The sequence below is a fragment of the Candoia aspera genome, chromosome 4 (assembly GCF_035149785.1).
Source record: "Candoia aspera isolate rCanAsp1 chromosome 4, rCanAsp1.hap2, whole genome shotgun sequence".
NCBI lineage: Eukaryota > Metazoa > Chordata > Lepidosauria > Squamata > Boidae > Candoia > Candoia aspera.
Genome location: NC_086156.1, coordinates 391,574 through 527,218, shown reverse-complemented (window position 1 = coordinate 527,218; position 135,645 = coordinate 391,574). Strand labels below are relative to the sequence as shown.

Below are 135,645 nucleotides of genomic sequence, written 5' to 3'. Positions count from 1 at the left end.
ATAGGGAGGAATTTCCTGACCATGAGGAACATCCAAAACATCTGGAGGACCCCTTGAACACCATTGGCATTGACAAAATCACCACCAGTCAGTTGCAAAAGGCAGCTTTACTTGGAACAGCTGACATCCTGCAATGATACCTTTAATATTATTAAACAGCAACATCTGCCTATCCCAGGCCCTTGGGAAGGACTTGGTAGGTGGACAAAAATGCCAAATCCAGTCTAAACATCTGGCTGACTATGCGAACAACAACAGCAGCAGCAACAACAATAATATATTAAACTTGTATGCCACCTGACTGTCAATGACTCTGGGAGGCTCACCATAATCAAGCAAAGAAATTACAATCAATTATTAAAACACAACGTAACAGATGAAGATAAAAGCTGGCCAGTGTGCTGAAGCGGGGATCTCCCTCTCCCTCCCCAAAGGCCTGGGTGAAGACTCAGGTCTTTGCGGCTCTTCTGAACAGCAGCAGAGTGGGGGCCGCCTGGACTGGGGGGAGGAGATTAGGTCCACCTGCCCCCAGCGCATCCTGGGGTAATCTGAGTTGCTCAGCTGAGTCTGGCTGTATTTCCCAGGAGAGGGGGGAACAGCAAACTCTCACCCCCTCTTCTGCACTCCAGGGGTCACCCACAGAGGACTGATGGGGCCAACAGAAGAAAGCTTGAGGAGACTCTGGGGAAGGGGGGAGAGGCTTTTTGAAGGGAGGCAGAAGGGGCTGCCCTGGGGCCACTCAGCCTCTCTCCATGCATCTGCAGGGGTTTCACCCTGGGTGAGTGGCTGCCCCCAGGGGCCCCCACCTGGAAAGGAGGTGGGACGCAGCCTGGGCCAGGACAGCCCATCTCCCGCAGAGCCCCACACAGTGAGGGCAAGTCTGAGCTTCAAGTCCAGGGTCAACTCAGGCTAAATGATGGAGCTGTGATCCGTTGGAGCACCGGGGCCTAGGAATTTGCCCCCCCCCCCCAGCAAGCTCCTTCTGGCCACCCCACCCCGAGAGGTGCAGGATCTGTTCCGGATCCTGGGTGCCACCCTCCACATCCCTCAGCAGCAGCTGGATGGCGTCACCCACAGGGGAGGGGGAAGCAGGAAGGAGCCCCATGACTCTTTCCATCCGCCCATCCGCCCCCTCCCCCAGTGCTTGGAAGCCTCACAGCCGCCTTCCGGCAAAGCATGTGGTGGGCAGAGGAGCCTCCCCAGCAGTAGCTCTGCCCCAGAGAAGCCCCCGCCTTGGACGAGCTCACACTGCATGGGGAAGTGCTCCCCTCCAGGGTCCTGGGCTCCAAGGACCCCTGAAGCAGGCCACAGGGCTTGGTTGCTGGACGAATAGTCCAGAAGGGCCAGGGCAGTGCAACGGGGGCAGGGGGGCAGCTTCAAACACATCCTCAGCTGGGACTCACTCTCGGCCTTGCCTACCTCACCGGGGTGTTCTGTATGACATGGAGGGGAAGAACCACATGCAGAGCAGGATGAAGCCCGACACTTGCTCCTTCTTGAACCACGTGGCTGCCCAGCTATTCCTTTTGCTGAAACGTGGGTGGCAGGCCAAAGGCAGCATGAAAGCACACTTAACAGCTTCACCTCAGGGCAACTGAACTGATGCATGCAACATCCCCCCCCCCCACACACACACAACGTGTCTTGTCACTGCCTGACCATCCTTCCCCAGAGCAGCAGGGCCCAGCCAGGAGTGGACCCGGCATGCTCCTCTGTCCTCCTGACCCTCCTCAAGGATGGGGCAGCCGGCATCAGCTCTGCAGAATGCTTTGCTCAGCAGGGAAATCAGCGGGAGGGTCCCAGGAGCCTCCCTGTCCTCTGCCAACGCTGCTGCCTGGCAACCCCCCCCCCCAGTGGGGGGAAGAAAGCTCTGCAAGGAGGAGGGCAGGCAGGGAGGAAAGAGCCTGTGGGGCTGCAGGGCTGAGAGGGGTGAGTGACCCTGAGGTTGAATAACCACGCCCAGAACAGGGGAGGGCGAGGGGGCAGCTGTGCTCCCCTTGGCACAGACCAGGATTCACTTCTCCAGACCCCAGACTCAAGCGCAAAGGACAATGCAGGAAGGACCTTTTGCAATGCCCAAGCCCTGCATGGCTCAGCCCACCCTGCTAGGAGGTCGGGCGGCTGGCAGGAATGGCCAGGCCCGAGCACATGTGTCTTCTGGGACAGTCTGTGGATCCTGAGTCATGCTGCATTTGGGGTTCGGCCGAGCTCTGTTTCCCGCCTGGCTGCTGCTGGTGGATTGCTTGATTGCAGCCGGCCCATTGTTCCAGGCATCTGATATTCCACCGGAGTGGAAAGTCTGCACTAAAAATACTTCTATAAATAACCCGTTCAGCGGCCCAGATCCTGGCCTGACTCCTCTGGGCTGCTGGCAGCAACCTCAAGGTAGAGGTTTCCTCCTGCCAGCCATGTGCCATCACACACCCTCCCTCCCCAGGCTGCCTGGAGCACCTCTCCCCAGAGAGCCTTGGCAGCTGCCCGGCAGGAGGGCCAGATGCCCTGTGGAGGCTCTCCCAGGCTGTGCCAACCACAGGGCACACTTGCTTCTCTCGGTCAGTGGGGCAGGGGACCTGGAAGTAGGCAGGAAGTTGTGGTCCTCCTGGGCCCAGAGCCAGGCAGAGGACTGAGGATGCTGGAGAGGGCAGCCTGCCCTTGGGAGGGCACCAGTTTGGGGGGCTGCTCCAGCCCCCCCATGCCCCTTCCCAGACAGGCCACTGGCTCAGGGGAAGTCCTTCTGGGAGCCCACCAGGTGGGACCGCTGCAGGCAGCCTCTTGGGGACAGCCCTTCCAAGGCACCTCCCCCCTGGACAGCCGCAGGCTGAGAAACAGGGCTTCCCCTGCCTTGGCAGACCAGCTGCTCAGGCCCATCGAAGGTGCTTGGCAGCCACTTAAGGGGCCCCTGTCCCCAGCTGGACACGGAGGGTGCCAGGGGAGAGCTGGACAGAGGTGCCGCCACCCTTCCCCCTCTGCTGGTCTGCCTCACTTCTGAACTGGTGTGTCTGAACTGGTAAATGGTGCAAGAAATATCCTCAGCAGCTCCCCATACATGCACCCTCTGGGTCTGAAGGGGAGCGAAGAGGGCAGTGGGACAGCTTCTGCCCTCTAGCTCTCCCACCAGCAAGACTTGCTCAGCTGGCCAGGAGGGGGCTTCATTGGCTCCCACTTCTGCTCATCAGAAGACAGAAGCACTTGTTACCCAGTGGCATAGTTGCCACCCCCCCCACCCCCAGCCAGCTGCTTCCAGAAGCCATGGGTGCCGAAGTCCAGGGATGCCCGCAGGGCAACTGTGGACTCTCTGCTATTTGGCAGAGCAGCACATTGCTTCTGCTGCCAACCAGGGGCTTGTGAAAGCCCCCCTCCTCCTAGGAAGAATACCAGAGAGGCAATCAGTCTGGTGCAGGCTTCAACTCATGAAAGCGCCCTTTCCCCCTTCTGTGCCCAAGAGCGCCCATTGCCATGGACCCACAGAGGAGTGGGGAAAGCGTTATGCCAGCTGCTGACCCAAGAAACATGTGCTGGTTTTGTTGCCCCAGAAGAACAGCTGCCTGCAAGGAGAATTCAGTCAGACCGGCCTGAACAGGTGCAGATGCCCAGGGCTCTGGGTTGAGGAATTGATCTCCCTCCCGCTTTCCTTCTGCTGGCTTTCAGGGGTGTGAGTGCCTGCATGCCTTTTAATTGTCGCGGAAATGACAATGATTATCTGACAAGAAGGCTACGTGGGTCTGACAAGTCCAAGAACTTGGAAGAAGAGCAACCTTGGTCAAGGTGTGATAGAACAAGGCTACTGAGCCAACCATTTCGTTTTTGTGTAATTTGTACACACTGCAAAAGTAGCTTCTGTGTGCCTTTGCAATCCCCACCTGGAGCTCCACAGAAGAACGGCAAATACAAATCATAAAGAGTCCCCCTGTTCAGGGGGAGATGGGCAGTGATAGAAATTTGAACAACAAACAAACAGACAAACAAATAAGGAAAAGGGGAACTGCCCAAGATTACCACAGCAGGGGGATCTGCATTCCTAAGCAAGCCCTCCATGACTGTGAAGGGGTCTTCGGTCAGCCAGCATGTGTCATGTTCGCTGTTTCAATGTGTTTGATACATCGTAACGTTTCGCATGTCATTAGCTGGATGCGTGTTTCATCTTTGCCGGGAGGACGGTTCCTGTTGGGAGTGGTTTATCTCTTGGCTGTGAGCTCGGAATGTATTTGGGTTATCTCCTGTGTTCAAGGTTGCTTTCCCAGGCTAGGAGAACTGACGGTTGCCAGCACCTGGGACGGGCGGCTCTGCTGGTAGGGAGGCGGGGTTACGTTTGCAACAAGGGTTTTAAGTTTGTATTTGGCGCGCTTTCTGTCATTCTCAGCTTTCTCTGTACTTGTCATAAGTTCCTTAATAAATCAGATTTCATTTAGCAACCTCTTGTGAGTCTGAGTATTTGGACTGGGCAACCATTACATAAAGCTGAGAATCATAAAACTCAAAATTCCGCTGGCCCCTTTCCAGGAGAAGGCAAGTTTGTCCGACCCTGTGAGGGAGAGTGCTAGTGATGACCGAACCTGACATCCTGCTTCTAGAAAGTGAGGAGTCGAGTGAAGGAGAGCCGGACTCGACCGTGATGTGCCCCGACAGACCTCCCCAACTGGGGGAGCTCTCAGCAATTCGAGAAGAGGCGAGTTCTGGGTCGGAGGGCGAAGCAGCGGGCATGAAAACCGCACCAGAAACCACCGTAACCACCCCGGGCGAACTGGTCACCTGGGATGAAACCCGGGGGGACGTCTCGGTGGTGGGGGGCCCATCCTGGAGGCAGAGGTACCCGCTGTCCCCTACAGTGATCCAGGTGCCACCAAAAGGGGACTCTCCCACTCCGGACCGTATCCGAGTTTTGGAGTCAAAAATGGACTCATTAGAAACAATCCTGAGGCAGATGAGTCTGGACCTGAGTTCGTTGAAGGAAACGTGGGAGGGGTCAAGCCAACGGCATTCGACCCCTTCGTCCCATGGGCAGTCCCCGGAGCGGAGAAGGGTGGCACGTCCGAGAGAAGGGGACCAGGCTGTCCGAGTGGAATTAGCGTCGCCACCCGTAAGGTCGCCGCCAGCTCCCAAGCGGCAGCCGGCAAGAGAAGTCGGACCCACTGAACCCTCAGTGGGAGGGCGCAGCCCGTCGGCGGGCGGGTTGAGGGACTTCCCTGTCAAATTCGATGGGGACCCGACAAAACTCTCATTTTTCCTAACAAATGCCAAGGCATACATGGAGGAGTGGGGGTCGCTTTTTCGCTTGGAAAAAGCGAAGATCATCACCATTGCCACCAAGCTTAAAGGGAGGGCGGCAGACTGGTGTGTACAGATGTGCCAGTCGGAAGCGCCTGAACTGGAAAAATTCAACGAGTTCCTCTGGGCTCTAAGGCAGCACTTCGAGGATCCCTTGGCGAAAGAGAGGGCGAAGCGTGCCCTGAAAGAACTCAAGCAAGGGTCGAGATCGGTGGCTGATTATGCGCTGGAGTTTAAGGCGCTGGCAGGAAAAGTGGATGACTGGTCTCAAGCAACCATCATCGAGCTGTTCAAGGATGGCCTGAATACAGAAGTGCTGCGCTGGTCCTTAGGACGGGACGACCCGTACAGTTTGTACGAGTGGATCCAGCTCGCTGGGAGGGCTGAACACGCACACGAGGTGTTCGCCCAGAGGAGAACAGCGAAGTCAGGGCGAGATGGGAAACCTAGTCGCCCGCTGGGCACCAGGGGAAGAACTGGGCAAAGATCCTGGGAAGAGGAGAAAGAGAGGCGATATGCAAAGGGGCAGTGTCTGCGATGCAGCAAAGAGAGACATCGAGCGGCAGCGTGCCCGAAGGCAAAGGGTGAGGAACGACCAGGGAAGTCGACGGCGAAGTCCCCTTCCCTGCCAAGGAAAATGAAAGCAGTGGTGGCCGAGAGTGAGGGAGACAGCGTGCCGTTCTACGAAGATGAGGGGGAACCAGAATTGTTGCAGCCGGCGGGAAACGGCAGCCACCTGCTTTAAAGGGCGCCGCAGGGCAGGTGGTGGAAGAAGGGCGCGAGCCTACATCGGTGAGTGGCAGTTATCGCATTCTCACGGTGAAGTTAAAGTTGGGCTCCCGATCTAAGACAATAGAAGTGTGGGCCATGATTGACTCGGGGTGTTCCCGGTGTTTGATGCACCCCGATGTGGTAGCGGCTCTGGAGCTACCTACATTCCCGTTGCAATGACCCATTGCATTTATGCAATTGGATGGGTCCATGGCAGGTGGCAAACCAGTCACCCATTTCACTGGGCTAGTGGCTTTACAAATGGGTAGCCATCGGGAAGGGTTGTCATTTGTGGTGGCTCCGGTGGGGGGTCCCCTAGTGGTTTTGGGAGTACCCTAGTTGGTCCAGCAAAATCCCCAAATAAACTGGGTTTATCGAACTGTCACCTTTAAGGACAGATTTTATCAAGCACCGGAGGGAAGGGAATCCCCAGAGGAGGTGGTGGGGGTAGCGGCAGCTGCGACTCCGCATTGCCTGGCCCCTCCTCTGGAGGGTCTGCCAGTGGACTACCAGACGTTTGCTGATGTGTTTGGAGAGAAAGAAGCGGATCAACTGCCCCCTCATCGAAAAATGGACTGTGCCATTGAACTGGTGCCTAACACCCAATTACCTAAGCCGAAAATCTACTCCATGACGCAAAAGGAATTAACTTTACTTCGGGAATTTGTGGACAAAAACTTGGCTCGTGGGTTTATCGAGCCAGCCAACTCTCCGGTGGGGGCACCGGTCCTCTTCCGCCCAAAGAAGGATGGGACATTAAGACTCTGTACCGATTTCTGGGGGCTAAATGCAGTCTCAATATCCAATAAATATCCCTTGCCTTTGATCAAAGACATGTTGTCTCATCTGGCCAAAGGGAAAATCTTCTCCAAACTAGATTTGAGAGAAGCCTATTACCGTGTAAGGATCAAGGAGGGTGATGAGTGGAAAACGGCATTCAATTGCCCATTGGGTGCATTTCAGTATAAGGTTTTGCCTTTTGGTCTGGCTGGGGCCCCTGGGGTGTTTATGCAATTGATCCATGAGGTACTCCATGAACATCTGTTTAAAGGGGTATTGGTGTATTTGGATGATGTATTGATTTATACTGAAACTATGGAGGAACATGTATCTTTGATTAAACAGGTACTTCGCAAGCTCAGAAAAGCTGAATTGTATGCCAAACTGTCTAAATGTGCCTTCCACCAAACACAAATTGGTTATTTGGGGTATAGAATTTCAGATAAGGGCATTGAAATGGATCCTGCCAAGGTCCAGGCTATCGTGGATTGGGAAAGACCCCATACCTGCAGGCAACTTCAAAGTTTCCTGGGGTTCAGCAATTACTACAGATTGTTCATCAGGGGGTTCGCTGAAATTGCCTTGCCCCTAACGGAATTACTTCGCACAAAGGGACTGGGGGATACTCGTAGAGTAAAGAATCCAGGTGCGCTGCTGCGGTGGACACCTGCCTGTCAGGCGGCGTTCGATCAGCTGAAGGCGTCTTTTACCAAAGAGCCAATATTACAACACTCTGACCCCTCCAAACCTTTTGTGGTTCAGGCTGATGCCTCTGATTATTCCATTGGTGCATTACTGATGCAGGCTGATGGGCAGGGTGCCTAAAACCATGTGCCTACCTGTCCCGTAAATTCTCTGAGACTGAAAGGCGTTGGCATGTGTGGGAGAAGGAGGCATTCGCAGTGAAAGCTGCTTTAGAATCGTGGCGGCACTTATTAGAGGGGGCGAATCACCCTTTCGAGGTGTGGACAGACCATAAGAACCTAGAAGCCCTCAGCACCCCCCGCAAACTGAGCCCGAAACAAGTACGTTGGGCTCAGTTCTTCAATCGATTTAATTTTCAATTGAAGTTTATTCCGGGGAAAAAGAATTTCTTGGCAGACGCATTGTCACGGCAACCTCAGGACTCCTGCGCAGCACCCGAAGTGGTCAGCACTCTGTGAACAACGCCACAACTGGGAATGCAGGCTGTGACACGCAGCCAAACTCGGGCGCAGCAGCCAGCCGCTGGGGACCCCGGACCGCCGAGCGCTTTGTCAATTCCTTCTCAGTTGCAACAAAAGTTTCTAAAGGAGCTAAAAACTGATACTTGGTTGCTAGCTAACAGAGACAATGTTACATTTGACCGGGGTTTTGCTTGGAAATCTAACCGTCTCTATGTCCCTGAGAATTTGCGAAAAGACGTTTTGCTCCGTTCCCATGATGACAAGGTTGCGGGACACTTTGGTTTTGTAAAGACTTTGCACCTAGTCCGGAGGCAGTTCTGGTGGCCCACCTTGCGTAAAGATGTAAAGGAGTATGTCACCTCCTGTCCTGTGTGCGCTATGTCAAAACGCAAAGGAGGTAAACCTCAGGGACTCTTGCAGCCCGTGGCTAGCCCAGCTTGCCCTTGGGATGAGATTTCCATGGACTTTATTGTGAAGTTACCGCCCAGCCAGCGCAAAACAGTGATTTGGGTTGTAAAAGACTATTTCTCTAAACAAGCCCATTTCATTCCATGCGTGTCAGTTCCTTCCGCACACCAGTTGGCCCGCCTTTTCCTGGTACACGTGTACCGGCTACACGGATGTCCTTCTCGCTTGATTTCGGACAGGGGCACACAGTTCACCTCGCAATTCTGGCGGGCGTTCCTCAAACTTTTAGGGACTAAGCAAGCCCTGTCCACAGCGTGGCATCCACAGACGGACGGGGCCACGGAGGCGCTAAACTCCACGTTGGAGCAATACCTCCGGGCTTTTGTAAATTATCAGCAAGACAACTGGGTTGACCTCCTCCCTTTTGCTGAGGTTGCCTACAACAATGCAGTTCATCAAAGCACCGGCCAGACCCCTTTTCGTATTGCACATGGCAGGGACTTTGTTCCCATCTCGGATCTACCGCAACCCTCCGTCGGACCGACCTTGCCGGGTGATTGGTCGACACAACTAGCGGAGTCCTGGGCGGTCATTCAAAAGGCATTAGCTGAAGCACAATCGGATTACAAACACTATGCTGACCAGAAACGTGCACCTCATCCTGCCTTTCAAGTGGGGGACATGGTCTATTTGTCTACTAAGTTTATCAAGTCCTCTCAACCCTCAAAGAAATTAGCACCTAAATTTGTGGGTCCTTTCCCCAGGGTTTCAAATAAACCCTGTGACTTTTAAACTTGATTTTCCACATAACCTTAAACGCTTACATCCTGTTTTTCATTGCAGTTTGCTCAAACCCGTTACCCGTTCTGACCGATGGCATGATCAGCCTCCACCTCCAACCCCCATCATGATTGACGGTCAACAACACTTTGAAGTTAAAGAAATTTTAGACTCTAGACGCCTTTGCAATACTCTACAGTATTTAGTTCGCTGGAAGCATTTCCCTCATCCTGAATGGGTCGCTGCCCATGACGTGGCTTCTCCTATCCTTGTTGCCCGCTTTCATTCCGCCTACCCGTCTAAACCGGGTCCTTAAGTTTTTTTGGGGGGGGGCGGTATGTCATGTTCGCCGTTTCAATGTGTTTGATACATTGTAACGTTTCGCATGTCATTAGCTGGATGCGTGTTTCATCTTTGCCGGGAGGACGGTTCCTGTTGGGAGTGGTTTATCTCTTGGCTGTGAGCTCGGAATGTATTTGGGTTATCTCCTGTGTTCAAGGTTGCTTTCCCAGGCTAGGAGAACTGACGGTTGCCAGCACCTGGGATGGGCGGCTCTGCTGGTAGGGAGGCGGGGTTACGTTTGCAACAAGGGTTTTAAGTTTGTATTTGGCGCGCTTTCTGTCATTCTCAGCTTTCTCTGTACTTGTCATAAGTTCCTTAATAAATCAGATTTCATTTAGCAACCTCTTGTGAGTCTGAGTATTTGGACTGGGCAACCATTACAGCATGACTCAGGAGGACCACATTGCTCCAAAGCAAAGGTAGCACAGCCAACAGTCTAGGACAGTGTTTCTCAGCCTCAGCTACTCTAAGATGTGTGGACTTCAACTCCCAGAATTCCCCAGCCAGCATGGCTGGCTGGGGAATTCTGGGGGTTGAAGTCCACACATCTTAAAGTATCTGAGGTTGAGAAACACTAGTCCAGGATCAGCAGCCAAGGCAGAGGAGGAACTGGGTGGCAAGAGAAGAGACAGGGAGGACCCAGAGAGGCACCTTCAAGCAGATTGGAGGTTCAAGGGCTGGACAATCCCCTCCATGGAGCTGGTGGCCCTGCATGGCATGCTTGTTCTCAGGCTTGTTCTCAGGCTTGCTCCTTACAGAGCAAGGACAGAGAAACCACTTTCCTGCCACCTGCTGGGCGAAAGGGAGAAGGTTTTACCTAGGACCAGGCAGCCACCCATTCCTGTTCCTCACGTAAACCACCTCCCCAAGGGCCAGAAGGTTACGCCTCCAGGCTCCTTACAATGTATAATTCAACTCTGGAATTGGCTACCACAAGGTGTGGTGCTATCTGTCATCTCGGCTGGCTTCAAAAAAAGGTTGGGTTGATTCATGGGAGTGCTGGGGATCAATGGCTCTTTGGCACCAATGGCACCGGGACTGCCTCTAAAGGCCATCAGCTGAGAGACCCATAGACCTCCTTGGGCACGTTGTCAGCCACTGGGAGAACAGACTGCTGGACTGGACAGGCCAGAATCTGGTCCAGCAGGGCATACCTTATGTTTTTATGTTCTTATCTTCCATTAAATGTCACCCAAAATGTCAGAGTGAAATGTAAGCAGAAGAGAATCTCCCCACTGGGGAAGGGTTGCTTCTGATCCACTGACACCCCAAAGCCTGGCCTGGCCTGTCGCCAAGATTCCAGGAAAGGGGGATTTTCTGCCTGCTCCTGAGCGAGCCCCCTTCCTTCTTGATAGCAGTCCCCCACAAGGCAACACCCTCTGGCACCATAAACCATCCAACTCATTGGCCCTGATTGGAGCTGTGGTCCCACACACTTCGAGGTCGCCAGGATGTGTGGCTTCTCTTGGAGATACCTGGTCACTTGTGGGTGGTGCTATTCGCACTCTCAGACATCAAGCATGGGTGGAAGCCATCATGACGCTGGGCTTGTGAGTGTGTGTGTGAATGCAACAACATCAGACAGAATGAGTAAACAAACACACACACACACACAAAGAAATGCAAATCTGGGATAAGAAATACTAAAATATTTTGGGTCAAATTGCAATGTTTAAAACAACGGTTCTTTCAGATTTATTTTTTTAATTTCAAACTCTTCTAGTAGAAGTGCTGGATAAAATATTAACACTGTGGCAAACAAAACTGAACCTTTTTGTTTGGATCTGAACCAGAACTACTGTACAGCACAAAGCAGAGAAAAATGACAGCTGTGCCAGCAAGTGGAGCTGATTCTTGGGATTCAGCCCAACCAGCCAAGCGGGTTAGACTCGGCACCTTCCTGCCAAGGGGCAAGGGGACCAAGCTCTCCACGGTGGAACAAGGAGGTTGAGAGGGAGGGGGAGAGTGAAGCAGCACATCTGCTTGGTCCCCTTGGATTCCTCTTGTAGGAGCTGGGGTGGGGGTGACCACAAACTCCTTCCTCTTGCCTTTAGCCCCCGGGGAGACAGAGGAGGGGCTTCAAATGGTTGTCAGAGGACAGAGGAGCCTTCCCGGGAATATTGGCCTCCAAGCCCCATCATTCCTGCCAGCATATGGTGGGAGACAGTTGGGGCCTGCCCCCTAGTCAGATGTCGGTTGTTGCCTCGTTTGGGACTAGAAGTCCTTGAGCCAATGCCAACCTCTGGATGCCAGGAAAAGATGCATTCGCGCTCATTCAGGGGAGTCTGCTGGGTGGGTGGGTGCACGGCAGGTGGTGGAGAGGCAGCATCGCAGCTTTCTGGTGACAGGGAGCGGGCATTATCGAGCCCTGCATTTTGTGGTTCAAGAGATGATAATGTTGATGATGGTTAGAGTTATATCCACCTTTCTTCTTTATACAACGCACAGTTGATCTTAAAGGGTAGTGTGTCTAATGACAAAGACACGGGGGGTGGCGGCGTAGTGGTCAGCGCAGACCTTACTCCTCAGCTGCACCTCTCTTTTCGGGACTAACCTGGCTCCAGGACCGAGCGACCTCACCAGAGGGCAACTGGCCGAGACACCCAGCAAGATCCAGGCCCCGGCCTCAGCCCCCCGCGGCCCCAGATCTGGCTCCACCCCCACCCCGTGTCCCCCGCGGGAAGGCAGGGCAGGGCAGGGTGCCCCGACGGGGAAGGAGGCTGCCCGGGGCGCCGCCCCGTTGCTGGGGGACCCGGAGCTCGCGCGTCTCCACGGGGGATGGCTGGCAGGCTGGTGCTGCTCCAGCTGCTGGGCGGCGCCTCGGAGTCTCACTCTGCCCCGCCCGGCAGCGGTGCCAAGAATGCCCAGCGCTTCCCGCCGGGCAAACCGGGGCGGCGGCGGCGGCGGGTTGGGGCGGGGCTTTCAGCACCTTGGAGAGAGCCACGGAGCCTAACGCGCCTGGCCGCTCCGCGCGGCAGCACTTCCCGGCGAAGGGTGGGCGAGATTCGCCTGTGGCGCCGGGCCTCGGCGCAGTGGCTTGGTTGCGCCGACCCTTAACAGCTGATGGTGTGTGTGGGGGTGCGTGGATAAATCACGGCGGTGCAAAGCGTGGCTTCCTGCGACGGGTTCAGCCAGCCCGTGAGTCGTGGGGATCGGAACTGAGCCCCAAACCTGCCCTGGATTACCCCTCCGGGTAATTTTCCGAGGCCTGACTCCCAGCCTACCGGTCCAGGCAGTGGGTAACCTCCTCCTGAGAGCAGGAGGGGTCCGTAGCTGGAAACCCAGCCTTCCACCCGAGTGGCAGCCTTGCCACCGCTGGAGAGGCCTCTGCGCACCTGCGACCCGGGGCTGGGGGCAGGGACAGACGCCTAGGCGGGTGGGGCTCGGTCAGGCCTGGAAATCACCTTCCCCGCCTCTCCACTAAATTGACAGAGCGGATTTCAGCCAGCAGGTCAGGCAATGAATCTGAGGAAAGTTGCCAGGCAGCCCCATGGCCATAATGATGGGGCATTTTGGAAATGATCCCACCATCAGAGGAACAAGAAACATGTCGACTAAACGATTAAATAAAAGAGCAAAAGAGAGAAGGGAGGCTCATCTGGACCCCTCCTGAGGAGTTGCACAGCTGCCGAGGGGGGCCAAGCCCTGCAATGAGAACCACCCTGTGGAGCCCTTGGGGCTCTCTGAGGTTTGCCTGCAGAAGGGATTGGGACAAGGCAACAACAGGGCCTGGGAAGCGATGGCTTTGGCAGAGTCAAGTCGTGGTCTGTGGGCATAGAGGAGCCTCACCCAGCACTCCAGCCAGCTTGGCCTGGATGGGAAACTTTTCCTGGCAGTGACTCCTCCATTGGCTACTAGTCAGCTCAGCCTGGCCAAGGGCACCCTCCAAGGGACACTCAGAAGGCCCTCCCTTGCTGAGAGGCCTTTGGACTTCTGGCTACTGCAGAGGGACCCAATGGGCTTGCATGTCTGGGTGAGGTGACAGGAGCATAGGTCTGTGGGAGAGTGCGTGCCTTCCATGCCCAGGCCCTCAAATTCATCTCTCAGCATTCCAGCCAAAAAGATCTTGAGACCCAGAAGGGAGGCAAGCTGGCTCCAGCAGACCCCTTGGGGAAGCCCAGCATGCTGCTCTATAATTGCTGACCCCTTCACCTGCAGCCTCTCATTTGGTTCTCCACAGCAAGACCCCAATGTGTAGCACTAGCCTAAGGGGTCCTGCCATCTGTCAGAGTGCCATTTCGGTGGTAGTGCCCGATCCTGAGAGTTGCATCCAACTCTGGGACCTGCAAAGGATGCTGGGCAGGAGCACCCACACCTCACGTGACCCTTTTTTCCCAATGCCTGCCCCTTCTCCATCAACATGTCTTTGCCCCCAGCCATGGCCACAGTAAAACTGAAAGGTCCGAAGAAGAGAGTAGCCAGAATGGGGAGAAAGTGCGGTGGCCTTTTCCTGGACTCAGGATCAATGATCTTGGATTGCACCAAGGTGAGTGTCAGTTGCTCCTTTGTGCTGTGAGCCCATCCTGACCAGCCCTTCCCTCTGAAGCAAGGGCGAGGGACTTTAGGCCCTAAACTGCTGCCCAAAGCCCTTTTTATAGGCTCCAGACAGATTGATTGTGCACAATCAAGTTGGTGTCAACTCTTAGCCAGCACATTTTCTCCAGGACAATCTGTCCCTCACCTGGTCTTTCCAGTCTTCCAACAGTGCATGCCCAGTTGCTGAAAATGAGCCCCCACCTGGCTGCTGGTGATCCTCTTCTGCTCTTTCCTTCCATTCTTCCCAGAGTTACAGACTTCTCCAGAGAGCTGGGTCTTTGCATAACATGTCCAAAGCAGGATAATTTTAGAGCCTCCAGAACCTCGATAAACAATGCCAACAAATTTTGGTGCTGTGGTTTCCTGCCATTTCAAAGCAGAAACATAAGAAAACTGCAACATAAGCCCTAAAATAGCTTAATGAAGAAAGAAAAAAGCTCCATCAAAGAAAAGGAGACTCAGCCCCTTCAAGGTACGCTGTGTGAATTCCGCCTGCCAATTCCACATCATTGCTCCATCAGTTGCAGCTCTTGGACCCACAAAAAGTTTTAAGTGTGGGCCTGACTCCCTTAGCTGTCCCCACATGATATCTGTATTTATACAAGCCCTTGCCTATGTGTCTTCCTCCCAAGGGGAGTCATTTATAGATCACAGAAAAATGGGAGATGGGCTCATCTGAAGCCAGACTGGGCCCCTGAGCCCAGCAGCCTGGGCTAAAAGTGTTGTCCAGCTATAGAGTTGAGAAATCATGTGTCCAGGCTGCCCATGCTCTCTGTCTTCAGTGTTTTTAGCTCAGGATGGCCATGAAGGGTCCTCTGAGAAAGGAAAGGCACTTCCTTGTTTCGAACCCTCAGCCTCACAGACCCACGGCCATGCAGCAGCCATGAGGCAGTCCTCCAACTTACCCTAAGCCTAACCCAGGGTGAGCTCTTTGCAAGCAGGTGCTGTCCCAGTGGGAGACCCCAGTTCTGGCTACCTCCGAGCAGTGGAGGTGAGGCAGGTGTCTTCCTCCTTGCCATCTTTGCTGCAGCAGCAGAAAAACACTGTCCAGCCTCAGGATGCTTTAAAGAGCAATGGATTTATGGTGTTGTGAGGTTTCATAAGCAGGAGCTCTTTTTACAGAGCAATGCTAGCTTAGAAACATTCATGATGCAATACATTTGCCAGTTTTCAAGATGCCACAAGACAACATGTGCTGCCATAGTCACACACAGCCATTCTTCCAGAAAGGACCTTTTCATATATACAGCATACACAGAGGCCCACTGAAGATGTGTTTTAGAGTGGGGTGGGGGGAGGAGGAGGATCATCTAGTCTGAGGGTCTGAGGCCAAAAGCCAGCCCTTGCTTACCCCCCGGAGAGTCCCAGTCTTTCACTCAACCTCCCTCCTCAGGTAAGGGCTGATAAGAGGGAACACTGCTACCCACCTCTCCCCACCCAGCTGTACAAAAGAGGGAGTTAGGCCAGTGCTCCAGAGAAGATCTGCATATCTGGCTCAGGGTTCCACCCTGGAGATGTGCCAGGTGACTGGGAGAGAGCAAATACTGACCCTACCTTTGAGTTAGGGAAGAAGGAAGATCCAGCAGACTGTAGGCAGTCAATCCGAGAGCGGTAGCTGGGAAATTCTAGGACAGATAAAAAAGAAATGGGTCCAGGCACTTGAGGAACAATGCAGATATTCCTATAGGTAGTCCTCGCTTAGTGACCATTCGTTTAGCAACTGTTTGAAGTTACGATGGTGCTGAAAAAAGTGACTTCTGACTGGTCCTCGCACTTACAACCATCACAGTATCCCTGTAGTCATGTGATCGTGATTTAGGCCCTTGGCAACTGTCACGCATTTACAACAGTTGCAGTGTCCCACAGTCATGTGATCACCATTTGCGACCTTCCCAGCCAGCTTCTGACAAGCAAAGTCAATGGAGAAGTCAGCAGGAGGTTGCAAGTCATGGTCACATGATGTCTTGCTTAACAACCACAGGTGCTTTGCTTAACGACTGCAACAGGGACTGCTGGGACTGCTGTCACTAAGTGGGGTGGCCACATGATGTTTCACTTAATGACCACTTCGCTGGATGGAGTTGCCAGTCCCAATTAGGGCTGTTGAGTGAGGGCTACCCATATAAGTGAGTAAGGATTTGTCAAGGGCAAGACTTGCCAGCCTAGCTTTAACTTTTTTTTTTTAATCAGAGAATTTTCTTAACATATTGTGCTGATTCCATAGATGCAATGTTTTTTTTTCCAGCAAAGCGTTTGACAAAGGATCCAAACCTTTTGCTTCTCTTGTGATTAAATATGGGCTGGTCGGTGTGATGGTTGTGCCAGATAGCAAGTTCAGAAGCCGTTCTCCGAGAGTTCTCATCCATGGTTTCTCATCCAGTCGGAGGGCGGGTGCCGCTAGGTTTGTTTCTGGCCCTTCAGTTCTTCCACAGGTTATTAATTAATTAGCTGAAGGATGGAAAGAATGCTGATCAGATCTGCAGAGGAAACCATTGCCTCAGAGGGTAGATATAAAATTCAGAGTGATCTTACTAGGACATTTAGCTCCGTAGTACTTCTTGTGAAAAAGGTCTCAGCAAAGTATCTGGTTACAACCAGTACGTATGAGTCAACAAGGTGACGCGGCTGCAAAAAAGGCAAATGCCGTGTTAAATGGCATCATCGGAAGTATCATTTCCAAAGCACGTGAAGTGATCACTGAATGATAGCTTTAATTTCCACTTTATTCTACTTCGGTCAGACATTACTCTGAACATTGTGTCCAGTTACGGGTGCCACACTTTGAGAAGGATCCTGACAAACTGGAACAAGTTCAGAGAAGCGCAACAGACAAGATCCGGGGACAAGAAATTGAGTTCTAGGAAGACGCTGAAGGTGTGGGGTGTGTTTAGCCTTGAGAAAAGATGACGTCTGGGAGGGATGGCACATGAGCCTTCAGATAGCTGAGGGCTGTCGCAAAGAAGACCAAGACCAGTTTCCTCTCCTTGCAGAGCACAGGACAGACAGAGAATCACAGACTGAAGATCCAAGAAGGGAGATTCGGTGTAAATGCTAGAGAACTTCCAGTTCAACAGTGGAACCAATACCTGCAAAGGTGGTGCTGCCCCCCACTGAATGCATGGTAGGCATCTGCCTGCAATGGTTTGATTTGAACTAGGGTTCTAGGATTCAAAGTTCAAAGGAGTGGCGCACAATAGTTCTCCCCCAGCAGGATCCTATATCTATGAAGAGTTTCCACTCTTTCTGCTTGCCTTGAAGGTCCATCACCCCATAGACTAGTGTTTCTCAACCTTGGCCACTTTAAGATGGCTGGCTGGGGAATTCTGGGAGTTGAAGTCCACATGTCTTAAAGTAGCCAAGGTTGAGAAACACTGCTGCAGACCCTTCAGCACAATTTCTGTGTGTGCCACTTTCCATCCCATTCATGGTGTCCAACCCAGCAGGGCAGTTTTGTGGTCTCCAGCCATCCAAGCACGGATGCCCCCGCTGATGGTCTCAGGTTTGAGGCCCTGCATGATCGTCTGTGTGCTACCCCCCATTGCAAAATCTTTTGCACCTCGCGATGGTGGTCTTCTATGGCTGCATGAGGATCTGCCTGGGACCTTTAGTGCAACCTTTTGTGCTGATATGTATCTAGTTATCATGAAAAATACAGGCCCCTTTTTCTTCCCCCCCCCCCTTCGTGCAATTTCTCATACCTTGTCAAATTCAACAACTTGCCCATAGCAATTCTGCCAGATGTGTGTTTTTAGAATTCGCTTTTCTTGAATACCATGTATCCATAGATCACCTTCTTTGTCCAGGTTGCCCTTGTGGGATGGAAATTGATCACTGGAGTTGTGGGTGATTCTGCTGAGCTCAGCCAACCTTTCTTCTTATTTTATATTCACATTCACTTTGGAAGTAGGAAACATTTTTTGCCCCCACCCCCACCCCCACCCCATGTCCATGGTTGTTTACTCTTTCTAGTGCCAGGGGAAATGCCATTGTCGGTTTTTACTCTGTGATGCTCCCTGGGATCCAGACACTCTGCTCAATTGTTTAATGAGCAGAACATGCTTTGATGCTGGGGGAGGCAAGACCTCGACTTCTTCCACTCTTAGGTCCCCTTGGATTTGTGTAAGCACATAAGCAGCAACCAGAAGGCCCCCACTCACTACCCTCTGTCCCCCTGCCTAGCATTCAGATAGCCTCGAGAGTCCACCAGCCCAGGAGCCTCTCATTCAAGAACGGCCGTCACCATCATGGCTGGAAATCCTGAGTAGATATATTCTCCTCGGATTTGGCTAATTTCTTTCCAAAGTCATCCAAATCGGCAGCCCTCGTCACACGCTGTGGAGCAGTGAATTCATGAGTCAGTTATGCACTGATTTCACTGCAATCTTTTCTTTCTCAAGATAGCATATATCAGGGTGCCTGCCACTCTGTTTTGACCAGTATTTTACTTTCACGCTATCTGAACCAGACGCTCTTCGTATATGACTCTGAGACGGTTTTCTATTGTTCAGACTACGTTTTATTGTGTATTTTACAGTTGTTTAGCTGCTTGGAAGATTTGTTCTGAAAAAGATCAGCACACACAGCTGAGCAGTCCCTGCTCTCTATCAGAGCTCTGCTTCCGTGTAATTTAATCCCAAAGCTGCTTGTGCCGTCTTTGGGAACATCCCTGCAGAATTCCGCCCTGTCCTCTGGATTCTTGAAGGCAGCCATTGTGTCTCTCTGCAGCCTTCCCTTCTCCAGGCGGAACACACCCAATTTGTTTCTCCGGACCCCTGGTCACCTTTGACCATATGTTCAGCTCCCTCCCTGGCTAACAGCAGGACTGCAAACCCCAGCATCCACTCCAGCTCAAGGAAGGAGTCCTGCTCAGCCGGGTGCAGCTACACCATGGGGTCTTATATCTACCATATTACGGAAGGCTTTTTATGTAGAATAGTTTGAAATGAATGGTTTTAAAATTAAAATTTAACTATGGAAAAAAAATATAGCTTGGCTTCAGCCAAAGAGCCTGGCCAAAGTTAGGACCCAGGAACGGCCTGTGTGTGTGGGGGGGCGGGGGGAGGCGGCGGAGCAGACTGGAGACAGCTCTCATCCAGACTTCTGAGTCAAGCAGTGCCCAAACTGGGAAGCAGCCATCCTTCCAGCTGCCCCACTGAGTTTCTGGAAGCTGGGAAGCTGTAACCCCTGCTGCCCCAGAAGCATATCACCTCATTCGGGAAGGGGGGCCCACAGCAATTCGGCTCCCCCCCCCATCAGCCATGGAAAGGCTGCTGCCTGTTAGCCCCCTTGCTCCCCCCAGCAGGCATCATTTTGCCTGAGGGGGCAGTTCTCCCCCCTCTGCTGGGCTCCAGCTGCTGGCTGCCTTCTTCCAGCTCAAGGGGATGCCTGGCTTGGACTCACCAGCCCTGCCCTGGATGACAAGATGTGGGCGGAGGGGGCACCTTGGACCAGGCTCCTGCTGTAAGGGCCCCATGGCTCCTCCCCGGAGAGCTGCAGGTGGGGTGCCTTGTTGGTGGCAGCTGCCCCACTTTCCCCTGCCCTCTCTTCCTGCAGCCCCTTTGGAGCTGCGCGCCCGGCTCCGAGTCGCCTCGGCTCCGGCCCAAAGGCCACTGATCCCCGGGAAGGGAGCCGAGGGAGCGGGCAGCGGAGGGCCTCGAAGGGGAGCGGCCGTGCCGGGACTTTGCTGCGACAGCGGGCGCGCGAGGGAGGAACCCGGTCGCAGCTCTCCCAAAACGGGAGCCGCGGCGGGGGTGTCTGGGCCCTCGAAGGGGCTACTCTGCTCCAGAGGAAATACCCCGAGGGCGGAGCGGGGGCGTTGCGAGCAGCTCGCCTGCTGGAGGCCTCCTGGCCTCCCCCGATTCTCCAGGAGGAAGCCCCGCGGCCGGAGCCCGACGCCCCCTCGCAGCACAGAAGGCCGGGAGCGGGGAGTGGGCAGCAAGGCGCCTCGGCGGTCCTCCGACCCGACCCGACCCGACCAGACCCGGCTGGCTTTGTGCTCCCCCTGCCGAGAAATGAGACCCTCGCCCCTGGTGCACCCGCGGCTGCTCCCAACGAGACCCCCCACCCGCTTTGCTTTTCAGCGAGAGAGAGGGACGGGTGCTCGGGGAGGAAACCGAAAGGCACTCAGCCCTCGCTCAGAGGCACTCCGCTACCCCCGTCGACCTCGTCCTTCCGAGCATGCCGAGCGAGGCAAGGCCCGCCTTTAACACATCGGACAGGTTCCGGGGCTCCGGCTAAGGCAGCCGACGACAGCCCCCCGCCCCCTCCCCGTAATGCTTGTGTGTCGGGCGCTTCTATTGGCCGCGAAGCGCCTCGCTCCGCCCCAGCCGAGCTCTCTCCTCCTCCGCCGTCGCCGCGTTCTCGGCCGCCGTCGCCGCGGCTGGGCCGGATCAGAGCCCCGCGCGGACAGCCAAGGCCAGCCCAGCCCAGCCCAGCCCGGCTCCGCGCGGAGCAGGAGCAGGAGCAGGAGCAGCGCCGAGACAGCAGCGCCCCGCCGCCGCCTCCCGCTCTGCCTGCCTGGCTCGGTCCCTCCCTCTTTCTCTTTCTCAAGCCAGCCTGTTTAGCCGCCGCCGCCGCCGTCTCCTTCGGCTTTGCCTAAATAAGGGCGCCGCTGCTGCTGTTGCCGCCAGCCGAGCCCGTCGCGGCCCGTCCCGTCGAGCTAGAGACCCGGACGCCGCAGACAGCTCGCTTGAGCGGGGTGCCGGCCTGGACACCGGCTTAGGGGCTTGCTGGGCGCTCAGTGCGCCGAGACCGCCCCGCCCCGTCGGGCCCGGACTGCTGACAGGGAAGAGCGAGGGAAAAAGGGCACCATCCACTCCAGGCGCCGGAGCCCCCGAAGGACGGCCCGGAGCTCCCCGGGGCGCAGGCCGGGCTGGAGGGGCCCTTCCTTCCTTCCTCGCCGGCGGCTTTGGCTACTCTTGCCCGGCCGCCTGGGATTCGTTCGCCCCTCCCGGAGAGCCTCTGGGAGCGAGAGGACGCCACCGCCGCCAGAGCCCTTCGACCTTGCGGGTCGCTCCCCTGCTCCGGGACAGCGGGCCTGCCCGTCCCAGCGAAGCAGAGCCGGCCTGAGGGGCCCCAGCGCTGGGCCGCTCCGTGGCCGTCGTCGGCGCGCCTGGATGCGTTTGGGGGCGGGCGCCGGGCGGCCCTCCCCCATGGGCTTGCAGCATGCCGGTCCGGCGCGGGCACGTGGCCCCCCAGAACACTTTCCTGGACACCATCATCCGCAAATTTGAGGGCCAGAGTAAGTGGCCGGGGATGCCCTCTCGCGCGGGGGTCCCGCGGGGTGGGGGAGGACGCGGGGCCCGGCCGAGGGGCGTTTGCACAGGGAAGGGCCGGCGCGCTGGGGAGGCGCGGCGCGGGCTGCAGGCCGGGCTCTCCCGGGGCCAGCTGAGGCAAGGTGCCCGAGCGCCGAGGCTGGCGCGGGGCGGGCTGCGCGCGGACCCGTGCCCGCCACCCCGATCTCCCCGGGGGTCGGTCGGTGCGACTGCAGCCACGCAGAGCTGGAAGCTGGAAGCCCGGGGGCGGGAGAAGCGGGAGAAGGGAGGAGGTCCGTGCTGCGAGCCGACAGGTTTGGCCCTGAAGGACGTCAGAACGGGCAGGTGCGCGCGAGGGGCTGGGTTGCCCTCCCGGGGCTGCTCCCTGCTGGGCGCCGGTTCCGTATTCCGAAGCGGCCTTAAGAGGAGGGGGCAGAGAACGGGGGCCCGGGGAGCGGCGTGTAGCGGCGGGAAAGGTTGCTGCGGGTGCAGGAAAGCGGGAGCTCGCGAGGTGGAGCGGGGCTCCCGGGAGGGGGCGCCCCGTGGGTGCGGGCGCCAAAGGGCCCCTTCTGGCGGGTGGGTAAGCGAGGGCGAGGCGGGGCGGGCAATGCCCCCGTCCCAGGAGACTCAAGCGATACAGGCCTCCGGGGGTTCGAAGGGCAGCAGGATGGCGGCCTGCCGGCCTGAACGGGTGCCGGCGGCGGCGCAGGGGGGCGACAGGGGCGCGCGGAGAGGCGCGGCGGAGCGGAGCTGCCCGCCTGTCTGGGCACGGGGGCACCTGGGGGTCTGCGAGGGGCAGGCGCGGCGGCGGCTGGCGAGGGGAGGAAGGGGCTCCGTAGGCCCTGGGAGAGTCCTCGTCCGTCTGTCGTGACGGGGATGGCCCTCTCCTTGCCAGCCTCGGGGAGGGTCTGGGCTTCCCAGGCTAGGCGGCTTCCGCCGGGCAGCCCAGCCCCGCCCGCTAGCTGGCGCGGCACGGGCGGGGGGGGCGGCCGCGCGACTCCCGAGCCCCTGTCGAGCGGCGCGGGGCTCCGGCTAGGCCGCTGCGGCAGGCGGGCGGGGGGCGAGACGTGGCCTCGGGGCGCCCGGCGCGGCGCGCAAGCAGAGGCTCAACAGCTGCCGCGCCGGGAGGAGGCCGAGCGGGAGGCAGAGAGGGGAGGAGGGAGGGATGGGCGCGCGCCAGCCGCACACTTGGCGGCGGCGGCGGCGGCGGCTCGCGGGAGAGGAGGCCGCGGGTGGAGGCAAGAGCGGGCCGGGATGGTGCCTTTGGAGGCGTAGGGGAGGGCTCCAGGGAGCCGCGCGGAAAGGGGGCTGGAAGCTGGCGCCGGGTCTCGCGCCGACAGAGGAGAGGAGACAGGCGTTCTGAGCATGTGCAGAGGGCGCTCTCTCTGAACTTGACGGTGCGCATCTTCAAATCGCTTTGTTGGGGCGGGGACAGCTGGGGCACTGGGGAGAGATCTGGGTAGGGAGCTGGGCGCTTGCCTGCCCCTCAGGCTGGGGTCCTCCTGGGCCAGGGGGTAATCAATGGGTCAGGACAGAAGAGGCTGCTGGTCACCTGCCTGTGCAGCCACCTTCAGGCAGCCTGGAAAGCAGGGTTGCCAGCCAGGTGGTGTGCCAGGGTGCTTGGACCTGGGCCATTTGGCCTTGAGACAAACTAGGCCAGAAGGTCCCTGGCCTGCTGTGGGCCATCTCCTCGTGGCAGAAGAGCCAGCTCCCTTCTAGGCAAAGCAGAGCATCAGTAGCTCTTACCTTTGCCTGAAGCTGTGCCCCCTCCCTGAGCAATCCCCCCCTGCCTGCAGATGATCTTCTCCTGGCCCACCTCTCCACCCATCTCCAGCGGGAAGGGTTGGATCGCAAGGGGCACAGCTTGGCGATGGGTTCTGTCCTCCCTGGCTGAAGGGTAGCAGCGCAGGATCTTTTCCCTGCTCTTAGGAGGCTCCTGGGGCCCAGTCTGTGGCTCAGTGCGTGCCCAGCCTCAGCACCTTGGGTTGCAGCCACACACCAAGGAGGGCACACGTTGGGGATGGTGCAGAGGCCTCGATGCCCATCCTCCCAGTGGAAAGCAGAGGCAGAAAGGAGCTGTCCAGAGCATGCCTGGTGGCAGGATTGGAATCCAAGGCCAGGGCCTCACCTTCAGCCTCAGGCCACTCCCCCCGCCCCCCCCCTGTCCTGCTGCCGATCCCAACAGAAACGCCCCGTCAGCCGGGACCTTGCGTGCTGGTGCTCAGTGGGTGACCTCTGCAAAGGCCCCATTCCCTGCTCAGGCAGGGACAGCTGGCTGGGCCTCACACAGCGTCTGCCCAGCAAGGTATGGATTTGTCTCGAAGATTCTGACCCCACCAATGACTTCCTGCCGGCCTTCCCCCTCCCCCTCCCCTGAGTCCTCAGATGGAAAACCTTCCAGCCAGGGACCCCGGGTGTGGCGTGGCATTTGCCACCCTGCTGCTTTGCTGGGGTGCTGTGTTTCTTGGGGCCTCCCTCCAACAGCGAGGAGGGCTGGTCCAGGGCTGCAGGTGAGCCTGTGCCAGGACACCTCTGGGCATTGAAAGGCAGGTGGGAGGTGGTCCTCCCTGAAGGACCAGCATGCTGGGCTCCCTGATGCCCCGTTCTCACATAGCTAAGCCACCCCACATGCAGAACAAAGATGCCTTTGGGTCCTGGGAGACCCCCAACTGTCGGCTCCCTCTGAGCTCTTCCCTTCTGTCTTACAGATGGATGGAGGCTAAGTCCTGGTCTGTGGTTGGTGGGGCCCCGCTCCCCAGGCATGTGCAGCTGCAGGGTGCCCCGTCTCCACAGGACTTGGGAGGAGGGGGGGGGCAAGCACCGCCAGGTGGGTATGTGTGTGCTTCATGGAGGCACTGGTTAGGCCAAGCAGAGAGGGCAGGAGGGTGCTGTGCCCTCTCCTCCACCAGCCTGGGGAACAAGAAGCTGGGCTTGCCTCTCTGAAAGCGGCTTCTGGTCCTACTCCTGGGCCTTTGGTCAACAGGGCAGTCTTCAGGCAAAGGGTCTTCATGTGTGTTTGAGTGTGTGCATGTGTGCCATGCATGCCCTGAGAAAATGCAGCAGCCCAGGTTACCCATCCATCCACCTCACTTCCCTGATGGATTTACTAGGCCCGTGCCGGGCCATGCGTCTTGGACATGGGCAGAGCCAGGCTGGAGGGAAGCGGATGCGGGGCAGAGCTGGCCAGGCCGCCCGGGGCTCCCTCTGGCTCACTGCCCCTCTTTTCTCTGTAGGCCGCAAGTTCATCATCGCCAACGCCCGCGTGGAGAACTGCGCCATCATCTACTGCAATGATGGCTTTTGCGACCTCTGTGGCTACACCCGGGCTGAGGTCATGCAGAAGCCGTGCACCTGTGACTTCCTGTATGGGCCGCGCACCCAGACAAGCTCCACGGCGCAGATTGCACAGGCCCTCCTGGGCTCTGAGGAGCGTAAGGTGGAGATCTGCTTCTACCGGAAGGACGGTGAGTGCTCTTGGGGGGGCGGGATTTTCCAGCAGCTTTTGGCAGTTGGAACCAGGCCACCTCAGTCCAATTGTCCATCACATTTCTTGGGTTTCTTCGGTGCTGAAATGTACAAGCTGGAACTGAGTCCGGGAAGGGCTGGGCGGCAGATCAAAGGATGGAACTCAGTCCGAACTCAGAACCGAGAGATTGGTAGACTGGGCAGGTTGAGCCTGGAGAAGAGATGACTTGGGGGGCAGGCAATTTCATCCCTTGGCTTGCCCCCACTTGGACTTGACTGTGTTGCATGCCTTGAGCACGCACTCCCCTCCCCCGTGCCTAGGACACAACTGTCACGCTTCCTAGTGAGACAAGCTTACGTTCACATTGGCCATAATGCTGGACAAGGAGCATTTCCCCTCTTATTCTACCGTAAACCAGTGGCAGCCTCAAGGTCTGTCAAATCTGTTGCCCTGTGCCGTTCATCTTCAAGGTGAAGGCAGGTGACCAGCTATGGGCATGACCAGAGGGAGGTTTGAGGGGGCCACAGGAATGCCCCCTCCTCTCTGGTCACTCGTGGGCTCTGCTGCAGCCATTTCTCCAGCAGCATTTCTCCCCCCCCCCATTGCCACTTGTCTGCTGATTCCTTGCTTATCTTGGCTCCCCCCTGCTTTAAAACCTGCTTCTCTCCAGGCTCCCAATAAGAGAACGAACCTCCACAGGGGTATTTGGGGAAGAAGACAGGGTTGGGCGCAGTTGGGCATCATTGCTGGTTTCCTTTGTTGGCATAAGAAATGGGTGCCTGGCCACTGGTCCATCCCAGCTCTTCTCCTCTCCAAGAACCAGCTAGTTGCCAAGCATGGCAAGTCCTGCTCCTGAGACCTCCTCTGCCTCTGTTTTGTATTATTTCAGCTTTGGAGATGCCCAGCCAGGTACCAGCAACCTGCCAAAGTAGAGGACAGGAAAGCCCGGCAAGAGAACCCCTGGCCTTGCGCCCTCAGCCAGAGTTGTCCAGGAAAGGCAGGGAGGAGGGACCAGCCACGGGGCAGTACTCCTCAGGCCCCTGCCCTTTCGTGCTGTGCCAGGGAAGAGGAGGGAACCTGGCTGCAGGGAAAGGGCCTCTGAGGCCTGAAAGGAGGCCTCAGCAGCCCGTCTGCGCAGGCTCAGGGTTCAGGGCACAAGCATGGACTGGAGTTGCAGGAAGGCCAGAAACACTTTTCTTGCCCAGGCGGATGGTGGCTTCCCTTCACTAGACATGTTCAGAGGGAAGTGGATGGCTGTGAGCCATGCTCAAAAACACAAAACAGCGATGGAAAAGAATGGGGCCAGCACTGCAATGCTTCTATTCAAATCTGGGGTATCTCTGCCTGTGGGAAAGAAGCTGCTGCTGGAGCTGGAAGCCCAATGACCCCAGGGGTCTCAAGTGCCCTCCCTGTGAGAAAACGCCAGGACCCTGTAGCTATGGAGAGAGGAAGACGAGGGAGGAGGATCCAGGTGGACCAAATCATGTGAGAATGGGGCTGCCTGGGGAGAGCCGTGTTCCAAGACCAGGGCCACACAGGGAAGTCTGCTGCTGGCAGGGTGTATAAGCCGTGGTACCCCAGAAATATGTGAAATGTCTAGTTATTTAGTTATTTGCACTTAAGTGTGTGCGCTTGCACGCATGTTACCACCTCCTTCCTGGCCGCCTCCATCCTTAAACTTGTCGCCAACGTCAAAATCCCTTCCGGCCTGGCCGTTACGGAATGCCCAAGGAGACGGCTCCGGGAGGCCCATTGGTTCCGTCTGGGTGAAGGGGCCATCGCTGGGTGGAGCCGGCGTGAAGATTTTGATCAGCAGTGGAAAACGTTATGAGACAGGCGGCAGTGCTTTGGTACAGTGGAATGTGAAAGAAAAAGAAAAGAAGTAACTAATTTTCGGAACATTTTGGGTTGTTTCTACTTATTAACCATATTGTTTTAATTTGCAAACTAACTGAACTGATTTCTCAAGGCAGCTCAGTGTTCCCCCCCCCCAGTCATTTCTTAATTTTCCAAAAGAATGTGTCAAACAGTATGTGTTTGAAGGCCACATTTGAAGGATACATTCCTTCTTTTCCAACAAATGTTTCTTGTATGACTGTCTGGCCGATTTGTATTTTTTAAGTTTTAAAATGATCTGACCCTGGACATTGCTACATAAAGTGGTTGGTGCATGAACACATTTTTTGCAGATCCAATCCAAAATTATTTAGCATTTGTCCTCGATGTTGTTAGTTGTGATTGCAAAAGCCAGTTTAAAGGAAACAGTTGTCTATTTCAAAAAGTGTCTGAAGAAGCTAAATCCAATCCTGCTCCTGTCCTGTTTTTGGCCTGTTTATTTATTTATTTCTTTTATTTATCATATTTCTTCACCACCCATCTCATATTGCAACGACTCTATTTTGGCATTTGCATCCAGGTTCCATGAATTAATTCACTCTTGGAATTCCTTAAGCAGCATGATTGCACTCTTTTAAAGCTCAAGCTGATGTTGTTCATTTGCTTTTTAATGGTGTGAGAAATTCTATTGGCAAGTTATTAATTGCTGTCCCAGCCTCCTTTCTCATCATTCAGTTTATCAGATGTTGCAGTAAGGATAGTGGTGGCTCGGCTGTGCCGAAGGAGCCTTCCGTAGTGTCGAGGGTGCTGAGGGTGCAAGGGTGGCTCGATCTTCATCACCCACTTCTTCGACCAGTTGCGTCCCACGTCACCCCCTTCTTGAAAAGTTCTACTCCTCCGGTCCATTATTTCCTGTTGACGGATTGGGATTCAGGCCCAGGGGAAGAGCCTCTGCATTTAAGCACTGCAGCACTGTTAAGCAAATGGTGCTTCATTTATTTTGCAGTTTGTTGGGGTGTGGGGGAGACCCATTCCTCCCCCACAACACAGACAGGCGCTCGCCCAGCCCCAGTGTGCCCCGTCTCCCACTTCCTCCTTGGCAGCTCAGCATGAGAACAAAAAGGGACAAGTAAGCATTATTTATTTATTCATTTATCAAACTTTATCACCGCCCATTTCCCCTACATGGGGAAGAGCATCCCTGGCCTATTCCTGCCTTTCTTTTAAAATGCAAAACTGCCTAGCCAGGAGAGAAGTCGATTGCTCTGCTGTGTCCTCTGCGGGTGCCCCTGTCACATAAAGGGAGTGGCAGTGGGTCCACGGGGTCGGGAGCCGTGGTCTGGAGGGCACCACGTTCAGCGATTTTCAGGCAGCTTCACCCTCAGCCGCTGCATCACACCCGCTAGTGCAGCCAGGCAGGATGCGTCTCCCTCCTTTCCGGGGGGGGGTGGTGGCAGTCGGGGTTCTTAGATTGGGGAGGGAAATGGCCCATTAACACCCCGCTGTGCAGAGTGAGAATGCTGGCTCTGTCCCGCTTTCATGATTTGGGGACTGGCAAGCCTGCAGACTCACCCCTTCAGCCCTCTGGTCCTCTCAGCAGGATGGCAGAACCACTTGAACCACAGAAGATGCTGGCTTGAAACCGAGACCTCCAAACGTTTATTTGGGGGTGGGCAGGGGTATTCCTAGGTTGGGCCCGCAACTGATCGCCATCAAGGACACCCACTTGCTGTTGCGTGCAGACTTTTCCCAAGTGGAGGGAAAATATTTCAAATTCTTCTCCTCCTCCAGCGGGGGGAGGAGGGGCACAGCCGAGTGGCTGATCTGCACAGAAGGGCCTGCACAACCTCTGGCTCACAGGGGGCCTTTCCTGCCTGCTGCCAGAGGAGATGCCAGGAGCCAGAGTGGCAGCACATTCAGCTTGTGGGGTTTTCTGTGCTCCTTGTACCCACGTTTCCAATTAACCCTAGCCCTTTGGAAGGTGGAGGCAGCTGTCGGGACTTCTAGGTGCTGGGCTAAAACACTCATGTCCCCGGTGCCTGCTTCATTTTCCCAGTAAGGACAAGAGGGCTCCCTCTCCGTGAGAGGCCTTGGCTCCTCCCTGGCTCTGGAGGGATCCCCTTCTGGCCTCCTGCCAGCTGTGCCTGTTGCCCAGCTCCCTTCTCTTGCAAGCTGTGGGCAGCCTGTCTGGATTGTGGGATTGTGGTGAGTGGAGGTGGGGAGGGCCACGCCAGGATCATGGTCTTGCCGTGGGGCCCTGGGCCTGCACTGAATCCATGCCTAGAAGCTAACAGCCTTCCCCCTGCTGAGAGCCCATGGGCAGTGGTGCCAGCTTGGTCTGTCCAGAGGCCCCTGCAACAACTGCAGCTTCAGTTAGGCACAGGGGTATCCCCTAGGAAGCCATGGTGCCTGTCCAGGTGGGGCTCCAGGGCCTTGCAGCCACCTGGGCCTTGTGCAGCCACCTGTCCCCAGGCAAGTCAGTCGCCTGCGACCCCACAGGGAAAAGGAGTCTGGCCCCAGCACTCTGCAAACTTCATTGTGCCAGGAGGGGAAACAGCCATAGGTGATCAAAGCAATTGAGCCAAGCTGCACCCTTAGGGATGGCAAAGCAAAGCAAGCTGGGGAGAGGGGTCAGAGGTAGCAAGGTGTGGGAGAGGCATTCCTAGCACCTCCCGGAGAGCGATTGCTTGGATCCTGAACACTGGAAGCGCCAGCATCTTGCTTCCGTTTGTTAGCCTGGCCCTTTGCTCCTGCCAGCTAGAGCATGTGGGGATGTCATCTGATCAGGAACGCAGCTTGGAAGGTAGTTGGGATCCCCTTTGCCAAGCCCTCCCCCACCCGGTGGAGTTGCCTAATATTTTGGCAGTCCCCGTGGAGATGCCGGAGCAGCACGCATGGCGCTCCGGAGATTGATGATTATTTGGGCGTGTGTGAAAGCTGACATCCATCACTAGCAGACAGGCCCTCGAGTTAAGAGGCCTGGAGCTTGGCGGGCACGTCACTGCAGTAACTCTGCCCTACTGCCAAAGACCGCCCTTGCCTTGGCTGGCTGTCCTGCAGCTCCCCGGTTGCACATAAAACTTGCCCTGGAACCAGCAGTCCAGAGCACGTGCCGTCTCCTCCTACAGGAATGTGGTGGGAGAGGGCGTTGTCCTTCCAGGGCAGCCTCTGCAGTGCCAGCCATGCCGCGCCAGGCCTGGAGGAAGGCAAGGCGCATCCCATCCGGCACCCGCCCCATCCTCTGAGCTTCCGTTGCTGCAGCCTTCTTGGTGGGCATCGGTCAGATGCACATTCTTTCTTTCCCAGTTTTCCATTCATAAATTTACATTGTCCTTTTCTTCTACCAGTTGGTTGGAGGCTTAGAATAGGTCCCTTTGATCATGTTTCTTGAAATGTGTGTTTTGTTTGCCAGTTTCCATAGTATAAAGCTCATAGATTTGTGAGTCTTATTCAAGAATATATGTGTGTTTGTACTGACTTTTTCCTATTGCGTTTTCTTCATAGAAAAATTCAGAGGAGTCTAAATTGTCAAGGATAATTGCGCAGTTGTTTATTTATTACATCAAAAATAAGCCTGAGTTAAAAGCAACCTAAATTTTGATTTCTCCCCTGTTCCCAGGGAGACTTTGGGTCACCTGTTTCATATCGCCTGACTGCCTGTAATAGGTGTGGAGAGCATAAAGGGAAGGGATGTCACCCTAAACTCCTGGAGAAAAAGCAGGATATAAAATGGTCATTTTTAAAATTTATTAAATTTATACACTTCCCATCTCACTATAAAAGTGACTCTGGGCGGCTTACAAATAAAAAATCATAAAAAAACCGTTAAAAAATACAAAAGATAGAAATAGATAAAAGAGGAAAAATTAAAAGGTGAGTGAGACAGAGAATGTCTTCAAACCATATTAAAATTACTAAATTATTAAAATATTGCAGAATGTGTGTCCCACAGCTCTCTGGTTGCACATAAAACTTGCCCTGGAATTGGCGGTCCAGAGTGCGTGCCACAATATTAAAAATTATAATAAATATAATAAATATTATAATATAATTTTATACATTATAATAGTGTAATATAACCTCATTATTGTGGCGATGTCATCTGGTGCCTAGAACAGGATGCAGCAGGCGGGGTTTGAACAAAGCAACATAAGGTGGAACTGCCACTTCCACGGTGCGGAAACGGTTCTTCTTCTGTGGAAGGAGCCTGAGGTCCCGTCTGCCTGTTCTGGACCCACATCGCACCCTGCCTCTAGCCAGGTCCTTTCAGTGGTCTTTCCCCCTCACCCTCTATCTGTTTTCCAAGTGAAGAACTTGGCATTGGTCTCTGCTGAAGTTCATTCTGCAATTTGGGGCTGGCTTCTCTAACTCTGTAAGGTCATTCTGGGTTTTATTTTTGCCCTCTGAGACAATGGCAGTCTCTCCCGGCCAGTTTTGTCTCCTGCGGATCAGACATGCGTCCCTTCCGCTCCAAGCAATTATAATATATATAATTTTAATTTTAATATAATTTTACAATTATAATGTATAAATTTATATTATAATTTATATTATTTATTTATTTATTATAAAATTATATATAAATTACAAATTATAAAATTTATAAATATATAAATTACACACACACACACACACACATATATATATATATATATAAAATATATAAATATATATTTATAAAGATGTAAAAATAATAAAGGCGGGACAGTGAGTAAGTAAGTAAATAAATAAATAAATTGGAGTTGTGGAGAGGGGGAACGAGCGGCGCCCGGCTTGGGAGCAGCAGAGGCGAGGGGCGTTGAGCGGGCCTAAGGACGGGGGGAGGCGGCCGTGCGATGCGTCGGCTGAACGCGGAAGGGAACGGCTTCTTCCGTCAGCCTCCTTCAGACCTGCCCGGAGGACTCTTTGGGGTCTCTTGATTCCCACAAAGGGGAGATGATCCAGGGAAGTGCTGGCAAGACCACCCCCCAGGAGCAAAGAGCGCCCCGAATCTGGGCAGGGTGTCTAGCGAGGGACAATTAGCAACGATGGGAGAGCCTTGCCCGCTCTTTGACCCAACCCGTTTGCCCAAGAGGTGGAGTGGTTTTTGGCTGCTTCAGACAGCGGGACCCGAAAGGGGGGGGCAATTACACACGCTTGCCCTCCCTCTCCCTTGTACCCAGCCTGCATCTGGAAGGCAGTCCCCGTTTTGCTTCCCCTTCTAAGGGTCGAAAGGGAGAAGGCGGAGAAAGTCCACCCAGCTTTTTGTAAAGACGTTGGCTGCGGTACTCGGGGCGGTCACTAGGGGGCGCACAGAAACCCTGGCCTGCCGCCATCTAGCGGCTGCCTGGATTTTTGCAGACTGCCGCTGATAACCCCGGGGAAGAAGTACGCAGGGAACCTGGGCTCCACACCCGGGCCTTCTAGGCCAGCTCCAACGACGGTCCCGCTCGAAAACGAAGCAGCTGCCTCGGGAGGCGCAGGGCGGAGGCCTGTTCCACGGAGGACCGCGAGCGGGGGCGGGGTGGCCGCCGGGAAGCTGGCCCAGTCTTGCTCCGGGTTCCCTTTCCGGGCTGTGCCCTCCCCGTAGCTGCGGCTCTGGCCTGCCGCCGTCCCCCGCGGCCTCTTCCGTGCGATGGAGCCCCGTAGCGGCCTCTCCTAGGGGGTCAGCCAGGCGTGGCGGTGGGGCGTGGCTAACCCCGTTTTTTCCTGACTTCAGGGCGGCTGCGGGAGGAGGGGGCTGCCGGCAGTCCCCGGGGCGAGCGGCGCGGGCCCTTGCGGAGACGCGGGGTCACCTGCGGAGCCAGGACCGCGACCGCGGGCGTCGCCTTGCCTGCGGCCGGCCGGCCGGCCACGGTTCCCCAGCCGCGGCGGCGGCCTTTGTCTACGCGGCTGCTCCCTGCGGCGAGCGAGCGAGCGGCGGCGCCTCGTCCAGCTTGGGCGGGCGGCAGGCGGGGCGGCCCCGCGCCTCCCGCTCGGCCGGCCTCGGGGGCTCGAGGCTCCTGGGGCCAGCGGCTGCCTCTCGCTTGCCGCCCTTCCTCCTCCCCCTTCGGGGGACGCCATACTCCCTGCTCCTCTCCCACCCTGGGCGAGGCCGAGAAGAGGCCGCTTCTCCCGCCACACCGTGGACCCGTCGCCGACCCCCCCCCTCTTGTCCCCGCTTGCAAAGCTTCGGGGTCGGGCCACCAGTTTCCTGGTCAGGGCGGGGGCCCTCCGCCTCCGGGCCGCTCTGCGCGGCCTCCGCCTGCCCCGGCCCCCTCCGCTCTTCCAGGAGTCTTGGACTCTGGCCAGGCTGGGACCAGGGCGAGGGGTGCTGCGTCCCCAGCTGCAGGGTGCAGCGGGGCCACTTCGCCCGCCGGAACTCCAAGAGCCTTGCCTGGTTCCCCCCCCCCCCCCGTTTCTGTGATGGTCAAAGAGGACTGGCGCAAACCAGGGCCAAGCCAGAGCCAGGATGCGAACCAGCGCCCCTGCCTCAAAGTCACCCCTGTGTTATGGGTAAGGCTGAGCACAGAAATGTGTGTTTTTCCCGACCCTGTAATGATCATCTGGGGGGGCAAGTCAGAGAGCGAGCTTTTTTTCACCTTTGGGGTGAACTCTGGGGTGGGGCTTGCACTTTTGTCCTGGAACACTTGACCCAGGGCCACAACCGGGGTCTGTGTCACCCGGGGCAAACATGGATTCCGTGCCCATTTTGGTGCTCATTTTAGCACCCCACCAGCGTGCACATGCCCCGGTTGCCCCCCTAGTTGTGGCCCTGACTTGACTGGAGGCCTAAGGCGATCCCCCCATGCACAGGCCCACTTCCCTTTCGGCAGCCTCCCTCCTCTGACGCCTATATGTGTCGGTTGCTAAGATTAATCCATAGTTTTATTTTGACGGGCAAGCAGCAGATCACACAGAAACACATTTAAAAAGGAAAAGCAAGGGAATTCGGCCTTGCGTCAGCCATTGCCTTGTTTTCATTGTGGCAGCACAAAATTTAGCTATCAAGCCGGAATGGAGAGTTCACAGTGGAGACTCACCTAATAATTACCTGTTTTTCCTGAGAACTGATGCAGAAGGGCAATAACACTCCACACTGGCGCATGAGGAAGTGTTTTGCTCTCCCGGGTCCCCATGGGCAGGTGTGCTGAGCGAGTGGGGCTTGGAAGGTTGCCCGTCTTCACCTGGGAAAGGGAGCCGTTGTTCTGTTAAAAGATTCCCCAGTGAAGGGACCTGCAGACGTTTTGAAGCTGCGTGTCCTTGAACTGGGTTTTCTCTCTGCCCACTGAGGACCCTCTCGCCGGGCCCTGGTAATGTCCGATTGAGAGAGGGGTGCCTTATGCTTCCCCACCCTTTGGACCCAGGCAGCGAGAGTCAGAGGAGGGGTCCAGGCTGGGCTCTCCCCATCCCCAAGCCTGCCCCAACATGACAGTTGTGGCCTGCCAATGATATGTGGGGGTGGGGGAATATTTGGCCATCTCCCTCCTGGTCAGGCTGTCTGGCAAGTCCTTTGGTCCTTCAGGCCCCCTTGCTATGGAACAGCTCTGGGGCTGGCTGGGGGGTGTTGCAGGTTGCAGCGGGGCTTTCCAGCTCCTCAGCCTCCTGTTCCTGTTTCCATGCTGCCCTGCGGTGCCCAGTTGTCTCTGCTGTGAAGGGTCTGGGATGGCAAGGACTCTGGGCCAGGATCCGGAGGGTGGATTCTTTCGTAAACTGAGAGGCATCCTGGTAACCGTAATTGCAGAAATGGCTTTCTGTCTGCCGCAGTAGCTTCTCCGCTCCCCTGAGGGTGGAGCCACAAGCCCAGCAGCCTGGGCAGAAGCCCCTGCCTGGCTGCAGGCAGCAGGATGTGGGCTGGACTTCATAAGGGCTTCTTACCACCATCAGGGTGGTGGTAAGAAGCCCTTAGAGCATACTGGCTGGGGAATTCTGGGAGTCGAAGTCCACACCTCTTAAATTGCCAAGGTGGAGAAACACTGCCTTCGAGGACGCAGCGTAGGAACTCAGGCACTGCACTTTAGAGTGCTGTAGGGAGGCTTGAGTGGGATGGGGGGTTGTATTTCCATCCGGGCAGGCATCCTCCCTCTGGGCGGTGGATCAAGGAAGGGGGGCAGGGGGAGGCCCTTGCTGAGGGGCAGAGCAGGAGAGGCACCCGCCCCACACACCCAGGCCAGTGCTGCATCTCCTTTTCACTTCCCTTCTGGGGCGGAGGCCGGGCGCTGGGCCAGCTGGGGGCCGGACGCTCACCACTGCCACCCCGGGGGCCCTCCGTGCCAGGCGGCTTTCCTCTCCAGGGGCACTTCCTCATGTCAGCCCAGTTCCAGCAAGCGGGTAAACAAAGCCGTCTCTGCTGCTGCAGGAGCCCTGCCTCCCTTTGGACGCTCAGCAAGACTGCCAGGGAATCCTTGCCCATCACGCTTGCCCCTCCCCAGACAGGCACGTGGCCTCTGACTCACCCCCCCCCCAAACCGTGTTGCCAAGTGTGAAATGCATGAAGGCAGCCCCGATCCTTTTCTCTGAGGTCTGAAATGAGGAGGCTCTGGAGCAACCCCTCCCCCTCCTTCTCCTGCAGAGCAAAAGAGTCGGGCCCATTTTCTTCCTGCAATGCAACTGGTCTTCCCCCAAGGCCCGCCACCCCGATTGACATGGGGTTGGGGTTGCCCCCCACCCCCAGAGCTGCTGAGGGCTGAGCCCAGGCCTGGATGGAGTCCAGCCTGCATTCAACGTCTTTGCTAGAAAAGGGCTGGCCTCGCACTCCAGGAGCAGGATAGTTGCCCACCATTTTGCCCAGTTCCTAACCCTGATGGTGCCAAAGGATGAAATGTGTGTTTTGACAGCATGATGCAAGCTGTACCCTTTTGTGCTCCACATGCAAATGCACAAGGGGTGCAGTTTTGTTGCTTTCCCCCCCCCACCCCTGGCGGATGCCCATGCTCACAGCTGTTGAGGCACAAAGCCCTCCGGAAGAGACATCCTCTGTGTCTGGAAAGGGGGATTGCACTCACAGGAATGAGGGGCTGCCTGTGTCTCAGCCAACGGCTCTGAATTTGCCTCAAAGGAAAAGGATAAAAAAAAAGTGTGATTCCAGCCAGAGCCAGTGCACGGGCCAGCTCTCGCACCCTGCCGGTCACAGGTTCCCCAGTCCAAGTAGAACCAATCGTGGAGATTCTCCCCACCCCAGAAAATTGTGCTTGCGACTCTAAATGAATGTGCGCATATGTATAAGCCGACAATCGCAGTCTAGTCAGGAAAATGTATGCTGTACTACAGGTAGTCCTGGAGTTATGACTGTTCATTCAGTGACCGACGGGAATTATGAGGGTGCTGAACAAATGGTACTTATGCCTGGTCCCTAAAGTTATGACCATTGCAGCACCCCCGTGGTCACGTGATCAAAATTCGGGCACTTGGCAGCCTGCCTTCACTTACAACTGCAGGGGCGCTTCAACTCCCCCTACCCATCTATCTCTGCCCTTTAGCTGCCCTGCACAGCGGCAATCCTTGGTGGTGGCGCTGGGGCTAAAGTAGACACCAGGGCCTTCAGCAGTCTCAGCTGGCTGCCACTGCCCCTGGGCCTCTACTTCAGCTCCAGTGCTGCTGCCGCTGCCACCAAGGAGTGCCACCTCAAGCCTGGTCCCGCAGCCAGCCACCCCAGTGCCATAGTGCACTGCCCCTGCCGCCCTGTGCTTGCTGGCTGTGCCGCCCTGCTGGCCGTGCTGCCCCCAGCTGGCCTTCACCGTCTTTTTCTGGTTGCTGATGAGGCTCGCCCAGCCTGGGCCTATGCAAGGCAGCTGCTGGCTGTGCCAGCCCTTCTTCCTGAGCCTGCTCGCTCTGCTCTCCATTCTCACGATGCTTTGGCGGGGTGGCAGAGGCAGCAGAGCGCAAGGTGGCCAAAAGGGCAGAGATGGGGCGGAGATAGGCGGGTGGGGGAGTTGATGAGGCAGTCCCTTACCTTACCGAGGCTGGGAGCTGGGAGGGACCAAGCCGGGAGTGGTCTTGATAAGGGTGGGTCCTCACCTAACGACGGGTGGGATTTGAATAATGACAACAATAGGAAGTGCCAGGATTGCCGTCGCTAAGCGATCCAGTCGCATGATGTCGCACTTTACAACCACATCGCTTAGCAATGGAAATTCCTGTCCCAATTACTATCGTAACTCAAGGACTGCCTGTAATTGAATTTGCTCCCTAAATTAATTGCCTGTAAACAAGATACCTGCGTATCAGTCTATCAGATCTTCTTCCGCACATGCTGGCCATCCTCTCTCTGAGAGAAAGCATGCCGAGGCCACTCAACTACCCTGGCTGCCTTTCTTTCAAAGGGCATCTGGGAATAAGGGTGAGGATTGGGGCATTATTGGGCTTGGCAGGTTCAGAGGTGTTTAAAATTAAACCTGGGCTGAGCCTGGCGAATCTCATGGGGGACACCAGTCTGGCCACTGGGATGGTGCAGCTCTTCTTGGCTGAGACCGCCACAATTCCATCCAGATGTGCTCGGAGGTCCTACTGGTACATTGCAGCAGTGGCAGTGGTGGTTCCATTCTGGAGCCTTAGGAGCCTGGTGCCTGACCAAGCCATCCTGGGAAGGGTGACACCAAGCAGGGGTAGCTGGTTCATTCTGGTCCTCGGGACCTGGATGTTGGCCCCTTCCTCGGTTCTGAGCTGCCACAGCCGGTGCTCCCACAGGAGGCCCCTCCTCGGCTCCCCTGTGTACTGGCCCAGTCCCCCACCAGTGAGGGTCAGTGAGGTCCAACTCTGAGGTTTTTGGCCCCTTGGGACAGTTGGCCAGGCCATCCTCTGTGTTCTGACCCTCCTCGCTGCACCTGGGCCCGTCCTTGTCTGACTAGCCAGCAATAGCAGGCTGCAGAGTGGGTGCCATGCCTTGTGGAGTAGCGGGGGGGGGGGGATCCTTCCTTTCTCTGATGGAAAACCACCTGCATCTGCTGAGCCAGACCTTTCTCTTTGCCTCTGTGCAGCTTGTCAGCTGCTGCAAACCCTGGGGGAGGGGGGACACAACCCATTAGCTTGTTAGACCGACTGCCACCCTCTGGAGGGAGGGGGACGGTGCATCCAAGAGAGCGGGGCCTGGTTCCCTTCTGCTGCTCCAGCCAGAAGCGGGGTCCTGCTTTTAGAAGAGCCCACCCTGCCATCTGCAGTGGCATGAAGCGAACAGAGCCCCCAAAGGAAGGCACGGCAGGGAGGCCTCACTTTGAAATTGATCCTGTTAAAGGGGGGGGGGGAACGCTGTGAACAAAGGAGAGGGGAAACGTTGACCTTTCCCTGTGAAATCTGGGTTTGTTTTAAAATAAGAAAGGCCTCTCTCGCCCCGAAATAGAATCAGCCGCAGTGTCTCCACTTAGCGCGTTGGCAAAGGGGCTAATTAGAAGCTGAGGAGTAGACTCTGCCAAGGCTGGAAGGTGGCAGCTGCCCCAACTGGGGAGTAGGGGCACTTCCCCTGCCTGGCTGGGATGCAGCTCTTGGGAAGGGCCCATCCATGGTCCTGGAGGGGCAAAGGAGGCTTGGCTGGACTAGTTCCAACCTTCACCTTGCGCGAGCCCTGGAAATGCCCTCCTGCTGGCTTGGAGTGAGCACAGCCACCCTCTTGCAGGGCGCTCAAGAGCCCCTGTGGGCTGCTCTTGTGGAGGGCCCTCTCCAAGCACCTCCAACTGGGAGGAGCAGTGCCCTGTTTCTGGGTGCGGAGGGCAGGGTGGCCACGCTGCTGGGGAGGGTGTCTCCTCCTCTTCCTCCTCTGGAGCATTTGCACCCGCCTTGGCAGGGGGCCCCAGGAGGTGGTGGGCAGCTCCAGGCTGACCAAGGGAGGGGGCAGAGGGCCTGCGCTTCCCTCCTGATTAGGGCAGCCTGGGCGTGAGGGGTGCAATGAGTGCTGTCCCAGGTCAGCCTGGAACAAAATTAGAAATGGAATCCAAACAGCGGCCTGAGGCCAGCGCAGCTGGGGTGGGGGGAGTGGCGAATCCTCACTGCCCGGGCCCTGCTGTGGGAGAGGGCCTGTGAGGGGTGTTTGCTGAAGGGCATGCACAGAGGGGGCAGGTTCAGGGGAGCAGACATGCCCAGGGTGGCAGGTGTGTGTGAAACCCCCCCCCCCATCCTCCTGTTGGGCATCCACATGCAACTGCGAGGGGGCAGGAGCACTCTGGAAGCAGCTGGAGAAATGGGGGTGGATGGGAGACCGCCCAGCACTCTCATGGCCCCCAGAGACCCTGACCCATCCCCAGAGTGGTCCCAGGACAGACGGGCCTTCGCCCCCACCACGCTGTCCCCTGTGCCGTGCCTTGATTCTGAGGTGGCGTCTTGTTCCTTAACCTTTTCTCCTTTCTCGGTCCTCCCTTCCTCTCCGCCCTTCCTCTCCTCCTCTGGGATTCGCAACTGCTTTTTGTGCCAAAGTGCAACCCAGGAGCATGACTAGCAATTACAAAGACAGGAATGTCATTGAGCATGTGCAGAGTGTGCTGCTTAGCAAGTCCAGCTAGGCAGCTCCTAGGTTGGCCTTTGGGAGGAATCCTGACGTCTCTCTTCCACTTCCAAGGAGCACAACCCACCCAAGTAAATTCCTGAAGGCTAAGGTGTGGCTCAAGTGTCTGCTCGGGCCAAAGGAGCTGCAGGCTTGGTTTTTGGGGTGGGGTGGGGTGGATGCAGTTTTCCTTGCCTGTGTGGCTTGGTGGGCTTGCTCGAGCCTGCTTCTCCGCTGCTTCTCCACTGCTGCCTGCAGTGGGAATCAGGCTGCTTCGTGACTATTTGGCAAAAGCCAGTCATCACATCTGAGGAGCAGGTGGCAGAATTTGTGGGGCAGCTGCTGTCAGGGAGCTGAGTGCCAGAACCCCTTTCAAAAGCCTCCTGCACTCTGCCTAGCCTAGTCAGGTCAGGCACTGCTGCTGCAGCGATGTTCTTATGAGACTGGCAGGAAACAGGCATGCGTGTGGAGTGGGGGGGTCCATGTTACCTTCACTCAACACAGCTGCGAGGCTGGGGCCAGCACAGATGTGCCTGCTTGCCACCTGTGGGCAGAAGGCCAGCTCTGAGCTGCTGAGCAAACAGTGAAAGGTTCCCAGCGCCAGTGCCGCTTGCCAAGGTGCCTAGGAGAACACCCACTGTGGCTTCATTCTTCCACCCGGGGCAGCATCTGCTAAGAGCTGCCCCCCCGCACCTCCAGGCCAAGCGCTGCTCTCTAGTCTCTGCCCAGCCGCTCAGGGACTTGAAAGGCTGCAGTGCCACGTTGGCCGTTGATTACTCACTGCCGCCTGCAGGCAAGAAACGGCACCTCCCACTCCATGGTGCTGTCAAGGCCCTGTTTTGCCAAAATGGTCATTTTGAGGACTGCTGTGGAGTGTCCTGGGAGGTTGAAATGCCCTGATAATGCCCTGTCCTCATTTTGAGCCCTGATGTCAAACTTGCGCCCATTCAGCTTGTCTTCTTTGTCCTGTGCGGAATCCAGAGGGATCTGGTGGGCAGAGGGGAGCAGAGATCACGCTGGGGGAAGAACACATGAAGGCACCCTTAGTACTGTGTGTGAGGTTGTAGGGCCCATGACGGTTCTTTTTGGGGGCGGGCAAAGTAGATATCAGGACTTGTTGCAGGGTCTGATTCCCATGCTGGCATCATTGTCCTGCTGAGACAGAGATTGCTGGACTCCTCCTGATTTTGGCTCCCCCTATAACGTCCAGCCGCAGAAAGACTCTGCATATGCAAATGCCTTTCATCCCTTGGTAGCTTCTTGGATCCAGTGCCGCCTCAGGCAAGTCAAAAATTCCTAATTGGAAGGGTTCTTTGAGGACATCCAGCCCAACCCCTGTTTAGGGCAAGAATCCCACTCCAGGCTTCCCTGCAGAATCAATCGCAGATGGTGCTGGGGAAGGGGCATCTCTGTGCACCTGCTGCCCCAGAGTGGCCGTCCACTGCAGCAGAGAGATCTCCTGGCACGGTGGGAGACCTGCATGCCTCCAGGCCGATTTGGAGCTGGGAGGGGCAGTGTCATGCACTGCCTACCGCCGAGTAACACACAGACACTGGTTCAGTTGAAGCAGGCTCTGGTTTATTCATAGCGTAGTTACAGTTGTAGAAAAAAGCTGAGAGTGACAGGAGCGCGCCGGTGCGGGGTTTAAATACCCCGCGCCGGTCAGCGCCCCCTCACCCGAGGTTACGTCACCCCCCCTTTGTCCAACATGCTGTCTTGCCGGTAGGTGAGGGGTTGCGAGGCCCCGCTGGCGCTCCGGGATCGCCCATCATCGGTTTCCTTATTCATCCGGTGATTGCTGTCAGCTGGGCGATCCCTGTTGCGCTAGCGCTAACAGCTTGGGTGTGCCTCGCGATCCGCTTAGCCATTGTATCTTCTTCTTTCGTCTTTGTGAGTTGATGGCTGCTTATCTTGAGCCCCTTCCCGTTTCCTCGTTATTGTCATGTGTGCCATTGCGCTGATGTCTTCAGCTCAACGGCACTCATGACATACTGCCCCCTGTCCGAATAGTGCCCCCCCCCCCGGCTTTCCGGTTTTTTACCAGGAGAGCTGTCAAAATGGTGTTTTTTTTTTTTTTTTTTGAATTTCCCGCCGGAGTGTTTTCGCCCCTCCCTTTGTTCCGCCCTCTACCACGTGTCCATCTAGGGTGTGTTCCCAGTGCGCATGCCCCGGTCACACCCTGGGCGTGCGCATGCTCCGGCCACACCCTGCTTGTTTGGCTCAGTTCGGCGAGGAGAGAGGCGTGGCTGGTCGGGTGCTTAACAGCTCCAGGTAGGGCCCTTATTTTTATTCTAAGTGCGTCGCCTTTGTTATGTGTGCTCCTGGGCGTTGCCCCCAGGATGCCCTGTTGACTTGATTGCCACTCCCCCGTGGGCCCGGGGTGGGGGGAGGGTGCTGGCGACCGCTTGTCACTGCCTCGTGGGCCCGGGGCGGGGGGGGAGGTCCTCCCAAGTCGCGGGCTTGGGGGGGCCCTTTCCCTTGGGGCACGGTAGGCGGGGGGGCCCGCGGGGGAGGGGGTATGCAGGTGCCGGTTTGCTTGTCTCGCCTTAGGCTTGTCGGGGTACGCCCGGTGAAAAGCCCGGGTCGGGTCAGGCGCGTTAACGTTGTGCGCCACCACCCATTCTGGGTGGGGGAAGTGTTTGCACCTGACCAAATAGTGTAAAGTTCCCCGTTGCCTGCGGGAGTCGAGTATGTCCCTTACTTCAAAGTGATGTTGGCCGTCGATCATCACTGGTGAGGGCAGTGGCGTGCTTGGGTGCCATCGAGAGGTAGTTGCCGGTTTCAGGAGGCTGGTGTGGAATACCGGGTGGAGTCTCCGTAGGTTGTGTGGCAGGTCCAAGCGTATTGCCACTGGGTTCACTATCTGCGTGACTCAGAACGGCCCGATGTACTTAGGCCCCAGTTTTTTCGAGGGTTGGGGCGACTTTAGGAATTTGGTGGATAGGTAGACCATATCCCCAGCCTGGAACATCGGTTGTTGGCGCCGGTGCTTGTCGGCCTGCTCTTTGTAGGCCGCCTGTGCTTCCTTCAGCGCTGCCGTGATTATTGGCCACGATTCCGCAATCTTCCGTCCCCAGTCACTAGCGTCCACCTGGGGTCCCGGGGGTTGTGGTAGCTCCGGTATGGGGACGAAGTCGCGCCCCGAGACTACCTCGAACGGAGTTTTCCCCGTGCTCGTGTGAACGGCGTTGTTGTATGCGACTTCGGCGAACGGGAGCAGTTCGGCCCAGTCGTCTTGATGGTAGTTGGTGTATGAGCGTATGAATTGTTCTAGGGTGGCATTGAGGACCTCTGTGGCTCCGTCCGTCTGGGGGTGCCAGGCAGTGGATAGGGCCTGTTGGGTCCCCGTCAGCTTTAGGAAGGCCCGCCAGAATTTAGAAGTGAATTGTGTGCCCCTGTCGGTCACCACACGTGCGGGACATCCGTGTAACCTGTACACGTGGATGAGGAAGAGTTTGGCTAGTTGTTGTGCGGACGGGACCGATGTGCAGGGGATGAAGTGGGCCTGTTTCGAAAAATAGTCTTTCACCACCCAAATGGCCGTTTTCTTCTGGCTGGGTGGGAGGTCCACTATAAAATCCATGGAGATTTCCTCCCATGGGCGGGAGGGTTCTGCCACCTGTTGTAAAAGCCCCGAGGGCTTGCCTGGTGCCCGTTTGGCTCTGGCGCACGTTGGGCAGGACGCTACGTAGGCTTTCACGTCCCGTCTTAGCGCGGGCCACCAGAATTGACGCCTTGTTAGGTGCAGGGTCTTAAGGAACCCAAAGTGTCCCGCTTGCTTGGTGTCGTGGGATCTATGCAAGATCGCTTGGCGTTGCGAGTCCGGGACATAGATTCTGCCTTCCCCCCATGCCAGGTCCTGTGCCATTGTTACCTTGTCGGGGTTTGCCAGGAACCAGGGGTCGGTTTTGAGGGCGGCGGCGAGGTCCGTGCGTATCCCCCCTGGTAGTTGCGGTTGGCGTCGTCTGGTCACAGGTTGTCCCGCCGTCGGTTGCGCCGTAGAGTCGTGCTGCCTCCGAGCGCCGCTCCGGGTGGTCACAGCCATCCCCAGTTGGGAAGCGGATAGGACCGTCCCAATCGTGTCTGGGGCGGGCTCTTCATCTTGGGGCAGTCGGGAAAGGGCGTCAGCCAGGAAGTTCTTTTTACCCGGCATGAACTTCAGCTGGAAGTTGAAGCGGCTGAAGAATTGGGCCCATCGGACCTGTTTTGGGCTGAGGCGTCTGGGCGTTCGGAGGGCCTCGAGGTTCCGGTGGTCGGTCCAGACCTCGAATGGTTGGGTGGCTCCCTCGAGTAGGTGTCTCCATGTTTCCAGCGCCGATTTTACCGCGAAGGCTTCCTTCTCCCAGACGTGCCATCGCCTTTCTGTCTCGGAGAATTTCCTCGACAGGTAGGCGCATGGTTTCAGGAGTCCTGTGGGGTCCTTTTGGAGTAGGATGGCCCCCAGGGAGAAGTCTGAGGCGTCGGCTTGGACCACGAACGGCCGTTCTGGGTCCGGGTGCGTGAGGATTGGCTCTCTGGTGAACAGCGCTTTCAACTTATTGAATGCGGTCTGGCACGCAGGAGTCCAATTCAATACTGTGCCCGGGTTCTTGGCGCGTCGGGTGTCCCCCACCCCTTTGGTTTTGAGGAGGTCCGTTAGGGGGAGGGCTATCTCCGCGAACCCCCGGGCGAATGACCTGTAAAAATTCGCGAAGCCGAGGAAGCTCTGGAGTTGGCGTCTGTTGCGGGGGCGTTCCCAGTTCAGCACCGCCTCGACTTTTGCGGGGTCCATTTCTATGCCGTCTCCGGAGATTCGGTACCCCAGGTAGTCTAGGCACGCTTTATGGAATTCGCACTTTGCGGGTTTGGCATAGAGCTGCGCCCTTCTGAGCTTATCGAGGACTTGTCTGACTAGGGTCACATGTTCCTCGTGCGTTTTGGTGTAGATAAGGACGTCGTCTATGTAGACGAGGACCCCTTTGAACAGGTGTTCATGCAGGACCTCATTGATGAGCTGCATAAACACCCCCGGGGCCCCCGCAAGTCTGAACGGCAGCACTTTGTACTGGAAGGCACCTAGGGGGCAGTTGAACGCAGTCTTCCATTCGTCCCCCTCCCTGATTCGGATGCGGTAGTACGCCTCGCGAAGGTCCAGCTTGGAGAAGACCTTGCCCGTGGACAGGTGGGCGAGCATATCTTTTACCAGGGGTAAGGGGTATTTGTTGGACAGGGAAGCCGCGTTTAGGCCCCGGTAGTCGGTGCAGAGCCGTAGGGTGCCGTCTTTCTTCTCCCAGAATAAGACGGGGGCTCCGACCGGTGAGCATGCTGGCTCTATGAATCCCCTCTCTAGGTTTTTATCGATGAACTCCCGGAGGGTTGCCATCTCCTTCGGGGTCATCGAGTAGATCTTTGGTCTAGGTAAGGGGACGTCGGGCAGCAGGTCAATCCGACAGTCCGTCTTGCGGTGGGGGGGTAGTTGATCAGCTTCTGCCTCTCCGAAGACCTCGGAGAAGTCAGCGTATTGTTCCGGTAGGTCTGCTGTGATAGCTGCGTTGTCCTGTATAGCCGCCTCTGCTCGTCCCACAGTGGGGTTGGTTCTGCCCGCCGGAACTGGCGCCCGGTACTCGCCGTCGCCGAATATGAAGGTGCGGGTCTCCCAGTCGATGCACGGGTTGTTTGTCGCGAGCCATGGCATTCCCAAGACTGCAATGGGTCGTCCGATGTGGGTAACTACGAACGATGTGCGTTCAGTGTGAGTGCCCATTTGCAGGGTGACCGGCTCGGTCTGCATCGTGGCTGGTTTCCCTCCCGCTGTTGAGCCGTCCAGCTGGTGGAATGCCAGCGGCGTGGGGAGGGGGGAGCAGTGGAGGTCGCGTTTGGCGACTAAGTCGGGGTGGATGAGGTTTTTCGAGCACCCCGAGTCCACTAGTGCCGCGACCGTGGTGACTCCGTTGCCGGCAGAGAGTTTGATTGCCGCCATTATAACGGAGCTTTCGCCGTTCCGTCGAGGTGGTCCGCGCTGCTGTCCCACCGCCTGCCTCGCAACGCGTTTCAGGGCAGGCGGGGAGCGTTTCCCGCCGGCTGGTCTGGGTCTACGGCGTCCTCTCCCCCCCAGTAGGCATCCCAGCCTTCCTCTGGTGTCGCTGTGGCTCCGGTCATTCGACGGTGAGGGGGCGGCGGCGGGTTAGGTGGTTTGAGGCTAGTTTTCGGGGCGGGTTTAGGCACACTAGCCGGCGGTCGGTTGGCGAAGCAATCTGCCGTCTTGTGCCCCAGTTTTCCACACCTCCCGCAGGGCCCGCGATTAAATTTCTTCCTTGGGTATGTGGGACCGGCCGTCCCCACGTGTGGCTCGGGTACCTTTTGGCAGGTGTTGGTCGTGTCTTCCGTCGTTGCCATGAGGAAGGTGCGGTGCGCGTGTTCTGCTTTCCCCGCGAGGTGGATCCAACCGTGTAGAGTCTCTGGGTCGTCGCGGTAGAGGGCCCATTGGAGTACGTCGCGGTTGAGCCCCCTTTTGAACATTTCCAGCAGGGTGGTCTCAGACCAGTCGTTGATCTTCCCTGCGAGGGCTTTGAACTCGAGGGCGTAGTCCGGGACAGTGCGTGCGCCCTGTTTGAGTCTTTGGAGTGCGCTTTTCGCCCTCACTTTGGCTAGTGGGTCCTCAAAGTAGCTCTTCATCTCGTTGATGAAGGCGTGGAAGTTGGCGAGGGCGGGGGAGCTGGACTCGTACAGTTGGACGTACCAGTCCGCCGCCCGGTCTTGTAGTTTGATCGCCATGGCTGTGATCTTGTCCGCTTCGGAGTCATAGGAGCGTCCGTGCCTCCCCATGAACTCCCTGGCGTTCGTAATGAAGAACGACAGTTTCGCGGGGTTCCCATCAAAGAAGATGGGGAAGTCCTTTGGGGCCCGGGCGTTTTGTGAGCCCCCTCCTCTCACTTCCCGGCCTGTGGCGTCGTCCGCCTGGGCCGTTTGTTGACCATCATCTGGCCCGTGGGAGTTCGGCGCCTCGCTCGGGGTGTGGACCTGTGCGGGGACGTCGTTGGGCGGCGCGGGGGACATCAACGATTGAAGCATGGTCCGGAGTTCCTTCAGTTGGGTCTCCATGGCCGCGAGTCTAGCTTGTGCGTCCCCGTCCGCGATCCGCGCCGCCGCTGGGGCCGGTTCCATCGGTGTGTCGGCGGGGGTGGGTCGCCGGTGGGGTTCAGGCACTCCCGTCCGTTGGCCCGCTTCCTCCGCCGTCGGCTGGGTTGCTTCTTCGTCCTCCCCCGTGCTTACCGCCGTTGGGCTGCCGCTCCACGCCCGTGGCTGGGGTGCGATGGGCGCGGGGTTCTCCGCTGGTCTCGGGAGGTATGTTGCTCCCTCCCATGGCCGGGTTGCCTCCGTCGCCATCTCCCCTTGGGGTTGGAGCTGAGGCTCGGGTTGGGCCGGGTGGGCGTCCATGGCTCCGGGAGTCCGCGGTGCCTCTGGCCTCGATCGGTCCTCCTCTGCTTCTTGCCGTGCGGCTCGCCCCCCTTGTCCGCTTCGCGCCGGCCTCATCGTTCCTGGTCTTCTCGCCGTCTACTCCTCCCGCGGCTCGTTGTCGTCCGGTGGGGCTCGGCGAGGCTGAGTTTGTGACTCTCAGCTTTATGTCATGCACTGCCTACCGCCGAGTAACACACAGACACTGGTTCAGTTGAAGCAGGCTCTGGTTTATTCATAGCGTAGTTACAGTTGTAGAGAAAAGCTGAGAGTGACAGGAGCGCGCCGGTGCGGGGTTTAAATACCCCGCGCCGGTCAGCGCCCCCTCACCCGAGGTTACGTCACCCCCCCTTTGTCCAACATGCTGTCTTGCCGGTAGGTGAGGGGTTGCGAGGCCCCGCTGGCGCTCCGGGATCGCCCATCATCGGTTTCCTTATTCATCCGGTGATTGCTGTCAGCTGGGCGATCCCCGTTGCGCTAGCGCTAACAGCTTGGGTGTGCCTCGCGATCCGCTTAGCCATTGTATCTTCTTCTTTCGTCTTTGTGAGTTGATGGCTGCTTATCTTGAGCCCCTTCCCCTGTTTCCTCGTTATTGTCATGTGTGCCATTGCGCTGATGTCTTCAGCTCAACGGCACTCATGACAGGCAGGGAGCAGGAGCCTCTGGCGTGATGGGCCTTTCCTGCTTCCTCACCCTGCCTGGCCCCCTTCCCAGTCTGGCTGCAGCACCACAGATCTGCCCTGGCCCGTTTTCCATAATCTTTGTGATGCTCAGTTGCTTCCCAGCAAAGAACCTGCCAGGGAGCCCCAGAGGCTCGCCTGGAGAGCACTCTGCGCATGGTTGTAGGCCCCCTGGAAGTGTATCTCCTCCAGCTGGCGCTCCTGTCATCCACTGGAGAGAAGATACTGCTAAGATGGGGTTCCAGTGGTGTGCAACCAGAAGAGCGCTGGACAGCTCAGCCTCTGGAGGCTTTGTACAGGAGGAGGGTGCTGCGGCCTTGTGTGGCCCCAGAGGCAGGGAGAGGGCTATGGAGAGAGAGGAGGGCAGGAGCAGTGCCACCTCCGGGGCCTTGGTGACATTCCTGCAGCTTGGCAGGGGGTGCGGATGAAGGATTTGGCTGTGGCCGAGGGGCCAGCAGGGCCACAGGTACCAGCAAAAGGAGCAACAAGGGAGGTGCCACCCAGAACTCGCCCCAGGGAAAGCAGCCTGAGCTCTGCAGACCTGCTGGAGTCCTGGCTGGCTCTTTCCGCCTGCCCCAGTGGCAGGCTGGCAGAGTCTGGTCTGGCTGTACACGCGGGCAAGAGCAGGTTGGCTCCCACAAGGCTTGCAAGGGGTGTCAAGATGGAGGACAGCCAGCAGTCCTTTTGCGCCTCCTTTGCCACCCCTGAGGTGCTGGATCCAGCTCAGGTCCTCCCAGAGAGCTGCCCTCCCAAAGTGCGTGCCCAGCTTCCAAGCAGGACTGCCAAAGGGGCCAGTCCCGGAGTGCACCTTCATGGCCCGGCCCACCCCCCCTTCTCAGCCTGGCGTGAAGGGGCCTGAATGCTGCAGGGAAAGTGCACCACTGCTGCCCGGACGTTACATTGTGTCCAGGAAAGGGGCTGTGACTGCCAGCCCCAGGCAGGAGCCTTCTGCTCTGAGTGTGTGTGTGTGTGTGTGTGTGTGAGTGAGTGATGGGAGTTGCACTACAGGGCTTCTGCTTAGGGAAGGTCCGGCTGTGGTTATGATTAGGGGCCCTGCAGGTCACTGTGCAGCACCCCAGATGAGAGAGGTAAAGGAGCAGCCCCTCCTGCCATGTCCAGCCTGAGGATCTCTCTTGCTCACCTGATGCCTGGGGATCTGCAAGAGCAGGCCTGAGCCCATGTGGATTGCCTCCCCTCCCAACTGCTTGCCTCTCTGAGATGAACAGACCGTCTTCCCGGCCAGCGGGCCCATCTGTTCGTAGGAATGAAGGCTTGTAAGAAACCTCTAGGAGCAAACCCACAGGGCCCGGGGAGCTCCTTCTCAGCCCTGGTTTTAGGCGTGGCTGCTTGGCAGCATCACAGACTTAAGCCCACTGGAGTGGCCTTGACCAGCAGTCTCCGCCCGCTGCCCTCCAGATGTGGGGCTGGCAGCCGTTACAGGTCTTTATGGGGAAAGGCCAAGCCGGCCCTTTCTGGTGTGTTTCTGGCCCTGGCCCTGGCCTTTCCTGTGGGGCAGTTCAGCCGTGCTCCCCTGCAGCATTCCGAATGGGAAGGGGGTGTCCCTGGGAGGAGCCAGCAGGGATGCTGCTGCAGGCAAAGCTTTGCAGCCTTCATCAGGAGGAGAGTGCCTAGGAGCTGCAGCACCTGCAGTGGCAATAGCCTTCTGGACCGGGCCCTCGGAAGGAGAGGGAGCGCGAGACCGGGAGGTCTCGAGGGCTGCACATCCATCACAAAGCCAGCTCAGCCAGGGCTGAGGTATCAGCACAATTCCTCTGTGACCTTGCTGACCAGTCCATTTTCCAGAAGGCGGAAGGAAAGACTGGCTCTCCTAGGGCTGATCATCATCAGCAGGGAAGCGATGGTTGAAGAGGGGGAGGATGCGGCCACATCATTTCATGTGCTGCTGAAGGGGAGCCAGTGGTCTGTGCACGCTGCCCCTCAAGACAGCCCTTTTCAGTACCCACAGAGATAGACCAGGCAGGGTCCCGTGGGCACGAACCTTCTGGTCAAAGGGAGTCCAAGAGGAAGACCCCAGAGATGCAACTGGACCTGTTCCAGTGAGAAAATGGGCTGTTTAGGATACCGCTGTGGTGTGGGAACAAACGGACAGGAATAGGAGCATATGGGGGTAATCACCAAGGAGCAAGTAGGTAAGAACTGCTGAAATTGCATTAAAAAGGCTAAAACGCAAAAGGTTTGCCAGGGTAACTGGATTGATTGATTGATTGATTGATTGATTGATTATGTGCTATCGAGTCAGTGTCGACTTTCAATAACCATATAGATAGACTTTCTCCAAGAGGATCAGTATTTAACTTGGCCTTTTAGGTATCACAAGGTCATTCCTTGCTGGTCACCCTCTTCTCTTTCCTTCTACTTTTCCCAGCATTATGGACTGGGAAAGTGTCATGCGCTGCCTACCGCTGAGTGAAACACAGACACTGATTCAGGGAAGAGCAGGTTCAGGTTTATTACAGCGTAGTGCTAAACGAGAAAAAAGCTGAGAGTGAAGGGAGCGCACCGGTGCGGGGTTTAAATAGCCCGCGCCGGTCAGCGCCCCCCCCCCACTTTGGGTTGCGTCATCCCCCCTTTGTCCTGCATGCTTCCGTGCCGGTAGGTGAAGGGTCGCAGGGCCCCTGCTGGTGCCCCGGGCTTCGCCCATAATCGGTTTCTTTCTCCGGCCGGTGATTGCTGTCAGCTGGGCGATCTCCGTTGCGCTTTGCTGACAGCTTCAGGTGAGCCTCGTGATCCGCCCTGTCTTTGTCTTTCCTTCTTCCTCTTTTGTGTCTTGATGGCTGGGTCATCCGGCCGGGGTCATTCCCTTCTCCTCGGGGTCTGTGTCTGTTGTTGTGCGTGCTTTGCTTATCTTAAATCCCTTCCTCTGCTTCCTAGGTATTGTCATGTGTGCCGTTGTGCTGATGCCTTCAGCTCAACGGCACTCATGACAGAAAGCTTAAGAGAGGTGGGTCTTTGCAGAACGTGTCCAAAATTTGACCGCAAATATGGTCATTTGTGCCTCAAACGAGAACTCTGGATTGATTTCTTCTGTGATCCGTCGGTTTGTTTTCTTGGCTATCTGGGGCATTCTCAGGAGTTGTCTCCAGCCCCAAAGTTCAAAGGTGTCGATAGTCTTTCTTCAAAGCACAACTTCTGCTTCCGTAGAGGATCTCGGGGAAAATCACGATCTGCGCAATTCCGGTCGTTGTAGGTATAAACGCAGCATGGCACCCGAGCTTCTTTTCCAAGGCCGCTGTGGCTCCCCTGCCGCAGGCTAGTCTGTGCCCTGTTTCGTGACCCCGGCTCCTTCGCTGCGGAGGGCCGAGGGGCCCTGCTTCCGGGAAGGGGCTGCAGGACAGGAGCCAGGGCCGGGGGAGGGCCGAGCTCCTCTGCGCCGCCTCTGCTGCAGTCTCCTCCCCAGCAGGCAGCCGGGGTCAGAAGGGCCGACCTCGGCTACCACAAGTGAGTCAGAGGGTCCAGCGGGGCCAGGCTGATTCTGTCTGAACGAGCTTCCCGGTGCCAGCGTGGAGCCCTTTCAGGGATCTTGGAGACACTGGGGGGGATGCGTGGGGGGCCAGAGGCCTAGAGAAGGGCGAATCTTGCTCTGGCCTTAAAAAGTGGGGGGGAGGCACCGGGCGAGCACTGGCAAGGGACCCCAACCCTGAGGCCTGGCAAAATTCCAGAGCAAGCTGGGAAGCGGTGCTGGAGCCGCCAGCCAGGAACGCGTTGCTGGGCAGGGCCAGAAGAGGCTCCTCGGGACCAGCGCCTGCTCTCTTGGGGCCTGCCTTGGGCCTGGGAGGCCAGTCTCCGCTCCTGGTCCCAGCTCTGCCAGGAGCACTGCTGCTGGGAAAGAGTAGGCGGCTCCCTCTGGATGGGGGGGGGGCAGGTCCTGGCCTGGGGGGGCGCTCCAGCACAGAAGATCTGCTGCCGCCGCTGCCCCCTGACCTCCCCACTCTCCAGGGTCTGGCTGCCTCCCTTCTGCGTTCGTCTTTTGCTGTGGTGTGGCAGCGGCGGCAGCTGCCCACAGTGTTATTTAGGCATGAAATCCCCATTCACCAGGGCTCCCGTGCCAAGCTCCCCAGTGCCTCTCCTCCCGGGTCAGGCTGCCCGCCTCCCACTCAGCCCCAGGCCAGCTGGGTGGGCAGCCTTGCGGGCAGGGAGGCCTGACCCCGAAGGGCTGGCTAGTCCCAGGCAAGCTGGCTTCTGCCCTCTGCCCGGGAGATGCCTGCTGGCTGTGCCCGGCTTCATCTTGGTGGGCAGAAGCCCCATGGATCCGATCCAGTGAGGCCAGCTGGGAGGAAGCCGTGCCGGGGGTGGGTGCTGTTCCTTTGCTCAGTGCCGAATGAATTCCACACAGGCAAGCGGGTGCTGCCTTTGGGCAGCCAGGACTCTGCTCATGCTCAAAACCCCCTGTTCCTGAGGGCTCTGGTAGTGAGCCCTGCTCAGATTGCTGCATGGCAGGGAGAGACCAGGAGGGGGAGGGGGACAATGCTGGGGAGGGAGCTGGGCCCCAGGGCCGCGGTCAGAGCCCTCCTTGTGGCCATTCCCCGGGCCACCTCGCTTCGCTTTCCTGTGCAGAGGAAGGCCTGGGTGCGAAGCTGAAGGAGCACCTGGCTCTGACTGCAGGGGGAGTGGCTTCAGCTGGCCAGAGAGCCAGCCTCTGCCCTAAGGACTAGGAACTTAACGTCTCGAAAGCGAAAGGAGGAGAGCTTTGATAACCAGATGCTTGGTTCCATTGTGGGTGAGAGTGAGAGGAACTGGGGTGTATGTCCCCCAGTGAATCTTCCTGGGGAAGGAGGGGTCTGCGGGTGGGGCCGTCCAGGGCGGGAGGTGGCTGGCTGCGAGGGGCCACGCCACCTAGGGAGCCGCGAGGGCAGAGGAGCCCAGGGATGCTCCAGCCAGGCTCCTCCTGGTGTCCTGATGACCATATTGGCCTGGCACTGGGCGGGTGCCATGCAGAGGCAGTGGGGTGGGGCTCTGCTGCTCCCTCCCACGGTAAGACTTTTGGCTCCTCTGGGGAATTCCAGTGGGGGCGCAGGAGGAGCATGTGGTGCCGGTCAGGTCTGATCCTGGGAGTGGAGCGATGGGGAGGCCTATGCCTGTGCAGGGCTGGGGTTGTTGGGGGTGTGCTGGGCCTTTTCCGCCCCCAGTGAGCTCCCCACTGCTTGCAGGCCTCAGCGATGATTTCCGTCTCCTGCTGCTGGTTGTGGCTCCCTCCGTGCAGAGGCCCCCACTGACAGTGGTGCTCCTTGCTGCACCACTGAGGCCCCCCCGGCCTTTCCCCAGAGGCCACTGCCCCCACGAAACTAAGACTGAGCTGTCCACCCAGGGAGGGGCTCTCCCTTCTGTGCCTTTGCGGTATGCTTTGTGGCAGGTGGAGCCCGCTGGCACCAGGGCTTTATGCCAGCGACGGGGCACAGCTTCTGTCCGGTGGGGGAGAGTTTGGGAAGCGCCTGGTTCCCCCAACCTCTGTGGAGATCATCCTCAGGTGTGGGAGCTTCCCCCCCCCCCCCCGGTGCAGGATGATGGATCACCCAGAGCTTCCCCTCCTGTTTCTGTTGCTCTGTCACCATGAGAGCTGGGGGTTGCGGTGCCAGTGCCCAGCATCCCAGTGTTACTCAAGTGTTTTCTGGGCTTCCTGCCTTCGCTTCCAAGTTTGCCACGCCAGCAGGAGAGGCACCTGCTGAGTGAGGGGGGCCAAAGGGGCTGCGGGGGATTTGGAACTGCAAATCCCCACTGCCAGCCACATCTGGTGAGCAGTGTGATTCTGTGGGACTTCCTGTTAGTGGCCTCTGAGGGTGCCCCCACCAGTCCACCCCCCTTTCTTCCTTCACCCTTTTCAAATGGAGGGCAGGAGGAGCCGCCAGCAAAGGTGGCAACCGGGCATTCTTATCCTGGTGCCCTCCATTTCAAAGGGGGTCCTAACAGAGTTCCCAGGGGAGAAAGAATGGCAGAGGGTTTGTCCAGTGGGGGGCCCGGCAAGGCTGGGGGGCCACAACGGTTTCCTCCCTGGGGCTTTGTTCACAAGTTCAGGGTTTGTCTTTAAGCCTGCAGAGCCAGAGGGGTGAGATGGGAAGAAACTTGCCCGCAGGAATCCTGCACCCATCCAGAACAGCCCGAGAGCAACGTGATCTTGCCCGTGCCAGGTGATGGCAGGTGGCATCTCCAGGGCAGCAGCATCTGGGCTTCCTGAGTGGGGACCCCTTTTGGATGACCTCTGGGCATGGCTCGAAGCAGGGGGAAGGTGGGGGCCAGGCCTCTCCTCAGAGCTGGTGGGTGTCCTTGCCAGCAATGGTGTGAACACAGATGGTCAAACGGGGAGGAGGCTGTCTTGGCCACCCTCCCCACTGCCTCCTTTTCTCCGCCCAGAATGGGGGAGAGAACGAGGCCCTCTTCTCTTCTGTCCCCCACCCCCAGGCAGCTGTTTCCTGTGCGTGGTGGACGTTGTCCCGGTGAAGAATGAGGACGGCGCTGTCATCATGTTCATCCTCAATTTCGAGGTGGTGATGGATCGGGCCCTGCTGACCAGCTCTGCCAAAAACACCAACCACTGGGTTTCACCTGCCACCTGGTTGCCCACAGGTAGGAGACTGCCTCCGGCTGGAGGGGAGGCCTGGGCGCGCACACACAAAACACACTCCGCTTCCAGTGCAGCCAAGTTGCGTCAGAACAGGGACACAGGCTTCCCTGCAGACAGCCAGCCATCGCTGGGTTCTTCCTGTCCAGCTTCAGGGCAGGTGCTCATAAAGCACCCATTCCGAGGCTGTTGTAACTTCAGACCGTCATTAAACGAACAGTCATAAGTCGAGGACTATCTGTAACGGGTTGCATACTCGGGGCAGGGTCAGCTGTTTCTATCCTGGTGTCCTCCCGTATGTGTGTATATATTTTAATATTTTAACCTGGGGTAGGCCCAAATGAGTGGGAGGAGGCACTGGGAGGAGGAGTGGGAGGAGGAAGGAAGGTGACCTTGAGGGAGCTGGGTGAGATCTGCTACCAAAGTGGTGAGGGGAAAAATGCATCTTAAGTCCAAAACAAGCAGAATGTATGCAGAAGTGGCTTTGACAGACACCTCCCTGATTCACTTGGGTACAAGAAGCATCAGACGTGGCCTTCCTGCAGAACTGACTCCTGGTCTGGCCTGCCTTGTGGGGCTGACACCACCCAGCCTGGGGTGGGGAGCTGAAAAATGCAAGGGAAGCTCTTTTAGCTCAGAAGAGATGCTGGGGGGATGGAGGGGGCGGCCAGAAAGGGCAAGGGAAAAGCCTTGTGGCTTTCAGCAACAGGCTGTTGGGGCTATTTCCAGCGGGGGCCCTGGGCGGCTGGTCCCTGCAGGGGATGCTGGGGTCCCCTCGGGTCAGGTGGCTCCCATGCATGGCCAAGAGCCGGAGGAGGAGGCGTCTGGGGGTGGGTGGCTTCAGCCGGGCAGGCAAGCAGGCCGGTTGGTGCTGGACACAGTGTGGGAGGACGGATCGAGAGGCTGGAGGACAGGCGTGGGTGTCCAGAGCTGCCTTCAGCAGGAACAGGGTGTCTGCTTGCTTGAACTCCCTGCAGCGGAGTTCACAGATTTCTGCTATGAAACCAGCTCTGTGTGTGTGTGTGCGTGTGTGTGTTCTGTGCAAGCGCCCGGAGAGCGGAGGTTTCCTCTCGCGTTCTGCTTTGTCCGCATTGCTCAGGGCAAGGGGCCCCTTCGCACCCTCCCACCACCCCGTGCACTGGGCCACAGGTGGGCTGCTGACACCTGGTGGCCAAAGTGTTCCTGCCTCCTGGGGGGTTCCCTTTCTTCAGATTGGATGGGGCTTCTTCCCAGGAGGATTCCTCTTTCAAGGCAAGGGGTCCTGTGGTGCGTCCTCTCCTGGGGGCATGGAAAAAGGGGGGTCGAAGGGCTGTGCAGAAGCGGGTTGGAAGGGGGCTCTCTGCACAGCTGCCTCACCCCACCCACCCCCCGCCCGGTCCTGCCTTCCAGGTCGTGGCAAGTCTTTCCGGCTGAAGCTGCCGGCGCTGCTGGCTCTGGCCGGGAGCAAACAGTCGCTGCCACAGGATGACCCCGACGAGGCCGTGGTGGTGGACTTCTCCAAGCAGAGCAGTGAGTCCATGGCCCTGGACGAGGTCACCTCCTCCCTGGACAACCACTGCCTGGGCTGCGAGGAGCCTGAGGACCAGCGGGCCCTGATGGAGCACGGAGGGAGGGGCAGCAAGGAGCCCCCCATCACCCACTCCTCCCCTCGGGCGGACAAAGCCCACCTCCGCCTGGAGGCCTCCTTCTCCAACTGCAGCCTGACCCGCAGCCGCTCTCGCGAGAGCTTCTACAGCGTGCGCCGGGCGTCCTCCGTGGATGACATTGAGGCCATGAAGGGTGAGGGGGACAAGGGCTGGGCCCACAGCCGGCACGCCAGCACGGGTAGGTGCGCAGAGCACGGAGAGGCAGGGCAGTGGCCGCAGCGTGCAGTCTGGCCCGGGGGAGGAGTGGTCGGCGGGGCCCCCGGGTGGCCTGGAAGGCGGCAGTGGGGAGTCCCCACTGGGAAGTGGGGCCAGCCCTGCAGAGGAGGGACGTTGACCCTCAGGACTCTTCCTCGGCTGCGCAGGAATGGGCTTGGAATGCCCTCGGCTGGCCCCGCCTGAAGAGCTTGGTGGCTGTGCCAGTGGGGGAGGGCAGGACGCTGTGGAGCAAGACGGAGGGCCCACCCTGGATGGGCGACTCCCGTTCCCGAGGCCGGCACAGCACTCAGCCCAGCTGCGGAAGAGGGCACAGGATCGGGCTTCTGTGCTCGCTGAGCGTGAGGGAGACCCAGGCCGCGACCTGACCCTGCCAGGCTTTCCCTCACCGCTTTGTTCTCTTGGCAGGGGCCATGAACCATGTCCGGAGCCACCTGTTGAACTCCACCTCCGATTCGGACCTCGTGCGCTATCGCGCCATCAGCAAAATTCCCCAGATCACCCTCAACTTTGTGGACTTCAAGGCTGAGGCCTTCCTCACGTCACCCTCCAGCGAGAAGGAGATCATCGCCCCCAGCAAGCTCAAGGACCGCACCCACAATGTCACCGAGAAGGTCACCCAGGTGAGCTGGTCAAGCGCCTCTGGGCCGGCTGGGGGGCCACAGGGCGTGGGGGGTTCGCCTGAGATCCTGCGTCCTTCTCCGCCCAGCTGCCCCATTGGCCGGTCTCTCAGGGCAATGGGCTTGGACCTTGGAGTGTGTCGCAGAGAAGTGGGGCAAGGTGGCCTCAGGGTATCCTTGTGAGGACAGATGTTTCGTTGCTCAGTAGGATCCTGGACTTCAAAGGGGCTGTGGAAGCCACCCCCCTTCTTTGTGTTCCTGCTTTGATTTCTGCAGCTGAGACGAATGGGGCGAGTGGGAGGGGCAGGGCCGCAACTAGGAGCCATGTCATCTGGGGCAAACATGGATTCCATGCCCATTTTGGCGCCCCCCCCCCAGTGTGGCACCCAGGGCACATGCCCCGCTTGCCCCCCCTGTTGCAGTCCTGGGGAGGGGGAGCAGAGAATTGAGGGGGTTGCGACGAAGATGGAGCAAGTGAGCTTGGGGTCAAGGAGGAGATCTGTCAGAGGAGCAGACAGGATGGGGAGGGGTCTTCTGGACTTGAGTCCCATCGGGGTTACCAGCCCAGTCAGTCAGACTTCGGAACGCCAGGAACTGCTGAGGTGCAGGAGCAGAGAAAGCTTCCCATCTTTGGAAATCTAGGAGATGCAGCTGCCCCTTGGATCCGGGCACCGCTTTGGGGAAAGTGATGGGGACGATTTTGGCACTGCCACTCCAGAGGGCCCTGGATGAAGCAGCTTATCTGGATGATTGGGCTTCAGGCAGGGGACTGCATGGAGTGGGCATGTTCATGCTTGCTCGATCTCTCCGTGGTGACCGATGCCATTGCCCCCGGAACAGCATTCTCCCCCCCAGCGCCCCCCCCCCCAGCCCCATAACTGGCACTTCCTGCAGGCCCCGGAATGGGAGGGATGATCCGGTAGGAGATTTCTGTTTCAGGATCGGCCTTGAGTTTCATCTCTCCTTCCCAGATGTGCTCTTGGGTCCGATGACTGTCTTTGCTGGTACCTCTGGTTGTCTCTAGCCCTGACGCATGAGCCGCCTAGGGCAGCTTCTGTGAGTGCGGTGCAAATCCACTGTCTCCCTCTCAGGTGAAATAGGGAGGGAGGAAACTGGGAGGAGAGCAGGCAGACAGTCTTACATTAGCAAAGCTGGAGATTCAGCTCGGAGGGCGCAAAGTCCGTAGAATCCAGTCCCAGCGCTGGATGGACTAACATCTTCCAGAGTGCCAAGAAATGTCTTTGTGAATCTCAAATGGTCTGGGGGTGAGGGCGTTCTTCGGGGGTTGTGGGACAGTGGGACGAGCTCCACGAGTGACTGCTTTTGAACGGGTGCCTTTCCTTGGCCGTGGCTCCCCAAGGCCAAAAATGGTGTCACTTGAAGCCTCAACGCTTGGGTGGCTGCAGAAAGGGCGCCCAGGGAGGTGGTGGGCATAGAAATAGGCCGTGAGGGAGCATTGCCTGCCTGCCTGCCTCCGGGCCTTTCTTCCGAGAACGCAGCCGGGGCCCACTTTCCATGGTGTCTCTGAGGGAGCAGTATGTGCCTTTGATGATGCGGATGGCTACCACAGTCAGTGTGCTGGGTGGGGGAGGACTGAGGGGGTGCCGTCACTTGGACAATGCAAGCAGCTTACGGCCCCAGAATTAATGGCTGACTGGCAAGGCCGTTGCAGGAGTATGCCAGGGAAGCACTTACGAGTGTTCCTGTGAATCGCCTGCACTGAGTGCTGCACGCCCAAGGTGACCGTGCTCCAGCTGGGTGGCCCAGATCTGCGTCCCCCTCCCCCGAGACTGTACAGCTGCATTGCAGGAGCCATACCCTGGGTATGGGCTGGGGAGGAGACCCCCCTGAATGCAGAGAAGAGCTGGTGACCCCTGCCCTCCCTCGGAGCCTCGTTTGCTGGCCTCTCCCAGCAAACGAGGGACTGGGGGGCAGAACGGGGGGGAGGATTCAGCCCTGTCCCCAGCTAGCCTCTCAAGTCTGTGCAGCTGCTCCTGGCCCGTCCCATCTTCCAGGAGATCTCTGGGAAGCTCTGAAGAAGAGGAGGGACCCAGAAGAACCCGGAAGGGGGGGCCTGCTAGGGCGGAGCAGAGGGGAGGGCTGGAGCTGGCTGCTGCTCCCTCTGCCAGCGGCTGAAGACGGGGGTCCTGCCCGATGCAGCTGCGTGGCGGCCTCTGGCTGCTGCTGGGCCCCCCCCCCATCCCCACACTGGCCGCAGTGCTTGGCACTCCAGCTGTGGACCCACAAAGCTCCCCTCTGAGCCAGCCTCCTCGCTCCAGCCGGGATGCCTCGGGGCAGAACGGGCAGAGACCGGCAGCAGGAGGGCAAGAAGACGCACGTGCACCGGGCTGTCCGCCTCTCCAGCTTGGTGGCTCAGGAGGTAGGGGGGCTGGGAGCAGGGGGCTGGGGGAGAGGCAGCAAGGGCAGAGTGGGTTCAGAGGGCTGGATCTGAATTCCAGGGGTGTGAAAAGGCACTTTGGGCATGCTCAGAGGTTTCCACCATCTCTGACCCTGAGCCCCAGGAGCCCCAGGGAAGTCCCCTGTGGAGCGGGGGCATTGTGCAGCACTGAGTGGGAGCTGCACAGTGCAAAGCTGGGGGTCACAAACAATTAGCACACACCATACGGGCACAAGCGCACACCCACACACCCATGGTTGGCAATGGTCCGAAAGTGGCTGCTCTCCTCTCCCTTTTGATGCTCTGTGCAGCCGGCTAAGCCCTCCCCACAAGGGGGACGCCGACCCCTGGACTGAGCGGAGGGGGGCCGCTTGGGGGAAGCTGCTCACCTTCTGTCCGGTGGTTCCCCAGAGATGCCTTTGGGCCCCCAGATGGGGGGAGCATCAGTTTTGTTGCCATATGTGCGTGTGGGGGGGCTGTGTCGACTCCTCTGCCTTTCCTCAAACTGGGGGGAAGTCCTGTTAAGGTGGGGAGGGTGCCTAGAAGCAGCTTTTCCTGCTGAATGATGCACCCCTGCGGGGAGGGGGGCTGCTGCTCCCTTCTCGGAGGGTCCTGGAAAGTCTTCCGCTAGACAGGCAGGACTCCCACTATGCAGGCCGCGCTCAGCCTCTTGCAGCAGCCTGGATTCTGCTCAACCTTGGGAGCAAGTCTGAGCACCCCCCCCCTCATTTTCCAAAGAGTCCTGTGGTGCCTCTTGTACCGCCTCAGAATACGTCCTGGTCTTCCCTTCTTTCCTTCAGCAGTAGTTTGGGGCTTTGTCTCTGAGCCCCGGGCTCTTCTCTGCCAACAGCTGCCCAGATGCAGGACTGGTGCACTCTTTCTTCCTGCCAAGGCCCCTCCACCACCCACTGACTCCCCTCTTTCAGCCCTTGGATCGTGGTTGAACAGGATCCTAAACAGAGCTGCCCTGAAGTCAGAGCCCCCTTCCTCAGGGGCCCCACTGAGAGTCATCTCGGGTGGGGTTGCCCCCAAAGTGCCCGGAGGTGGCTGTAGTCCATCGGACATGGTGGTGTTCCTGCCAACAAAGCATGAGACGGGTGATTGGCTGTCCTGCAGTAGCCAGCCTGGGGATGCTTCCCTCCTTCCCCCTCCCTTGCTAACTAGGGCCCCCCAAGAGCTTTGTTGTCCCAGGTGAGACTCTGGGTTTTCCTCTGACCAGGGCAAGGGCTGGAGTTGATGCCATTGATGCCCAGATGTTCTAGAAACCATTTTAAAATCTGCACCCATTTTCCATTTCGGCCCAGATGTTTGCATTGAGAGGTGAGAATTGCAGTTTCAAGTTCAGTGAAGAAATTTAAAGACTGCACAGAATTCCAGAATTAACTTCTGGAATTCATTACCTCGTTATGATTGATTGATCGATAGATTGATTATAAGCTGTTGATATCAATCATTTGCAACCACATAGCAAATAGATGTTCACCAAGAAATGCAAGGTGTAGTTTTGTGTTCTAACAGTGCAAGATAGTGTGTGTTTGGTTTTTAAAGGAAAGACGGAGCTGCTCCCATCCTGGGCCACTGCCCCCCATCTAGGAGGGAGTTTCCATGTCCCTTCTGGCCTCCCATCGCATGCAAATGGAATATAATATAAAGTTTATTATAAACTCATAAATCTGAATTAGTCAATTAAACCTTCCTTTTCAGCAGGTGGAAGAGTGTTGTGTGTGGGGGGTGAAGTTCAGACCAAGTAGACTAGAATGGTAGACCACAAGTAACTCCTGGGCTGGGAAGTCAGATGCCCTCTCATAAGACAACTGCACAGGAACTGCATTTCCGCCAGTCATTTTGACTTCAGGTCTTTCTCTGCTAAAGAAGATGCTCCGTGCAGCCAACCTTTCTCTGGGCCTGCCCCACTTCAGCGGATCAGACAGGGGAGCGCCCGCTGTCCCCTTTCCCTGGGCTGGAGGGTGCAGGGCAGAAGCCTTTTTTCAAGGGGGAGGGGCTGGAGAGCAGCTTCAATGGGGAGAGGGGAGGACTAATCTCCGGAGCTGATTCTGATCTCAGTCTCCTTAAAGGGATCCATGGCAGATCTCTCTGACATCCCAACCAGTTTGGGCCACAGGACTGCACACTTTATACTGCATTGCTATACTGAAAATTTAGACCGACTCTCTGCAGCCCCATCATCCCCAGCCCCGTCATCCCCAGCCCCGTCATCCCCAGCCCCATAGCTGGTTGGACAGGAGACACTCTCAGAAAGCCGGCTGGGAAGATTCAGGAGAACTGCCAGCCACGGGGCACCCTTAATCCCATCTCCTGGGTATTGCCATTTCTGCCCTGCCCCTGCCAGACCTTGCCAGGAAAGAGGCCTGGGGGCAGGCAGTGCTGAATTCCACCTGCCTTCCCCCCTGCTCCCAGGGACCCCAACTGCTGTCCTGCCAAGGGAAGGAGGAGGCACAAACCCCATTTCCTAGTGAGGCCGGTTCAGGGAGGGGAGGGGTGGGCAGCCAGGGGGGCTGTGCCTGCCCCAAAGAGCCCATCCCACTCAGCCCCATTTCCCACATCTGCACAAGAGGAGACCCAGGGCCTGCCTTGGGCACACAGAGACCCGAATCCAGAAAACAGACACTTACCAGGAGTTACAGAAGGTCCCACCTGGGGGGCTGAGCCTCCAGAGTCTCCTGTGCCCAGGGAGGCTCATGCTGGACTGGCACCCAACCCCAGTGTTTGCACTTGCTGCCCATCTCTCGCCAGGGCCAGGGCCAGGTAGCTGCTTAAGTTGGCTCTGTGGCAGGCGCAGAGGGAGGCATAAGGGGGTCTCTGCGAACATCTCTGCAGCTGGGAAACTGCCTCTGCAAAACGGGGAGTTGGGGCTGTGGGTGCTGCTGGACAGAGCCTGGTGAAGTGAAGGGGCTGGGTCCTGCTCTCACAGGGCAGGAGGAAAGCTGCCCCCCCCTCTTGATCTTGGAATAGGCAGCCTGGGCAGGGGGGCCAGCTGAACCTTGGCATGTCAGGTGTTTAGGAAGAGAGCCCCCCTCCATGCCTGCAGATCCCCCGAACGCTGCCTTTTTCTTGCTGTTCCTTAGCTGGCAGAGAAGAGGCACAAGTGGGCCAATTCCCAGGACTCCGAAGTTCACAGCACACACACATACACAAACACAGAGGCAACCTGATTGCCCCCCCACTCCCCGTCTGGGGGAGACTTGACCCTCTTCCTGGGCTTCCAGGCCTACAGGTCCTGCAGAGAGGCTGCCCCCTTCCCCTTCACCCACTGCTGAGGGAAGAGCGCTCTCTCACACGCATGCGCATGTGTACACACACACACACACACACACACACGTACGGTCCTGCTCTGGCTTTTCCAACAAAGGGAGAGATTTTGTCCCAATTTGGTGCACAGCACAAGGTGGCTAATTTTAGCTCCCAGGCCAGCAGTGTGGTCAGCTCCACGGAAACCGCCCTGGCCCCACTCCCTCCCCCTGGCCGTCTGCCCCCCCCAGCTGAAAAGCGGGCTGGGGGACCCAGGAAAGGCTGCGAGCCTTTAAAGGGGCAGCCGATTGGGACAGAGAACCTCCATGCTCCTCCTTTGGGGCAGGAGGCTCAGCCAGGCGATGGGCTACCCTGTCTGGGGAGCGGGGGGCAGAAGGACTGTTCCATCTCTTCTTCAGTACCAGAAGTGTCAGTCCCAGGCTGCCCCCCGCCCCCCAGTTCCTAATCCTAATCCCAGTCAGCACAGCTCAACTCTGACCAAATGACCAGGCAGAGTTTGGGAGGCCCAGCCTATCTTGTGGCCCTGCCCTGGGGGTGGCATCCTCCCTCCCTCCCTCCCACAGGATGGGGTGCCTCCTGCCCACCTGCCAGGCCCCTTTTCCAGGACCAGGTTCCTCCCCCACTTGGGTAGTGAGCAGGGCCAGCCTGCCACCTCCACCTGCAGCCACTCCTGTTGCCCCGCAAATGGGCAGCTTTGCGGGCACCTGGTCTGACCTGGCAACCCCGCCTCCCTTGCATAGGAACAAACCCCAAGGAGAAGGCCTCAGCCACGGGTTGGGCTACCCGGGGGAGGCCAGCTTCGTGGATCAGCTGCCTGTGGGGCAGTGAACTCTTCTGATGGGGGAAGAGGTTGGAATCTGACTTGGCTTGCTTGCACCGCCACCCCCCCTGCTCTTGGCGGGTGTTCCATCCCCAGCCCGTCTGGCACCAAAATAACAGCACCAAGCTGGAGAACTGAGACGCTTTCCGCACCTCTGTCACGCCTTGCTCTGTGCTTATGGGATGTGGGTGGGGGTGGGGGGAGCTGCCCTCCCTGGCAGTTCTCTGGGGCTTCTGGATTGTGGCCTGGCTGGCAGGACAGGAGAGGGTGCCACTCCAGCTCTCCCTCCGTCTGCCTGCCTGGCAGAGGGTTTGGGAGGGGGGCTGAGAGGCTCCTCTCTTGAGAGCAGGGCAGGCTGGGTAAATTTCCGCCCCAATAATTTGCTTGCTCGCGTGCTCCCCACTTCCTCGCTGGCTGTCTGGGCAGCCAGCTTTTGTCTGGCAGGGCGGCCTTGCTTGGGCCCGTGGCAGCATGGCCGATGGAGTGTAGGGCCACTGGGCACCCAGCTGGGAGTAAGACCGCCGACCTGGCCCAGCCCAGGAGTTGCCGGGAGGATGCTGGCATCCCTCCTACAGCTGCTCGAAGACTTCTCTCTGTCCCCCGTTGCCACTTCTGAACCCAGATCCAGGCAACCCATGCCAGTGGGCATTTTCCTCTGGGGCACCTGCTTGTGCCAGGACAGTGATGCCCTCCAGGCCGGAGACCAGCAGAAAAACGAGAAGGTATGCTGGGGGGCTGCAGGCGGGGCTGACCAGGGCATGGGCTTCTGCTGGGGTCTCCCCAAAGGGAGGGGTGGACAGAAAGGCAGCTTGGCCGTGGAAGGGGCTCGATGGTGAGGGTCTTCTTGCCAAAAAGCTGTGCAGTGATCAGGGCTTCCCAGGAGTGGGGGGGGGGCGGGCAAGACTTTTGAACATGCTCAGAGACACTCTTTGTTGGCATTTTTTTGAGCGCAGCCTTGCCTCGAGAGCCATTTTCTTCTCCCAGGCTCCAGCTCCAGAGGATCTAGGCCACATTGGGGGCTTCTGCTGAGCTGGGTTTTTGCTTCTTGGCAGATGGGGGCTCATCCAGTGGGCATCACGAGGCCCAGAAGACTCCTGGGAGAAGAGAAGTGGAGGTTGACAAAGGGCCTTCCCCCCACTGTTTCCTCGGTTCCGCCCTCCACAGCTGAAGAAAACTGTCTTGGGAAGAGGGTGGGGTCAGGCCAGGGGGCATCCTAGTATTAAGCAGGACAGCCAGGCAGAAGGATGTTGATGCGTGCAAAGGAGGGCAAAAAATGTGATGCAGGCACTGCAGGACACGCCTAAGTGGATGGGCCGAGGGACCGGGGCCGCTGAGCGCGGCAGGGAGGCGGGACGGCTGGGCTCGAGGCGCGCAGGGGCGATGGCCGGGGCCGGAGCCGCAGCTCCTCGGGTCTCCTTGGAGCGCAAGGAAGTCGCTTCCTACGACCCGCGCAGGAGGGGCGCAGTCGAGGCTGGGGGTTCCCCCTCTCTGCGCAGGTCCGAGAACGGGCCGGACAGCCGCCTCCCGGGGGTGGCTTCGCTGGTTGTCCTGCACACTGCGGCGGACTGGGCTAGATGATCCTTGCGGTTCCTTCCAACTCCACAATTCAAGAATTGCACGGCTGGCAGTCCCTTTGCGGCAGTCCAGGCTGCAGGAAAGAGGCTTTGGTGGGGTCCTGGTGCTGGAATGGAGAGGGGCAGGTTCAGCCCCACTGTCTTTGGGGTGGGAAATGGGGACTGAGCTTTTGTCACTCTGAATTCTTAAATAGAGGGATGCAGAAGGCTTTGGTGACTCCAAGGGGAAAGGCCATCTGCCTACCCTCAGGGGAGTTTGTTCTGCTGCTGTTTAAGTGTGTCCTTCCTGCCTGGTGTTATAGGGATGTGCAAGGCCAAGGGAGAGGGAAGGAAGCTTTCGAGACAGTCCCTGGCTTTATTCTCTCCCCAAAAGCCAGTCCTGGAGCTTGTGCTCATCAGAAAGCCCTGCCTCTAGCCAAGGAGACGGGTGTGGCCACGTAAGGCCCAGCCATGTTGGGCAGGGATGAGAAGAGAACGCACCAAGTGGACTCGGAGAGGCGGGGGCTGGAGACGTAAGGGCTTGGGGCCCAGAAACTGCCCCAGGGGCTTTCTTCTCGGCGCGTTCCCTGCCAAGGGTAGGATTCAGAGCCCTGTCCAGCCCCTGGCCGTGTGGGAGGGGGGCACAACAGAGTGGGGCAGGAGTGAGAGAATCAGGGCAGCCTCTGGCATGAGAGAGTTGCTCTGGCAAGGGCTCTGGGCTGGCCGAGCTGCTGCTCTGGGGTAGGTGGAAGTGCCCGAATGGGAGGATGCCTGGGACAACGCCCCAGAGCTCGGGGGGCCTCTGAGGGAGCTGGTGGATGCCTCCTGGGTCGAAGCAAGGCCAGGCTGCCAGGGGCACAGCTGTCCAGGAAACCAGGCTCCAGACCTTCCCAAGGGACAGCACAGCCCTTAAACAAACCGGGTGGCAGTTGCTCCTAGTCCCCTAACAGAGCGGACCGAAATGGGGGCCTCCCCGTGAAACGCCTTCTGAGATAACGGTTGCCTGGTCTGGGGATGGTCGTCCCCATTCGGCTTGTGTTTTGGGGCTAAGAGGGGACTCTTGGCTGCCTGAGAGAAACCCCTGGCAAGGCCGGGGCAGGAGCCCCTAGTCACCCGGGGGCCTCACCCAAGGGGGCTCAAAGGCTGCCTTGCATCGGGGTGTCTGGCCACCCTCCTTCCTCTGCCAAGGGGGTAGGCCCTGCCAGCCTCGCCTCCCTCTTCCCACTCACCCCTGTCCCCCGTCTCCCTGGGGCAGCTCCCCAGGATGTCCCCAGAGACTTGCTGTTCTGGCAATGGTCCTGCCTGGATGTTGGGTGCCTGGAGGGTCTCCCTCATGATGCAAACCAGGATGTGAGGAAGGTGTGACGACATGCAGGGGGCTCTGACTTGCCCTCTCCCCTCAGTCTTGGGCAGGTTATTTTCTGCCTTGCCTCCATCGCTTGGCCGTGGCCTGCCCTCCAGCCTGAAAGGGGGACAGGCGTGCCTTGTTGTCATGAGCGTGATTTTACCTGGGCAAGGGCGGCCCTGAGGTGCATGAACCTCTGGGGCATGGTCACCCTTTGCCTCAGAGGGTGGTCAGGATGGCCATGCCTGGGAAGGGGCACTGAGGCCACGGGGTTGGACAACACCACGTCAGACTAACTTGGGCGTGGAGGGAGGGAGGGGCTGCTTGTGCCTTCCATTCGGTTTTCATAGCTTAGGAAGGCAGTTTGTCCTCATCACTGCTGTTGCGAGAGCCGACCTGGGCGCGGGACCCTTGACCCGCATGCCAGGGCTGGGCTGCTCTGAGGCCTTGTGGGGAGAGCCTGGCACACCTTAGTGGGAGCTCCCCAAGGCAGAACAGGGAAGCCCACAGCCAGAAAGGGACCGCTGGCAAAGAGGGCATGGCGTTGGGGCAGCTGGTCTCTGCAGGGAGGGGCCGGGGCTGTGCCTCTGGGAAGCTGATGCTTAGAGTGGCTCATGTTGCCCCCTGCCCTCCCCTCCCCCTGCAGGTCCTGTCTCTGGGAGCCGACGTCCTCCCAGAGTACAAGCTGCAGGCTCCGCGGATCCATAAGTGGACAATCCTTCACTACAGCCCGTTCAAGGCAGTCTGGGATTGGCTGATCTTGCTGCTGGTCATCTACACGGCCATCTTCACCCCCTACTCGGCAGCCTTCCTGCTCAACAACCAGGATGGGCGTGACCACCGCACCTGCGGCTACTCCTGCAGCCCCCTCAACGTGGTGGACCTGATCGTGGACATCATGTTCATCATCGACATCCTGATCAACTTCCGCACCACCTACGTCAACTCCAACGAGGAGGTGGTCAGCCACCCGGCCAAGATCGCCATCCATTACTTCAAGGGCTGGTTCCTGATCGACATGGTGGCGGCCATTCCTTTCGATCTGCTCATTTTCGGCTCTGGCTCGGAAGAGGTACTTCCTCGGACTGGTCGGCGACTCTGTGTGCAGCCATGGCTCGACGCTCGGGGCGGCCGATGAGTGGTCCAATGGCGGAAAATATTCTGCCTGCTTTGAAGGGGGGGCAACCTCTAATGTTTGGGGCCACGCTGACCACTTCTCATGCAAAGTGCGTAGAGCTGTATTGTGTGCGTGGGCGGGAAAGTTTGTGGGGTCTTTGCTTTTTTAAAGCTATTTTATGATTAACTAGACCTTACATTAGCAGTGTTGGCCAACCAGGCAAGGCAGGGATTTCAATTTTCAGGGACTCTGAGGGGCAAATGGAGGAGTCCCCCCCCCGCCCCCCAGCTTAGAGCTACAAGCAGGTGCCCTGGGATGCAGAGGGTTTGATTTCTTTGAGTCAGATGCTCGCTTTCATCTTCCTCAGAGGTACATTTACTTCAGTTACAACAGAAGCTTGGCAGGCACTGACTTCCAACGTAGGTGTCTTTTATTGATCAAGCAAAAATGTGTCTGTTGGATCTCTGCCTGCAATGATGAGAAGCAGGAGGGTTGAGTCATGGCAACTGGACTTCTTTCCTTTTGTTAGAAATGTTTCGCTGCTTGTCCAAGCAGCTTCTTCGTCTGGGCAAAGGTTGGTGAGGGCACCCCATATATGTCCTCCAGGGTGGCTGCATTGTCCCTGCACCTGAGTGGCTGTTAATTGTGCCATGGAGGTGTGGATTGCCTTTGGGTTGTCTTCCTCCTGGATCCTTTGTTGATCCCCAAGTGGATCGTTAAGAGTGGCCTTCCTGGTGGTCTTAATCTTCCTGGGGACTGATGACAGAGCAGCATGAAATACGGGGGACAGGTTGTGTCCGAGGCCTCCGCCTCTATTGAGGGAAGGATTTTCCACTTGGGCATGGATGGAATCCTTAACCCCTCTCTCAAACCACCTACCTTCTCTGTCCAAAATGTGAACATTGTTGTGCTCAGGTGAGTGTCCTTTTTCTTTAGATGAAGGTAAACTGCTGGTTCTGGTCCTGTGCTGGGCCATCCTCTTGGGCAAAGGCTGTTTGGTTTCCCCAGTGCAGAGCTCAGAACACCCCTCACTGCACTGGACTGCATATACTAGGTTGCTCCTCTTATGTTTTGGTGCTGGATCTTTAGGGTGTACAAGCCTCTGTCTCAGTGTTTTAGCGGGTTTGAAATATACCGGTATGTGATGTTTTCCAAATATCCGTTTTATCCTTTCCGACACGCCGGCCATGTAAGGAATGGCCAGGTTCTTCCGTTGACTCTGGGTCTCAGCCCTGTCTGCCGTTGTTTTAGGTCTGGGGGTAGACTTAGATTTAATGAAGGCCCAGTTTGGATACCCACAGGCCTTCAGGGCTGTCCCCAGGAAGATTAAGACCACCAGGAAGTCCGCTCTTAATGATCCACTTGGGGATGAGTGAGGGATTTAGGAGTAAGAAAACCCAAAGGCAACCCACAATTAACAAGGCGTTCAGGTGTAGGGACAATGCAGCCACCCTGGAAGACATATATGGGGTCCCCTCACCAACCTTTGCCAAGACTGAAGAAGCTGCTTGGACAAGCAGCGAAATGCTTCTACCAAAAAGAAAGAAACCCAGTTGCCATGACTCAACCTACGGACAATTCCACCTGGATGACTGAGAATCTTCATCGACATAAGCAGGTGGGAGTTTGCAGGTGGCAGAGATGCTCAGCAGGAAAGCCCGGCCAAAGCCCAGAGGGCAGAGACGCTCCCCGGCCCGGCTCACGTGGTCTAGATGGCTCTGGCTCTTTGCTGAGGCTGGCATCTCTGCCCCTGCCTCCAGCACAGCTGCGCAGCCCCCCTCAGGCTCCTCTGGGCTGCAGGAAGAAACTGGGTCTGCCCTTGAGGGAGGCACTGAGGAAGCCAGCAGCGGCAGAGAGGGTCACAGTGCCCTTGGCAGCCTGCATGGAGCATACAGGTGGCTCAGAGAAAGGGAGGGAGCTGCGGTGCCCATCTCGCCTTCCTCGCCAGCAGTGGCTCCTGGTCCTCTGGGCCTGAAAGTCATTGTTTGCCCTGGTTGTGACAAGAGGCTCGTAACAAGCAGTTGGTGGAAAGGGCACTAGTGATGAAGAGTGTGGGCCCTGATTGGCGAGGGCTGCCTTGCCAGTGGGGGAAGCTGGATGGCACGGCAGCAGAGAATGGCTGCTTTGGCCGTGTTGCGAAGGCTCCTGATGCTCCGTCCGAGCCAGAGGGAGCTACGGATGCCAGGCCCCTTATCCTGTGGCTGAGAGGGGTCTCCCTCTCCCTCCTTTTGAGGGCATAGCTTCACAGCAAGTGCATTTGGGTCCTCTCTCTGCAACCCCAGAGAATTCCCACTTGAAGGGCTTGCCACCGAGAACCCTGACAAATGCAATTTGCACAGAGGCTTCCACCGAACCCTGCAGGGTGGAAATAGCCTGTGGAAGGGGGCAGGGGGGCCCTGCAGGGGAGGAGGCTGGCTTCCACCCGGGAGATTCACCCCTCCTCCCCAACGCTTCTCCTCGCACAGACCACCACCCTCATTGGGCTGCTGAAGACAGCACGGCTGCTGCGTCTGGTGCGCGTGGCCCGCAAGCTGGATCGCTACTCGGAGTACGGGGCAGCAGTGCTTTTCTTGCTGATGTGCACCTTTGCCCTGATCGCGCACTGGCTGGCCTGCATCTGGTACGCCATCGGGAACATGGAGGGCAAGGCCATCGGCTGGCTCCACTCCCTGGGCGGCCAGATCGGCAAGCCCTTCAATGCCAGCACCCACCACCTGGGCCCCAGCATCAAGGACAAGTACATCACGGCCCTCTACTTCACCTTCAGCAGCCTCACCAGCGTCGGCTTTGGCAACGTGTCGCCCAACACAAATCCGGAAAAGATTTTCTCCATCTGCGTCATGCTCATTGGCTGTGAGTGCTGGGCCGGCCGGAGGGGCGGGCTCTGGCCTCTCTGGAGAGCGCCCGGTTGGGGAGGCGGATGCGCAGGCAATATTGTGGCAGGGCTATGCTTCTGGGGCAGAGGGGCTGCGGCCTTTCCCTGGTGCCTTGGGGTTTGTCTCAGCCCAGCGTCTCGCGATAGGTGTGGTGGGCGCTCTCTGCATGCTCAGAGAAACCCTTCTCACCCTCAGCCTAGAGGATGGGCTGGAACTCCCTGAACATGAAGTGCAACCTTGCCCTCTCCCCAGACCACCACATGGTCAGCTGCAAGTCACCCCTTTCCTGGCATGCCCCAAAAGGGTGGGGGGGGGGTTCCTGCCCTGATTTGGTGTGTGGCGGGGAGATGTTGCGCCTGGAGTGGTGTGAAAGCCTGGCATGCCAGTGAGTGGGGCGGAGCCCTGGCTTGCCTGCTGGCGGCAGGGGAGGAGTCCCAGCAGGGAGTGACAGCAGCAGCTCACCAGGGCGTCGTTCTCCTGCTTCTCCCCAGCACTGATGTACGCCAGCATCTTTGGGAACGTGTCGGCCATTATCCAGCGGCTGTACTCAGGGACGGCACGCTACCACACCCAGGTGCTGCGGGTGCGAGAGTTCATCCGCTTCCACCAAATCCCGAATCCCCTGCGCCAGCGCCTGGAAGAGTACTTCCAGCACGCCTGGTCTTACACCAACGGCATCGACATGAACGCGGTGAGTGTGCCGTGGCTCCCCCCACCCCGAAGCCGGTGGGGCTGCCCCGCCCAGCGCCTCAGGCCAAGCTTGGGGGGGCGAGCGTGTGGGGCCCAATCCCTGCTGCTGGGCAACTGTGCAGCCGCCGGGTCCAGCAGCCCCCTTTTGGGGCCCTGGGGGTCGAAGAATGGTCGAAGGGGTCTCTCCCTTCAGCAGCCCGAAATGACCAGGATAAACGGTTTTTTTAAAAAACCCAAATTTCCACCCCTTATTTCTGTGGGGTTGTCTCATCCAGTGGATGCTTCTTGGGGTTGGGGAGGTACTGGGGTACCGATCTGAGCTCTCCCTCCCTCCCTCCCTCCCTCCCTCTGCAGGTGCTGAAGGGCTTCCCCGAGTGCCTGCAAGCCGACATCTGCCTACACCTGAACCGCAGCCTGTTGCAGAACTGCCGCCCCTTCAGGGGGGCCAGCAAGGGCTGCCTGCGCGCCTTGGCCATGAAGTTCAAGACCACCCATGCCCCGCCAGGGGACACCCTGGTGCACGCAGGGGACGTCCTCACCGCCCTCTACTTCATCTCTCGCGGCTCCATCGAGATCCTCAGAGGTGATGTGGTGGTGGCCATCCTAGGTGAGAAGGGGTCTTCCCTGGTTCTGCGGGCCCTGCTCCGCCTCTGGTGTTGCACAAAGGACGCCCCCTCTTTGCCCCCAGAACACCCTTTGGGAAGGCAGGCTGTCCCTGGCAATTCTGGAGGACTTCTGGGGGGCCTGGTTAGTTGCTGGGGGGGCTTCCCTCCTCCCTTTCTCTGATTGGCCCCAGTCGCGAGGGCATCTTTCCAGATGCCCCAAGGACTTGGGGCAAGGAGATCTGCTGCAGCTCCAAGGTCTGACTCTCTTTGGGCATGGCTGGTGGTTTGTGGCCAGTCCTAATTTTGTAAGCTGCTGATAAGTTGACACGATGGAAGGAAGAGGTACTGAAATGCTAGTAAATAAATAAAAGACTGTGCCAAAGAACACGACTTTAGCACCCTGCTAATATTAACCAAGAGGGAGACAACCGGGCCTCAGGAACCACAGAAGAGAGGCTTCTTTTTAGAGGCCCCATCCCCAGTTCCCTCAGGGGGACCCACCGTGTGCCCTCTTTGCTTGTCCCTGTTGGGCAGGCATCCTCTAGGAACAGCAGATGCTCCTGGAGATGGCCTCAGCCAAAACCAGGTGGGGCTCTTAATCACCACCACTTGGATTCCTCTCAGAGGCAAACCGTCCGCCACAGAGGGGCAACGTGACTGTCCCGACTGCTACCATCAGCAGGTGGTCTTCAAGGGCAGCCCCACCTAGAGCAAATTACAGTAGTCCAAGCATGAGATGACAAGGATGGGAGCAATCACAACCAGCATCTTTTGCTCCAGGACCGGTTGTAACCGATGTACCAATAAAAGCCTTCCTGGCCTTGGCTTCCACCTGCTGCTCTAGCAAGAGCCGCCAGTCCACCATCATTGTGGAAGGAGGGAGACCTTCCGAATTCTTCTTCTCCATCATCTGTCTTGGGTCGCATCTGGCAGCCCTTGATTGGCATTGATTTATAAGGAGCTGGTTGCAGCAGGGCAAGAAACCCAACGGGAGGGCGTCTTGGAGGAGAACCCCGCTTCTCTTGTGGCTTTGTGGGGCTTTGGATCTCTAGGCGCTGAAGGGCCGACCCCTGCCATTTTCACTCCCTTGGGCATCGAAGGGCAGCAATGTGCAAAGCTTTGTGAAAGATGCCAGGCTGCCCTTAAGTTTCAGGAGCTGCTGCCATGTTCTCTAAGAGGAACCCATCCTGTATCCTGGGAGGCCCCAGTTGGGGCATCCTAGGATGCAGCAAAGTGTTTTCAGGGGATTCCTAAAAAGCTCCTGCTTCAGGCCTCATTCTTAAGGGGGTATTCAGTTGTCCCGCATCCCCACCCCCTGGATCTGTGACCCACAAAGTCTCAGCCTTTGGACAAGAGGTGGGATGAAAGCTGGAAGGCTTAGGGAGACGGGCGCTCAGCAGGCCCATTCCCAGTGTGGAGAGGGAGGACCAGGAAAGGAGCTGCATCTGGTATTTTGCAGCCCACTCAGAGTGGTTAAGGGAGTGGGTGACGGCGATGTGCAGATTGTCAGAGTAAACAAATAGAAGTGCAGGCCACCCACCAGAGGCATCCTTTCCTGCCAACATGATAAATGAATTCAGGCTGCCCGAACACACAGTGTTTTCAGGCAGAGAAGCTCCCCAAAGTATCCTTTTTGCAGAACATTGATAAGGTACTTGCAACCTGTCCTGCATTCACCTGCATCTGCATCACCACCCAGTCTTCGCACCTCACCCCGATTTAAGTCCTACATGAGTCTGGCCAGCCGTGCTTCTGAGGAAGAAAGCCGCAGTACATGAAAGCTTCTGCCTTTTGAAGAAATTGTTAGTTAGGAAAGATGCTCCAAGACACCCCCTGATTTTTTGCCACCATAGATTAAGCATGGCTAAAACACTCTTTTGTTTCTGACCATCACAGTGGACCCCCCATTAATCCAGGCAGTGCTGCCTGGCTGGAAAAGTAGGAGTTTGAACCCTCCTCACAACCCATCTGCTGTCTCATTTGTGTTTATCGTAAAAGCACCGTTTCAGAACAATCATCCTGGACCATTTCTCCTTTTATTATAAAGTTGGTGAAATGTATGTGCCCCAGTACAACTGCAAGGAATGCCAGTTTTAATGTAAACGTTTTCCAGATGTGGAGGTGCCTGCTGAAAATGGGTTAAATAACAGTCATAAGGGCTGGCCATCTAGAAAAAATAGAAGGCAGTCCCAAAATTTATGCCCACAGATGCCTTCTCACCCACCCACCCACCTGCCCACTGCTCCGTGAGCTAAGAAAAAGGTTGGAAAAGCATGAGAGAGGCCTCCCTATCAGTTGAGCAGTGCCACGCATGCTGTGTGGGTCCATGGCCAATGCAATGCCGGGGGGGAAAACCTGCAGGCAGGTGGATGGCCTTTTCTCTCCCCCTCCGAGGTGGGCAGCTCCAGTGGGGAAGAGAAGGGAAAATGGCCCACCTCCGAAGGGCTGCTTGAGGTGCCAGTGGTGGACCCCTTTCACCCAGTTGGCAAGTTGGGGAATCTCTTGTGTGCAGGAAGAGGCAGCCCGTGGGCTTTTCCCCCCAAATGCTCATCTGTTCTCCAGCCCAGGATTCCTCATGCTGCTTGATCTTGGGCAAAATTGGAAGTTCAGTCTGAAATCCAGGGGGCTGGCTGGCTGGGTGGCTTACAGGCGGGTGGCCACTGGAGTTTGAGGAGCTGAAGCCCCGGATGGATGTAGGAGAGGCTGCTGTCCTTGACCCAGGGTGGAAGGAGGTGGCCTGAGCTGTGTCTTTTGTGAGATGCCCCATCACCCCTGTACCTTCTCTGTCCCCCAGGGAAGAATGATATATTTGGGGAGCCGCTCAACCTGTATGCGCGGCCTGGGAAGTCAAACGCAGATGTGCGAGCCCTGACATACTGCGACCTGCACAAGATCCACCGAGAAGATCTTCTGGAGGTGTTGGACATGTACCCAGAGTTCTCTGACCACTTCTGGTCCAACCTGGAGATTACATTCAACCTGCGAGATGTGAGTTCCTCAGGGGGGCTCCCACGCCTGGGCTAGGGGCCACCGTGACTCAGTGCCCCTGAGCCCACCAGACCTCGTAGATGCGCCTGTCCCAGGCAGCCCAGTTCTTCCTCCTGAGCCCCGCCCCTCACCAAGTGAAAGGTCTTCTTGGCCTTACAGACAAACATGATCCCGGGTTCACCCAGCAGCGACGAGATGAATGGTGCATTCAACCGTCTGCGACGGCGCAAACTCTCCTTCCGCCGGCGCACGGAGAAAGGTGAGCGCAGGGCCAGAGAGAGCGGCCTCCCTTCTTCCCCCCTGGGGGGGGCCTCATCCTTTGCAGTCTGGCCTAGCCTTCCTGCTGCTCTCCTTCACTGATCCTTGGCCTTCCCCCACCCAAGCCTTGAACTGGAGGGCAGAGACTCGAGGACGCCACTCCGGCTTCCTCTGCTATTGTGGATGCTTGCAAGCCATCGTGAAGGAGCAAGATGGGAAAAGGGGTTCAGGAACGTGCAAGAGTGTCCTTTTGGGAGTGGGCCAGTGAGGGGAACTGCACATGTATGGCCAAAGCAGCTTGTCCCTGTCCTGGCTGCCCTCGGGGTGGGTGACCGGAGCTGATCCTCTGAGCGAGACACTAGTGGGAGGCCTGGGGGTGGGGGGGGCAGAAAGAGCTGGAGCTGCCAACCCAACTGGAAAGAACTGGCTGCATTGCCTGGCCTTTGCTGCTTTGCCCACCCAGCAAAGAGTGTCAGGTCTCACTACCCCCTCCGTGTACCTGCCTGGCTTGGAACCTTGGCATGGGACCGTTTCTAGGGCAGGGGCTCCTGAGACATCCCCCCAGAGCAGTTTTTTCTACCTCGTCCCGCAGATGAACACCTGGGCGAATCGAGAGCCCAGCCCAAGGCACTGCACGTGGGCCAGAACTGCCAGCCCCCGGGCCCCCCCAGGTGGGAGCCGTGCCTCAGCAGCTCAGCAGCATCCAGCGCTCCCTCCAGCGATGAGGAGGAGGCCTCCGCCCCCGTCTGCAGGGTCGCTGAGCTGTCGCCTGTCCACACCACCACCAGGGCGCCTGCTGTGCCTCCCTCCACGGCGCCTCCCGAGCAGAAGAGCAGTGGCCCTTGCAACCCGCTGTCAGGTAAGGCTGCTTATCCGACTGCTGTGGGGCACTCGCCGCCTGCAGCTCGGCTGGCGGCAACAGGAGTGGAGTGGACGGGGTGCATGCCAGGAGGAGGAGGGTCTGGCCTTGCCTTCGCCTGGGAGCAGCAATGCCTGCCTCAGATCCCTTCACTTGGGCTGGCCACCTGGCTGCAGCAGTTGCAGCACAAGGGCTTGGCTGCTGCATGTCTCTGGGCTGCCTCAGCTGGCAGGACCTGCCTAGACCTGTGACGGCAATTGGCCTCTTCGCAGGAGGGGGCCTGCCTGCCCATCCCACAGTGACAGCAGGGACCAGCAAATGGTGCAGGAGCTGACCCCCCTCCTCCTGTGTTGCACAGGGGCCTTTTCTGGCATGTCGAACATCTTCAGCTTCTGGAGCGAGAGCCGAGAACGACAGTACCAGGAGCTGCCCTGCTGCGCCCCCCCTGCCCGCCCCACCCTCAACATCCCCCTGGCCAGCAACGTCTCCTCGGACAAGCGACATCGCTCTGAGCTGGAGGGCCGCCTGGACCTGCTCCAGAAGCAGCTCAACAGGTAGTGCAGGATGGGCCCGGCTGGGGGTTTGTCCCCCTCCAAGCTCGGCAGTATCATTCCTGGGCATTTTACTGTTGAAGGGAAGGGGCTGGGGCTGGGTCCGAAGGCCTGGGCCCCAGAGTCCAAGAGGGCCTTCCTTGGTGGGGGGCTGTCCTCTGCGCATGCGCTCTGCAAAGTGACTGCTTCCCATCTTCGGAGCCTCCAGCCTCTTCTGGAAACCCAGTGGCCTGTGGTAATCGCTGGCTAGGAGGAGGGGAGTCCAGCACCAGAGAGGGGAAAGCAGGTGAGGGCCCTTCCTGCACATAGCGGGCTCTGTGCTTGGCAAAGTCATTCTTGGAAAGGAATGGGTACTCCAAGGAATGCAGCCTGTTCTGGCACATGGTGGTCTTCCTTCCTTGCATGGGCCCACTGCACAAGATTCTCCTTTCTCTAAGGCAGCAGTGGAGGCGGGGCTGCTCCCCCTTATTACCAGGTGCCTCCCCGCCCCCCACTTGCAGGGAACAGATTGCTTGTAGCCAGTTTGGGCACTCTGCTCCCTCGGGCAGCCTGGCAGTGGAAGCTGTGCGTCGCAAACCCTCCCACACTCCCTCTCCCTCTGTTGTTTCCCACCTAGGCTGGAGAACCGCCTAACGGCGGACATGGCCACAATCCTGCAGCTGCTACAGCGGCAAGTGGTGCTGGTGCCCCCCGCCTACAGCACGGTCTCTTCTCCGCTGCCGCCGCCACCCAATCCTGAACCGTCCTCAGGGGAGCATCCCCTGCCCCTCACCCCCATCCTGGCCCAGGTGCTCTGCACCCCACCACAGGTGAGTGTCTCCTCAAAAGGTTGGGCCCTGTCCCCAGATCCGCAGGCCCCACGAGGCCGCCCCATATGCTGGAGCCCCAGAACCCCTGCAGGAGCGTCACATGGTGCTCTGAGCCACCAGCCCCTGGTTAGGGAGTGAAGTACAGGAAGCCGCAGGGTGAGTCCAGGCATCTGGGCAGGCGGCCTCAGCGTCGGGGGCTGCTCTCGTGGGCTCTGCCCCCTCTTCCTTTGGGCACTTTCTCTCTTCCTTGGTGGCTTCCCCCTTGATGCTTTATTCCTCCTCCTGCAATGGACAGTGCCTCCTTTGGGATGTCCAGCAATTGGAACAGCTGTACTTCCTTATGGCTCAGTTTTGCCGGCAGGTTGGGATCCGTTCCCTGCCCTTTTGCCTGTCTTTTCCCCTTGAAGACAAAACCAGGGCCACTGAAAGCCCAGCATTAGGAAAGCAGCGCCGAGCCCCACCCCACCTCCTGATGCGGCCTGGACGACTTTGAGCTGACCCTGCCTCTTGTTCCTTCTCAGATTCCCCATTTCCCGGCACCAAGAGTGGATGTGGCCGAGTCCAGTGGTGAGGTGGTGCTGCTGGTGGAGCCACCCTGTGCTGCCCCTCGACGCCTTTCGCTCCCAGGACAGCTGGCTGCGGCTGGGTCCCCGGACTTGCCCCCAGATTTGCACAGACACTGCTCAGACCCCGGCAGTTAATGGACTCTGGGCGGAGGCCCAGCAAGGGTCTCTCAGCAAGTGGGGGGCAGCCCCAACCGTGGACAGAGAGTGCCGTGAGCCTCTGCGGCCCACCAGAGGGGCAGCTGCCTGAGGCATGGCCGAGCAGGGCCGGCTGCTCTCCAACAATGTTAGCTGGCCTAACAGGCAGGCCAGCCACCGGGGGTCTCCCGGGGGACTGGCTGGAGAGCTGGCTGTGTGCAGGAACAGTGGTGTCATGAAGATGAAGAGCAAGTAGATGCGATACCGAGGAGGGTTAGAATGGCCATTGGGACCCTAAGCATATCGGCCAAGAGCATGTTGCACATCCCCGTTCGTGGGCTGCGGGGGGGCTTTGGTCAACCCCAGGTCTCTCAGCTGGAAGGCCAGGAGGCAGGGGACATTCCAGCTGGACCCCCTGGAGGAGCGCAGCTCTCCAGAGCCAGCGGGAACCCCCAGCCTCCATGTGTGAAGCTGCGTCCTTTGTGATCCACCTGTCCACATGTGCGCTACTGCAGATGAGAGCAAGGCAGGGGCACTAGGAATCCGTGGACGCTGCTTCCCTCTTCCTTGTTTTGAGATAACCCCCCTTCCAGGGCCAAGCCTTCCATGAACTCCCTCCGTCCACCAACGTGCCCAACACTATTGCTGGGCGGGGGCTCCAGCTGCCCACTGAGCAATCATTCAAAGCCCCTTGGATCCATCTGGGGGGAGAGATGGGTGGGGGGCCAGGGCAGTCTGCGTGGGAGACCTTGCTGAGCTCAGCCCTTCCCTGTGGGACAGGCAGCCCAGGAGACCCCGAGGGCGGGCAGGGAGCCGGCGGGCCGAGTCACCCCCCCCCCAGCATCTGGGCTGTGTCAGCAGCCCCTCCTCCTGCTGCATGGGCCTGGGGGCAGGGGTGCATCTCTCCACATCTCCAAAGGGTATCAATTCCTTGTTGTGTGCACATGTACATGCACCTGCTTTTTTTACCCACCACTTCCATTGCAGGAATTGCTGCTGAATGTTTTCCTCCCTGTTGATGAAAAATGGGGTGCAGGGGAACAACTGAGAATACAAGGAGGCCCTTGTTCTTTTCCATGCCCTGCCTGCCATAGGCACCCGCAGATAAAGCCACAGCCAGAATGGCTCCCTGCTGCTGGATGCGCCCCCTTCCTCTCCCCCCTCCCTCCCCCTCCCCCCCAGGTTTCTTTGTCCCTCTCTCTTTGGTGGGGTGGAGGCTTTGTTCCATCACAGTGATGCTGACAGCCCCCACTGGCAGGTCTCAGCTTGTCCCAGGCATCTGAATGTGCGTGACGTTCCCACCCAGCATGCTGTCCTCAGCAGTAGCAACTGATGCCCAATAAACTTGGAGTGGATGCCTACCTGCCCCTTCGGGGTCTGGTCTGCTTGCGGTGGGGGTGGGGAATGTATCAGTTGGTGCAGAGGGAACGTGGGGGGCAGCCTGCTGTGCAGGCAGGTGTTTGCAACGGTTGCCTGGAAAATAGAACAGCAAAGGCCTCGGGGCTGATCGGAGAGTATATATTTCGTGTGGCGGGGGGGGGGGGGCAGAAACAAAGCAGCCAGGAGGGGGAACCAACCTACGTGTCGCAGTTTGGACCGCTTGCTGCACCAATCTCGAGGGCTTGTAGAGGCAGGAAAGGACACCTGAACCGACCCATTTCTAGAGTGCTGTAAGATGTGTTCCCTTGTGCGTTAACAGCCCACAAAAGGACATAAAAAGCAGCCATTCTGCCGAGCTGCATACATACATGGGATGGGGGTGGGGGGTGAGGGGGCATAGTCCTGGGCAAGCTGGCCAGGTTGAACTAAAATGGGACGGGCTGATGGTCCAAGGAGCAAAAGCTGTTCACTTCGCCATGGTGGCAGAGGCTGCTTGGCACAGAGACGCAGCTTAATACTGTGTAGGGCGCAATAACAAGCAGAGGAGCTGTTGGACGCTGGGGGGCTCTTCAGCTTAGGAAAAACATGAGTCAATGGGGAGGATAGGGTAGAAGTAGAAAGGCGTGAACTGGTTTTGAAAAGCAGAAATTCCTCACCACCCAAAGGGTTTTGTTCCTGCTGAACCCCGCCTCATCCAAAGTGGTTCAAATCTTGCTTGGGATTCAAAACCAGACGTACTCTGAGAGTAACAGGAGGGCCCCCGTGTTACCTCCCTTGGAGAGCGGAGAGGCTCCGGTTCCCTGTACAGGGGGAGGGGTAAACCCCATTGTGTTCTGTGGCACCTCCTTCAACCCTGAGATTTCCCCCTCCCCTTATATCAGCCCAGTAACATTCTGCATGAGGCCATTTGCCATGTGGGGTGTCCCTCCCTTTGCACGTTGGGCCCCCAAAGGGGTCTCCGTGATGCTTGGGGCCCAGCACCACAGAGCTCCTTCCTGGGCAGGAGCTGCCAAGGGCACGGTGGCTGCAGGGAGCACATGGGGAGGAGGGGTTGCTCTCGACTGGAGCTTGGGGGCAGGGCCTCCTGTGGCACATGGGCAGTGGGGGAGTCTTGGGGGCCAATCTGCTTGGCTTTCTTTAATTACAAGCTTGCTTTCCAGGGTATATTTGTCTCACTCTGGGCAGAGAAAATACTGGCTGTGGCATCTGAGCAATGGCAGCTTGTTTTGGGGTGTGACATAATTTGTACATTGGCACAATGTGCTTTGAAAGGTTTATCTCATTCATTTTCACAACAGCCCTGTGGGGTAGGAGAGCGGATTCACATTGTACAAAGGGGGATCCACGCTTTAAAGGTCACCCTCTTCGGGAAATACACATCTGCAGCTGAAGAACACTGTACTGGGACCCACCGGTTGTGAGGCTTTCCCCTTTCCCAGCTTGTGGGCCTTCCAAGTCCAAATCTTGCACCTTTGCTGCAGAGTCAGTAATGGGCCAGGAGGGGGAGCAAGTGAAATCGGCTGTGCATGTTCTCCAGGCCTGGGCCATGCTCTAGAAGAATACCACGGGGATTGGTGCCCACTGTCGGTGCCCACTGTTGGCAGCCAAGCTGACAGCCAGGCCTGGAGAGGAAGTGGCTTAAACTGACTTTGAACAGGATACAATGGGGGGGGGGCATAGCAGAGTTCCTCTTCCTCCTCCTCCTCCGTCTTTCTGATGCTCGCCAGCCCACTGCCTGGCCACGTGCATCGCTGGATGAGGTCCTTCCCTTGGGTGTTTTGAGCTGGCAATGGCTGCACTCCACAGTCAGAACGTTCCCTCTGATCTATACCTGGCTGTAGCTACCGTTGTAGCTGAATGGCTCCTTCGAAACACAGGGCTCCGGCCAGCCCGGAGTCCAGCGCTCGACACGCACCTCCTCCTTGCTCCTAGGCTCTCCAGGACGCACAATGATTGTGCGACGGGAGGCCACCGATGGATCTTCCTCAAAGAAGTTGAAGGGGCGCAGGTAGAACCCAACCACGTTGCCAGGCGTGGCAGTGTTGGGGATGTCCTCCGAGTGGGGGATGTGGAGGAATCCCACGGTCACCCAGGCCACCAGATCCTGCCGGAAACAGATCCCCGGTCAGGAAAGGGTCAGCCTCCTCCCGTGACACACGCAATCCCCCCACCACACGTGTGGCTAGGCTGCCTCCAGAGGCTCACCTGGTTGTCAATGCGCTCATTGTTACGGAGGAAGTTTTCAAAGCTCATTCTGGGCTGCCAGGGATCATTCTGGACGTACAGATTGCTGCTGACGCCTTCATTTTCATGGTGCTGAGTCACAGCTAAGTGGTACCTGCCGGGAGTATGCCCTGCCTCAACCTTCAGGGATGGCAAAGTTGCCCCCCCCCAACATTCAAAAGGAAAGGCCTGTGTCCTAAGGACCCTGACCCCCCACCCCTTGTGATCTGGTCTCTGAGGAGGGCATGGACTAGACATCTTCCTCCTGATCTAGGGCAGGGTCAGTGCACAACTGCACACCCAGCCGGCAATGCAGAGCCCTCTTTCTCTGCTCTCCCTCCCTTCCTCTGTCCTCTGATGTCCTCCACACTGTAAGGTCACCCCCATGCTGCCCCTTGAGCCTGGACCTGCTTCCCACAAGAATTGGGGGACACTGGCTTGGTTATTTCTCCAAATCCACCTCTGGTTTTTTGACGCAGCCCTCCGTCCCTGAGCTGCCCACGACCCCAGCCGTGTATCCACAGCACCTGTTATCACTGCCTCCCCTTTTTTCTGCCAATCCCTTTAAGGAGTGTGCTACAGGGCAGACTCCTATCCTTGTACAGCGCTCTAAAGGTGGTGCTATGGACATAAGACCCCAGAGCCCAGCGCAGCTCTGCTCAGCTGCCACACCACTCTGCAGGACCTGCAGCCCAGCTGGTCTCCCTCTAGGGACCATTGTGTAAAGCCCTCCTGTGGCATAGTTGGGGTCCTGATAAGCCCCTGGGCAGCCAGGTGCCCTCCGGCCTGCACCGCCCTGGCTCACCTGCCCCAAGAGATGCCGTTCTCTTCCTTCCAGTTGCGTGGCAGGACTCGGCCAGCGTGGGAGTTGAGCTGGATGCGGTAGCTCCGTGGGTGGCCCCAGCGGTTCTGCTGGGTGGGGTTGGAGAACATGAAGTAGCGTGGCAGAGGCTTGCCGAAGGGGAATGTGGCCTGGCGCTCCCAGAGGCGTGGCTGGTGCTGCAGGTGTGGCTGCACCAGCCAGTGGCTTGGTTCCCAGGGGAGTGATATGTTCTCAAAGGCAATGTCCACCGTCTCGAAGCTGTTTTGGGTTCCTGTGAAGAAGGGCAAGACCAGAACAGTTATGCAGTGAGACCCCTGCCTGGAAGTGAACTGGGAGGGAAGGAGATGAAAATCATCTCCAGGAAAGAGGAGGAACAGATGCTCCTAGGCCTGCTGAACACCGGGGGTTTGAAGAGGGACCTGGAAGGACTTGACCAAAACAGCTAGAGTTCCTATGATGGACGTGGTGGTCTAAGGCAGGAGAAAGAGCCCGTTCCCCCAAGGGTGAGCTTTGGCTCAGAAGTAGAATGGGCTGTTGGTGACCCCATTTGACCTTGAGGTGACTGTGTAAAAGCAGCTAGGTGTGAGCCCCAGAATTCTTGGGGATAAAGACCGGTCCAGCAGGGCCTCAGACCCCGGGCCAGGCTAGGTTGTGCTTCAGAGGAACTGGGGGCTATGGAGGAGAGAACCAAATGCTTCAAGAGGGCAGCATTAAAACTGCACATTCTTCACCACCAGAGACAGAGGGCAATCTTACTTTGGTAGAACAGACCTTTTGGAGATGTGCAATGGGAGAGCTTTAGAAGTTATTTCAAGAAAAACTGTTCCATGGGACTATTTTGTTTCCATGTATATGGCTGACCAGAAGAAAAAACTTCTGTCCAGAACAGTTTTGCCATTACAGTGGACATTTGGACTGGGGCCTCACCACTCCATCGGTCCCTGTTGTGGAGGAGAGAACCCACCTGCCACATCCAGGTCAACCTTGTAATGCACCAGGTGAGTGTGGATGTTGCCCAGCAGGTGTGCCTGAAGACGGGTGCCGTAGTGGGTCCCCCCTGGGGTGTAGAAGGAGGCATGGACATAGCCTGTGGCATGGACCTTGGCCTCCAGCACTCCATTGGGGAACAGCAGAAAGTCCCAGATGTAGTCGTAGTTGTACACAGTGGAGGTGGCCCGCATCACAAGGGCATGACCCTCAAGCCCCGCATAGAAGTTGGAGCCCCCTTGGAAGTTGCTGTCAAAATGGCGCCGCAGGGGGACTCCTGTGGGCAGCTCAAAGATGCAGATGGCGCGGGGGTAGCGGACTGGCCCATCAGCGTCATAGTGGTGGTATGCATCCAGGAAGGTTGCCACTTCCGGACAGTCGATGCCCGGAGCCAATTCGTGGGTGACGCTGCCCATCCCCCATCCAACGTCAATGTACTTTGTCTGCATGGCAGCAGGTGAGTTCCCACCATAGAATGCAATGGCCTCCTGCACACTTAGTTCATAGGCGATGCGCTCGCCATTGAATCTCACATCAAAGAGCTGCAAGCCAGTCGAGCTGCGCAGCCGGAAAGCGAGGCTCCACCCGCTGTACTCCAGAAGGTTGCCATGCACGTAGTATCGGTGTCCATGTGTTTCACACACTTTGGCGCCGTGCACATCTGTCGGGGGCCCGGTGGTGAACTGTCCACGTGGCACAAAGGTGGAGAAGAGGGTGTTTTCTGGATGTGAAGCGAGAGGAATGATGGGCACCTTGCCCTGCGCATATTGCTCTGCCAGATCCTGGGGATTGCTGAAATATTGCCCGTTGTACCACACCTTCTCTATGGACCACCGAGAGGGGTCGAGCTCTCTGTGGTTGATAAGGACTTCCAGGCCCACTGGGTGCAGAAAGAAGCCCTCGATAAAGCGCTGCAGCATGACCCAAGTCCGCCGCTCCCCTGAGGCCAGGCCACGCGGGGCAATGTCTGTGAATGTCAGGCACCGGTCATCACAGTCTTGAAGTCCGAACCCCGAGATGTCCTGCAGGAACTGTTCCAGAGGGGCAAGGTGTTCTGCCAGCTTCTCATAGAGCAGCTTGTACTCCACTCGCGTCATTGGTCTGGCCGTGTAGGCCACCGGCTGGCCGGCTGGTCGATAGAAAGTTGGCACAGGCAACGGCCCGACAACATACTCGGTGACATTGGGCCTGGCCCCCGAGCCAAAGAACACCACCGCTCGGGCCCGTCGCCGGGGAGGTGGCCTGCTGGAGTCGAGGTGGTGCAAGGCCTGGCTTTTCTTTGGTGCTAACAGCTCAATCAGGAAGAGGCTGTTCTTGGCTAGGGGCTCCCCCTTGCTTGGCCGGAGCTCCAGTTCAGGGCGACTCATCAGGAACCTTCTGACCGCCCGCAGCTCCGAGGGGCTCAAGTCGGAGAAAATGGAGGCCTTCTCTCGGGTCAGTGGTGGCAGAGGATCGGGGCTGGCCTGGACTAGGAGGCTGAGCATTCCCAGCACAGAGGCCACAGACACCCACATCTTGCTAGGGGCCTGTTGGAGGAAATAGGCATTCAAGATGGATATGGAGATGGCAGACAGAAGTGACCGCCCTGCAAGTCGGATCTTGGTTCCCCTCTGGCCTGTGAACTGCGTTTGCTCTGACTGATCTCAGCTTCTTCTCAGGGTTGATAAAGCTAAATGGGGGTGGGGGGGTGGGAATGAGAACAGGGAGGGAGGGAGGGAGGAAGGAAGGAAGGAAACTGTATTCCTCATTTGGGTGCTAGGAAGCAGTCCATTTACTTCATTAAAATACCCCATGTTTTTCATTTCTTTGCCAGGTACATCTCTTTGCAAAACTCGGCTCCTACACAAGATGCTTTGACAAATCTGAGCTGCTCCACTGACAGGGATGCAAAGGGAAAATTGCAACACAACTGTGGGAGAGCTAGATGGCATTGCAGACTGATTGCTACTTCCCTGCGCATTGAAGGGGCGCAGTGGCAGGTCTCAGAGGCAAAGGATGCTGGCAGTGGCCAAGTAGCCCCTTATGACATTCCCAGAGCCACCCAGCTGACCCCTGTTGGAGGCAGGACACTGGGCAAACTGGACTCCCCCGCAACCTTGACTTGTGTTTATTCTTTTGTTGGGGGAGGGGTCTTTCTGACTTCCCATCCAGATCAATTTGGGGGAAGGCATCCCTGACCAAAATGGGTGCAGAGACGCCCCCCAGACCCCAGGGTCCTCCCAGGGTCTTCTGCTGTGCCTCCTGTGGTCCCTGCCCTTGCTGGGCCAGGACTGAGGAGAGTCCCGTGCAGCAACCCAGACGCCTCCCAGCTTAAGGTTTGACTCCATGGATGTCCCTGGAAGGAATCAGCGGTGCCATGTTTTTGCCCTATTTTTGCAAGCGGTTGACCCCCCCCATCTCCCTTTGAACAGTGTGTGTACAGAGGGGGACAGTGGGCTGGGACCAGGGGAGGGGGAGCAGATGGCAGGCTGCAGGCTGCTCAGCACCTGTGAACTCAGTGGACTGGGGAGGGCCGTTCTCTCCTCCCGCTCTGGAAGGCGGAATGCGTGGCCTCCTCTCTGACCTCCCACCCTGGGGAGATCAGCCCCACTCTTCACCAAGCCCCAGAGCTAGTATCTCCCGAGCCCAACCCACCTTCCCAGGCACAGTCCTGCAGCCCCTTCCTGCCCTCAAGTCTGCCTCTCGGCCGCAACTCACTTCTGGCTGCCTCCTCCGTGCGCTCGGATGCCTGCGCCTGCTGCCACAGAGTCCTCCTGCAGGCTGCCCCTACTTATCTTCCCCCTTGGGGAGGAAGCGTGGGAGGGGAGCAGGTGAAAGGGGCAGGTCCTGGAAGAGCAGAGCCGTTGGCTGCCCCTGGGCACAGGGGGAGGCGGTGCCAGGCGAGTGCCAGGCATGGCATTGTCATGAGTCTTTCTCAGAACCTGGCTGGGCAGTGCAGCCCGGCAGAGGAGCTGGGCAGGGCCAGAGCTGTGCTGGGCCCACCTTAACTGTATGAACCAGCAAGCCAGACTCAGGGGACAAGGTGAGCAAAGTCCATTCAAAAGTGATTATTTCTTAATTGAGCCCGAGGTGCACCCTTGACCCTTACGCCTAGCGCCTAGCGAGGGAGGGAGGGAGGGAGGGACAGCTCAGCCTTCCTGTTCCAGATGGAATGAGCAGAACTCAGAGAGCCTTTTGCAGGGCACCCGGCTCTGGATCCAGGGAGGTGGGGGGGTGGGGGGGGTGCAACTCCCTGAGGACCAAACAAAGCTCAGCTAGCCTCATTTTCAGTCGAGCTTTCAGATCATGCACAACCTGCTGGAACGTATGCAAAACAAGCAACATTTTTACAGTGGTTGCTGGCTTCAAACCAGCTTCGGGGTAGAGTGCCTGCATTTACACAGTTAAATTAGGATCCAGAGCCTTCCTTGGCAGCACATTCGCTCAAGACAGAGTTTTTCAAACAGGGTTCCGTGGGACCCCCGGGTTCCGGGAGAGGTGACTAGGGGTTCCCTGGGAGATCACGATTTATTTTAAAAAATATTTAAAATTCGGGCAACTTCACATTGCGCCCATTCCTGGACCAAGAGGCTTTGCTCACAGTCACTCGTGCCCTCATGACCTCCTGTCTGGACTACTGTAATACGCTCTACATGGGCCTGCTCTTGAAGAGCATTTGGAAGCTTCAGCTGGTACAGAATGTGGCTGCATGGGTAGTAAATGGTGTCAAATATTCGACACATGTAACACCCCTGCTTCAGGAGCTGCATTGGTTGCCAGTGTGCTTCCGGGTGCAATTCAAGGTGCTGGTTGCCAGCTTTAAAGCCCCTCATGGCTTGGGACCAGGTTACCTGAGGGACCCTCTTTTCCCAGTTGTTTCTACCCATCCAGTCTGGCCTGGCAGGATGGGCCTGCTCTGAGTCCTGTCAGCCAAGGAATGTCGGCTGGCAGGGACCAGGAGAATCGCCTTTTCTGCTGGGGTGCCTGCCCTCTGGAACATCTTCCCTTCAGAGAGCAGGATGTCCCTGACCCTGTTGGCCTTTCGTAAGGCCGTGAAGACCTGTTTATGTGCCCGGATGTGTTATATTAACATCCATGCATTGCTTACTTGGCAGCCATGTGTATTTATTTTGTATTTTAATTGTTTTAATTATTTCAAACGTTTTATAATTTTTATGACTGTAAGCCACCCAGAGTCACTTGTTGAGATGGGCAGCTATAGAAATTAAACAAACAAGTAAATAAATAAATGTTTGTAGGATTTGCAGGGGACTAAGAACGGTTCGTACAAGCCTGGGGGAGTGGCAGGCTACTCCTTCTTCCCCCAGTGCTCCAAGCTCTGCCCAGACCAGAGGAGGTAGAGTTCCCTGACCTGGACGATTGACCAGAGGAGGCTCACTGAGCAGGCAAGAGGGCACTTCTTGGCCGAGTTGGCAAGCAGGAGGGTGGGCCCCTGGGCCCAAAAGCTGTGCCAGCTCCAAGGGGCCAGAACAAGAGCCGCTGCCTTCCATGACTGACCTGACTCTCTGGGATGAAGAAATTGGCCCTGATCAAGCCTGGCGGGAGCATCATGGAGGAGCAGTCTTGCACCCCACATCCAGGGAGGACCCAGCCATGGCTCCCCAACCCTGAGTCTCTTGGGGGGGCGTGGCCGGGACCAGGAGCTGGGAAAGACACAGGGTGCCTTCTAGAAGCCCAGCGAGGTCCCAAAGCCCATTCCTAGCCAAGGAAGCCGAGGTCTGCCATGACATGCCTTCCCCAGCTGGGCTGCCTGCAGTGGAATCCCAGAATGTGGGAGCTGGAAAGGGCCTTCAAGGACATCTAGTCCAGCTCCCTGCCAATCCCCCCACCCCCATTTGGAAGCCTTAAGCAAGGGGGAGGACACCCCTCTTCTAGGCAGACTTTTCCTAACAGCCCCTCTGCATGTCCCCCTCTCTCCTGGTATGGCCCCCAGCCCTTGCGCCCCCTGGGATCCAGCAAGAGCAGATCCGCCCCCCTTGCCTCCACAGCCTTGGAAGTCTTCTTACAGATGCCTTCGGTCTCCCACTCTCCCTCTTGCAGGCCCATGATCTGGGCTGTGGATAATGGGGACCGCGGGCATTCCAGGAAGTGGGTTTCCCCTCCCCCAGGACTCAGGGCCATCAGATGGCACTGAGAGCAGCTCAGCTTTACCTGGGGACAGTTTGTTCCCTTCTCCACCCTCTAGGCGTTGTCCCCTGCTGCTGGCCCCATTTTACAGCCCAGCCAAGATCAAATTTCAGGTCTCCTTGCCAGCATATCAGCAGGTGCCTGGATACTTGGGTTGGGGGTGGAGGGGAGAAGTGCAGCAGAAGGTTGCCAGGCCTACCCCTGCCCCCCCCCCCACCAGCACAGCGCTGGTCAAGGGAATTGGGGGCTGCTGGGCTTCTGGTCCCTGCAAAGAGCCAGTCAGCTGCTTACCTCTTTTCCGGTGATGGATGGGTGGAGGGATGCGGCCCTTCCCCACTTTCTTGCCTCTGGGGAAGGGCTGCATCCGCTACAATCTCCTGCAGCTGCAGCTGTGCAACCCCACACCCACACCCACACACCAACTACCTTCTCCTGGTCCCCTACCCTTTGCCAGGCAGCCCTTTTCTTCCTGGGGTGCAATATCAGCAAGCCTGTGAGCAGGCACGGAAGGCCAGGCTGGACAGCCAAAGACGAAGCCATGAGCTCGCCTGAAGGGGAGTGAGGTCAAGCCAGATGAGTGGGGATGGGTGTTATTCCACCTGAACAGGTGTTTAGTTCAACACCTTTCCAAAGAATGCTGCTCATTCAAGGATTCCAGATGTTGCAATTAAATCTTTGAAAGATGCCAGACAGGAGGAACAATACACATATTTAAGGAGAGGTGATGAAGAAAGCGGAAGCGGCTGGGACACCTGCAGGTACCCTCGCTATCCATGGCTTCACCTAACCATGATAACTAGAGCAGGCCTTGGTAGGCGCACAAAAGCTTTCCCCGCCTCCGTCCTTGTTCTTTTGCTACTTTAAGAACATCCCTGCCCGCGTGGCTCCTGTGTGCTGGAGCAAGAAGGCCCCTCCCCTCTGGCCACTGCCTTCGCTTCTGTGGCTCCACCGGGGATGGTGAGAGACTGAAGCCACAAAGCAATTGACCTTCCTTTGCTTTTTCCAAATGCATGGGCGGAACAGCGGATCTGACTTTTTTAAGCGGCTGAAACCAGCCAGTATCTAATGGAATGAGTTAATGGATTGCTGGGTCGAATAGGACTTTGAAATGGAAATCAACCACATTTCGAATTAGGAGTTACTTTTCTTGTGAAGCAGCTTGCAGAGTTTTCCTTGCAGAAAGAAAAAAGGAACGAAGAGAACTAGGCTCACCTCGAGTGGTTAAGGCAGCAGGCTAGAAACCAGGAGGCTGAGAGTTCCAGTCCCGCCTCAGGCACAAAAGCTGGCTGGGTGACCTGGGGCCAGTCGCTCTCTCTCAGCCCAACTCACCTCACAGGGTTGCTGTTGTGGGAAAAACAGGAGGAGGAAGGAGTACTAGGTATGTTCGCCGCCTTGAGTTATTTATAAAAATAATAAAGGCAGGATAAAAATTAAATAAATGAATCACCTCGACCACCTCAATTGACGAGACTGTCACCGGACAGAGCCCTGCTGGTAGCAACTCGCTTTCCAGTCGTCTCGATTCCTGGCTTTTCTTCTCCAGGTTTGGCCAAAGTCCTTGACTATTGGATCTTCCCATCTCTCTGGAGGTCGGCCGATGGGTCATTTTACTTCTCTTGGATACTATTCGGCAACTGCTGTTGTCCAACGGCCATCCGACATGCGCGCGACGTGTCCTGCCCAGCGTAGCTTCCGTTTTCGATATTCGATGACGACATCATTTATTCCACTTTGTGTTCTAATCTGGCTGCTTGGGACGTGGTCTCGGGAGAAGCTTTCAGCGTGGATCTTTCCATAGCCCTTGCTGCTCTTGAAAGCCCTTCCTCTTCTGCCTTTGTTAGCGACCAGGTTTCGCTTCCATATAGCACCGCCAATAAGACAGTCAAATTTAAAAGATTATACACAGTTTTCCGTCAATCTTCTCATTCTGCAAGACTTCCCTAATGGAGTTGTATCTGGCCCATCCAGCTTTCTTTCTTCTGACCAGTTCTTCTTTTTGATCGTTGCTCATTTTGATTAGCTGTCCCAGGTAGACATAGTGGTCAACCTCTTCGATAAGTTCATTCTGAAGCCTCATTTGGAATTTTGGAAGGTTCCCTGTCTGCATATATTTTGTTTTAGTGTGATTCATCTTTAGAACTACATTTCTGCTTTCGGTGTCAAGTTGTTGAAGCATTTTTTGCAGCTTTCGAGCATCCTTTGCAATCAGTACAACATTGTCTGCAAATCTGAGATGGTTTATATTCTCTCCGTTTATATCAATTCCGTCTTCCCATTTCATTTTGTGCATGATATTGTTAGAATTTTTTTATATTTCCTTACCAGGTTATTTCTGAGCCAGGATCAAAATAACAGGCAGTTGCAAGAAATTAAGTCCTTTATTTTTCACCCAAGAGCAAAAGCAATGACATCAAGCTGTTAGGTGGGCGACCACGCAGGACCCCCTCCTGACAGCACATTATATACCTTCCATCCAACTCCTCCTTCAGAATCCCACCCCTTATTCAGTCACCCATGATCCACCTTAGCCTCATTCCATATTAGGGACTTCCTTCCACCCTTGCTAGGGCGCGTTGACCATTATTAAACAACGCCTTTCCTCCGGAGAAGCTATCCTTGGGAAGTACACCTGATCTTGTTTCTGTGCACACAGCTCTCTATCAAGGCCTGTCGGCCTCTGAGAAAGGAACGGGAAGAAAGTAAACAGAACTCTTCTAGGAAATACAACATGGTTTCAGGGCCATAATACAAGTGCAAATGTTTCTAACATATGAATACTACATATAAAATATATGAAAATGAAATATATTCGTATTTAAGTTCTGTATATGTAAAAACTTCTATCAATATTTTCCAAACAAGCGTTGAAAAGTTTAGGTGAGATCGTATCGCCTTGCTTTATACCTTTCTCCACTGGCATTCATATTTCGGTTTCAAAGAGGGTAATATTTGTGAAGCAGCTGGTGTTTGCTTCTTTGAGCAGTGCGATGTAGTCAGAGTTGATTCCTTGTTCACTGATCACTTGCATTACTGCATTGACTTCGACACTGTCAAATGCTTTTTCATAATCCACAAATGTGATCGCAAGTGGAAATTTATATTCTCTTGACTGTTTGATGAGCTGAGTAAGAGTGAATATATGATCAGTAGTGCTGTACTTGCTTCTGAAGCCAGCCTGCTCTCATGGCTGCTGCTCGTCTAAGGTTCTTGTAAGACAGTTTTGATCACTTTCGTGAATAGCTTATAGACAGTCGATAATAAGCAAATCGGCCTATAATTGTTGAGATCTTTGCGATCTCCCTTCTTGTACAGTAGGACTGTAGTAGACTCCTTCCAGCAGTCAGGAAGTTTTTGCATCTCTACGTACCTGGTGAAGCGCTCCACCAGTGCTTTCCATAGTTCGTGACCTCCAGCCCTCAGTATTTCCATTGTTATACCATCTTTTCCTGGAGCTTTCCCCAGTGCCATCTAATGGATGGCATGCCAAACTTCACTTATTAGAACAGGCGGTATATGCTCGGACGTGGTGGTCAATGGCGGCATTGGAATGTCCAAGCGGGATGCAAACAGGTTCGTGTAGAATCCTTTGCAGATTTGCTCAACGTCTTGTTTTCCCATCTTTTCTTTCCCATTTTTATCTTTTAATGCTGCTATTATTGTTTTACACAGGGCTATTTCCCATTTGCTCTTTCTGATGCTGCTTTGCTTATTTGCTGCCTCAAGAAGTTTCTGCTCTCGGAATTTCTCCAGATCTTCTTTCAGTTTCCTCCATATTAATTTGTAGAGGAGAGAGTACTCAATGTTATTCTGAGCAGTTCCTGTCATCTGTCTTCTCTTTTGAAGAAACGTTTTGGTCTTTTCCGAAATTCTTCTTTTTGTCTCTTTTGGCTTCATCGTTCTTGCTTCTTTAGCATATTGCATCAGCTTCTCAATGAAGTTGTTATAGTCTTCATTACGATTTTCTACCATGCTCCAATTCATCTTTGAAATGCTTTTCTTCAGGACATTTTCGTCAAGAGAATTTTGTAACCGCTTTTGATTTGCAAATCATAGGATTTTCTTCTCAATCTTTTTGTCAAAAATCAGTCTTGCCCTTAGCATCCGGTGGTCGCTGCCTGTATTCAATGAAGGCACTACAGAGAGATCTCTCAGCAATCTTCTTTTGTTGATCAGAATGTAATCAATTTCATTCTTCCTTGCATTCGGAGTGATCCAGGTCCATTGTCTTTTAATATTCTTCTTAAACCAGGTGTTGCCAACCTACAGTTTGCTGGTTTCCACCATTGTTGCAAGCTTTTCACCTCTTTCGTTCCTTTCACTGGATCCATACTTCCCAATAAATTTTTCCCCTACAGCTGGTTTTCTGATTATTGCATTGAAGTTGACAATCACTGTTGTATATGTCATTTTCTGAGACAGAGCATTTGAGAGCTCTTCATAAAAGCTATCCATCGTCATCACTCTGACTTGTTGGTGCATATACTTGAATGACCTTGAGTGTGCTGCTGGGACTTAGTTTAATAAGACGAGATCCTATTTATTTATTTATTTAAAACAAACAAACAAACAAATAAAATCTCCAGGCTCCCACCTCCCCCTCTGGGTACAGAGATGGCACAAGACACTCGTCCCTGGCCTGTGGCAGAGCCAGGATGGGGGTGGCATGTATATCCTGGGGGTCCCTGTGAGGGCCTCTCTCGCCTTCTGTTTAACATCTACATGAAACCGCCAGGTGAGGTCTTCCATCTGTTTGGGGTCCGGTACCATCAATATGCGTATGAGATCCAGTTGCACATCTTGATCCCCTGCCATCGCAATGCTAGCCGGGCCTCAGAGGCTGGGCAGGTCTGGATGGGGGGAACAGACTCAAGATCAACCCTGACAAGACCAGGTGGCTACGCCTAGGTGGGCCCCCAGATCTGGGGTATTCCCTCACTGACTTTGAGTGGGGTTGCGCCTCTCCCTTCGAGACCTGTGCATTATCTGGGGGTCCCCTTGGACTCTCCACTCCTGCTCAAAGAACAACTGGAGGCTGTCAGGAGGGCCTCCACACAGGCACATCTAGTGTGCCAGGTGTGGCCTTTCTTGGATTGGGAGGCCCCTCAGGCAGTCTCCCATGCCCTGGTCACCTCACAATTGGATTACTGTAATGTGTTGTACGCAGGGCTGCCCTTGAAGACCCTCAAGAAGCTACAGCTGGTCCAGAATGCAGTGATACAGGGAGTGATGGGAGTGGTGACCGGTCGGCTTCCAGCTGCAGTCCATGGTGCTGGTGGACCTTTAAAGCCCTTTGTGGTCTAGGACCTGGCTAATGGTTGCTGCCTGCCTGGCATGATCTGGAAAAGAGGGCACACTCCAGGTCCTGCCTATGCAACAATGCCATCTGATGGTCCCAGGAAGCATGCCTTCCCTGTCATGGTGCCTTCCCTCTGGAATGACCTCCCCACACAGATTCATGCAGCCCCCACCCTTACAGTGTTCCAGTAATTGCTCAAAACCTGGTCATTCTCCCACGTCTTAGAGAGAGGGGTTGTGCGGGCCCTTTCTGTTAGTTTTACTTAACTTGAAAGCGGGTTTTGCTCTTCTGTTACAGCATTGCTGCTTCTTTTATTTGTAAGCTGCCTGGAGTTTTTGAGGAGGCAGCACCCTCAGAATAAATAACCAGTCAGTGTTGCTGGTTCAGAGGTGAGAAAACATCCAGGAAAGAGGGAGAGATCAGGAAGTTTGACGCAAACAAGCCAGCTTTGCACTTGCTGGGCTCCAGGGCCGATTCCACTCCAAGGAACCAAGGCAGCTTTGGGGATGCTCCCCGCCACCCCCAAAAGCAAGCAAGCAAGGCACCCATCGGTGGAGTCCTTGGTGCCCTCTGAGCTGGGTGGTTGGTTTGCAGATGGTTTGTTAATCACCTAGGTAACATCATCAGCACTAGACTACCTAATTGGGTCAACAAACGTCTGCCAGCCAACCACCCAGCTCAGAGGGCACCAAGGGCTCCACAGGGCAACCCTGTGCTGCAGGGATTCTCTTCCTGTGGACTTTCTGGGGGGGGGGCACTCCTCTTCATCTCTGTGGCACCTGGACAGTAAGCCATTTGCTGATGGTAGGATGAACATTGGGGGAGGGGGGGCAGTGGGTGTGCAGAGAGTGAGAAACCAAACACAGGAAGACACCAACAGTGGCAGAGAGGAAGCCTCAAATTATCATGCATAACAGCCAACAGCCCATTAGGAGGAAAAGCTCTACAATCATGTTACACCTCGTTTTCACATTTTCCTTTTTCAGAAGTGTTTACAGGAACCATCTTTCAATAATTTATAATAAAAGTTGGTAAAGAAAAGTATCCATTATAAAAAGATTTGCAATTCTTTCATGTCTCTTAATATGATATTTTGGAGCAAAGGCAATGCAGTGGATCTCATTGAAAAAGTTTCCGTGAGGCAGCTGAGTTTGACTTCTGTAGCAAATGCACCCTAACAACCCCCCAATTTATTCCTGCATAAACTGTTGAGGATCTTTGCATCTGGCTAAGTGGACAGAAATCCACCAATGCCTGCATGGGAATAAATGTCCTGATCTTTAAGATGCCAAAATTGGGGGGGGAGGGGTTTCGTTGAAAAAGTGATTCTTCGTGGCACTTCACCCCTGTCCCATTTTCAAAGATATTAAGAATACAGAAACTAGACCCACAAATGTGAGGCGCCCTAGCCCTCCAGTGATGAAGTGGCAATTTTAAAAATAGGAGGGATAAATTCAGGAGCAGATGCCCTGACCCTGCAAGAGCCGGGCTGCTGATGGGGCAAAACAGGAGATCATCCCCTCCTCGTTTTCCCTTGCTGCCAGAAAAATACTTTAAGCTGCTTTGGGAGGAAGATAATGTTGAAAAGCAGCAAACAGATGGATTTAATAACTGCAACTGTTTAGGATGCATTTCAAAGCCTTCCTCAGATATTAGAATGTTTGAATTGCTGATAAAGAAAGGGGAGCCTACCTCTGGTCACTCAGTGGCTTTAGTAAAATGGGCTAATTTTGCTAAGACAGGCGAGCATCCCTCCCCACTCTGAATAGCCAGAGTTTCCTCTGGAAAGTGAGAAACCCTCACCTCTCTCCTCCATTCTCCACCCATCTATGCAGGCTGTGGAAGGAGACCAGGAAAGACAGCTGAACTTTTGGCTGCTGAAAACCCCTCGTCAGGCCCAGCCCAAGAACAACGAAGGGTCAGTCCATTCAAACTCCAGTTCCTTATTTGCCCACACCACCTAGACAGAATCTTGCCAGGCTAAAGCTACTCTACCCAACCTAAGGGGAAATAACCTGGGAGACTCCAGGGCAGGGCTATCTTGAACCCTTTTGTTTTCCCACCATTGCCTCCCGGGCTGTGCCTCCACTTATCTCCTCCCCCTCCTTGGAATGTGCTCCCTCCTTCCTGAGAACCAGCGGCACCCCCAAGATCCACCACACCCCTTGGGCTCCTGCTGGCTGTTGGGAGGGCTGTGAGGTTGTGTTGCAAATCACTCTTAAGCTTCCAGAGTCTCTCCCCTCCCGCCGGGGGACAGCCCAGGCAATGGTGGTGCCCCTGGAGACTCTCCTGGGCCAAGAAAGGTTCACGGTGTAACCATGCCCAGCAAAAGCAGGGTGGTTCTCAGCTGGACTGGAGGACAAAAGACTAAGGAAGGGTCTATGAAGATCCGGAGGGCCTCTGCCCTCTTCACCTTCCAGAAGGCCAGGAAGCGCTGGTGCTTTCCCCCCAGAGATGGAGGCCACCACCTGACCCCAGCTCCTCCGTGGCACCTCTGCAAGGATGGAGAGCACCAGCCCCATCAGGGCCCTAAGAAGAGCTATTCATTAATGATGACACAGAACTTACTGTAAAAATAAGAGATAAGCCCCAAAGCTGGAAGGCAGGAAGGCAGAATGACCTCCCTGTCTAAAATAGGGAGGGAGGTTTAAAAGTAGGTAGATTAAGGTTGCTGGTAAGTTTGTCTGGGTGGATCTGTGCCACTTCACACGTGGTTGCTGTCATGGACCTTCACCGGAGGAAGGAGCACAATGCCAGGAGAAATCGCCAGCTCTTTATTCAACGATTGATCGATTGATTGATTGTAGGGTGCCTGTTTTCCAAAAAAGAGGGACCCTGAACAATGGAAAGGCAGAGATTCTTACACACTTTGGGGTTGAGAGGTGGGAAATTAAGGGATCTGATTCAAGAACATGTGTTTGGAGAAGTGAGATACGTGTCACCAGCCCTGGGGATGCCATGGAAGCGTGAAGCCCATTAAATGGCTGGTTTAAGTCTGATTGCATTCTTCTGTGTCTTTTCTTATTATAGTTTTTAATTTTTTTAACGATTAAAAACTATAATAAATAAATACATAAATAAATATTGTTGGTTTAGTTTTGTTTTAATTGTGTTCTCCACTCAGCCTCACATGCTAGTGAGATGGGTGGCTATATAAATTCAATCAATCAATCAATAAAATCTTTCCAAGGGCTCATTTGACTTTACTCTCCAGGAAGTCAGGCTCCAGTTCAGTGAGCGACCCTTTGTACTCATTGCTGATACCAGGACATTTTTACGGAGTGTTTCTGTATAAACTTCTGCCTTCCCTTCTTTGTATCTTAGTAGATCTTTGCCTTCTTCATCCTTTATTGCATAAAGGTTTCCTGCGATTCCAGTAGTTTTCTGAAATAAATGATGTCCTCCGTTTCTTTGTGTAGTTAGGTAATGTTAGCTCTCTCTCTCTCTGCCTCTTCTTCTTCTCTGGAATTTGCATTTAGGGAGTTGGGTAAATATTGCTCAGTCACAGTTGCCTTTCACTTTTTAACCTTTCTCCAGTTGTCTTTAATATATCACCAGACCAGCATTTTGCCTTCATTTGAGTTTTACTACATGAAACGCTTTTAATTGCTTCATCTTTAAAGATATCGCAGATTTCACTCCAGAGTTCTTTGAGCACCTGTTTATCAGATGTAGCCCATTACATTTGTTCTTTACCTTCAGGGCATACTCGTATGCAATACAGTATTGCTGATATGGTTTCTTGCTGGATTGATTATTTTGTTTGCTTTCTTTAATTTAAATTGGGATTTGGTAAGTTGTTTGTGATCTGAGCCAAGTCAGCATGAGGCCTTCTGTTCGTTGACCGAATATTGCTGCTCCTTTTTGTTTGCAAAGTATATTATTTGATTTTCACACTGTCCATCTGGCCCTGGCCATATGCAGAGGTGGCTGGGAAGAGGTCTTCGCTGTAAACATTGAATTATCCCAGCAGCACTCTCTTGGCCCACCTCATGGCTCCTTTCGTATACCAAGGCCAAATCTTCGCATTATTCCAGACTCCACCTTGTTTTCAGCTTTAGCATTCCACTCTCCTCTGATAAGTGTGTATCTGTGGGTTTTTGTGTGCTGTACCTAAATGGTGTTGCCAGTCAGCCTAGGCATGTGCAGCATTCACCTCCTCTGCATCTGTGGTTAGAGCGTTGACTGGAATCCCTCTCCAAGGTTTGCTTTGGACTTTGAGGCCATCCTGTCCTTGTGAGGTTGTGTCCAAGCACGGACTTTAGCACCCTTTACTCGTGATGATGGTGACTCTGTTGGTGTGTGTGTGTATGATCCTGAGGATCAGCAGTGGAATTTCAGAAGAGCTTTGCCATTGAGAGAGATCAAATAATCACACCAGCAACTTCAACAAATATAAACTGTATTTACAAAACAGAGAGTAAAAGCATTTTTACAGTTCTGCCTCTCCATGCAGGGAGATAAACAGTTTCAAGCAGACTTACAGGAACTGCATTTTAAATAGCAAAAGCAGAAGCAGAGAGCAGAGCAGAGCAGCAGGAGAACATTGACCTTTATCTAGGCTACTAACCATTAGTTACCATAGTAACTATTAGCATATCAGTTTGAAAGACAAAGGATCTGACTTTTTGACCTGGCCACACTCAGATTCTTGGCTCCAGCAAAAATTACACCCACCAGAACTTTTTGCTTTCTTAATTCCTAAGCTATATAAAAATGAAATAACAACAGACTCCATTTCCTCTGATTTCCTTGACCACAGTAGAAGACTCCTTTGGGTTGCTCATTCCAGAAGGTCTTGTCAGTGTTCAGCCTTGAACTTTTCTTTTGCCTCTGGGCACATCAGCAGCTGGACCTTCCTCTGGCCTCCCTTCAGCCACCTTGTAAGCAGCGATGCCACCCACCTGTACCTGGCCCTGCTCACCCCCAGGTGCTCGCTGGATACCTTCCAACTGGAGGGGCTTATCTTCCAGGACCAGGTTGACCCTGTCCTAGTTGCAAATGAAAGAAAATAGGGTTTTCTTGGTTTCTGGTAAGCAACCCAGCTTTGTTGAGTTAAATGGAGTCTGTGCTCAGTGGCCCAGTAGCAAAATATCTCCTAATTAACCGTAAGATTACATTTATAATTCCAAGTAAGAGATAAACCCAGGAGCTGGAAAGCAGATTTATGGAGACAGGAAAGTATTTGTCCAAATGTCCTTACCGCAGTTCATTGATAACTTCCTCACGCTCCCAACTGGCCCAAGAAGTCAGCAAATCCAGAGAGCCCCCTGCTTCCCCCTAATGGTGCTCTGGATTTTTGCAACCCGGATCAGGTTGCCTTAGTTCTGTCAATCCCACATAGAACATGTTGGATGATCCCTTTACCAAGATCCACCAAAGTGCTGCAAAGGATCACCGAATTTTGAGTTCTCTGGAACATTTTCCTTGGAGGATACGGAAGTAGCAAGAGCGTCCCAAAATTAAAGGAGTCACAACATCTGCAAATCAGGGTCAGCCTTGGGGGGGGGGGCAGGGGGCATTGTAGGCAGAATACAGTGACCAGCATTCTGTTTCAATTCAGAAGTCGCCTTCAGTGGGGAGGGAAACCCAGAGGCAAGGCAGGCCCCCACTCTCCCAGTCTTCCAAAAGAGAGTGAAAACGTAGCTTTGCCACCTTGCTTGCTTGGGGTGGGAGGGGGGTTAGTCAATCATGGGGGTGGTTGGCACCGTGATGTGGCCCTGAGGAAGTTATATTTTATACAAATTTTACATACTTTCTATATTTTATATTTATATTTTTATGATGTACTTGTTTTTATGATTTTAATCTCTCATTATTTTAATTGAACTGCCCAGAGTCGCTTGTACGATGGGCAGTGCAGAAAGGTGAGAAATAAATAAATAAGCTGCTCAGCTGCCCCAACTCCGAAAACAAAGCCACCAGTCCCTGCGCTTTCTCATAGGAAGCAGAAAGATCGGGGAGCTGCATAAAGGCTCTCTTTGCCACAAAACGATTCCTGTCCACCATTTGCAACCAAAAGAGCAGCCACCCCACGTGACCCACATGCTGGCCATCTCAGCCCCCAGCAGCCCTCAGCCAACCTTGGAGACTGGGCAGGATCCTACCTGGCTAGTACTGTGGATGGACCCCCTGTCCACCACCACCACCACCCTGGGCTGCAAGCTAGACTGGGAAGTCAAAGTGTGCCAGAAGGTGGCAACAGCAAACCAACTTCCTCCCAGGAAAAATACAACCAGGGTGTGTGTGTGTGTGTCCATGAAGTCACCAAGAGTTGTGTTTGTTTTTATGGGGAAAACTGGTTCCTGCTCCATCACTTGGTTACACCACACAAATATTGCAAATGCAAACATTATTTTAATACCAAAGGCAGACAAAAGCCTCTGTTATGGGACCCCTAAGTTGGCTGAGCCTTCATAAAATGTCAGCTGCTCCACTTCAGTTTAAAAACAACCAACTAGCATCCATAAAGGGTCCCCTGTGAGGATTATTAATTCCAGGAATATAAAAAGCCTCGACGGTTTTGTACATTGAAGGCACAAAAGCTACTTTTGTCTCCGTTTGGGGAGGTTCAATGAGTAACTAACAAGGATTTCTCTAATGTCACCTTTGCTCTTCCCGCGTGTATTATCTGAAACTTTTATAGCCAAGGTGGATTCCCACCTGGAGAGATGTTGAAAATAAAATCAATAAAATTAATCAACATGTTGAAATTGTTTCCACATTACGATATTTTATCACTTTTGCATGTCCCCACTTACCAAGTCAGCTAGTACAGCATTTATTGCGCAAACCCAGCCCCTCCCTCAGCCCAACTGGGACAGAGGCAAGGCAGGAAAGGGCTCAGCACTCGAGCCCTCGGCGGGACTCTTAGAGTTTCTGGACTTAGCCCTCCAAAACAGGACAAAGGGTGCCCCCAACTCAGTGGATGGTGCGGGAACCCATGAATTCAAAAGACTGAGAATGTGAACCCGAATGAAGTCTTGGTTAAAACTGGTATTTTTATTTCTGCTCTTGGCTTTCCACCCAAGATCCTAAACAAAATGTCCGTGCTTTGTGAGCTAGAATGACTCAACTGAATTCCAGCCATTAAAAACAAGATGTTTCAGCAGAGCAAATGGATTGTTCTGAAGGAAAGGAGGGATTGGCCTGCTGGTTGCTCTGTCCACCTTGCAGGACCGGAGCAGACATCCTCCAGGGACATGCAGAGGATGTGGCACCAAGTGAACCCACTCTGTGTGGGCACAGTGAACTGGGCCATCAGAGCAGTCACAGGAAGAGCTATGGGTAGACACCTTCCCAGCTCTCCAGAGACCCTGAAGCCTGCAGGTTTCCTCAACTCCTACCACTAACTTCATTTCCTGGTTGCATATCTGCAACTTTCCTATAGAAAAGGTGCTGGACTCTTCTTCCTGCCTTTTCAGAGCAGACTGGCCAAGGAGGAACACGTATGGCAGAAAACCCCACACCTCCTCAGACAACCACCTCTTTGGAGCAGAATGATACACCAGGTAAATTTCCTGTCCATGGGTGACTGATGGCCTTGAAGGACAGCATGCCTCAGGTTACTCAACAGGGAGACCGTTTAAAGAAATGGAATTATCTTTTAATTAGCAATAGTTTTGCCATCCATGAGTCAGAGGGTGAAAAAGCAACATTTAATAGTTCCAATCTTGGGCTCAAAATGTCTTGGTTGCATCTGAGAATGAGCCCACCCACCTCCAATGACACTCTCCTGCAGATCTGGAGATGGAACGCAGGCATTGGCCTTCCCAGCCTGGCTCCCCAGATGGATTGGGCCCACAACTGCCAGAATTCCCAGCCAGCAGCTATATCTGGGAGGATGAGCTGGTGACCCTCCCCCGCTTCCTTGCAGATAGCCCAGTTCTCCCAGACCCTCCTCCTTTCTCTTGGCTACTGGCAGCCTTCCACCAGGGACTCCTTTGGCAAAAGGAAATTCTATCTGGGGTGAACCATCTAGCTCCTCAGAAGTAGTTCTGTTTTGTCTGCTCTCCTGTGTCACCAATGAAGATCAGGTTGCTGCAGCCTCCCACTGTCAGTGGGGCAGAGGGAGGAGGACCCTGTGACCCCAGAAATGTCTTCATCCTGGGGGCTCCAGCTGCACACTTCCCCTCCCTGTCCTGCAAGGCACAGAAAAAAAATGGGTGGTGCGTCTCTGCCTGAACTCAGCAGGCACACATGGGGCCCACCATAGGGGAGCTGAGACCACAATCCCTCCTCAGCCTCGGTCAGCCCATCCTTCCAAGCTGAAGGGAGGGCCCCAGGCTTCTGCAGTCTTCCACCCAACACTCACAGGGTCCTCAAGAGCCAAGTGGGCCTGGCTCCCCAGGGGGGCTTCCTCTGGCTCTGGCAGGGACCACGGCGGTTGTGCCCGAGGGAGACTCAAGGCTGCTGACCGGAGGGGAAGTGGCAGGGCCGCATGGGGGTCCTGGGTGGGGGGAGCTCTTCTGCAGAGAGAGATGCCACTGAGGGGGCCAGCCTAGGAGAGAGCCCATTGCCAGGATCTCCCTAGGCACTGCCCACGTTCAGCAAAAGCAGGTACTTGGTGGCTGGGATCGCAGCACGAGCTTTGCCTCTCTGCACAGCCAAAGGGGGCCTTCTCTGAGATGGGCTTCAGAAGGCTGCAAGGGTCAAGCCCCCCCCCCCCCCAGCAAGATGGGCAAGGCAGGTGGACCGAGAAGCAGCATTTGGGCTATTTCTGCCCCAGCACGACACTTAAAAGCAGCCGAAGCCCCCAGGGAGCCACCGCCCCTTCGTCTTACCCAGAGAGCAGCAGCCCCAACAGCAGCAACAGCAGGAGGCCGGCAGCACAGGAGACGATCACCAGGGCCATAAGGAAAGCTGGGGGGAGGGTGCAAAAGGTCAGCTCTGAGGCCCCCGGCTCAAACCCAGGGGTTCTCCCTGCTCAGTCCTGGACCCGAGTGTCCTCCAGGTTGGCCTGCCAGTGGCATAGCAGGGAGAAACTGTTGTTGGCCTGACTGGCCTTTGGGGGCCCTCAGGGGAGTCTGGATGCTTGCCAAAGGGGCCCCACGGGGCCAGTCCCCTGAATTGCTCAGATGGCCGAAGCCCCTCAAAGAGGAGGGTCTCACCTCCCAATGAGTGGGCCCCCACCTTGCAGGGCATGTGCTCCAACCAAATCAGAGACTCAGCCGGGCCAAGGATCTGGGCCAAATGGGGAAGTGTCCCACGTTCCTAATCAAACTGGCTCTGGCCATGAGTTCCCAGAGTTCACTTGCACACCATTCTGCAAGGCCACCCTGCAGTGCTTCCCACCCTCTGCCTCTCAACTCCAGCTGACTGTCCCGGAGGCTTTTCAAGCCCTTCATCGCTTGTCCCACCACTTCTGCTGGATCGGCCGCTGGGTGTAAGGAAAGCCCCCAGGACGGAGGGGCACTTACGCTCCTGGCAGCCAGCACCGCCGAGCCCAAACGGACACCTGGAAGGGAAGGAGGGAAGGAAGGCAGGTGGGAAGGCAGGTCAAAGCCAGCCCCTGGTGGCTGCTCTGAGCAGGAGGACCGAAGGGCACAAGGCATCGCGAGGAAGGAGAACCAGTGGGGAGACCCTGGAGAAGCTGAAGCTGCAGCCAGTGGCCCCCCTCCTCCACAGTAAAGAGCCGCGTGAGATTCCCTCTGCCCACCCAGAGGCGCCCTCAGCAGAGGCTGGGCAGAAGAGTGCCAGGCCCAATGCAGAGGGCACAGGAGGGCATAGGAGCTCGGGCTGTGGCAAAGGCAGCCTTTGTGCCAGGATGAAGCCATACAGGCACTGCATTGTGGCCTGGGCACAAGGCATGTTAGATGCTTTTTCGGGGGGGGGGCGGTATCTCGCCTTTCCTCCTGGCCCAGCTCAGGTTTCACAGTTGGGGGCTTCCCTCCTCCTCAGGTTGATTTTGTGGGCAGGGAGTATGCTAGAGAGGGAGTTTCTGCTGCACATGTCCATAGACCCCTCCCACAAAAAGCTGGGCTTTTCCTTCTAGCACCCCCAGAGGGCATGGGGCAGACTGGCAGCCCAGAGGACGGGCTCCCAGAACCAGCCTTTGCTTTTGCAGGCAGAATCCAGGGCCTGGCCAGGCACAAAGAGATGCCTCTTGCCTGGCCAGCCAGGCCTCTGGGGCTTCGGCAGGGAAAAATAGCTGCTGCCTGCTGGCTCTGCGGAGGCCGCGTGGGTCAGTGCAGCACCCTCCTCCCAATCTAGAGCGGCCGTTGGCTGACAAGCAGCAGGGAAGAAGGTGCTTCCTGAGGCAGGGCTTGGCACGGGAGCACCTGGCAGTGAACCGCTGCCACCACCCTTGGGGAAAACAGAAGCACCAGCAGCTGCCAGCCTGGCACCTCGGACCCTGCCAGCATGCTCGGCTCTGCCCAAGCACCAGGTGGAGGCGCTGCTGCCCCCTCGTGGCCTGGAGCTCCCAGCGGCTCAGGTGCGCTCTCCTGTGCGGCTGCTTTCACCCTGGCTCAGCCCGGTTTCCACAACGTGCCTCTTTCATCCAGGGCAGCTTGAATTAAACTGGCGCCCTGGGTTGGAATAGCACCCTGGACCTCAACCAGAATCTGGGGCCTGGTTCTGCGAAGCAAAAACGAAGCTCACCTGGCGCAAGTGCCATTCTGCAGCCAAGACCCACTCTCACAAGCTGGAGGGGGGTGGTGGGAGAGAGAGAGAGAGAGAGCCTCTGAGACCCAGGGTGGAAAGGGGGTGCTCCATCTGCAATGGGGAGTGGGATCGCCCAGGGCCAGCCCTCTGCTGGGGAGGAGGCCCAAGGGGCCCACCTGTGCACATGCGGTCCAGGGCATGTGCCCGGAAGAAGCCGTGACGGCAGGTGCAGTGGACCAGGCCGTCCTGGAAGGAGCAGGCGGTGGAGAGGGGGTCGCAGACATCAAACCGGCAGAGGTCCAAGCCTGCGGGCAAAGCGGGACAGGGAGGGCTCTGGTCCAGTGACTGCACTCCTGGTAGGGGGTGGGGGCTGCCCACCATGAGGCCCTGCCTTTCAGAAACCTCAGGGAGGGGCCACTTGCCATTTTGACAGCCCTCCCCTGCCCCTCCTGCCTTCTCAGCTTGCCGGACTCGGGCTGGGGCCAAGGCCAGGCTGTGCCAGCTTCCACTTACCCCGGTAGGTGCCCACGTGGTGCAGGAGGTCACAGGCTGGAGCACCAGGCAGGCGGCTGTGGTTGTGGCACCATGCCTGGAAGGCGTCCACAGCTGCATCTACCTCGTGGCCTGTGACTGGTGCCCGAGCAGAAAAGTGGTGCAAGATGGTCGCCTCTCCGCCAGACCGGCTGTGGAGCCAGAGGTCTGGGTCAGGCTGGGGATGGGGTGGCAAGCCCCTCCCCCCTCAGCCACTCCCTTATTCGTCCAGAAGCACTGCCACCTTTCCTCCAGAAGTTCAGGGGGCTTGCTGAGGGACCCCGACTCCATTTTCCTCCTCATAAGAGATAGAGGATGGGCTTCAATCACAAGGAAGCAGAAAAAAAAAATTCCTCATGGAAAGAGATTTTCACCTGTGGACCAAACCACCTCCGGGAAGGGTTAAGCAGAGGCCGGATGGCCATCTGTCAGGGAGCTGCAGGGAAGTGGACTAGATGATCTCTAAGATCCCTTCCATCCTCTGAGTCTACGGGGCAGGCCCACAAACTCAGCCCCCCCCTCCTCCCCACACTCACTTCAGGTCTTGAATGGGGGAGTCCAGGTAGCCCTCCAAATGCCCCAAGATGTGCTGGAACTAGGGCAGAGAGAGAGAGAGACACGCACCCTCAGCCACAGAAGGAGGGAAGCAGCACAGATCCTGCCCCTGCTGCGCCCGCCTGGGCCTCCCCACCCAGCAGGACACTTTCCCTGCCACTGGCCTGGCCAGGGACCAGCCGGGTGCTTGGCGGCAGGGGAAGCCCCCGCCCAGCAGCCCAGCAGCCCCGCGCCTGCCTGCACACCTGCACAGGGGCAGGGGATGGAGCAGCGGCCAAGCAGCCTCCTTGGCATGGCCCAACAGGCCTATCGGCTCATGGCCACCAAGGGCTGCGGCAGGCTGGTCCGCCCCGGTCCTTTGGGTGAGGGACCCTTACCAAGCGCTGGACCTGGCTGGTGACCAGCAAGGACGAGGCCTCCGCGATGTCCAGGTTGCAGAGCTGCAGCTGGGCAGGGAACACCTTGACTGCGAGAGGATAGTTGGGCCAGGCAGTCAAAGGAGGAGTCAGGTTGGCAGCTAGGCCACTCTCCCACCCGCATCTCTGCTCACATTGAGCCCCAGGCGTGGGGAGGGTACAGAGCTGGCTGGGGACTTCTGGGAATTGAAGTCCAACCATCTTAAACTCGCCAAGGTTGAGAAACACTGGGCTGAACAAAGGGGTGCAAGCACAGCTGGAGAGAGGCTGCGAAGGGCAGGGCTCCAGTCCTCAGCATCTGCACGCAGGAACCCTCATATTGCCTTCCCTTGTCGCCAGCTGGGAGGAAGGTCTGGTGGTTTGAGAATCAAGCCTTCCCAGGAAACAGACCTTGTCACAAGGGACAGCAGGCCGGGTCTTGCTCCACTGCGCCAAGAAGAGCTTTCCTGGTTTCAGGGCCTTCTGGCAGGGAGCTATGGAATGACTCCCCGCCCTCCACTTCCTTTAGACCCCAAGGAAGGTGCTGCCCGCTTACCTGGCACACAGCCCAGCACAGGGTGAAGATGGTAGCCCAGCCCACAGCGGCAAGCTCTGCGCCCCACACGGTCCTCACACGAGCTCCAGGGGGGACAATCCTCCTCTCCATGACAGGCTGGGGGCTCTGCAAGGAAGGGTGCCCCTGGCGAGAGGAGTCCACGCTGGCTGTGGCCCCGGGCCCAGGCTTTGCGAGGGGGCTCAGGAGGAAAGAAGGGTCTCCGAGGGGCTCTGGGGGCAGAGCGGGACCTATCCAGGCAGGGCCGAGGGCTTTGGGGCGAGGAGCCCTCCGCAGAGGCTGCAGCAACAGGAGAGGGTCGCATCCAACCAGGGGGCTTTGGAGCTGGGGCTGTTTCAGAGCATCTACCACAGCTTTCATTCCTTTCCCACCAAAATCGGGGCCATCCAATTCTAGCCCATGCGGTCAGTGGGGACCCCAAGACATCCCAAGGAGGGGGAGGGTTAGGGTGTGGGGTGTCCATGGCAGCAGTAGCTAGCGTGTGCCCCCATTAAGAAATTTGTCCCAGGTGGATTCACAGGAGACCCCAGAAGGGGCTGGAATGCAGAGCTGCTATTAACACCGTTGTTTCTTGACATGCTGATAGTTTAGGGGGATATTTTTCCCATTTGGGGACCAAACCCACAAAGGGATCGGGGTGGTCGTAGGGAAGCTGCCTTGTCATGTTGTATCAGTGGTGTGTTTGAAGACCCTCCTGTTCCTGCCTGGACAACACATCGTATAAAGCCCGAAGGGATGAAGATGAGGTCCCAGCCAAATTTCAGAAAGTTTAAGTGCCACAGGTTTTGTGGGGTGGGGAAGGAGAATCTGCAAATATTTTAGAGTGGCTTGTCTTTCTTTCTTTTTTTTTTTTTAAAGTATTATTTATTTATTTATTTATAGAGGGACGCGGTGGCGCTGCGGGTTAAACCGCTGAGCTGTCGATCGGAAGGTCGGCGGTTCGAAACCGCGCGGCGGGGTGAGCTCCCGTTGCTCGTCCCAGCTCCTGCACACCAAGCAGTTCGAAAACATGCAAATGTGAGTAGATTAATTGGTACCGCTTCGGCGGGAAGGTAACGGCGTTCCGTGAGTCAAGTGTCCTATGGACAACGCCGGCTCCAAGGCTTTGAAACGGAGATGAGCACCGCCCCCTAGAGTCGGACACGACTGGACTTTATGTCAAGGGAAACCTTTACCTTTACTATTTATTTATCAAATTTGTCACTGCCCATTTCCTCTATCATAATGGAGTCCCTGGGAAAAAAGTGGAAAAAATCCTAAGAGCAGCTGCCGGAGCATGAGCGTTAGAATGAATGAAAAACTGGTTAGGGATGTTCTTGCTGCACAAGCAGCCAAGCTGGGAGGGGGAGGATGTGGGCCCAGCAGAGCAGGCGGTACCTTTCCCCAGACCCCAGACCCTTTTGATGTTTTTTTCTCCTAGGCGAGAAAACAAGCGAAGAGGCCTGGATTCTCGAAGAGTCCTGTCACTGCCAGCTTCTCTTTCCCAAGCCCTGTGACGGGAGAGGCCCCAGAACACCATTTGCTGGATTAGAAGCCACCCTCGTTACTCCCTAAAACAGTGTTTCTCAACCTTAGACATTTTAAGGTGTGTGGACAATGCTGGCTGGGGAATTCTGGGAGCTGAAGTCCACACACCTTAAAATGGCTAAGGTTGAGAAGCACTGCCCCAAAACTTAGTCTTTCCCCCTTAGCAGAATTTTCCGCAAACAGAGATCTGCAGACGGTGGGCAACTGCCTGGCCTCTCTGTCCCTCGACCACTGAGTAGTAACAAAACTGTGGGAGGTTTTCAGCTCAACCTGCTTGGATTCTGACCTCTCCCAACAATCCAGCATTACTTTTTTATTGCACGCCACCCAGGGTCACAATTGTAAGGTGGGCGGCTATATAAATTTGATAGATAGATAGATAGATAGATAGATAGATAGATAGATAGATAGATAGATAGATAAATAAATAGGAGTGGGATGAATCCACCGCAGACCCCAGCCAATCACCCCTGAAAACTAGAGCAATGAATGCCAAGGGGAACAGGGCAGTTGGGAAGGGGGAATGGGAGGGGTCCTCCTGAACCCCCAGGCCCAGGTGACTTCCCTTGCATGCTCCCTGGGCTACTTCACCATCAAGGCACCTGCTGCTGCTGCTCGCTCCCTTATGGCAGCAGCCCTGGGAAGCCCACGCTCAGCATCTTCCTGGAAGCGCAGAAGTGCCCTCACCCAGCCTACCCAGCTCTTCTGTGGCACCAGTCCAGTTGACCATCGGGAGGGGGAGGCGCTCGGCCCAGGTGATGGGATGGCCCAATTCTGCTGACCGGCGGACCGTGCTGTGCTCTGAAACAGGGAAAGGGGTCCTTTCTTTCTTTCTTTCTTTCTTTCTTTCTTTCTTTCTTTCTTTCTTTCTTTCTTTCTTTTTCTTTCCTTACCGTGCTTATAAACTGCTCCAGTGAAACTGACTCAGAGAGGTGCACAATTCCCCAAATCCATAATTCAGGTTAGAAGAGACACAATAGTAACAATAATACTGAAAAATGTAAGTTACACAGCTAAAAATCCTAAATCACCATGTAACCATAATAGGCCAGCACCTAAACCTTCAATCCAAGGAGAGAACCCCTGGTGCAGAACCGGCTGGACAGCCCTGCCCCCCAGGATGGATGCACCAATCAAGATGTACAGCCCTTCTAAAAGTCGGAAGGAGGGAGCCATTCGAACGGGGGGGGGGGCATCCCAGAGGAGGGGGAGCAACCGAAAAGGCATGCTCCCTCCTGTGAATGGCAATCCCTGGTCGTGGGAACATGGAGAGAGCCCCTGCTGTTAGATCTTATTGGGCGGGCAGATGTTACAGGGAGCGGGCAGTTTCGCTGAGATCCAGCAGGGAGTACACATCGGTCTAATTCGGATCAAGAACTAACTCCTAATTATGGCTTAAATCTGCCGCGTTGCCGTTTTAGCCAAAGCCTAGCCTAGCCCTTTTCGGCCCCCTTGAGTTGGGGCCCCTTCACGGAGGAGTCAAAGAGAGTCCCGGAAACTTCCAGGGGATCTCAGAGACGCCCAGGACGCTCCCACCGCCTGAATTAGCGCTGCTGCCTGGCTCCAACCGAGCCCCTCCACCCCAGCCGCCCGGGGAATGGGAGGGGGGCGCTGCTTATCCAACCAGACCTCCGGGGCGGGCGCACCGTTATTTCTTCCGCGTGCGCACCGTCGACAGTACCTCTAAGGCGCCCGACCAGGCAACGAGAAGCAGCGGCCGCTCGCCCGTCCCGCCACCCATTCCCTCGGGGAGCCTGGTTTGCGGGAGCGGCTGCGAAGCCCAAGCCAGGGCCCAGGAGGGCCCCGCGGAGAAGCCAAGCGGCGGAGCTTGCGCGCCGGTCTGGCTGCTTCCTTGGCCCGAAAGCGCGCCTCCGCTGCTCGGCGAAGGGAGGGCAGGCGGTGGCCCCCACTTTGGAGGCGATCTCCAAACGGGACACCGCGCCAGCGCCACTCACCTGCCCGGCGCCCGCGACCGACCCCCAATTCCACCTGCAGGAAGGCGGCCAGGCCCAAGAAGATGCCCCCCCACATTTCTGCAGCCCAGGGGCTCCGCTCAAGCAGGGGTGTTGGAGAGGGAGGGAGGGGGGCGGTGGCCACTTGACCACCCCCACACCTCTGGCAGTCATTAACCCGGCCGCCTCCAATCCCAGCCGGGCTGCCAGGGCAGAGGGCAGGGCGGGGGAACACAGGCCTGCCCACCTCTCTCAGGGCCCGGTCCTCCCCCTGCTCCCCTGCTCTCCCCACCCCCGCGACTGGGGAGATATTGCCTCCCCAGAAGGAAAGGAAGCCCTGCCTGCCCCTTTAGCAAAGACACTTTGCAGGCTCTGTCTGGGAGGTGCAGGGGCAGAAGCAGCTGAGCTGCTAAGCGGGCAGCTGCTGGGCCTTCTGCCTGATCCCTGGCTTCCCTGCCTGGCCTCTGATGGCCTCACACTGTGGTGACCAGAGGCCCAGTGGCTGCCCTGTCCTCTTGCCAGCCTCTGAGCCTCTGGGGGAAAGGAGAAACAGGACTTAACCAACGCAGTTCAACCCCATGCTTGCCTTCCTTGCTCAAACAAGCCGTCCGAGGGATTCGCACAATCCACAGAACCAGCAATGCAAAATCAGGAGGAAAAAGTCTAGCCAAGTGCAGAAGTCATGCAATGCACTTGGTGTATTGTGTGCTGGCAGCCTCTGGGCCTTCCTCTAGCCTGGCTAAGTGGGTGCAGACTCAGCCACCACCACTTCCTCTTTCTCACCTCAGGATGTTCAGGTAATTGAAGGCCTTCCCTTTAATCAAGCCGGTAAGGACAACAGGAGGCTAGAATGTGTGCTGCGACCTGCCTGGCAAATTGGGGACCGTGGCCAAAGACCCCGCCCTTCCCGGGAGCTTCCAGTAAGGATCTGTGAGAACAGCAGCATTGTCCTGAGGCCTGGGTGTACCGACCAGCCCCCACAGCACAGATTTGGGGGTGACGGTGCCCTGAGTTTAGCAGTACAGTAGCAAGGCTGAGCCTGCAGGGGGGAAGGTTGGCAGCCTCAGTCCTCCTGTCCAAAATGCCCTCTGGTCCTACTCTCCCTGGACCCGCCTTCTTGCCTTGAGGCAGCTGCTTGCCCATCCACTTGCCCCGCGTGTGAGCCTGACAGGGCCCCACCACCTAGACGCTGACTGCCAAACAACAGAAAATGAAGCTCATGTTCCTCTCCACATGCATGTATTTGTTGTTTTTAACTGGCTGTTTTATTATTTGTGCTGTACAGTAATAATATTAAATATTACATATAAAATAAAAATATTTATGGTATTTTAAACTTTTATTATCTTAATTTGATTGTAAACCGCCTAGTTGCTTGTCGAGATGGGTGGTGAAGAAATGCGATAAATAAAATAAATAAATAAGAAATCCATTCTATAGTGTGGGCTCCTACACTTTTAGTGTGAGGGGTGTGAATAGGTGAGGGAATGGTCACCTGGAAATATTTCAAGTATTTCAGTTTTGCCTTTAATATTCCCTCAAGTGAGCAGTCTGGCTTTATTTCCTGGAGGATGGACTGGTTGGATCTTCTTGCAGTCCAAGGCACTCTCAGGATTTTCCTCCAACACCACAGTTCAAAAGCATCGATCTTCCTTCGCTCAGCCTTCCTTATGGTCCAGCTCTCGCAGCCATATGTTACTGCGGGGAACACCGTTGCTTGAACTATGCGGGCCTTTGTTGTCAGTGTGATGTCTCTGCTCTTAACTATTTTATCGAGATTTGTCATTGCTCTTCTTCCCAGGATTAAGCGTCTTCTGATTTCCTGACTGCAGTCAGCATCTGCAGTAATCTTCGCACCTAGAAATACAAAGTCTTTCACTGCTTCTACATTTTCTCCCTCTATTTGCCGGTTATCGATCAAGCTGGTTGCCATAATCTTGGTTTTTTTGAGGTTTATCTGCAAGCCAGCTTTTGCACTTTCTTCTTTCACCTTCATCATAAGGCTCCTCAGTTCCTCTTCGCTTTCAGCCATCAAAGTGGTATCATCTGCATATCTGAGATTGTTAATGTTTCTTCCAGCGATTTTAACTCCAGCCTTGGATTCCCCAAGCCCAGCACATCGCATGATGTGTTCTGCGTACAAGTTGAATAGGTAGGGTGAGAGTATACAGCCCTGCCGTACTCCTTTCCCACTCTTAAACCAGTCAGTTGTTCCGTGGTCTGTTCTTACTGTTGCTACTTGGTTGTTACACAGATTCTTCAGGAGGCATACAAGATGACTTGGTATCCCCATACCGCTAAGAACTTGCCACAATTTGTTATGGTCCACACAGTCAAAGGCTTTAGAATAGTCAATAAAACAGAAATAGATGTTTTTCTGAAACTCCCTGGCTTTTTCCATTATCCAGCGGATATTGGCAATTTGGTCCCTAGTTCCTCTGCCTTTTCTAAACTCAGCTTGTACATCTGACAATTCTCGCTCCATGAATTGCTGAAGTCTACCTTGCAGGATCTTGAGCATTACCTTACTGGCATGTGAAATGAATGCCACTGTTCGATAGTTTGAACATTCTTTAGTGTTTCCCTTTTTTGGTATGGGGATGTAAGTTGATTTTTTCCAACTGATGGCCATTCTTGTGTTTCCCAAATTTGCTGGCATATAGCATGCATTACCTTGACAGTGTCATCTCGCAAGATTTTGAACAGTTCAGCTGGGGTGCCGTCATCTCCTGCTGCCTTGTTATTAGCAATGCTTCTTAAGGCCCATTCAACCTCACTCTTCAGGATGTCTGGCTCTAGCTCACTGACCACACCGTCAAAGCTATCCCCGATATTGTTATCCTTCCTATACAGGTCTTCCGTATATTCTTGCCACCTTTTCTTGATGTCTTCTTCTTCTGTTAGGCCCTTGCCATCTTTGTTTTTGATCATACCCATCTTGGCCTGGAATTTACCTCTGATGTTTCTAATTTTCTGGAAGAGGTCTCTTGTCCTTCCTATTCTATTGTCTTCTTCCACTTCTGCGCATTGCTTGTTTAAAAATAATTCCTTGTCTCTTCTGGCTAACCTCTGGAATTTTGCATTTAATTGGGCATATCTCCCCCTATCACTGTTGCCTTTTGCTTTCCTTCTTTCTTGGGCTACTTCTAGTGTCTCAGCAGACAGCCATTTTGCCTTCTTGGTTTTCTTTCTTTGGGATGTATTTTGTTGCCGCCTCCTGAACAATGCTGCGGACTTCTGTCCAGAGTTCTTCCAGGACCCTATCTACTAAGTCCAGTCCTTTAAATCTATTCCTTAGGAATATTAGTGAGCTCATATCTAGCTGATCTGGGGGTCTTCCCTAATCTCTTTAGTCTGATCCTAAATTGCGCAATAAGACAAAACCTAGTCTCTGAATATCTTTCCCAAGGCCTGCATGGCTCCTGTACCAAGTGCCAGTCTGTGTTGCATTGCTTGACCACTGGTTTCTTCGCTGTTGATGGTTGATCCTTAAAGGCAGGAGCTCTCCACCGCTTCGATGTCTTCACTGCCGGTTCTAAGGCTGGGGGCTATTCCCATGGTCATTAGTTTGGTCTTCTCTGTATTTAATTTTGGGCCCATTTTTTAAATTTGCTCCTTGGCTTCAACTACTAGATCTTGCAGATCAGCATCGCGCGGGTTATCAACTCCCAGCCACGGAGGCTCGGGATTATGGGAGCCGGAATCCGTCTGGAAGGAAGGGGCTCCCCGAGGAGGCAGAGGGGCCTTGGGGTCGAGCCGAGGAAGGACGGGCGGGCGCCCAACGACTCCCGTCGGCAGCTGCCGTGCGGGGGGGGGCGCCAAAGCAGCGGCTCGGCCCCGGGAAAGGGCGCTTCCACGCGGACCCGGCTCTGAGCGCAGCTTGGCGGCGGGGCCAGGCCGGGCCGCTTCCGCCACCGTGGCCGGCTGCGAAGGAGACCCGGAAAGCAACAGAGACGCCGCTCTTCCCGACTCTTGGGGGCGGGGCGGGGGCGGAGCGCGGTCTGGCCAATGGGCGGCGGCGGCGCTTCCCCTTCCGCCTTGCTCCCCGGGGCTGCCTGGCCATGGAGCCCGCGGTGGGTGGGAGCGCTGCTTGCGGGGGGGACGGGCAGCGGTTCAACCGGTCGGGCTGCCCCGCGGCTCTCGCTCGGAGGGTCCCGGGCCTCGGGCTGCCCCGCCGGCCCCGCCTAGCTGCCTCCTCCCTTGCAGACGGTCGGGGAGCTGCTGCGGACGCTGCGCGAGATGGGCTTCAGCGAGGGGCAGGTGCAAGCCGCCATCCGCGCCGGCTGCCTGAGCGCCCCGCAGGCGGCCGACTGGTGAGCGCCGGGCGCCGGGCGGGCGGGCGGTCCTCCAGCTCCCGGGTCCCCGCTAACCGTCTCTCCTCCCCGGGGCCAGGCTGCTGCGCGAGGGCGCAGACCAGGCGCCCCCGCCGTCCACGCGCCGCCTCCTGCTCCGCCCCCGCGCCTCGGAGCCTCGTGCCTCGGACGCCTTCCACGCCCCCCGGCGGCCCCCGGAGGACGGGCCGGGCGCGGGTGAGCCGGCGGGAGGCGGCCTCCCGCAGCCCCGGCTCTTCCCCGCGGGCGCCGGGGGGGCCTCGGCGGAGCCGGCCGCGCGGGACCGCCTCGGGAGAGCGGAGAACCGGGCCTTCGCCGATCGGCGGCGGGAGCAGCTGGTCCAGCAGCTGAAAGCCGACAGGAGGACCCAGCAGAGGGTGAGCTGCCGCCTCGCGTCCGACCGACCCCGAGGGCGCCCGGCTTCCCGGGGCTCGCGGCGACTGGCTCTCCTCCGTCTCGCTTCGCAGGAGCGCGAACTGGCCTTGCAGAGGATCGCGGACGACCGCCGGCAGAACAGGGCGACGGCCCGGCCCCCCGCGCCGCGAGGCGGGACGCAGCCTCCCGGCGACGCGCAGTGCCTGCTCGTGGTGAGAAGCGGCGGCTCGCCATGGGGGCAGCCGGGCGGCTCCGAGGGGGCGAATGGCGCGGGAGAAAGGGGCTTCTCTTTGTCCCCTGGCTGACGGGCAGGGGGCTCTGAGACGAGGCGGGCGAGCTGCGGAGCCGGGCGGCCAGAGGGCGCGGGCGGCTCCTCCGGGCAGGCGGCGGAAGACGCGGTCTCCCGGCAGTCACCTCTTTTCCTCTCTCCCCGCAGATCCGCCTCCCCGCTGGGGAGCCTCTGCGCAGGTGCCTCCCGGCGGACTCCTCGCTGGAGAGCGTCCACCGGCTCCTCCTGTCGCTGCGCCCCGAGCTCTCGCCCGCCTGCTTTTTCCTGCAGGGCTTCCCCAAGCGGCGCTTCGGGCCCGCCGACCTGCCACTCACGCTGCTGGCGCTGGGCCTGGCCCCCGGGGCCACCCTCTGTGTTGTGGACCCAGCCTCGGGGGCCGCCCCGCCCGCCCCCTCGGAGCCGCCCCCGGCGGAGGGAAGCGCTTGCCCGCGGAGTGCGGAGCGACCGGCAGAACCAGGTTCCCCCGCCCGGCAGGGGGGTCTGGCGGGGCCGCCCCTGTCCCGCCGCCGCTGGGGTGAGCAAACTGCGTGGGGCCCGGAGCGCTTCCCTCCAGTTGTGCCTGGTCAGCGCTGCTGGCACACACCCCCACCCCCGCACCATTCCTGGGCCTGCCTCCCTGTGGGCAGCACTTGCCCCTTGACCTCGGGCTGTGTGAGGAGCCCAGGAGCTGGCCCAGGAGAGGCCTCTGCGCTGCGACCTCGGCCTCGGGGTCTTTTCCCAGGAGAAAGGATGAAGTTGAGGGTGCTGCATCTTCTTCAAGCTGGGCTCCCCTTTCTGCTCTTCCCACCACACAGCAAGCTTGCAGCCTGCGGGGCATTAGAAGCGCTGGGTGAGGTGGCTACAGACAGGCCAGGCCGGCAGGCAGGCAGGCAGGGTCCCAGGAAGCGGGGGTGGGGGATGGGCAGCTGGGCTTCCTCTAGCAACTGGCCGAAGCTCCACCACTGCGTGGGCTGCCCTCTCCTACCCTTCCCCCTCACCCTGGCCTGGAGGGTAGGAGGGGGGCACAGTCCTTCTTGGCTTTGGAGTCTCTGGACCTCCAAGGAGAGGCAACCAGGAGGAAGGGGGCTGGCTGGCAGGAGTGCCCCTCCCCACGTCTGCTCTGGGGGTCTCTGACAGGCAAGGGGCAGAAGCTGGACTCTGAGGAACCTATGGAGCAGGACCACCCGGCAGCCGCCAGGGGACAGGAGGCTCTGGTGGAACCGTGGGCTCCGCCAGGTCAGTCCTCAGCCTCGAGGCAGGGAGGGAGCCAGTTGCCCCGCCCAAGGGCCCACTTCCCCGTAGCGGACTGGGGGTCTCCCTGGCCAGGAGGGCAGAGCCCAGCAGGGGAGGTGCTTCGGGCCTCTTATCCAGCCCTCTTCTCTGTGTCGTGTCAAAGGTGTCCCGCCCACTGCCCAGGAACCTGCTGGAAGGAGCGCAGGGCCCCCGCACCAGTGGCCACGAGGGGGCAACCTGCTGCGGTAGGGGCATTTTCAGCCTTGGGGGGAGCCAGCTGCTACCACGGGCAGGCTCAGAAGAGGCCCTCTTCTTCATGGGGGGGAGCAGGGGCTGCTTGATGGACTTGTTCTTTTCTGCCCCCAGGGAAACGGAGGGGAGCGGCCCAGGACCCCTGGAACTGCCCCTTGCGGTAGCCCAGGCAGCTGAGCAGCGCCTCCAGCAAGCAGCCGCCCATGGCCAGGGGGAGAGGAGCCGGCCTGGCTCAGCATCCCCTGCAGCCCACATGCCCCCTTCAGTGCCCTCACTGTTCCAGCTGTCTTTGCAGGGCACCACTGCCCTCCTTTCAGGTAGAGGCCCTCCCTGGTGCCCACCCCTCCCTCTCTGCTCCCCAGCCCCAGCTCCAGGGCTTTGAGCTGCCCACTTGCCTGTCTCTCCCCCAGCTCCCAGCAAGCAGTACTGCAGCAGCCTGGCCATGCTGACCCCCGGGCTGGCAGAGCTCCTCCTGGAGTACATGGTGCAGCAGGCCCTGCTCCACCCACGCAACCTGCGGCTTTTCTTCGGCTGCCGCCTGCAGAAGCTCTGCCTGGACTGCTACCCGTACACCACAAACCAGCTCCTGTGCCAGCTGCAGGCCTTCCCCAGCCTTCGCCAGCTCAGCTTGTTCTCCTGCTCCCTCATCACAGGTGCGTGGGGAGGGGGCACACCCCGTGGGCCGTCTGCTCCTCTTGCCTCGACCGGGAGCGGGTCTGCGCCCACCTTGCCCAGCCTGCAGCTTTGTTGCCCCAACCGCGAGGAGGACGAGGGGAGGAAATGGCAGGAATGGCGGGGACAGAATGTTGGGTGGCTTCATGTGGGCCCCCGTCCCCCAAGGAGCAAGATGGGGGGCCCAAGCTGAGCAGCCCCCCCCCCCACGTTTCCTCCTCCCAGACCACGGCCTCTCCGTAGTGCAGCGTCTCCCCCACCTGCAGCGCCTCAACCTCTCGGCCTGCGTTAAGCTAACCAACAACTGCCTGCAGTTCCTGAAAGGTATGCCTGGTGTGCACGTGCGCACACACATTACACACACACACACACACACCTTTTGCCCTTCTGCCCAGCAAAGATGGAGGATCAGCTTCTCTCCAGTTCGGAGAACAAAAGGAGAAGGCTCCTGAGCCCTTCCACCGCATGGCTCCTCTTGCAGGATGGGAGCCCTTGCTCTCTGCACTGGTGGGCCTAAATCCTAAATTGGCAGGCAGAGAGGAGGGTGGCACGTGAAGTAGGAGGGGTGGCACCTCCCCCCTTCAAGCCCCTTGCGTATCCACAGGGCTGTCGGAGCTGTCTCACCTGGCGCTGGATCAGACCCGCGTATCGGACCGTGGCTTGGCAGAGCTCCTTCTGGCGGCACCCCCTGCCCTCTCCCACTTGAGCCTCAGCCAGACCAGCGTCACGGAGGACACACTCCGTCTCCTGCCCCAGTGCGTCCCCCAGCTGAGGGAGCTCAGCCTTAAGCAAACGGGCGTAAGTGGGGAGCTCAGCGGCCGCTCTGACGTCAGCTTCGGCGGCCTGGAGTGGGGGGATTTGGGGTGTTGGGATGGGGGGACGCCTTTCCAACAGCGCTGGGCCGGTGTTCCCAGATCACTGATGTGTCGTCCCTACGGCGCTTGGAGGCTCTGCAGAGGCTCTATCTGGATGGCACCCGCGTGAGTGAAGCCTCCCTTGGGGCCCTCTCCTCGCACCCAGCCCTCCACTGCTTGACGCTCTCTGGAGTCCATTCAGTCGACGGCAACAGGGCTCTGGAACTGGTTGCAGGTACAGGGCAGAGCTGGGCTTCCTGGCAAGCAGAACCTGGGCTGACCACCCATCCAGGCGGAAACAGGCCCCTCCATCATGGGTTGGCCAAGCTGGGTTCCCTGCTGCTGGCAAAGGGGTGTGTTGGCAATGCAGAGCTCCCGTCCCCTTCTCTCGAGGCAAGGCTGGCGGGCAGCAGAGGGAAGGAGTGGCTGCTTGGATCTGCCCAGTGGCTGATTCACATGTGGTGTGGAATCCTAAGCTGGCTGGCTCCCCACCTCCCTCAGGAGTCTTGCAGAGCTGAACATGTTGAGCCATTGCAGCTGTTACGTCTCCTGCCAGAAATTGTGCTGTGGGAACCCAGCCTTGAGCCGAGGCCCTCCGTCCTGTGGCACCCTGGGTGCATCCACCTGGGGTGGGACATGCTGTGCTTCTCCCAGGCTCCTCTGTCCCCTTGCCCGCCCTCACTGGCCTCCAGGGAAGGGGGGGGGCTGTCAGCCCCACATCTGCAAAAATGCAGAGGAGGACGGAGGGCAGCCTGAGGCTGACCAGAACCTGCTGGCCAGTGCTCATCAGGGGGCTGTTGCTGCTGGTGATGAGCCATGGGCCTCCAGCAGCTCAGTCATCCAGCTCTCCCGGCTCCCTTTTCCAGCTCTTCCCCTGACGCGGCTGGGGCTGCCGAACCGGCACACGGTCACCGACGTCGGTCTGGCTGCTGTCTGTCGCCTGGCTGGCCTCCTTGAGCTGGACCTGACCGACTACATGCACATCACGGACGAGGGGCTGTGGCCTCTCCCTCGCCTGGGCAGGTGAGGGGCCCCCTGGCCTCCCCCTTCCCACAGCTCTTGGTCCCAAGCTCCCTGCCCCCCCACTGAGCTCCATCAAGGAGTAGCTTCCAGGCAAAAGGCTGAGTAGGGGGCAGGCGAGCTCTGTCCTCCGCTGTTGAGGCCTGCAGGGGGCCACAGCCTTTGCCCCCGCCCAGCAATGACGCGGCTGCCCTCCCTGTCTCGTGAGTTGCCTGCTGCCCTTCCGACATGCGTTGTGAGGCTCGGGCAGCTGCGTGGATCTCTTGCAGGTTGCGGCGCCTGTCACTTGCTAACACGCTGGTCACGGATTGTGGGCTTCAGCACCTCCGGGCCCTGCAGCTGCTGGAGGAGCTGTGCTTGGACCGCCTGTCTGTCTCCAGCGCCGGGGTGGCCCACTGTGTCGTCAGCCTCCCGCATCTGCAGGTACTCCAGTTCGCACTGCCAGCCCTTCGAGGTTGTCCAGACCAGGAGACGGACTCTGCAAGGAGACCGGAATTGCGCTGGGTTGGTTGAGATGGGCTCCCTGAGCAGCATCTTGCCGGCCAGATCGTTCTCCCTCCCTGGGACCTGAGGAGCGCTTCTGCCCTTGGGTCTTTGTAACGGCTGCTGCGTGCTGCCCTTGAGACCATCTCTGTGGGTCCCCACACCGGGAGGCGCCTGGGCATCCATGGAGCAGGGACTGTGCCTCTGCCGCCCCGGCAAAGGGTGCCGGCCGTGCCACGGTTCCTCCCCCTCTTTCCCAGGTGCTGAGTTTGGCGAGCACAGCGGTGGGGGACTCCGTGGCCAGGCTGGGGCTTGCTCGGTGCCGGCAGCTGCTCAAGCTGAACCTGAGCCACACCCTCCTGACAGACAGAGGTAGGGCCTGCCATGGGGAGAACGCTGGCCTGGCCTGGCCTAAAGTATTTGGTGGCAAGTGGGAGCCAGGCAGGGGGCAAAGGGTCGCGGGCAACAGTCAGGCAGCCGGAGCAGAGCGTGTAATCCACAGCTGTCCTCCCGCTGCCCAGAAGGCAAGCCCACCTTGGCATCCCACCTCGAGGGAGGCAGCCTCTTCCCTCGGACCGCCTTCCTCACTGCCCCGCTTGCCCTTCCCCAGGGCTCCGCTTCCTTGGCCAAGTGTCCCTGGTTCAGCTCAACCTGGACGGCTCGGGGGTGACAGCTGCTGGCGTGGCTGACCTCCTGGCCGCCTGCCCCACCCTCGCCAGCGTCCGGAGCAGCCGCCTGCGGGTCTTGTCCCTGGCAGAGGCATTGGAGGAAGAAGAGTCTGGACACTAGGCTGCCCCTCGCTCTGCAGGGCCCTGTCCTGGGACTACCAGGGCAGGTGCTTTGCAGCGTGGTCCCCTTCAGGGACAGACCTGGCAGGGCTGGTTTTCATGGTCCAGGGTTGCCACAGTGGACGGCTCGGGGATGACGCCTCCCCTGCAGGATGGGAGGGGTGAGGCCTCGGCTTCTGTTTCTGGCCTCGCTCTGCACTCGTTTGCCCTGGTGCTCTGAGGGGGCGCAGGCTTTCCTCCCGAGTAGCAGGTGGGAAGAGCCACCTCGCTGCCCTAGACCCACTGAGCTTCGGAGGCTCAGCATCAAGGAGGGAAGGGCTGGCTGCACTTTTGCTGGGGGGCATGTAGGGGTAGGAAGAAGGCTCCTGTAAGGTCCTCTGGCGCGTCCCACTGAGCTCAGTGGTGCTGGGTATGGGTGGGGGGAGCAGAGGGGAGATACCATGCTTCGTGCCTTAATCATTTCCAATAAAACAATGCCTTATTTTTAACTGTTTAAGTGATCTGGAGTTCCTTTCCCTGATCAGGCTGCAAAGGCGGGCCTTTCTGCGGAGGACAGCAGTGACAATGACGCCACGCACATTGGTTCTCTCTGTACTGCCCTGCCCCTTTCCAGTGGAAATGCTGCCAGGCGTGTGCCAGAAGATCAGGCCTTCCCAAAAAACAAGGCGGTCATGAGTGGGGGAGGAGTGGGGAGGGGAGAGGAGGGGAGGGGAGGGCCTCCTAATCCTAACCCTGCTCTGGTTACCTGCCCTTTCGGCTGATCTCTTGACTCATCCCTGGCAGCCCCCAAGATGGCCACCTGTGCCAGGCTGGTCCCAAAGAGCTGAGCGTTGCGCTGCTCTGGTCCCCACCTCTGTTCAGTGTCAGGTCAGTATAGAGTGCAGTGGCCTTGTGGGAGACCTTGTCAAAGAACAGAACTTGGAGACGACCCGTGTCAATTGCAAGCATCCTCAGGTGCCCGCATGGCAAGAAAGGGGACCCCGAACAGTGGGAGGGCCAAGATTTTGGCAGAGGTTGAGGGCTGCAAGGGGGGAGATCCTTGGGATCGGACTGGTTGGCCCCATTGGGGAAGCTGGGCAGGTCCACCAAAGGTGGCAGACATCTGTACAGTCGGTAAAAACAAGGCCTGGAGCTGACTGTAGTTCAGATCACGAACTTCTTCTTGCACAATTTAGGATCAGACTAAAGAGATTAGGGAAGACCCACAGATCAGCTAGATATGAGCTCACTAATATTCCTAAGGAATATGCAGTGGAGGTGAAGAATAGATTTAAGGGACTGGACTTAGTAGGTAGGGTCCCGGAAGAACTCTGGACAGAAGTTCGCAACATTGTTCAGGAGGCGGCAACAAAATACATCCCAAAGAAAGAGAAAACCAAGAAGGCAAAATGGCTGTCTGCTGAGATACTAGAAGTTGTTGTTGTTGTTTATTCGTTTAGTCGCTTCCGACTCTTCGTGACTTCATGGACCAGCCCACGCCAGAGCTTCCTGTCGGTCGTCAACATCCCCAGCTCCCGCAGGGACGAGTCCGTCACCTCTAGAATATGATACTAGAAGTAGCCCAAGAAAAAAGGAAAGCAAAAGGCAACAGCGATAGGGGGAGATATTGTCCTAACAGTCAGAAATCACGCTGAGACAAGGAGCAGGTCTCTAGTGTTTATTACTGCTACATTAAACAGAATCCTAACAAACTGAAGAAGCATGGGGAAAAACCCAGACCGATAAACCCCGAAACTTAGGGCGGGTCTGATCTGTGTCTCTTTGAATGGCTGCTTAATTCCTCAGTACTACGCATGCGTTTTCCCCCCTGGATAGGGCCCCCCTCCTGCTCACCATCAGTACTCATGACAGATATGCCCAATTAAATGCAAAGTTCCAGAGGTTAGCCAGAAGAGATAAGGAATTATTTTTAAACAAGCAATGCGTGGAAGTGGAAGAAGACAATAGAATAGGAAGGACAAGAGACCTCTTCCAGAAAATTAGAAACATTGGAGGTAAATTCCAGGCCAAAATGGGTGTGATCAAAAACAAAGATGGCAAGGGCCTAACAGAAGAAGAAGAGATCAAGAAAAGGTGGCAAGAATATACGGAAGACCTGTATAGGAAGGATAACAATATCGGGGATAGCTTTGATGGTGTGGTCAGTGAGCTAGAGCCAGACATCCCGAAGAGTGAGGTTGAATGGGCCTTAAGAAGCATTGCTAATAACAAGGCAGCAGGAGATGACGGCATCCCAGCTGAACTGTTCAAAATCTTGCGAGATGATGCTGTCAAGGTAATGCATGCTATATGCCAGCAAATTTGGGAAACACAAGAATGGCCATCAGACTAGAAAAAATCAACTTATATCCCCATACCAAAAAAGGGAAACACTAAAGAATGTTCAAACTATCGAACAGTGGCACTCATTTCACATGCCAGTAAGGTAATGCTCAAGATCCTGCAAGGCAGACTTCAGCAATTTATGGAGTGAGAATTGTCAGATGTACAAGCTGGGTTTAGAAAAGGCAGAGGAACTAGGGACCAAATTGCCAATATCCGCTGGATAATGGAAAAAGCCAGGGAGTTTCAGAAAAACATCTATTTCTGTTTTATTGACTATTCTAAAGCCTTTGACTGTGTGGACCATAACAAATTGTGGCAAGTTCTTAGCGGTATGGGGATACCAAGTCATCTTGTCTGCCTCCTGAGGAATCTGTATAACGACCAAGTAGCAACAGTAAGAACAGACCACGGAACAATGGACTGGTTTAAGAGTGGGAAAGGAGTACGGCAGGGCTGTATACTCTCACCCTACCTATTCAACTTGTACGCAGAACACATCATGCGATGTGCTGGGCTTGGGGAATCCAAGGCTGGAGTTAAAATCGCTGGAAGAAACATTAACAATCTCAGATATGCAGATGATACCACTTTGATGGCTGAAAGCGAAGAGGAACTGAGGAGCCTTATGATGAAGGTGAAAGAAGAAAGTGCAAAAGCTGGCTTGCAGATAAACCTCAAAAAAACCAAGATTATGGCAACCAGCTTGATTGATCACTGGCAGATAGAGGGAGAAAATGTAGAAGCAGTGAAAGACTTTGTATTCCTAGGTGCGAAGATTACTGCAGATGCTGACTGCAGTCAGGAAATCAGAAGACACTTAATCCTTGGGAGAAGAGCAATGACCAATCTCGATAAAATAGTTAAGAGCAGAGACATCACACTGACAACAAAGGCCCGCATAGTTAAAGCAATGGTGTTCCCCGTAGTAACATATGGCTGCGAGAGCTGGACCATAAGCAAGGCTGAGAGAAGGAAGATCGATGCTTTTGAACTGTGGTGTTGGAGGAAAATCCTGAGAGTGCCTTGGACTGCAAGAAGATCAAACCAGTCCATCCTCCAGGAAATAAAGCCAGACTGCTCACTTGAGGGAATGATATTAAAGGCAAAACTGAAGTACTTTGGCCACATAACGAGAAGACAGGACACCCTGGAGAAGATGCTGATGCTGGGGAGCGTGGATGGCAAAAGGAAGAGGGGCCGACCAAGGGCAAGGTGGATGGATGACATTCTAGAGGTGACGGACTCGCCCCTGGGGGAGCTGGGGGTGTTGACGACCGACAGGAAGCTCTGGCGTGGGCTGGTCCATGAAGTCACGAAGAGTCGGAAGCGACTGGACGAATAAACAACACAACAAGCACCCGGAGCCGAGCACCGGGGAAAGGGCTGAGGGGGGCAGCCGACACAGAGGGGCGGGGGAGGGTGCGCCATAGAGGCAGCCGGAGCCTCCGCCGGCTGGGGGGCATGCCTGGGCCCCAATCTTCTGCGGGTCGAGCAGAGCTGCTGCTGTCTTCCCAGGCTCTTAGGCGGGGGAGCAGCTGCTCACTTGCATCTGCGGATGAAGCGGACGAGGACAAGGTGCCTTCCCCGTGCAGTCGCTCCGTGGAGGCGTGTCAAGTTCGGACACCGGCGTCTCCCCCGCCGCCTCCGGCACCTCATACCCGACGGGCCCCTAAGGGGCGACCTCCACCCGCCTCGCCTTAGGCACGTGGCTTCCCAGCTTCTACAGCGCTCGAGATCCCTGGCCAGCCCCAGAACGACACCCCCCCACCCCAGGTCGTCCGCGGTGGGGAGGCTCGACGCGAGAAGGCTGTGTTCAGACGCCTCGCTGCCTGCCGCTTTTGGGCCGGATCTCCCGGCGCCTTAGTCCTTTCTGAGGCTGGCAGAAGAACGGCGGCCGTCGCTTCGCTGCCTCGGGGCCGGGCGCGGTCCGTCCAGAGAAGCCCACTTTCTCTGGTCACGCCTCCTCCCGATGCCCCGCGCCGCTCCGCTTTCGCCGCGGGTGCTTAGGACCCAGGAAGCGGTCGGGTTTGCTCTGAGGTTAGGGTGCCGCATGGCGGGCGGGGGGGGGGGCGAGAAGTCAGCGGAGGCCCTCTCCCCACGTTCCTGACTGCACGAGACAGCCGTGGAACAAGAGAAGGCTGCGGGTGGCTGGGGCGGGCGGGCGTGGGCGCGCAGCTTCTCCGCCAAGCTCGGCCCCGGACGAGCCGCAGACTGCTAATGAGGAGGCCGCCAACGAACGGAGGCGCGAGCCCGCCGCCGCCCCCCCTACAGCTCCTCCTCGGTTTCCCGCAGCTCAACAAGGCTTGGGCGTTGCGCAGCTCTGGTGCCGCCCGCCCCGCCGCCCGCCGCAGCAGCCTCCCGGCCGTGGGACCACCGAGACGGAGTCGCGCGCCCTTCCTCCTGGGGCGGCGCGTGCCTCGGGGCCGCCTTGCATTGCTGGGGTGACTGGAGGCGGAGCGACCCGGCTGCCGCGAGGCATGGGCGGTGGGCAGAAGAGGCCCCCCAGGCAGAGTCGGATGGACAAGGACTGGGTGGGTCGAGGCCCCGGGGACTCGTGAGGAAAGGGCTGCTCCGGAGGCCGGCATGGAAGGGGAACGCCTGTCCAGCCTTCAGGTGTTTGCCGGGACGTCTTCGCTGCACGGCCTGAGCCACATCTTCGCGTATAGCACGCTGTCCCTCCGGCGCGCGGTCTGGGCCCTCTTCTTCCTGGGCTCCCTGGGGCTGCTAGCACTGGTATGTGTGGAGCGCATCACCTACTTCTTCACGTACCCACACGTCACCAAGCTGGATGAGGTGACCGTCCCAAACCTTACCTTTCCGGCTGTCACGATCTGCAACTTGAACGAGTTCCGCTTCTCCAAGATCACCCGCAACGACCTTTACCATGTGGGAGACCTGCTGGCCCTGCTCAATGCCCGCTATGAGATCAGCAACGCCCACCTGGCGGACGCAGAGACGCTGGCTGCCCTGCGAGAAAAGGCAGACTTCAGGGGCTTCAAGGCCCGGCCTTTCGACATGGCCGATTTCTACAATCGGACGGGCCACGACCTGGCTGAGATGCTCTGGCAATGTACCTTTCGTGGGATCAACTGTAGTGCCCGCAATTTCACTGTGGTGAGTGCCAGTTGGCTGGGAGGGGTCATGGCCCAGCACGCATCCGGGAGGAAGGGTGGCCGGCAGGTGGCAAGGCTGTGGTCCCAGAGGAGGTTGATGGGTCACAGGCAGAGCAGCCTAGAGAGCTTTGACCCTCAGGGGGATGGGATCCCTGCTTCTTCCATCTGATTCTGCTGACAAATCCCCTCCCACAAACTGGGCAAATTCATGCTGGACAGTATCCACCTTCTCTCTGCTGCTCAGGTGAGGGCTCGTCCCACACGGATCTGCAGAAATGCAAGGGCAGAATTCTGGCCCAGCTTGGGGCTTTTGGCCACCAAAGGCCAAAAATATGGCAGGAGAATTGGGGGAGGGAGGGAAACCAGTGGGCCCAAAGGCAGATGGCAGTCATCCTCTGACTCCTCTTCACCAGCTGCTCCCTGCCCAGAACCTTGGCAGCTTCCTCTGAGGGCCAGACTATCCCCAGTGCCAGGCGCCTGTCCTTTGGTCCTACTGGCCATGTGGAGGCATCTCCATGGCCAGGGAAAGGAGTCCTGTTAGAGCCCCAGCAGCATCTGGGAGGTCAACAGGGAGGATGGGAGGAGCCCACCTGGCCTAGGAAGTGCCCCTGAGGGAGGGGCCAGCTCTCTCTGAAAAGGAGGACTTTACTAAGTGGTGGCTACTTAAGTGCTTGAACCCTGCTTTTCCCAGCAGAGGAGGTGCCCATAGAGAATTGTACCAGAGAGGAGAGGAGAGGCAGTGGCAGCCGCCACCACTCTCAGGAGGCCCCATCACTGTTGCCCATCCTTAAGCGGAATGAACGCCAGTGCCAAGCTCTTCAGACAAATTCTTCCCTTTCTGAGTTCAGTAAGGAACAGGTCATGCAAGTGGTGGTGGTGGGGGAGCAGTTTTCCTCCCCATCCCTTGGCCTTCAGAGTGCTGAGGAACACCAGATCCCTGAGGCAGGATCAGCCCAAAAGCTCTTTAGCCCAGCCTTCTCTCCCCCAGGTGGGAAGCTGGCCAGCCCCCAACTGGGATGCCACAGGTACAAGACCTCCAGCCCTGGAGGCCCCCTGAGTTAAGTGGCCTTTGGTGGTGTGAGCCCCCTCTGGTTTAGCCGAGGGCTTTTGCCTCACCTTACGGTCACACCCAGCTGGACCCTTGGCGGGCATGAAGAAGTTCTTCCTTTAACTGCTGCCACTGTCACTGATTTGCTGGGCTGTCCCACAAGGTGAGAAAAGGGCCCCTCCGCTTGGGATCTTACACTTCCTGAGTTCGGGCAAGAGGTCCTGCCATGAGGCTTCTCCCAACAGGCTTTTGCTGGGCAGGAAATGGTGAAGCCCAACCGCACCCCACTGGCCGTGGGTTCCACAAGAGGGTCTCCCGTTTGGCCTCACCCCTGGTTCAGCCAAGCCCACTGGGCCCATGTTCCCATGGGAAAGGGGACAGATAGCCCTGCGGTGCAGGCATGTGCAGAGAGAGAGCTGTGAGCAAGGGGAGTCCCCATTTGGAAGCCACAGGGGCATTTGTAGGGCAGGGTGTGCCAAGGAGCCCTCTTGCCCAGAGCATTGAGGCAACTGTCAGTCCAGGGAGAGGCACAGAGGAAGAGGACCAGGCCTTTCAACAGGCAGGCCCGGCTGTGCGGAGGACACCTGCTTCTTGGCTCTTGGGATCCCTCCTCTGCTGAAGCATCACCCCTCCTCCCGAGCCCCCTAGGCTGCTTCTCTGCAAAGGCCAAGCCAGTCAGACAGAGGACTGCAAAGCCTGGGACTGGAACAATGCATCCCACACAAGCCCCCTGCCTGCCTCTCATCACCAGGGGAGGAAGTAACAAGGGAGCTTCATGCACTGCCAGGGACGCGCTTTGGTCAGGATGAGCATCGCACGCCCTCCAGAACTGGCTCGACTGCCGTTCCCATTGTCCCCTGCCAGCTGAGCCTCTGGGGAATTGGCATTCCCTCAGGACTCAGGGCCTCTCCCTGTGCAACTGCTCCGTGCTCTTTGGGGTGACTGGAAGCCCACGTGGGTCAAAATCGGGTCTTCTGCTCAAGCTGCCTGCCAGCCGAGGGCTGGGGCCTTCTTTCCCTCCTTGGCCTGCTCTGCTCCTCGGTTGCCCCTGAGCCCCCCATCCTCTTTGGCATCCAGTCCATCACCCTTCATGGGGTGGTCTGTTGCCATGGTGATCTTCCCTTCTTCAAGGCAGCTGAACTGGTTGCTATGGCAGCATCTTCTCCCTCCCTCCCCCGAGCCAGGAAGGGCCTTCATGCTCCCCCAAGAGGCCACCTCCTGCGCAAAGTGCCCCACCGGGATGGGATTGCAGCTGAGGAGGGTCCCCTTGCTTCCCTGGCAGGCAGGTGGCAGGCAGCGTTTGTCCCCAGCGGAGCTGGCAGAGGAGGGTACTGCCCTCTCCTCGCTCTGCACCCGAGCAGCTACAGCTCCCTTTTCTGGAACTGCCAGCAGGCCTTGATGGATGGACCGATCGACCTCCGCCAGGTGCTCCTTCTGCATTGGCACTGCTTTTCTGCGCCTCCGCCATCTCCCTGGCCACGGCCTCCCAGCCGTGCTCAGGCTGTCCATCCTCTCGTCGTGGTGATAAATTCATTGCGCTGCCCTCAGCTCCCCCAACCGATCGCAGGTGCCTCACCCGCACTTCCTGCAGCATTTCCCTCACAAATTCCTGGGTGGCATCTGGGCTTCTGCCCTCAACGCCCTCACGTTGGCTGCTGCTGCTCAAGAGGGGAGCAGCCTCTGCCTCTGGGGAGCCTTCGTGGTTGGAGAACAGCCCTTGCGAGGCTGCGAGGCTCAGCGCCCGTGGCAGCTGAGCTCCTTGCACCCTGCCCCTCGCCCACCCCAGCCCGGCTGCCCCGTGAAGGTCTCTCAGCTGGGTGTGGAAGGTCGTCTGTCGGAGGTGCTCGTGGATTCTGCACGGTACGATGAAGCACATAAAATAATATCCATCTTCTTGATACGTTCTTCAGCGTAGCATGCTGAGCAGACCTGCAACTCTCTGGCGCCGTGGGGACTTGCGGGAGAGGCGCTGCCGCTTCATGTGCACCTGGGGACTCGGGTGTCGCGTCCGACAGCTTCCTTCCTTTCTGCATCAGTCTGGCAGGACGGGTCTTGTTCACACCTGCGAAGGTGATGGCCGGGAGGAGTTATTGGCCATGGCTGTGTGTGGCCTGGGCAGTCAGAGCAGGAGCTGGCCCAGGTGCTCTGACACTGCGCACCCAAGAGGTACCCTCCCGCTGCAGTGCATAGGACTCTGGTGGTGCCTCCTTGCCGTCTGGCGTGGTGCCCTGCCACCATCACTCTCTCCAGGGGAAGAGAAATAAAAGTCTGGATAGCAGAGGACACGTTAACAAGCCAAGGTTAAAAAGTTTCCCAGGGCCCAAGGAAGGGCTCCAGGTGTGCCAGCACACTCCCTTGGCAAACAAGGCCTGCTCCCTTTTGAATGGCTCCCCCATGCCCAGCAGTGTCCTGGCACTGGCACTGGCACCGGCATGTGTCCCCTCCTTCATGGCCTGGGCTAGGAACCACAAAACATTTCCCTTATGTGTGTGAAGTAGCACTGTGGTGTGGCCCAATTTGGTCTGCCCAGGTGCCATTTCACCCAGCCCCAGGGGCTCAGTGGAATGTCGACCAATGAAAGACCGGCATTGGACTACCCTGCAATGTGCATTTGAGGCGGAGAGGATGAGGGACCTCCCCCGCCGGCTGACCGCCCATCCCTGGTTTTCCACGCACAGGGTGCTGGCCTCCTGTAGTCAGCTGGGTGTACATCATCGTCCTGGTTTTGCGTTGAGGTCTGCCTCTTCTGCTGGGAAGAGCTTCTGCCCATTGCCCTGTCCCTCCAGTGCAGAAGAAAGAGCTGCTTCGGGGCATCAGAAGAGGGAGTGGGGGTGGGAGGGATAGGCCAGCGGAGTCTTAAGTTGCTGGCTGTAGTGGGGAGTTCCCATGCCGTGGGTCTCTTTCACCGTCCCCAAACATCCCGCTGTGGCTACACCTTCCTTTTCAAGGCCTGTGGGTGGCCTGGCTCCTTGCTGCCAATGGTGGAGCAGTTCTGATGAGAGGAACGGTGTTCTCATGCACCCCCTGGAGAATGGGGGCTCTTGTCTCAGCAGCACCCATGCCAGCCCTGGTGGGGCAGACGTGGTACCTGCTCTCTCAGAAAAGGAGAGCAGAAATCTTCCGCCTCTCCAGATGCCTGCAGAAAAACAGCCTTCATCAGACTCCAGCTCCCTGGAGCCCAACCAGCAGAGCACCACGCTTGCAGCTACCCCGGACAGGCCCGAGCTTTGGAGAGGTCCTGCTTCCCAGCTGGCGGCTCTGCCGGCATCCTTGGGTGCTCCTTGCATCTTCCCTCCCCTCCCTTGCTGCTCCCACCTGATAGTGGGCCTCTTGCCAAGCCCCTCCTGCTGCCCAGGACCGGCACCACGTGGCTCCAGGTTCTCCGAGGCTCTGACACATGATCCTCCCAGCTCCTGATGCAGTGAGAGCAGCTGCAGCATCCCAGCGAGGACAAAACAGACGGGCTGGCCAAAGGCAATGAAGGAGGCTCGGGAGGGTGAGGCGACTCCCAGCATGGCAGATTTTGCCAGCAGGTGCACCATGCACGGCCTCAGCCACATCTTCTTGGCGGGGCCACTCACGCCACGCCATGTGGCCTGGGCAGGGGCCATCCTGGGCGTCGTGAGGATCCTCCTGTACCAGGTGGCTGAATGGGTTCAGTGTTACACAGGGTACAGCCCTGTCACCGCTCTGGAGGAGGAGGTCAGGTCGCTTGTTTTCCTGCCATCTCCCTCTGCAATGTCAACTCTGTCTGGCAGCCCTAGCTGACCCCCAGCGACCTGTAGCGGTTGGGCCAGGAGCTGCTGGGGGTGGAGCTGCCCGACTACCCAGCTTATGCCTGCGCCTTGGGCTGGCCCGAGACAGAGGCCCCCCAAGCCTCCCCCAGCAGGAGCTTTAACATGCACAAATTTGTGGAGCGCACCAGCCACAGCTTGGAGGACATGCTGCTGGAGTGCCGCTTTGGAAAGCAGCCCTGTGGCGCCAAGAACTTCAGCACCATGAGTGCGCCTGGCCTCTGCTCCGGGCCCCCGCCCTTGGCTGCAAAGCCACCCCGCTCCTGTTCTTGCCTCAGTGCCATGCAAGCAGAGCTGTTGTACCTGGGCACGCCTCTGGCACGCCACAACAGTTGGAGAGAGCCTGTGCCCCCTTCCTGTTCCCATGGCAGATCACTGAGTGTTCGCAACGCGGAAAGAGGCCTGACCTTGGCTCAGCCCTGAGGGTGTCCCTCACCTTGGCAGCACTGATGGGAGGGGCTGGCTGGTCACCCCCTGTGGCCCTGGGCACAGACCCTGATCTCTGGGGGGGAGGATTGGAGTGCCAGGTGCCCAGAAATTAATTGCAAGGAGACTTGATTTAATGGCACAAGTAGTGAGGAAACATTGGATGGCTTCTTAAGTTTCATTGGTGCCAATTGCTTTATGGGAGGGCAGTGCCAAGTGTGTGGACGGTATGGGCCCTTGTGAGTCTCTGAGCAAAGCCAGGCTTTTTGTTCCCCCTTCCCCAGGTTAGCTCCTAGGCAAGGGGGGCAGCTGTGCCAAAGACGTTCAGCCCCCAAAACAGGGTAGCTGGGCTCCTCCCTTCCCAGCCCCCATCCACTTCCTGCTGGCTTCCAGCCTGCTTTTCTCTGGCTGCCGGGGGCCAAGAGGGTCCTTTGGGGTGCCAAGAGGTGGTGTCAGTGGTGGCTGGTGGCAGCAGCTGCTGCTGAAGTGTTTCCCCTCCCTGGCTGCAACGGGCGCTCCAATTACACCCATGCACTGCATCAGCTGCACCAGCCATATCTGGAAGAGGCTAACACCAAGTTGACATAATCTGAGCCAGCCAGCCGAGATGCTGAAGCGGGGAGGAAGGCTGCCACGGTTCTGTTGGGCCTCTGCCTCAGTTTGGGGGCTGGGTCCGTGCACAGGACCATGGGGTCAGGATGAACCCTGAGGCCATCTAGTCCAGCCCTTCCACATCTCCTCAATTGACTCACCTACCCAATCTTGAGCTTCACAGAGCACAGGTGCTGGAGTAGAGTTAGTGGTGCCCACAGGTCAGGAAGCACCCGGTGCCTTCCCCGAGTCCACTAGCCAGATACTAGCCAGTCCACCGGCCCCCTGCTCAGGGCAAGTGCTGAGCAGGGGTCAAGAAGTGAATCCATCAGAACCCTGAGGCCGGACTGGCTTTGTGGCCAGTTGGCAACTCTAGCCTCCCTCTCTGCCCCTGCAGAATGATGGGGCAGGAGTGGCTGCCTGCCGGTGAAGTCCAGGGGAGCAGCTCAATAAAGAGCTGTGCAAGCTCCCTGCACAGAGCCTGCCCTAAGCCATGACTTACAAGGGTCCTTCCTTGCGTCCCTATTTCACCAACGCCTTCATCTCTCCATCCTGGGCCTGGAGGAGAGCAGTCGGCCTCCCTCATTAGCAGTTGCTCCCTTGTCCTTGGTGGCTTTAAGGGTTAGCATCCGCCCGAGAACGGTCCAGGGGAGTGGGCCGGGGGCGACGCTTAGACAACACAAATAAATAACATGGCTCATCTGCGGACACAATTTGTCTCCTCCTGCTCCATCTGAAAAACGGGGCAAAAGACACATGCCCATGACAGAGGGGACATGGTAAATCCGGCTGGTGGGTCAGGCAGTTTCAGAACGTGGCAACACATCGAGAGAAACAAGACTGTGGGGGGGGCACCCTCAGGTCCATCGGCTCTCCCCAGGCAGGCACCCTTTGCTGCAGAGATGCCCAAGCACACAGACACAGACACAGATGCACCCCCGCAGCCGCAGGGCCTCGCAGTCCAGTGCCATGGTTTCACTCCTTGAGTTGGTCTGTCTCTTGTCCCCGCAGAGCTTCACCCGTCTGGGCAAGTGCTACACTTTCAACTCAGGGGCCTCTGGCTACGAGCTCCTCACCACAGTCAAGGGCGGGACAGGCAACGGCCTGGAGCTCATGCTGAACATCCAGCAGGATGAGTACCTGCCTGTCTGGGGGGACACCGGTGAGTGCTCCGGACGTGACTGCCTGTTGCTTCGCAGAAGACTTGGGGGGTGAGAAATGGGCTGCTTGGCCCCATGCTAGAATCCCTGGCTGCTGAGGAGCTGAAGGCTGCACCTCTCTCCTGGAGACTTCAGGCCCTGTTCCTATGCCAACATCTAGGGCCTGGTGTGCCCTGGGCATGTCCCTGCAGGCACTGGGTTTGCAGCAGCATGACTCAGAAGGGCAGCCCCCAGATGCTCCCAGGCCCTCCTCTCTCCCCATCTAGTGGAGCCAGCATTTAATCCTAGCCCTGCAGAGGGCAGGGGTGGGCAAGGCTCCACCAGGGAACAGATGGTCTGCCAATGGGGTGGCCAGTGCAGAGGGTCTTCCTCCATCACTGGCCAAAGGGCAGTCAGGCAGCCACCAAGGGGGAGGAAGGGGAGACTCTGGGAATGGTCTCAGGTGGGGGTGGGCGAGACCAGCTGGGACCAGCAGCCTCCCCAGCCACACCCACCGCAGCAGGACAGGATGAGGCCACATCAGCAGCCAGGGTCAGGAAGCATCAAGGAGGGGCTGGGGCCAGGTCTCATCCTCTCAGAGTAGAGGGCAGTGCTCCAGGGGCCCCGGAGCCCTTCCTGAGGAATTCTGGGCAGTCGGGGGGGGGGGGAAGCCTGCTTCTCCCACCCGACCAAGAAGGGGCTTGCTCTGTGCCTTGCAGATGAGACCTCCTATGAAGCTGGCGTGAAAGTGCAGATCCACAGCCAGGGCGAGCCGCCTTCCATTGACCAGCTGGGCTTTGGTGTGGCCCCTGGCTTCCAGACCTTTGTGTCCTGCCAGGAGCAAAGGGTATCCACCTGCTGCCCATGGAGGGACATGTGGGACCCCTTCCCCCCCCCCGGCTTTCCACCTCCCAGCAGGACCAAATGAGGTGCCTGAGTCCCAGGGGTTGGTCTGAACCCCAGAATCCCAGGGGCTCCTGCTGGGGTTGGGCTGTGAGAGCTGGAGGAGCTCCTGGGTGGGCTGACCCTCACCCTGCTCTCGCCACAGCTCTTCTACCTCCCAGCCCCATGGGGGGACTGCCAGGCCGCCCCCATCGAGTCAGCGTTCTTCACCAACTACAGCACAGCCGCCTGCCGCGTCGACTGCGAGACGCGGTACCTGGCTGAGAACTGCAACTGCCGCATGGTGCACATGCCAGGTCAGGGCAGGGCCAGGGGCGCGGCTGGGCCAGGGGGTCTGAGTGGTCTTGGTCCCTGCCACTTGCCACAAGAGGCCCCTGGGGCTCCTGAGCCAGGGCTGTGGCATACACCCCCTCTGATATTGCCACTGGCAGCAGCAGAGCCTGCCCTAGCCCTTGGAGACCCAAGCGCCACCCAGCCCCTCCCCTTCTTGTGCCCCAAAGGGCCAGATGCCATTCTTGGCCCACCGATCTCGGTCTCTGTTCTGTTCCTGGGCAGGCAATGCCAACATCTGCACCCCGGAGCAGTACAAGGAATGCGCAGACCCTGCCCTTGGTGAGCTGGGACCCTTCCCTCTCCTCCAGGGGCCAGAGGCTTTGTCAGGGAGGGCACTTGTGGGCAACTGCACCTGTTCCCCCATTTTCTCCAGACTTCCTGGTGGAGAAGGACAATGAGTTCTGCTTGTGCCAGATGCCCTGCGAGACGGTTCGCTACAACAAGGAGCTCTCCATGGTCAAGATCCCCAGTAAAGCCTCTGCCAAGTACTTGGCCAAGAAGTACAACCGCAGCGAGCAGTACATCATGTGAGTGGCTGCACCATGCAGGCAGCCTGCCCCACGTAGGTCCTTCCGGCCACTGACCCGCTCAGCCAGCCATGGAGTGGGGGCATCCATATCCAGTCTACCAAGGAAAGGCCCACTATGGAAGGATGGCCTCCTAGCCCTGCCCACCTGCCCAGGAACCTCAAAGAAACCCAGCACTGCCAACCCCCCCCCCCCCCCCACAATTCCTCCTCCAGAGCAGCAGGGTGACCATCTGCCTCCGGTTGCCAGGGAGAACCTGCTTGTGCTGGACATCTTCTTTGAAGCCCTGAATTATGAGACCATTGAGCAGAAGAAGGCCTATGAGGTGGCTGGGCTGCTGGGTGAGTGGCTGAGGACAGGGAACTGGGGAGGGGGCAGCTGGGCCCCAGAAGAAAGTGCCGCCACTGCCAGGCTGCCAGGCCCTCTGCAACAGGGCAGGGAGATCTTCACCCTGCAGCCTGGCTCAGAAGAGCAGCTGACCCCTCTGGAACAGGAATGGAGAGCAGGAACCTTATTGCCCGAGGCACGGATGGCCCATGGGGTGAAGGCTGAACCTTAAGGCCAGGCTAACAAAACCGTGCATGGAACAGGCGTGGTCAGACCATGGAAGCATGATGGAATGGCTGGGTTCATACCACCTGCAAAGCCGGGCTGGTTCCCAGAGCGGAGCTGCCAAACTCACTGCAAGCCAGCCTAGTTTTGTGTAAGAATTAGAGGTGCTAACACAACCGACCCCTTTCTTGTAGTCCCTGGAAAGAGTGGCTGATTCAGGCCCATAATACTCCCTCTTCCCCTGAAAAACAGCAGCTCGGCTCTGGAAGAAAGGCCTTGGTAGCCCTGGTGAGAGGCCACTGAGTTTTATTTCACTGCTCTTGAAATTTAAATTAATTCCTGTGCAGCATAAGACTAAAAGTTTAACTGGTGACAGGTAAGACACACCTTTTGAAAGAATGTTTGGTTTAAGGCCTAAACCCCAAACTTCCCCAGGAAAACTAGAAGTACTCTAATGCTGATGTGTGCAGGAGACCCCGGCTAGTTTCAACCCTGTCAGCAGGGAGGGACAGGAGGACCTGGGACCCCTAGAGTGCCACATAGGACAGTAGACCCCCACAGTCTCACTGGGGGTCCACCCCATCCCCTGCCACTCCACTGTGCTTTCCTCCACGGCCTCCTCATCATCAAAGAGAGGGAGAGACAGAGATTGTCTCCATTAAACAATAGCAGCAAAAACATACACAGTACCACAATACAGAACTTCAGCTTTCCAAGGCTGGCCAAAGGTGGTGGTGAAGAGCCATGAGACTTGGCACACAGTCAGCATCCCAGAGAATTATGGCCAAGGGGCCTGGAGTGAGGCTTTCATCCAGCAAAACTTCCCCCCTCCAAAATAGCTCTCCTAAAGCTTGGAGGGCTACAATCCACACAAGCCCGGCACCTGGGAAATGGATGCCTGAGCTCCAGCTTTTCTATCACATGAAAACTCGGGGCACAGTGAGGAGGGGAAGAGTGGTAGTGACCAGGCACAGGGAAGGGGTTGGCTAGATTTCTCCAGACACAGTGCCTTGGGGCAGGATGAGGATAAATTTTGCACCAAAGACCCCTGTTGGGAGAACAGCCAAGTGGGGGCTTGGAAAACGTGAGATGCAGAGGCCCTGCTGCCCCACTGCTCTTGGCTGTGCATCTGTCGCACCTCGCCATGGTCTTGCAGGCTTGGAAAAAGAGCCCTTTCCCAGCAGGTGCCCTGGAGGCAAGGTCTGCAGCCCCTTACCACCCCAGGCAACCCTGCCATTGGCCCTGCTAGCTGGGGATCCTGAGAGTTGTGGTCCAATCCCTGGAGGGCAGCCTGTGAGGGAAAGCTGTGGTGAGCCAAGAGGGGCTGGGGAGTTGCTGCCCTGAGCATGTGGGGCCCAGGAGGAGACAGGGGCTCTGTGCCTGAGACTGGAACGGCCAGCAGTTCAGCACTCTTATTGCTGCCAGCAGGTAGGCAAGCAGTCCAACCAGGGCCGGGAAAGGGGATGAAGGTCTGATGGTCCCACTTTGCATTTCCAGGGGACATTGGAGGCCAAATGGGCCTCTTCGTTGGAGCCAGCCTCCTCACCATCCTGGAGATCTTCGATTACCTGTATGAGGTAAGAGGCATGCAGGGGGCAGGTTGCAG

General features: G+C 57.0%; 5 protein-coding genes across 17 annotated transcripts in view; 3 read left to right on the top strand and 2 right to left on the bottom strand.

Moving 5' to 3' along the window:
- The first annotated feature begins 21,105 nt into the window (after window positions 1-21,105).
- On the top strand, window positions 21,106-78,397 carry KCNH2 (potassium voltage-gated channel subfamily H member 2). Of its 3 annotated transcripts, XM_063303178.1 has the most exons (15): window positions 21,107-21,288; window positions 24,535-24,765; window positions 53,559-53,723; window positions 55,108-55,542; window positions 55,986-56,200; window positions 66,230-66,655; window positions 69,166-69,553; window positions 70,068-70,267; window positions 70,621-70,873; window positions 73,666-73,859; window positions 74,019-74,118; window positions 74,710-74,976; window positions 75,335-75,530; window positions 76,144-76,336; window positions 76,858-77,122. In XM_063303178.1, exons 1-15 carry the CDS (start codon window positions 21,213-21,215, stop codon window positions 77,035-77,037), a joined length of 3,519 nt encoding a protein of 1,172 aa, XP_063159248.1. In that variant the 5' UTR covers window positions 21,107-21,212; the 3' UTR covers window positions 77,038-77,122. The 3 variants fall into 3 exon arrangements, with proteins under 3 accessions (XP_063159249.1, XP_063159248.1, XP_063159250.1); XM_063303179.1 differs by lacking the exon at window positions 76,144-76,336 and having other exon boundaries at window positions 21,106-21,288; window positions 76,858-78,397; XM_063303180.1 differs by lacking the exons at window positions 21,107-21,288; window positions 24,535-24,765; window positions 53,559-53,723; window positions 55,108-55,542; window positions 55,986-56,200 and adding an exon at window positions 58,298-58,577 and having other exon boundaries at window positions 76,858-77,119.
- A 1,281-nt stretch (window positions 78,398-79,678) lies between these two features.
- On the bottom strand, window positions 79,679-94,745 carry AOC1 (amine oxidase copper containing 1). Of its 3 annotated transcripts, none has more exons than XM_063303175.1 (5): window positions 94,742-94,745; window positions 82,428-83,976; window positions 81,446-81,734; window positions 80,623-80,755; window positions 79,679-80,521 (listed from the first exon to the last, which is right to left on the bottom strand). In XM_063303175.1, the coding sequence occupies exons 2-5, from the start codon at window positions 83,962-83,964 to the stop codon at window positions 80,243-80,245; spliced, it is 2,238 nt and encodes a 745-aa protein (XP_063159245.1). In that variant the 5' UTR covers window positions 83,965-83,976; window positions 94,742-94,745; the 3' UTR covers window positions 79,679-80,242. The 3 variants fall into 3 exon arrangements, with proteins under 3 accessions (XP_063159245.1, XP_063159247.1, XP_063159246.1); XM_063303177.1 differs by lacking the exon at window positions 94,742-94,745 and adding an exon at window positions 85,148-85,216; XM_063303176.1 differs by lacking the exons at window positions 80,623-80,755; window positions 94,742-94,745 and having other exon boundaries at window positions 80,395-80,521; window positions 82,428-84,010.
- A 2,513-nt stretch (window positions 94,746-97,258) lies between these two features.
- On the bottom strand, window positions 97,259-109,117 carry LOC134497502 (protein HEG homolog 1-like). Of its 5 annotated transcripts, XM_063303173.1 has the most exons (13): window positions 109,016-109,117; window positions 107,757-107,861; window positions 105,516-105,641; window positions 104,942-105,030; window positions 104,546-104,604; window positions 104,254-104,307; window positions 103,992-104,161; window positions 103,655-103,783; window positions 103,476-103,518; window positions 102,293-102,330; window positions 101,657-101,735; window positions 101,188-101,341; window positions 99,857-101,014 (listed from the first exon to the last, which is right to left on the bottom strand). In XM_063303173.1, the coding sequence occupies exons 1-13, from the start codon at window positions 109,089-109,091 to the stop codon at window positions 100,859-100,861; spliced, it is 1,278 nt and encodes a 425-aa protein (XP_063159243.1). In that variant the 5' UTR covers window positions 109,092-109,117; the 3' UTR covers window positions 99,857-100,858. The 5 variants fall into 5 exon arrangements, with proteins under 5 accessions (XP_063159242.1, XP_063159243.1, XP_063159239.1 ...); XM_063303169.1 differs by lacking the exon at window positions 109,016-109,117 and having other exon boundaries at window positions 105,516-107,850; XM_063303172.1 differs by lacking the exons at window positions 99,857-101,014; window positions 101,188-101,341; window positions 109,016-109,117 and adding an exon at window positions 97,259-97,864 and having other exon boundaries at window positions 105,516-107,850.
- Window positions 109,118-113,062: 3,945 nt separating this feature from the next.
- Window positions 113,063-119,661, top strand: LOC134497509 (uncharacterized). Of its 4 annotated transcripts, XM_063303191.1 has the most exons (15): window positions 113,114-113,325; window positions 113,405-113,720; window positions 113,811-113,930; window positions 114,155-114,521; window positions 115,124-115,222; window positions 115,383-115,464; window positions 115,586-115,788; window positions 115,882-116,124; window positions 116,369-116,467; window positions 116,748-116,941; window positions 117,058-117,232; window positions 117,864-118,020; window positions 118,287-118,440; window positions 118,761-118,872; window positions 119,111-119,656. In XM_063303191.1, the coding sequence occupies exons 1-15, from the start codon at window positions 113,252-113,254 to the stop codon at window positions 119,287-119,289; spliced, it is 2,574 nt and encodes an 857-aa protein (XP_063159261.1). In that variant the 5' UTR covers window positions 113,114-113,251; the 3' UTR covers window positions 119,290-119,656. The 4 variants fall into 4 exon arrangements, with proteins under 4 accessions (XP_063159263.1, XP_063159261.1, XP_063159264.1 ...); XM_063303193.1 differs by lacking the exon at window positions 113,405-113,720 and having other exon boundaries at window positions 113,063-113,325; window positions 119,111-119,652; XM_063303194.1 differs by lacking the exon at window positions 118,761-118,872 and having other exon boundaries at window positions 119,111-119,661.
- Window positions 119,662-124,192: 4,531 nt separating this feature from the next.
- Window positions 124,193-135,645, top strand: part of ASIC3 (acid sensing ion channel subunit 3) — a 12,576-nt gene continuing 1,123 nt past the window's right edge. For both annotated transcript variants that reach the window (XM_063301904.1, XM_063301903.1), the window contains exons 1-8: window positions 124,193-124,727; window positions 131,597-131,747; window positions 132,444-132,571; window positions 132,773-132,923; window positions 133,183-133,239; window positions 133,334-133,487; window positions 133,737-133,828; window positions 135,537-135,616. In XM_063301904.1, coding sequence (XP_063157974.1) covers window positions 124,197-124,727; window positions 131,597-131,747; window positions 132,444-132,571; window positions 132,773-132,923; window positions 133,183-133,239; window positions 133,334-133,487; window positions 133,737-133,828; window positions 135,537-135,616 — 1,344 coding nt within the window. In that variant the 5' untranslated portion in view covers window positions 124,193-124,196. The remainder of the gene's footprint in view (window positions 124,728-131,596; window positions 131,748-132,443; window positions 132,572-132,772; window positions 132,924-133,182; window positions 133,240-133,333; window positions 133,488-133,736; window positions 133,829-135,536; window positions 135,617-135,645) is intronic.

What these genes read in the sequence shown, in the direction of transcription:
- AOC1 (XM_063303175.1), bottom strand. Translation starts at nt 83,964, where the DNA reads ATGTGGGTGTCTGTGGCCTCTGTGCTGGGAATGCTCAGCCTCCTAGTC. An exon ending in GGTTGACCTGGATGTGGCAG is followed by an intron (nt 81,735 to 82,427) that starts GTGGGTTCTCTC and finishes CCTTCTTCACAG; the next exon opens with GAACCCAAAACAGCTTCGAG. An exon ending in ATGAGCGCATTGACAACCAG is followed by an intron (nt 80,522 to 80,622) that starts GTGAGCCTCTGG and finishes TGTTTCCGGCAG; the next exon opens with GATCTGGTGGCCTGGGTGAC.
- LOC134497502 (XM_063303169.1), bottom strand. Translation starts at nt 105,996, where the DNA reads ATGGACACCCCACACCCTAACCCTCCCCCTCCTTGGGATGTCTTGGGG. An exon ending in TCCCCCATTCAAGACCTGAA is followed by an intron (nt 104,308 to 104,545) that starts GTGAGTGTGGGG and finishes ATCTCTTATGAG; the next exon opens with GAGGAAAATGGAGTCGGGGT. An exon ending in ACTTGGCTCTTGAGGACCCT is followed by an intron (nt 101,015 to 101,187) that starts GTGAGTGTTGGG and finishes TGTGCCTTGCAG; the next exon opens with GACAGGGAGGGGAAGTGTGC.
- LOC134497509 (XM_063303191.1), top strand. Translation starts at nt 113,252, where the DNA reads ATGGGCTTCAGCGAGGGGCAGGTGCAAGCCGCCATCCGCGCCGGCTGC. An exon ending in GCCCCGCAGGCGGCCGACTG is followed by an intron (nt 113,326 to 113,404) that starts GTGAGCGCCGGG and finishes CCCCGGGGCCAG; the next exon opens with GCTGCTGCGCGAGGGCGCAG. An exon ending in CCTGTCCCGCCGCCGCTGGG is followed by an intron (nt 114,522 to 115,123) that starts GTGAGCAAACTG and finishes GGTCTCTGACAG; the next exon opens with GCAAGGGGCAGAAGCTGGAC.
- KCNH2 (XM_063303178.1), top strand. Translation starts at nt 21,213, where the DNA reads ATGCCGGTCCGGCGCGGGCACGTGGCCCCCCAGAACACTTTCCTGGAC. An exon ending in TGCCACCTGGTTGCCCACAG is followed by an intron (nt 53,724 to 55,107) that starts GTAGGAGACTGC and finishes CCTGCCTTCCAG; the next exon opens with GTCGTGGCAAGTCTTTCCGG. An exon ending in TCACCGAGAAGGTCACCCAG is followed by an intron (nt 56,201 to 66,229) that starts GTGAGCTGGTCA and finishes CTCCCCCTGCAG; the next exon opens with GTCCTGTCTCTGGGAGCCGA.